General features: G+C 52.6%; 9 protein-coding genes and 3 long non-coding RNA genes across 27 annotated transcripts in view; 5 read left to right on the top strand and 7 right to left on the bottom strand.

The window, feature by feature from the left end:
- Positions 1 to 3109, bottom strand: part of LOC103567814 (uncharacterized) — a 5122-nt gene extending 2013 nt beyond the window's left edge. Inside the window, exons 1-3 of the long non-coding RNA XR_548780.2 lie at positions 2964 to 3109; positions 2526 to 2589; positions 1 to 1010 (exon numbers count right to left, since the gene is read on the bottom strand). The exon at positions 1 to 1010 is cut by the window's left edge and continues 2013 nt beyond it. This is a non-coding gene — a long non-coding RNA (uncharacterized lncRNA). The remainder of the gene's footprint in view (positions 1011 to 2525; positions 2590 to 2963) is intronic.
- On the top strand, positions 2597 to 9836 carry ZNF132 (zinc finger protein 132). Of its 2 annotated transcripts, none has more exons than XM_070558890.1 (3): positions 2597 to 3758; positions 5607 to 5775; positions 7352 to 9836. In XM_070558890.1, the coding sequence occupies exons 1-3, from the start codon at positions 3744 to 3746 to the stop codon at positions 9280 to 9282; spliced, it is 2115 nt and encodes a 704-aa protein (XP_070414991.1). In that variant the 5' UTR covers positions 2597 to 3743; the 3' UTR covers positions 9283 to 9836. The 2 variants fall into 2 exon arrangements, with proteins under 2 accessions (XP_070414991.1, XP_070414992.1); XM_070558891.1 differs by having other exon boundaries at positions 3265 to 3758; positions 5649 to 5775.
- A 2369-nt stretch (positions 9837 to 12205) lies between these two features.
- Positions 12206 to 25335, bottom strand: ZNF584 (zinc finger protein 584). 3 transcript variants are annotated; one of them, XM_070558911.1, is made up of 5 exons: positions 24455 to 24796; positions 23515 to 23641; positions 20141 to 20266; positions 17494 to 19488; positions 12206 to 12770 (listed from the first exon to the last, which is right to left on the bottom strand). In XM_070558911.1, exons 1-4 carry the CDS (start codon positions 24713 to 24715, stop codon positions 18488 to 18490), a joined length of 1515 nt encoding a protein of 504 aa, XP_070415012.1. In that variant the 5' UTR covers positions 24716 to 24796; the 3' UTR covers positions 12206 to 12770; positions 17494 to 18487. The 3 variants fall into 3 exon arrangements, with proteins under 3 accessions (XP_070415012.1, XP_070415011.1, XP_008542771.1); XM_070558910.1 differs by having other exon boundaries at positions 17447 to 19488; positions 24455 to 24771; XM_008544549.2 differs by lacking the exon at positions 12206 to 12770 and having other exon boundaries at positions 16976 to 19488; positions 24455 to 25335.
- Positions 25336 to 40304: 14969 nt separating this feature from the next.
- On the bottom strand, positions 40305 to 43598 carry LOC139073595 (uncharacterized). Its single transcript, XR_011522496.1, has 3 exons — positions 43069 to 43598; positions 41679 to 41765; positions 40305 to 41170 (listed from the first exon to the last, which is right to left on the bottom strand). It is a non-coding gene; the product is annotated as an uncharacterized lncRNA (long non-coding RNA).
- Positions 43599 to 53123: 9525 nt separating this feature from the next.
- Positions 53124 to 54347, bottom strand: RNF225 (ring finger protein 225). The gene has a single exon (XM_070558870.1). It carries the CDS (start codon positions 54224 to 54226, stop codon positions 53258 to 53260), a length of 969 nt encoding a protein of 322 aa, XP_070414971.1. The 5' UTR covers positions 54227 to 54347; the 3' UTR covers positions 53124 to 53257.
- A 1412-nt stretch (positions 54348 to 55759) lies between these two features.
- Positions 55760 to 61196, bottom strand: RPS5 (ribosomal protein S5). Its single transcript, XM_008544548.2, has 6 exons — positions 60626 to 61196; positions 59777 to 59885; positions 57365 to 57574; positions 57079 to 57207; positions 55965 to 56063; positions 55760 to 55878 (listed from the first exon to the last, which is right to left on the bottom strand). Exons 2-6 carry the CDS (start codon positions 59882 to 59884, stop codon positions 55810 to 55812), a joined length of 615 nt encoding a protein of 204 aa, XP_008542770.1. The 5' UTR covers position 59885; positions 60626 to 61196; the 3' UTR covers positions 55760 to 55809.
- Positions 61197 to 61405: 209 nt separating this feature from the next.
- LOC103567808 (transcription initiation factor TFIID subunit 4) lies at positions 61406 to 86364 on the top strand. The gene is made up of 7 exons (XM_070632445.1): positions 61406 to 61494; positions 63003 to 63061; positions 64797 to 64879; positions 65662 to 65746; positions 66027 to 66210; positions 71199 to 71492; positions 85115 to 86364. Exons 1-7 carry the CDS (start codon positions 61406 to 61408, stop codon positions 85782 to 85784), a joined length of 1464 nt encoding a protein of 487 aa, XP_070488546.1. The 3' UTR covers positions 85785 to 86364.
- Positions 77929 to 82298, top strand: ZNF837 (zinc finger protein 837). The gene is given in 8 exon segments (XM_070558849.1): positions 77929 to 78462; positions 79961 to 80060; positions 80536 to 80886; positions 80888 to 81543; positions 81546 to 81658; positions 81660 to 81812; positions 81815 to 81924; positions 81926 to 82298. Coding segments are annotated over 8 exon segments (1731 nt in total). The 5' UTR covers positions 77929 to 78455; the 3' UTR covers positions 82167 to 82298.
- A 9145-nt stretch (positions 86365 to 95509) lies between the features above and the next one.
- Positions 95510 to 99363, top strand: A1BG (alpha-1-B glycoprotein). The gene is made up of 8 exons (XM_070558854.1): positions 95510 to 95823; positions 95900 to 95935; positions 96022 to 96300; positions 96742 to 97014; positions 97339 to 97641; positions 98130 to 98426; positions 98694 to 98984; positions 99193 to 99363. The coding sequence occupies exons 1-8, from the start codon at positions 95790 to 95792 to the stop codon at positions 99198 to 99200; spliced, it is 1521 nt and encodes a 506-aa protein (XP_070414955.1). The 5' UTR covers positions 95510 to 95789; the 3' UTR covers positions 99201 to 99363.
- Positions 99364 to 101399: 2036 nt separating this feature from the next.
- On the bottom strand, positions 101400 to 112727 carry ZSCAN22 (zinc finger and SCAN domain containing 22). 8 transcript variants are annotated; one of them, XM_070558855.1, is made up of 4 exons: positions 112455 to 112614; positions 111648 to 111835; positions 109007 to 109459; positions 101400 to 106480 (listed from the first exon to the last, which is right to left on the bottom strand). In XM_070558855.1, exons 3-4 carry the CDS (start codon positions 109404 to 109406, stop codon positions 105402 to 105404), a joined length of 1479 nt encoding a protein of 492 aa, XP_070414956.1. In that variant the 5' UTR covers positions 109407 to 109459; positions 111648 to 111835; positions 112455 to 112614; the 3' UTR covers positions 101400 to 105401. The 8 variants fall into 8 exon arrangements, with proteins under 8 accessions (XP_070414956.1, XP_070414962.1, XP_070414957.1 ...); XM_070558856.1 differs by having other exon boundaries at positions 103867 to 106480; positions 112614 to 112726; XM_070558859.1 differs by having other exon boundaries at positions 103867 to 106480; positions 111648 to 111705; positions 112614 to 112717.
- Positions 112728 to 112894: 167 nt separating this feature from the next.
- Positions 112895 to 123364, top strand: LOC139073591 (uncharacterized). The gene is made up of 3 exons (XR_011522492.1): positions 112895 to 112967; positions 114017 to 114209; positions 116115 to 123364. It is a non-coding gene; the product is annotated as an uncharacterized lncRNA (long non-coding RNA).
- On the bottom strand, positions 121184 to 131735 carry LOC103558250 (zinc finger protein 135-like). 6 transcript variants are annotated; one of them, XM_070558867.1, is made up of 5 exons: positions 130799 to 131735; positions 130194 to 130263; positions 128487 to 128576; positions 128146 to 128184; positions 121184 to 126612 (listed from the first exon to the last, which is right to left on the bottom strand). In XM_070558867.1, the coding sequence occupies exons 1-5, from the start codon at positions 131162 to 131164 to the stop codon at positions 126452 to 126454; spliced, it is 726 nt and encodes a 241-aa protein (XP_070414968.1). In that variant the 5' UTR covers positions 131165 to 131735; the 3' UTR covers positions 121184 to 126451. The 6 variants fall into 6 exon arrangements, with proteins under 6 accessions (XP_070414968.1, XP_070414967.1, XP_070414966.1 ...); XM_070558866.1 differs by having other exon boundaries at positions 121184 to 126978; positions 130799 to 131222; XM_070558865.1 differs by having other exon boundaries at positions 121184 to 126678; positions 130799 to 131211.
- Positions 131736 to 137747: the final 6012 nt, after the last annotated feature.

Raw genomic sequence — 137747 nt, 5'->3', positions numbered from 1 at the left:
TCCAGAGTGAAGTTTCTGGTGCTGGGCAAGGTGGGAGCTGTGGGTGACAGCTCTCCCATGCTGGCTGTACTCCTGGGGCTTTCTCCAGTGTGAATCATTCTATGCAAAACAAGGCGGGAACTGCAGATTTTTGCTTTCCTACTTACTACACTTACAATGTAGTAACTTGCTGCTGCAAAACAGGAGTAAATCTGTGAGAAGAGGCTGTTCAACATTAGCTGTACTCATTATGCCTTTCTCCAACGGGGATTGTGTGAAACAAGTTTAATATTTTCCTGAAATGGGGCCGGTCCCAAGGCCGAGTGGTTAAGTTCGTGTGCTCCGCTTTCGTGGCCCAGGTTAGGATCCTGGGCGTGGACCTGGCACCACTCATCAGGCCATGCTGAGGCAGTGTCCCAAATAGCACCACCAGAGGGACCTACATCTTGAACATACAACTATCTACTTGGGGGCTTTGGGGAGAAGAGAAGGGGAAAAAAAAGATTGGCAACAGATGTTAGCTCAGGTGCCAGTCTTTAAAAAAAAAAAATTCCTGAAAGGTTTCACATAGTTACTGCATTTGTACAACTGCTCTCTGGTGTGAATTTCTGGGTGCTAACGAGAGCGCAGCTCTGAACAGAGGTGCCCACATTCTCCACACTTCACAGTCCTTGATCAGTGTGAACGTTTTGGTGAAGGGGAAATTGCAAAATTTTGCTCAAGGCTGGGCCACAGTCCCTGCCTTTATAATGGCTTTCTCTGTGGCAAACGTTCTGGTGCTCAAAGGGACCGAAGCTTTGGCTGGTGGCTTTCCCATGTTACCATACTAGGAACATTCTAAGATGTGAACATACTCCTGCTTTCTGAGGACGGAGACAAAGTTGAAGGTCTTTCCACATTCCCAATGTGCTTGAGATTTTTTTCCCATTTTGAAGTTTTTTGGTGGCAGCAAAGGGTTGCCTCTCCTTGAACATCTCTCCACATGCTATGCATTGGTCAGGTGTCTCTTCAGTGTCAGTTCTCTGTGGGTTCTGAAAAACATGAGGTTGGCAGGGTCTCAGTGTTTGGTGACAGTCAGGTGCTGTGCAGTGAGGGGAGACTAGGCCTCAGACTGTCAATACTGTGCCCACCTTCCTCAGAGGGAACAAGCCAGTCTCATGGAGGAAAAGGTTCTCAAGAACCATTTAAGGATGTGTATTGGCTTAGGACATGTTAAGGGAATGCCAATGGTGGAGGATCTGGCCAGAAGAGGGGAGACAGAGAAAGCGTGAGAGGCAGAGAACAGAGAGTGGTCAGCCAGGGGACAGGAGTCAGGGGAAAGTAGGATGGAGTCAGATGGGGGTCAGAAAGATAGAATAAAGGCATGGTTACCCACTTTGGCACCAGGGAAACAGGGCACAGGTCAGGTACCAGGTGAGAGACTAGCCCACTGCCACAGGCACTCCCATATCTGTCTCCCACTCACCAGGACTGGTCTTCCATGGGCCTCTCTGGTTATGGACTGATGCAAGCTTCACTAAGGAGCCCCACTATTTTTCTGAAAGAGGCATGTGACCTTGTCCTCAAAGTCACTGGGCCCTGCAACACCAAGCCAGGAGGCAGATGGATGTGACCTAAGCACTGGGCAAGGGACCTGGGATCCCAGTCTCTGTCATGCTAGCCACCTCCCCTTATGTCTCCCTAACCCTGTCCCCTGACACGCCTGCTCCCCACCTCATATCTAACAGCATAGGCCCTCCTCCTGGATGTGCGCTTTCCCCAGATCCAGTGGTCTTTGGACAGTGCTTTTCTGTTTCTGCACCCACCTCCTCCATCCAGCCACTGGTTCTTAGTCTGGACACCCCACACTCACCTCAGGATGTGTCTTAACCACAACCTAAAACTCTCCTTCCAAAATCCCATTCTCAGGCCCTTCCCTGATCCAGGCCACCAGTGCACTGCAGCCTGGACATCTGGAGGCCAAACGGGAACTCCCTCTGTGTTCATGGGTGGATGTGTCACCTCCACTCAGAGGTCCCAGACAACTCAGATTCTACACCCACAAAACCCAACTGCTAATCTTCCCCAAACATCCTCCTTCTGAGAACCTCTGATCTCCATGGGTAGCACCTCATTCTTCCTAAACACTTGGGACGGTCCTTCATCCCCTACTTACATTCACTCCCCATATGTGGCAGGAAATCCCATCAACCCCATCTTGAAAATCTATCCAGAATCTGATCACTACTCCTACCTCTCCTGCTTCTACTCTGGACAAGCCACATCATAACTGCCAGAAGAATGAATGAAGAATGAAGCAGCAGGCTCACGCATCGCCCCGTTTACAGCCCCACCACGACCCCCCTCCCAACAGTGTGTTCCCACAATATCCACTGGGGTGCTCTCAAAATCCTCTCTCATTTCACGGCCATCTCTCTTCTGTTCAGAATCTTCCCTGTCCCCCAGCACACTTAGCCTGTCCAGAGGCAGGACTCCTCTCCCCGTGCTCTCGGTGCCCCGCAGGCCAGATGCGAGAACTTTCCTGGGTGCCCTCAGGTCGGTCTCACCTCCGAGTCTTCGCACACGCAGATCCCTCTTGCCTGTGCCCTCCGCCTCTCATCAAACCGGATTCTGAAACGGAAACGCCCCCGTGAACGCCCCGCTGTCCTGAGCGCCAAGGCCCGGGGCTCAGTCGGGGACTTGGGACACTGGGGCTGGAGTCCAGCGGGTGGGGGCCAGAAGAGTCCCCATCCGTGCCTGGCCCCTCGGCTCGCTTATTAGCGCTGGGCCACGCCCTCTGGACGCGCGGGCTGTGAGCCTCCGTCCCACTCCGTGAAGAGGTCGCAACGCCAAGGAAGACGAATCCGGGCGGCCATGGGCACTGCCGGGCTTTGGCGAAGGCCCCGGCGGACAGCCCCGCGCCGTAAGGGCTCCGGGAGGCGGGACATTCGCTACGGCCACGGGGCATGCAGAGCGCAGGGGCGGACCCTCCTCGACGCTCGTACCCTGCCCACTCCCGTTTCCGCGGGCGCGGGTAGCCCCCCGGACGCCGTCCACAGCCGCCGACCCAGTCCCTCAAAGGCCAGAGGCCACAGCGACAGCCCGACACCGGAAGTTCCGCCCCCGCAGCGCGGCCCTTCCGGAAACGCCCCTCCTCCTAGGCTATCACTGACCAAAGTCTGTACGGCACGCCCGATGACGCCCCTCTCCTGGGTCCTTATTGGCCAGGGCAGGACGCACGGCCAGGGGCTTTCTGGGTAGTGTAGTTCGTGTCGCGTGAGCAGAGACGCGAGGCGCGCCCTTTGTGATCACCTAGGCGACGACCAAGCTACTCGCGACCTCTCGGGAGATAGCGTCATAGTTGGCGACGGCCCTGAGCCAATGAAAGCTAGCTCCGCGCGGGCAGCGGAGGATGGGGCGGGACTTCCGTCGTCGCCATTGCAGGCTTCGTTTCGTGGCGGAGGGGCCGTCCGCAGGCGGCCTCCGGGACCGCAGGAGAGGGACCGGGCGGTGCCCGGATCCTCGCCGCGCTGCTGAACGCGTTTTTGCTCCCGGCCAGTGACTCCTCCTTCCCAAGCCTCAGTGTTCCCGGGTGTGGAGTGGACGCGGCGCGTCTCTGCACCCCGCCTTCGTCCCACGGTCCCGGAAGGAGGCGCCCCGGTCCCCAGGCGCATTTGAGACCGGGGAAGACGAGGCCGAGTGCGGCCATCGGCCCCGGTCGCCCGCCCACTGGGGCGTGGGGTTCGGATGAGCCCACAGGCTCCGACGGGGCCGCGGCGTCGCTGATGGACGTGGCGCAGGTGAGCCGGGTGCCCCAGGCCCTCACCCGCCGGGGTCCCCGCCCTCGTGATCCTGGAGCCGCGGCGTAGGGAATAGTGATGTCGCCACGTGAGTCTAGGGCCCTGAGAGTCACTTCCCTCGCATCTTGAATCCAGCCAGAGGTTATATGGAGGAGTTCACGTTTCTGGAATCCTGTGGGATAAGGTCTGGAAGGGTGTCCCGACTACAGGGACCCGCATGTGCACATTGCTTGGAAGTGTTCAGGGAGCCTCATGTCTCTTTCGTCGGGTAGAAATAGGTAGCAGGGAGACTGGAGTTAGGCCTGGAGTGGCAGGCTGAGGAGCTAGGCCTCTCTCCTGAGTGTGGTGGGGGTCACGGAAAGTTTAGAGCAGAGGAGGGAGGTGATCTGGCTCCGGTCTTTACGGGCTCCTTGTGGATTTGAGTGGAGAACAGACTGGGTGGGGTTAGAGGCAGAAACATCATGGAGGTGAGTGCAGTAGTCCAGGTGTGTGCTTTTGGCGGCTGGACCAGAGAGGAGGCTGTGAAGGCAGGAGAAGTCGTTGACTCCTGGATCTACTTTTTAAGTAGGGTGGACTGGATTTCCTGATGTGGGGCAGTGAGATAGCAGGGTTGACCCGGAAGGTTTTGCAGATGTGAAATTGGTGTGAGTAGTTTATAGAGGGAAAATAAAAAGTTGAGTTTTGGCCATACTGTATTTGAGATGTCCCAAGGACTGCCAAATTGAGGGGCCAACTGTGCCTCTGAATATGCAAGTATGGATTTATGCCAGGTCCAGGCTGGAGACATCCAAAGGGTCGAGGCTTGTGTGTGGACGCTGTGCAGCTGTAGATTGGCTTCAGGATGGTGACGAAGCCTCTTTGCAGAGAGTAGACGTGGGACCAAAAAGTGAAGCCTACAAGTAACGGAAGTAAGATGGCAGTGGGTCCTGGGATTAGAATGGTTTCTCTACAGCTCAGCAGGTTTGGGGGCCTGTGGGTTTTGTCCAGCTGTCAGGAGTAGCAGAGACGGAAAAGGGTCAGCCCAAGCTACAAGTCCCCAAGCCACGGGCAGGGGCCAGCAGGTCTAGGATTTATGTATTAGGAAGAGCAAGGACTGCTATGACTGGTGAGGGGACAGCATGTGAAAGAACAGAGGTAGAAGAGAGCAAGGGTGTTTGAAATCTACTCGTGGTTCTTGGGAGGTGACGATTGAAGCAACAGGGTGAGGAGGGGAGGCATTAACTGGAGGGGTGATGGCTGTCCCTGGCAGTGGGGGTTTTGGAGATCTTGGGCAGGCTAGGGTCAGTATTGGGTCCTGATTGCCTTTGTCAAGTATGCCACGTGCATAATGGGATGTGGGGACACTAGGGAGATGCCTGTGGTATGGACAGGTGATAATGGAGAGGAGGGTGGAGAAATGAGGATGGTATGGTCCAAAGAGTGATGTGTACAAGGTAAGGGTATATAAACCAATGGGCCCAAGGCTCTGGTACTAGAGGAGGCTCAAGGAAGAAAGGAGAGCCCAAATTTTCTTATACTTGGGAGGTGATCTGAGGGACACAAGGAAAATTGGCCAGTGGGGGAAGGAGGGGCTGCATGCCAGCCCAGAGCTCAGATATTGTCCTCTGCCCACCTGCCCTTTGTTTCTCTGGGTTGGATTGGCCTCAATACAGTGACCAGTAGAACTACATGTGGAGAGGGACACCAATGGTGCGAGGGCCTGTTATTGCCTCTGAGGTGGGGGCCTGAGGAGGAGTAGGAACTGAGGGGGTCATGAGAAGAGGAGATGCCAGTGGTAGATGTGGCAGAACTCTGAGTTATAGCCCAAGGGCCTGGGGTGTCCATTTGACTATTTTGTTTGTTTTTCAGTTCTCCTATTGGCCCCCTGGCTCACCTGTCCCATCATTTCAGAGCCCCGTGACCTTCGAGGATGTGGCCGTGTACTTCTCTAAGGAAGAGTGGGGGCTCCTTGATGCAGCCCAGAGGCACCTATACCACAATGTGATGCTGGAGAACTTTGAGCTCATGACTTCACTTGGTAAGGCCCTTATGCCCTGCCCTGGCATGGTGACCAGCTTCTGCCTTATGTCTTCTCCCCATAGAAAGTTCTGTTAATCCTAAAACCAGACCATGGATACTTCTTGCTTCCCAGGTACCTGTGGATGCTGGGACTGGGCTTTGTGTACTACCCCTGTCTCTCCCTGGGCAGCCTTATAAGCAATCCTAATAGCTTTGCCCAGGGGCCTTCTGGGAGCAGAGGTTGGGGATCAGGCATCTTTGGTCTGCCTAATGGATCCCACTGAGCTTAACCAATTCCTGGCTGGGTGACCCAGTGTGGGGCCATGCCTAGGTTCTGCCCCTTCCCCCATGAGACATTTTTTAAAAGCAGGTTTCTTGAGATATACCATAAAGTTCACCCCTTTAATGTATACAATCCAGAGGTTTTTAGTATGTTTATACAGTTGTATAAATATCACTATAATCTAATTTTAGAACATTTTCATCACCTAAAGAGAAACTTTGTACCCATTAGCAGTTGCTACCTATCCTCCCTCACCCCTTCCCCCCTGAGTCCTAGGCAACTGCTAATGTACTTTATGACTATATAGATTTACTTATCCTAGACATTTCATGTAAATGGAATCACACAATATATCTTTTTCCCTGACTGGCTTTCACTTAGCATAATGTTTTTGAGGTTCATCCATGTTATAGCACATATCAGTACTTCATTCCTTTTTATGGCCAAATAATATTCCACTTTATAGATATACCACAGTTTGTTTATCCATTCATCAGTTGGTGGGCATTTGGCTTGTTTCTACTTTTTAGCTGTTATGAAAAATGTTGCTATGAATATTCATGTACAAGTTTTTGTATAGACATGTTTTCATTTCTCTTGGGTAGATACATAGGGGTTTCCAAACTGTTTTCCAAATTGGCAACACCATTTTACATTCCCACTGCAGTACCAGTGTTTCCAGTTTCTCTACTGCCTCATCAACACTTGTTACTGTCTTTTCTCTTATAGCTATCCTAGTGGGTGTGAAGTTGTATCTCGTTGTGGCTTGGATTTGCATTTCTCTAATGACTAATGATGTTGAGCATCTTTTCATGTGCTTATCAGCCATTTGTATATATATGTACATATACACACATAGTCATACATTGCTTAACAACAAGGCAGTGTTCTGAGAAATGATTGATGGGTAATTTCGTGATTTTGCAAACATCACAGAGTATACTTACACAAACCTAGATGGTATAGTCTACTACACATCTAGGCTGTATGGTACTAATCTTATGGGACCACTGTCATATATGCATCCCATTGTTGGCCAAAACATCATTATATGATGCATGATTATATCTTTTTTGAGAAATGTCTGTTCAAGTCCTTTGCCGCATCTCTGTGTTCTTGCCTCTGATGAGGCCTCTTTATTCTGTGGCTTGGCAGGCCTTGTCCTGCACAGTGGGCCCTTCATTCTCATTCTGGCCCCCTTGACATGTCAGCAATCCCTTGGACCCATTGAAGTGCCAGTCACACATTTCTAATGAGTCATCCTTTCCACCAAGTGGAACACTCAGTTAACTGGGGATTTCTCTGCTTTCAGGTTGTTGGCATGGAGTGGAAGATGAGGAAGCACATTCCAAGCAGACTGCTTCTGTAGAAGGGGTGTCACAGGTCAGGATTCCCAGTGCACATGCTTCCACCCAGAAGGCTGACACCTGTGACATGTGTGGCCCATTCTTGAAAGACATTTTGCACCTGGACGAACATCAGGGAACACATCCTGAGGAGACCCCCTACACATGTGGAGTATGTGGAAGAGAGTTTTGGATCAGTGCAAAGCTTCACCAGCACCAGAAGGAGCACAGTGGGGAGAAGCCCTTCATATGGGACAAGGGCAGGAACTTGTTTGTGAAGAGCTCCATAGTCTACCTGTCAGAGAAGCTCTTCACTTGTGGGGAAGATGGTAAGGATGTCTCGGACAACCATGACCTCCTCCAGCACCCAGCCACTGACAGCAGCGGGCACCCATGTAGGAGCACAGAGTGCTGGGAGGCCTTCCCCCACAGTTCCGGTCTTGGACAGCTCCCAGAAGTGCATACCACACAGAAACTCTTCAAGTGCAGTGCCTGTAGAAAAGACTTTGGGAAGAGCTCCACTCTCCTCAACCACTTGAGAACTCACTCTGAGGGGATACCATTTAGATGTTCGACAGTTGGAAATTCCTTAGAGAAGAAGTCAACTCTTGTTAACCACCAAAAATTTCACACTGGAGAAATATCTTATGTGTGTGAGGAGTGTGGGAAGGCCTTTAGTCACCCATCTAAACTGAGGAAGCACCAGAAATTTCACACTGGAGTGAAATATTATAAGTGCAGTGACTGTGGGAAAACCTTCAGGCACAAGCTCACACTTGTTCATCACCAGAGAGTTCACACAGGAGAAAGGCCATATGAGTGCAGCGAATGTGGGAAAGCCTTCAATAACAGGTCACACCTTACTCGGCATGAGAAAGTTCACACTGGAGAAAGGCCTTTTGAGTGCAGCAAATGTGGAAGAGCCTTTAGCCAAAGCTCCAATTTCCTTCGGCACCAGAAAGTTCACACCCAAGTAAGACCTTATGAGTGCAATGAATGTGGTAAAGCCTTCAGCCGCAGTTCTGCTCTCATTCAGCACTGGAGAGTTCACACTGGAGAAAGACCTTATGAGTGCAGTGAGTGTGGAAGAGCTTTTAACAATAACTCTAACCTTGCTCAGCACCAGAAAGTTCACACCGGAGAACGGCCTTTTGAGTGTAGTGAATGTGGAAGAGACTTTAGCCAAAGCTCCCATCTCCTTCGACATCAGAAAGTTCACACTGGAGAACGGCCTTTTGAATGCAGTGAATGTGGGAAAGCCTTCAGCAACAGCTCTACACTCATTCAGCACCAGAAAGTACATACTGGGCAAAGGCCTTATGAGTGCAGTGAATGTAGAAAAGCCTTCAGCCGCAGCTCCAGCCTGATTCAGCACTGGAGAGTTCACACTGGCGAAAGGCCTTATGAGTGCAGCGAATGTGGGAAAGCTTTTGCTCACAGTTCCAGTCTCATTGAGCACTGGAGAATTCACACAAGAGAAAGGCCTTATGAGTGCAGTGAATGTGGGAAATTCTTTAGCCAAAACTCCATTCTCATTAAACATCAGAAAGTTCACACCGGAGAAAGGCCTTATGAGTGCAGTGAATGTGGGAAGTTCTTTAGCCGGAAGTCTAGCCTCATTTATCACTGGAGGGTTCACACTGGAGAAAGGCCTTATGAATGCAGTGAATGCGGGAGAGCCTTCAGCAATAACTCTCACTTGGTTCGTCACCAGAGAGTTCATACACAAGAAAGGCCCTATGAGTGCAGTCAGTGTGGAAAAGCCTTTAGTGAAAGATCCACACTCGTTCGACACCAGATAGTTCACACCAAAGAAAGGACTTATGAGTGTGGCCACTGTGGGAAAATCTTCAGCCGCCTATGCAACCTTGCTCAGCATAAAAAAATTCATACCTGAACCGAGCCTGATGGAAATGGCCTTTGTAAGAAAAATCTTAAGCCAAGTCAAATTTCATGCAGTAGAATACCCACAGAGGAATTACCTACATGTACCACTAATATAGAAAAGCCTTTGGAAGCTACTCTGCCCTTTCTGAGCAGCCCAGGAACCTGGGCAGAGCTGTCTTCCCCGTGGAGCATGAACCTCTTTCCAGGCTGCCTGGATCCAAATATTTGCAGCAGTCAACTACATATGCTTGGAGAAAACAGCTCCCTGTGTCTCCCTTCCTCTTTCCTGGAGGGAATCTGGATTGTCCTGGGCCCTTTGGAATGGCTTCATTCCCATTGCCTCTGAGAGAGTTAGGGAATGAACTGACCCCACACTAGTGAAGAAGCCTTGAAGAATGTCAAGTTTGGGCTTCTTAAGAAGATGCATGTTCTTCATGGATGTGGTCAAGTCTGCATGTAATCCCAGTGACGTGTCCAGTAAGCCCACAAATCACCCTCCCCTGGCACCATCTACCTTGGTCTGCTCTATCCTGTGTGATAATAAAGACTTTATTGGTCAAGTCACCTTTAATCTTGGGGGTTGTGTTGGGGTAGGCTGAGAAAAGAAATGGGTAGAGTAGGGGATGGCCAGTAGAGGGCACCCAACAGTATCTGTCTCAGGGTACGGTAGGAATACCGGAACTCACTCTGTCCTGTTGTGGCCTACTTTGCATTGCTGCCTGAAGGACTGGGAAAAACTGAAGGGCTCGTGGAGTGGACACAGTGGCCTGTTTCAGAGTTAACTGTGGCCACATCCCACCCTGAGGAAGGAGTATGTTAGGCTTCAACACTAGAATGTTGGGTCAGGGGTAGGTCCCTAGTTCCCAGTGGGAAGTCTGGGTTTCTCCATCTGTCTGAGGAGAAGCTGTGTTCTGGTTCCTGATGAGGATATATGACCCTGGGAGACCAGTAGATGCCCAGTGGGTACTCTGTGTGGATAGAGAAACACTGGGTGTGAGGTAACGGAGTTGGGGAGACTGGTAAACTATAGGCTCATGCTCTCCCAGTCAGGAGCAGCCACAGTTCTCCATCAGCTGTGGTTATGCAGGATGAGGCAGTTAGACCAATCTGAGACCTGAAGGGGCATGTGGGAGCCATCATGAGTACAGAAACACTGGGCAGTGTCGAGAAGACTGCTAAACTAGAGACGACTTAGTTGTTCCAAAGGTGCATCAAAACTCCTCCGGGTGACTGACCAAGTGGATAAGAGTGTGCAGAACTCAGGACCTGCAGACCTGTGTATTGCCCACAGCTGAAATACAAGTGTTTTAACCTCCCTGAGCTGTTCATCTCATGGCTGTCACTGCTCAGGTGTCACTCTCACTTCCCCCAACCCTGAGGGAAAACAGAGCTCATGGTATGGGGAGTGGTTTATGTGAGTAGCCAGGGTTTCTAGAGAATCGCACAGCCATTGGCCTTCATTACTCTACCTCTGTGCCTCCAAGCAGGTCTGTCCCTCAGGGGTGGGGAGACAACATGGTGGAGTTAATATGGGTTTCCCAAACCTCCTGGTTTTCAAAAAAGATCCAGATATTTGGATTTTTATGTGGCTTTTGATTTTATAAATGTTGGAGCCATTTCCAAAAACATTCCAATACAAAAGCAGTTTACTGAAACCTCTAGGTGGGTTATGTATATTCTCCTGGGCCCTTCCAAGAGTCCTGGGGGAGAAGGACCAGGAGTCCTCTGATGTGAGAGGCTTTGGCCTGCAGTGTCCATCCATACTGTGTGGTGGGTCAGAAGCCACTGCTGCTGCCACCTCTTCCCAGGGTGATTCTCCCCAAAGCCCCCAAAGGGACAAGGAATGATAACATCAGGGGCAGAAGCAAAGGCAGGCTTGCAGTCAGCACAGTTTACAGCAGGGCTGCTCAAGTACTCCCCAGCACCATGAGGTGTTTGGGGGATCCCCCACCCTGCACAGGCCTTCCTGGGTGTAATAATTGTCTTCCACCAACACGGAGGCTCATGTTGGATCAGTTATAGGCCTGCTGAGCTACATGGGATTCAGGCCTCCAAGCAGATTGGGGTAGGATAGATACTGGTCATCAGAGCTCAGTCCTTTGTGCCCTGTGTGGAGGGCCATGGTTAGATCTCATAAAATGGCCCTCAGTTCACGACTAAAGAGTCTTCTGTGCTTGCCCTGAACTGGCCTTCCAGTCTCCCAGTGGGGCTCAGTACACAGCAGCCAATCTGTTGAGGAAGGGAGATGTTTGCCAGTGATGCCAGAATACTTCAGGCAAAGGCCTGATGGCTGTGACCACTGGCTGCCCAGGATACCAGTCTGTGTGGGGCTGTGTAGTTGCATTGCTTTCAGCCCACCCTCAATCCAACAGGCAAGTGCCTTCAGGCCTTTGATGCAGTCTAAGACTGATCCTGTGCACTCAGCCCTAGCCAGTCATAACTCTTCTCTGGGCTCTCTCCAGCAGTTCCCTGCCCTTGGACCTTTGCCTGTGCCCTCCCCAACAAGGGATACCCTCCACCGTCTTCTCAACCTCTCCCAACCTTGCCTCTCCGTCTCAGCTGCATTATCGCTCCTCCGTGTTGGTGTCAGCCTCTCTCTGATGTCTGAACCTTTGGTCTGACACCAGTCCTCTGCTACCATGTCTTCCCACAACTGCACCCACAGATGCAAATGTTTCAAATCTCAAGGGTATGTTTGCTTTTCTGAAAGCAACAGAAATGGCTCAAGGTGTCACTGACCCTGGAGACTAGTGCTAAACAAGGTGTTCTTAGAATTTTAAAGGTCATATGACTTAGCTCTGGCTGCTATAACAAAATACCGTGGACTGGGTGGCTTAACAGCACTAGAATGTCAGTAATCACCACTTCCTTTCAACATTCCACTGGAGGTTCTAGTCAGTGCAGTAAGGAAAGAAAAAGAAAAGGCATCTGGATTAAAAAGAAGTAAAACTTACTTTATTCACAGGTAATACAGTTGTCCATGTACAAAAACCCTATGAAATATAACAAAAGCTAATAAGCAAACCGGGGCCCCACTGTCCCCTTTCTGTACATAGAGCACAATTCTGTTCTCAAAATACCCCACAAAACGAACACAACCCCCAAGATTACAGGTGGCTTTAAAAAAAAAAAGACCTGTGTTATATAATTTAGACCAGTGTAAGGTACTACATTCCAGGGATGAGTGATTTGAAAGCTGGACAAATCCATGACAGGTATATGTACAGTCAACAGTGTCCATAAAAAAAAATCTTTGATGCAAGCCCCCAGACCATCACTGGTTGGAGATGGGCCCCAGGGTGGGAAGGGTCAGGTCCTGAGGGAAATGGGCAACCATGGGCCTGGATCTCCAGTCTCCTTTGGGAAGGATCCTTTGCTGCATGGAGAGGAGAGGGGGAAGATTCCCTGAACATGTTGGCATCCAGGTGAAGGGGGAGGTTACTCTACAGCAAATCCAGTTACTCTTCTAGGTCTCACACTCCAGGTCCACCCAGCTCACTGTGGGGAAATAGAGACATGAAAATTAATCATTAATGCTGGCGGAAGAATAGATATAGATCAATGGAACAAAACACAGAACCTAGAAATGGACCCATACATACAGGCCCAAAGGATTTCTGACGAAGGTGCAAAAGCAACTAAATGGAGGAAGAAGAGTTTTTTAAACAAATGGTGCTGGAACAAATGGACAGCCACAGGCAAAAAATAACTTAAATCTCACACCTTACACAAAAATTAACTCAAAAAGGATCACATTTAAATATAAAACAGAAAACTAAAATTTTTAGGAGAAAATTTTTGAGACTTAGGGCCAAGTGAAGATTTCTTAGACTTGATTAGAAAAGCACAATTGATAAAAAGAAAAAGTGGACCTCATCAAAATCACTTTAAAGTTAGAAAATTATAGAAGTAAGTGGATTAGTGGCTGCCAGGGGTTAAGGCTGGGGATTGGCTATGAAGGGGCAGCAGGAGGGCAATCTTTGTGGTGTTTGACCTGTTCTGTATCTTGATTGAGGGGATAAGTTACATGAAGCTACACATGTGATAAAATTGCATAGAACTACACACATGTGTGCAGGTATAACATGAAATCTGAATAAGCTCTGTAGACTGTAAAAAAGTAGAATCATTAAATGTTAGATTAAAAAAAAAAAGCACTACATGAAAGCAGCAGCCATGATGACTTCCCTTCACTAAAAGGTAAACGCCAAGTGCAGCATCACCTGAGCCCCCCCGGAGATGGACATGAGGAGAGACCAGAGGTCCCGAAATGCAGACAATCAAGAAGGCCCTCAATCGACACACCAAGAGTGCCCTTTCTTAGCCCTTGTCACTGTCGCCAGTTGTGTGGTTTCTTGAGGGATGTCTGTCTCCTCACGTCTTAGTCCACTCCGGCTGCTATAACACACCATAGCCTGAGGGCTTACAGACAACAGAAATTTATTTCTCAGGTAGAGAGGCTGGCAAGTCCAAGATGAAGGTGCAGGCAGATTTGGTGTCTGGTGAGGATCTGCTTCCTGGTAAACAGCCTTCTTCTCACTGTGTCCTCACACAGCACAAGGAGGGAGGGAGTTCTCGGGGGTCTCTTATAAAGGCATTAATCTCATTCCCGAGGGCTCCACTCTCAGAACCTAATCACTTCTAAACACTATCACAATGGAGATAAGTTTTACCCACTGTATTTTGGGGGGACACAGTCTCTATCGCCCTACTAGAAAGTAAGTTCCATGCAGGAGGCCCCTGTGTTTTTCGTCCCTGGTGGGCGAGTTCAGTCCCCAGCACACAGCAGCAATTCACCAGGCATGGGATAAACAGGTAAGCAGACTCAGGCAATTTGCTGAATGCAGGAAGAGGGATTTTCTACTCTTTCACTTTGATGTCCTTCCTTCTCTCCCTCCCCAGAGTCAGCTGTGGTGACAGGGCTGTGGTCTGGGCCCAGCACAGTCCTGCGGAGCAGCCAAATACTCACTCAACAAACATTCTCCAGGGTCTACTGTGTGCCAGGCCCTTGCCTGAGCTCTGGGATAGACACATTTCATCTCGAGTCAACGCGCGATGCAGATTTAACGTGCAAAGACTAAACAACAGGGCCACTGCAGAGAGTGGTTGGGGCTCTGCAGGAAATGATGCAGGTGACAGGAAGTGATGACTGCCTCTTCAGAGTGACGGTCGGGAACACCTCTCTGAGGAGGTCACTCCAGAAGAAGAGTATTCTGGCCACAAGGAACTGAGTGCAGAGGCCCCAGGCAGGAGTGAGCCGAAGAGTTTAAGAATGAGGAGACCTGTGGCCTGTGTCGGGGAGGAGCAGGGCATGGGGTTGGGAACCAAGTCATGCCGGCACTGTAAGCTGGGGTGGAGTTTGGTTTATTCTAAGCCCATTAGGAACCACAAGATGGATGTGGCTGCTTGTGGTGAGGCTGGGCGGAGGCTGACTTTCACATGCAGGTGCATGCTGCCGGGAGCTTCCCAGGGCAGGAAGGGCAACTCAGAGTAAGAGACAGAGCGGACTCATGATGAACCTTTGCATTGGTGGAATCTGGGCCTCCGGAGCCTGACGCAGCTTTCACCCGTCCATGGGTGTGGTGGAAAAGTCTGTGCTGGACTTTAGGAGGCCTGGCCTGGGCCATCCTCGGCAGGAGACGGGGATGTCAATATGTGGGGATCACTGCAGGGGAGCTATACTGTAAAAGTGAGCTGTACTGGTCTGCTTAGGGTGCTAAATGATTAAATTCCAGAGCATAGCTTTAAAATGAAAATAACCACTATTAAAAAGATATTGTTATGGACTGAATGTTTGTGTCTTCCTCAAATTCATGCATTGAACCCTAGCCCCCTACGTGATGCTATGAGGATGTGGGGCCTCTGGGAGGTAATGGGTTTAGATGACAGTGAGGCCTCCATGTGGCAAAGAGATAGCAGAGCTTCATCTCTCTCAGCCGTGTGAAGACACAGCAAAAGATGTCTAAGAGCCAGGAAGAGAGCTCTCATCCAGGAATAAATCGGCCCATGCTAGGATCTTGGACTTCCAGCCTCTGGAACTGTGAGAAATACAGTTCTGCAGTTTAAGCTACCCAGTCTATGGTATTTTGCTATAGCAGGCCAAATGGACTGAGACACTTACCAGGAGATGAGAAGAGTTGCCCTCAGGGTATCTGCAGAACAAGATGGAATCTGGCCCCATGAATCAGTTCATGGAATTTTATAAGACGAGGTATCAAACTGAATATTCAGAATTTCAATCCTGCTCTCCTGCTTAATTAGTAGGGAGACGTGCATGTTTATCATTACTGTTACCAACAAATTGACACCTGCCCTGTTGACACGGGGACTAAGTGCGTTACACACTGAACACTATCACAATGGAGATAAGTTTTACCCACTGTATTTTGGGGGGACACAGTCTCTATCGCCCTACTAGAAAGTAAGTTCCATGCAGGAGGCCCCTGTGTTTTTCGTCCCTGGTGGGCGAGTTCAGTCCCCAGCACACAGCAGCAATTCACCAGGCATGGGATAAACAGGTAAGCAGTGAAAAAATAAGCACGCTGCCTCTGTGGGTGAACTTTAAAAAGCTGGAAGCAAGCTGTCTGGCACGAATCCCCAAGATCAGTGAAGCCTTGAGCCCTTGAGCCATTGCTTGCATGTTGCTAAGTCTTTAAGGAACACAAAAGTATCCCTCGGTTGCTAACAGAGGGACTGCTACACTGCTGTACACTGCTACAACAGTGCAGACCAGTCACGAGGACAAACTTAGAGGTGGCAGAGGGTTGGTGTCCGGCCTGACATCAAGGCATGGAGGACAAAAAGAGAATGAGTCATAGGACTCATGAAGAGGGGACATCTTGGCTTCACTATTGAAGGGGTATTACTGGGAGAGGGAGCAAGGATGAGGAGGCAGTCCTGATAGGCTGAGGGCACGAGAAAATTCCCAGGGGCCAGGGACTGCAGGGTATATTCCAGAGGAGAGCTCCACTGCCAGACAGAGGCTGTTTAACAATGGGCTGTTGGCGTTGGCTCCCAGATGAAGTTTGGGCTGAAGTGAGGGCACGAGTGAGTCCCACCCAAAATGGTACCCTGGGCAGGTCCAAGAGTCAGAGCCACCAGGCTTTGTTCCTGATGTTCCAGCATCACCAGGGAAACGGCACCCTCCAAACCCTCCCCAACAGGTTGGCTGCTGTGTGCAGAGCCCCAGTGGGAGACCAGCAGGCAGATTCAGGGCAAGTGCAGAGGATCCTTCACCACGCGCTGGGGGCCATCTTATGAGATCTAACCAAGGCCACCCACACAGGGTACAAAGAATTGAGCTCTAATTACTGAGGTCTACCCTATCCCCATTTGCTTGGAGATCTGAGCCCTGCCTGGCTCAGTTGGACATGCACCCCCATGTTGGAGATAGATAATTATTACACGGCGGGGAGGGCCTGAGCAGGCTGGGGGTGGCCATGTACCTTACGGTGCTGGGGAGAAATTGAGCAGCCTGGCTGAAACTGCCCTGACTGCAGGCCTGCCTGGGGTTCCGCCTGTGTGGCCATCACCCCTCCAGGGGTGGCGAGAAGAATCACCCCAGTTAGGAGGCAGCAGTGGCCTGAAGCGCCTCAAGCCTGGGGGCACTGGTGCTCTCCCCAACATGTCTCCCAACTAACGGTCTCTTCTTGACATGAAGCACAATTTCTGGACTAGGGACACAGCTACAACCAACATACAAGTTTTGATGAACTGACATTTTATTTACCTTTTGGGAAAATACTTTCCAAATTTTTTAAATCAAAAGGCCCCACAAACCAGAAGATCTGGATCCATATGTTGATTCAACCACTTCTCTCCTTTGAGCCCCGGGACAGTGGCCGCAAAAACAACGAAGGCTATCGTGTGCAGACACACTGGGAACCCAACTGGGTCACACAAACCACATCCCAGGACTACGGGATCTCCCTTCTCTCAGACCAGGGTGACGGCCATGAGGTGGACATGCTCAGGAAGCTGATGAGAATCCAGAAAACCTGTAGCTTACTTGCTAACAGTGACCTCAGCCACAGATAACTCTGCACTCCTCACACCGTGGAACGACAGTTGCTGGAACATTTGTGGGTGCCTCTTTAGATCCAACTCAAACTCTAGTTTACCAGACACCCCCCAGCCCCCATGTTACTCCATTCAGTATTTCTGTGCCCACTTACTGTTTTAAACAGGCCCCTGTAGGTCCTATGGTCAGTCTAGAACTTACTTCCACACTCTAGTTTTCAGAGAACATGGCTTCTGAGCTGATTCTGGAAACAGCTTCTTCTGACCAATGCTAGATGTTGTACAACATTCTCTGGGAACAAGGGACCCAGCTCTCTTGTCCTTACACACATGGGGGATCTTAAAGCAATGACCCCATTCTTCACAAGCTCTGGACCCACAAAGAAACCTGACATCCAAGCTACCAGATTCATCCACAAAGCTCTTCAGTCTTTCTCTGGAGGTCTCAGACACCAATGAAAATTAGGCCAATCTTGACTGGAGCTGTTGTCTGCCATCCTTCTGTCCCCACTGAGGTAGATAAAAGTCAGGGACCCCCAAAGAAGCCATTCCCTCTGTTTATGAGCCCAATTCTGTTCCCAGTCCCTCCACACACAGGGATCAGAACCCCCAAAAATAAAAGTGGCTTAAACAATACGGCCTTTGTTACCATACATTCCAGAGCAGTGAGTCAGTTCCAGAGTTGGATAAATCCATGACAGGTACCATGTGTAGTCTCATAGCATCCATGAAAGTGGTTAATCTTCCCAGGAAGATCCCAGTAGAAACTTCTCAGCTACTCTTGGCCAGAACTAGGTCACGTCCACACCTAAACCAGTCAAGGGAGGGAATAGGCCCATTATGGGTTCCACCACTCATGATTCTCTCCTATATAGAGTGGGAAGCACAGAGGTCTGCTGTCCCAGAGTACACTGGGGTGACTGATAGACCCCATGGGGACAGACCAGGTGGTAGAGGTGGGGTGGCTTCTGTCACAGAAACTGGCAGTGACTTAACACTGCCAACAGCCTGGGCAGGTCAGAGTGCAATGTAGCTCCCAAAAGCTTCCCAACACTCCTGGCACCACCCCAGGGTGGTGGTGGGGTCTGCCAGGTTAAGCTTTCAAATGGCTACTCTCCTAATCTCTCTTGAGTGAGACCTTTCATGATGAACAAGGTGTCAGCCATGGCTACAAGCTTTCCCACATCCCTGTCCTCCTACTGCCTTTCTCCAGCGTGGACTTTCTTGTGCTGAAGGAGGGTGGAACTATGTTTGAAGGCTTTCCCACATTCTGCACATTCATGGGACCTCTCTTCAGTGTGGAACTGCTGGTGCCGATTGCAGTAGGACCTGGTCGTGAAGGCTTTTCCACACAGGCTGCACTTGTAGGGCCGCTCCCCAGTGTGGACCTTCCAGTGCTGGTAGAGGCCGGAGCGGGTCACGTACGCTTTCCCGCACTGCTTGCACTCGTAGGGCCTTTCTCCAGTGTGCACTCTCTGGTGAAGAATGAAGCTGTGGTTGTATTTAAAGAACTTCCCACATTCCCCGCACTCATAGGGCCTTTCTCCAATGTGAACTTTCCGGTGCCGGATGAGGGTGGACAACACGCTGAAGGCTTTCCCACATTCGCTGCACTCATACGGCCTTTCTCCAGTGTGGATTCTCTGGTGCAGGACAAGCGCATCTTTGCGGTTGAAGGTTTTCCCACACTCACCACACTTGAAAGGTTTTATGCCCGTGTGAACCTTCTGGTGCTTCCTCAGCTTAGATGGGTAACTGAAGGCCTTTCCACACTCGTTACACACATGGGATGACTCTCCAGTGTGAATTTTTCGGTGACTAGCAAGGGTTGATGTCTCTTTGGGGGCATTTCCACCTTTTGGGCATCTAAAGGGTCTCTCTTCAGAGAGAGTTAAGTGGTCGAGGAGCGCAAAGGCCTTCAGGAAGGCCTGCCCACAGTCACTGCACTTGAAGGGCTTCTGTGCAGCTTGGACTCCCTGCTGCTGCTGGCAACGGGAGCTGGGTGGGAAGGCCTTGCGCTCAGTGCTCCTGCATGGCTTCCCCCTGCTGTGGGCGGCCTCGTGCAGGAGGAGGTCTAAGGTGGCTGGGACGTCCTTCCCAGACGCCCCACACAGAAAGGGCTTCTCTGACAGGTGAACTCTGCAGCTCTTCACCTGCTTGGGAGGAGCTTCCTCATCCTCCAGTCTGCACAGACAACCTGAGACAGAGAAGTGAGGTGCCAAGAGCTGGATTAGAGGGAGGAGGCACCTTCTCACCAATGCACACTGGACACACCTAGAAAGAAGTCCACAGAACTGCCAGGAGGGTGCTGGGAAAGGTCTGGGTGAGGAAGGGCTGGCCCAGCAGAACAGGGCTCTGGCAGACCATGGAACAGGGAAGACCTCAACAGGGACAAAGACACAAAGATGGCAGCAATGCAGGGAGGAGAGCTGGAGTCTCTGAGCCACTCCTCTGCACTGGGTTTAAAGGAGGGCCTTAGATGATGACAGCAAGTATTGTGAAGAGGATGTGTCTACTCCGATGAAAAGACAATTGTAACAGAGTAGCCAGTGGTCAAATATTATTTAAGGACACATGCACATCACAAGTCACAAGCAGAGCAGGTCAGTAGTGGACAGCTCTGTGCTGGCACAGAGACAGGGAAATGACAAGATACAGAGGCCAAAAAGGTGGGTCATCCAGGGTCCGAGAGTCATGGTAGACATGGCAAGACCACAAGGTGTGTCCAAAAGGGAGAGGAAAGGTGGGACAAAATGCAGTCACTGGCCTCAGCACCAAGATGCCAGTGCACACAGACACCCAGCATGCCGCGAGCCCGGCACTGCAACCAGGACCCCAGACCCACTCACCAAGACCAGGGCCCCTCTCGGCCTCTGTTCTGCTGACCAGGATCATGTCCACCATGTTGGGTACCCAGAGCTGTTCTTCATCATCCTCCAGTTGGGTAACCACATGGGACCTCAAAGGTGCAAATCCTAGGAGGAGAAAGGAGTAAGAGGCCAGCCCAAGCCAAGGCTGACCCACCCTGCCACACACCGCAGGGGCTCACGTCATCATGGCAACCAGGTGCACTAGAAAAGGAACCTCCTCTGTACACTTAAAAATCAGTTAAGGGACCGGCCCAGTGGCACAGTGGTTAAGTGCAGCCGTTCCACTTCAGTGGCCTAGGGTTCCCTGGTTTGGATTCCAGGTGTGGACATGCACCGCTTAGCAAGCCATGCTGTGGTAGGCATCCCACATATAAAGCAGAGGAAGATGGGCACGGATGTTAGCTCAGGGCTAGGCTTCCTCAGCAAAAAGAGGATTGGCAGCAGATGTTAGCTCAGGGCTAATCTTCCTCAAAAAAAAAAAAAACAAACAAACAAAAATAGAAATACCATAGGATTCAGCTTTTCCACTTCTGGATATTTATCCAAAGAACTTGATATCAATGATCTAAAGAGATTTAAGCACCCCTATGTTCACTGCAGCATTATTCACAATAGCCAAGACGTGGAAGCAACCCAAGTGCCCTTCTACAGATGATCAGATAAAGAAGATGTCATATATATATACACACACACGCACACATGCACACACACACACAAGGAATACTACTCAGCCATAAAAAAGGGACAAAATTGTCCCATTCACAACAATATGGATGGTCCTTCAGGGTATGATGTTAAGTGAAATAAGCCAGACAGAGAAAGACAAATACTACATGATTTCACTTGTATGTCAAAGATAAACAAATACATAGATAAAGAGAACAGATTAATGGTTAACAGAGGGGAAGGGGGCTGGGGGTGGGCGAAAGGGGGAAAGGGGCACATATGTATGGTGACGGACAAAAATGAGACTACTGGTGGTGAGCACAATGAAGTCTATTCAGAAATTTATAAATAATAATGTACACCCAAAACTATACAATGTTATAAACCATTATGATCTCAATAAAATTACTGGGGGAAAAAAGGCAAAACAAAAAGCAAGCTCCCCTCCTTTTTTCTTGGATTTGCCCATGGTCTGCCATAGCTTGTATGTCTTGAATTGCAGTTCTTTTGGTTGTTCCCAAATAAACTTGCTCTGTGGGTAAAACAACTGGCCAATTTACATTTTTAGTTGACAATCACAACACCCATATTAAAAAAGATCTCAAACCAATAACCTAATTTTAACCTCAAGAAACAAGAAAAAGGAAAGCAACTAAATCCAAAGCTAGCAGAAGAAAGAAAATAATAAAGAGCAGAGGCAAATGAAATAGAGATTAGAAAAACAGAATCAATGAAACCAAAATGTGGTTCTTTGAAAACATCAACAAAATTAACAAGCCATTACCTAGACTGACAAGAAAAAATAGAGAAAAGACTCAATTTATTACAAACAGGAAAGAAAAAAGGAACATTACTAACAACCTTACAAAAATAGAAAGGATTGTAAGGAAACACTATGAACAACTGTATGCCCACAAATTAGATAATTTAGATAAAATGGGCAAATTCCTAAAAAAGAAAAAACCTACCAAAACTGACTCAAGAAGAAAGAAAAAATCTGAATAGATTTAAAAAATAAACTTTCCCTACAGGAGGAAAACAAAGGCCTAGGACCAGATGGTTTCACTGGTGAATATTAATGTTGAAATAAAAATTAACACTAGTCGGGGCACAGCAGTTTAGTTGGCACATTCTGCTTTTCGGTGGCCTGGGATTCGCCGGTTCGGATCCCAGGTGTGGACATGGCACCACTTGGCAAAAGCCACGCTGTGGTAGGTGTCCCACATATAAAGTAGAGGAAGATGGGCATGGAGGTTAGCTCAGGGCTAGGCTTCCTCAGCAAAAAGAGGAGGACTGGCAGCAGATGTTAGCTCAGGGCTAATCTTCCTCAAAAAAAAAAAAAAAAAAAAAAAATTAACACTAGTACTTCACAAACTCTTTCAGGAAAAAGAAGAGAAGGGAACACTTCCCAAGTCATACATTGAAGCCAAAATTACCCTCATACTCAATCCAAACAGAGACATTAGGAGAAAAAGAAAACTACACCATTGATAAGTCTTATGAATAGACATGCAAAACTCCCCAACAAAATACTAGCAAACCAAATCCAGAAATACATAAAAAGGATTACAAATCATGACAGACTGTAATTTATGCTAAGAATAGTCACACAGATGAAAATCAATCACTGTAATACACCATGTTAATAGAAGAGGGGACAAAAATCACATGATAATTTCAATAGACATAGAAAAGTATGAGACAAAATATAACTACCTTTCATGATAAATGCACTCAACAAACTGGGAAGAGAAGGGCAATTCTTCACCTGAAAAGGACATCTGCAGAAAACCTACAGCTAGCATCTTACTAGTGAAAGACTGAACGCTTTTCCCATAAGATTGTAAACAAAGCAAAGATGTCTACTGTTGCCACTTCTATTCAATAAAGTACTGGAGATTCTAGCCAGGTCAGTTGGCAAAGAAAGAAGTAAAAATATCTCCATTCACAATGACATGACATTATATACATGGGAAATACCAAGGAATCCACTGAAACTATTAGAACTAATAAATTAGTTTAGCAAGACTGCAAGATACAAGATCTGTACATAAAAATCACTTATATTTCTATACACTTGCAATGAACAATCCAAAATGAAATTAAATAAACAATTCAACTTAAAATAACATCAAAAAGAATACAATACTCAGGAATAAAGCCTTGTACACTGAAAACTATAAAACACCCTTGAAAAAAATTAAACAATAGCTAAATAAAGGGAAAGACATGCCATGTTCATGGATTAAAAGATATTAATATGGCAATACTCACCAAATTGAACTACTGATTTGAATTCATGGCTCAAGCCTGGCCCAGGGAGGGCCCTCTAAAATTTCTTTTGGAGGAAGAAGGCAAAACCCAGAGCACAGAGAGGCCATGGCTTCAGCAGAGTCACAGGGCCAACGAGACGCACAGCTGGATGGGATTTTGAGGGCAAACTGTAAACATCTGAACCCCAAGCCCTACTTCAGGAGGCCATGGGACAACAGGTGTTGAGGCTGCTATCGGCCTGCTCAGAGAGAGGCAGAGGAAGAGCAGACAGCCGAGTCCCAGTACTCACAGCACTAACCACAGGGAACCTGGGAAAGAAGCAGCCTCTGTGGTGTAGCTTTAGGATGGGTAGAACTTCCCATGGGGAAAGGCAGAGGTGGTCAGTTCGCTGGGGACGAGTGTGAGAGACTTACCCAGCGAGCCAATGAGCGCAAAATTCTCCAGCATCACATCATGGTACAGGCTCCTCTGGGTCAAATTAAGGAGGCTCCACTCCTCCAGGGAGAAATACACAGCCACATCCTCGAAGGTCACTGGGCCCTGTAATGATTGATTCAGTCTTAGGGTCAATAGTGGTCAGAAAAGCCAACCAAAGTACGGACATAGGAACACATCCAGGACCCATGACCTGTGTTTCAGAGTCCTGCCGAATCTCTCTCTGACATCATCTTTCCCTTTGAGCCCCGTTCCCACCCCTACCTGACACATACCCTCATACCTGCCTCCTTCTAAGACCTCTACCTCCGAGGACTACCAGGGCCCCCAGTACCAGTGGTGCTTCTCTCCTCGTGTACTACTGGACTCTCTCTCCAGCCCACGGCAACAACAGTTGGGAAACCAGACAGACACCATCTATGTACCTGGCCAGGCACAGGGCCCCACCTTATCTCCTCTGTGTCCAACAGATCATCTCTCAGAGACAACCAAACCCATGCTCACCCGTCTCTCTTAGGCCCAAGAACCTGGTCCCAGGGCCCTCCACTTGCCCTCGTGCCAGTCAGGGACATAACTAGGTTCCGCAGCACCTGATAACTCCACACCCCAGCACGACCTGGCCAGCTCACCCACTGGCAGCTCCCTGGACGCCCCAACGCCACTTCTGCACGTGGCGTTTCCAGAGTGCCCCACAGAGGGCAACCACAACCCCATCCGCCCCAGGACTGCCACACTGCCCAGGGCCCACGGCCGCGGGCACCCTCGCCCTGCCCTGAGGACCCCCCCACCGGACCTGCGTCCAGCTGCAGCTCTCGGCCGCCCGGCGCAACGCACCAGGCGCCTCGACCGCTACCTCGGCACCAGCCGTCCCTCGCCGGCCACCGCCTGCCTCACCCCGCCCGGGCTCCCTCCGCTCACCTGCCCCTCCGCGGCCATCGGAACCCGCGGACGACGGGGCAGCGGCCAGCGCTGACCGCGACGGGGGCCGAGCTTCCGCGAACTCGGCCTCAGCGCTCCAGGGAAGGCAGCCCGCTGCGCTGCTCGAGGGGCGCGCGCCCACAGCCGGCGGCCGAGCGTGCGCGCGCGCCGAAGGCTACACCGGAAGTCCCGCCCTCCAGGGCGGCGGCGGGAGCACAGGGCTGCACCTTTGCCGACTCGGCGCCGCCGAGGGGACCTCATTTCCCAGCTCCCCTCGCGGTGGCGCTTGCTTGTTGCCCAGGCGACAGGGGAGCGCACGGCTAGCTTCGGCTGGACGCGCGCGAACTACATCTCCCATAAGTGATCTCGCAGTGCGTCCGTACAGGAGGGGGCGGTTCCCGGCGAGCCGCTCCAGCGGGGGAGGAACTTCCGGGTCGGATCCGACCGTTTCTTTGGAAGCGTGCCGGGCGAGGCGTACGGGAGGCTCCCCTGGCCGGCCGGAACGCGAGCAAGGACGGCGGGAGTGCGGGGACGTTCCACCAGACCCTGTCCGCGGCACGGCTGCCCCCTCCTCGAGCCCGGTCTTTCCGGGAGCAGGGAGGCGGCCCGTTCGGGCTCACGGCGCGGGGTGTCTGCCGGGGCCTGCGCGGCCACCCGGGAGTCAGCGCCCGTGGCGTGTGTCTGCCTCACGGGGCGGGAGACGAAGGCGCAGGAAAGCGCCCGACGTCAGGGAGCGGCCTGGGGGCCTCTCTGGAGGAGGGGGAGGCACCGGGGACGAGGAGCTCCTAGCTCTAGACGTGCGGAGTCTTCGGCCCCGCGGTGAGGGCAGGCCCGGCAGGCGCGTAGCTTGCGCCGGGGCGGGCCGTAGTTTCCGCGCGGACGCGGGTCAGGGGAGGAGGGCGAGCGCGTGGGTGATGGCGTCGGGCGGGGTCTTGGGCGCGTCCGGGTCGCCAGCTGGCGGAGGACCTGGGGCCTGGGCGCCCTGTCTTCTGTTCGGACGCGTCCTCGATGCCTCGGCCCTGTGTCTCCTCGGGAGGGCGGAGCGCTCAGACGAATCCCGGAGGAGCGTGCGCCCCAGGGTGGTGCGGGGGAAGCTTGCCCGTGCGGCTTCGCTGGATCAGGCACAAGCTTCCTCACTTCCCGCCGGAGGTGGTTTCTCTGGTCTTTGCATGTTCCCCTTGGAAGCTGCTCTTGGTCTTGGCGCTGGGGCGCAGGCCACTTCGTGAGCGACTCCCACACACTCTACCCAGGCGCCGTGAGTGGCCGAGATCTGCGGTCAGTCGTCTCTCAATCTTCGCAGCAGGTCATGTTCAGTTCAGTCAGTTCCTGTAAGAAGCCAAGCACTTGCTTCGTGCACTGACATGGTCGTTGTTGTGGGGCCACTGGGCTGTGCCTTGGAGACCTTCCCTGGACGTTCGGTTTGTGAAGATAAGTGGATGATCCTCACCCGCTGGGGTCTATTATGGGGTGGGTTGGCCTCTCCTAGGCTGGATTCTCACAAACCTCATCAGCCCCCTTAGCTCTGGTGGCTTCCACATTCCCTGTGGTTACCCAGCTGGAATTGGTGAAGAGACTGGCCCTAGTGACTGCCTAGAGGTAGGCTATTCTCATACCTGGTGCCTGGCCCCTAGCCTCTCAGGTCTTGGTGCCTCCCTGACCGCCTACTGGTTTTTCATCCTCTTGACAGCAACCTGACTCTGGTCCCCTGGCTATGCCCCCACTCTCTGTCCCACTACTCTGTCTCCAGCTATGCAATCAGTGTTCACCTCCCCTTGACATGTCCTGAGTTGATAGATATCCTCAGATAGTCTTTGTAACCCTGTTCCTTAGTGACACCTGCATGTTCTCTCCAACAAGGCAGGCACAAGTGAGACTCCTCCAGCGCATGGTACGTGCCTATTGTCGGTAGCTATGAAGTGTCAGGTGGATTGTCCTGCCTTAGGCTGGACTCTTACCGTGCTATTTACAGTCATGCCTCGATTAATGATGGAGACACATTCTGAGAAATTTGTTGTTAGGTGATTTCATTGTATGTGAACATCACAGAGTGTACTTACACAAACCCAGGTGGTATAGTCTGCTACACACCTAGGCTATATGGTACCAGTCTTAGGAGACCACTATCATATATCTGATCTGTTGTTGACCAGAACATCATCATATGGCACGTGACTGTATTCCCCACATGATTGTCACCTTTACAACCCATGAGGTCACTAGATTGGAGGGCAGTCTAGAGCACTGATTGATGGATTGGGTAGACCTGAAACCAGGGATGACATGAGAGGTCCTGAAGAGGCTCAGCCATGGAGATTGCAGGCTGGTGGTGGGACTGTCCGTGGGGCTAGGCTGTTCTTGTGTCTGGTGCCTGAGCTGTACCTCTGGTGTCCAAGTGCCATGGCCACTACCCTTGTGACTTTTCTATCTTCCTCACCTCCCTGCTGGACAGTCCACCCTCTCGCCTACTTCCCATGCCTCCTTAACCTGCCTGTCCTGCACCTATCTGTCCTCCAAATCTCACTTCCCCATCTCCCCTCTTTTTTCCTGGTTCTGAGACGTTGGCCACCCCTTACCATGTCCTCGGCTGACACATCCTTAAATAGTTCTGGAAAGCCCATTCCTCTGTGAGAGGCTCATTCCCTCCCATGGGTGTGGGCAGGCATGGATGCTCCAGGCCTGAGGTCCACAAGGCCCAGTACTTACTCTGGGTCACAGCTGGTAGGAGTCAAAGCTACAATTGGATGCCAGGTGGTCTCGGACTGAAATTGCCCCTCTCTACCACTCGTCTTTCCTGGGCTGGCTCTCACAGCTCATGATGTTTTCGTTTGTGCTACTTCCTTCGTGGACCTTGGTAGCTTCACTTTTCAGCTTTTAGGTTTAGTGCCTCTTTAGGGACTTCAAAGTCACTTAATGAGATAATGGAGTCTTACTGGGGAGGGGACAGGGTGACCCTAAACTGCAGGACATCTCCCTAGGGCTGACTGCCTGAAGGATGGCAAGAGATGGGTGAAGTTTGGGTTGCTGTAGCAGGTGATGCCTGAAACCGCAAGTCACAGTGCAGCACGGGAGGCTGTGGGTGCTTGGGACACACTTCCCGCCCACCAGCTGTGAAGGGCTATGCAGTGACCAGAGCAGGAGTCCCCACGGCCAGAGAAGGCCTGAGCAGTGCTGCTGAGCGTCCAGTGCCAGCAGTCAGATGGTGATAGTCCCACCTGCCAGGGACTGAGATTGTAATTTCTCCATTTTACAGATAAGAAAGTGGACACAGAGGTGAGGCACTGTACCCACAGTCACATGGGAACCCAGGCAAACGCAGGTCAGCCTGACCCCTCTGCCTCTGTGTCATATTTGCATCTAGCAGGACATGGTGATTATACTCAAAGCAAGTCTGAAGTGTATGGATTTGAAAGTATGAGATGCAGAAGAATTGCTAACTTCACATTTTATGCATTAATTTGGAACAGTGTAGACCCCTCTCTCCACATAGTCCAGAAGGAGTTATTCTTGCACCCCTCCCATTGTGAATGGGTCGCATGTAAGAATGCCTCCCTGGGCAAGAGATTTGCCTGTAGTGTACTGTGTGCACCCTTGTCGAAGTACAAACATTCCACGTAAGTCTACCTGCTCGGTCGAGGGGTCAGTGCACTTTACAGGTGACAGATGAAGCCAATGACCCTGCAGAGCGGTGGCCATGACCTACTATTCCCCCACCACAATACCATCAGTGTCTGTGAGGGTCTTTTGGCAACAATAATCCCAGTCAGGGCCCTTGTGTCCCCTCAGGAACTATGTGCCTGGCCTGTTGTAGGCAGGGGAGTATGTAAGTCTAAGCTTACCTTACACTAGCTGTCCTAATAGATGTGGACTCTTTATTTCCTTGTACCTTTATTTGCATTTCCCCATTCAATCGAACATTTATGATCAAGGAATTTAAATTTTCTTTTTCTTTTTTTTTTTTTTGGTGAGGAAGATTGCCCGAGCAAACATCTGTTGCCTGTCTTCCTCTTTGCTTGAGGAAGACTGTTGCTGAGCTAACATCTATGCCAATCTTCCTCTATTTTCTTTTTTTTGAGGAAGGTTACCCCTGAGCTAACATCTGCTGCCACTCTTCCTCTTTTTGCTGAGGAAGACTGGCCCTGAGCTAACATCCGTGCCCATCTTTCTCTACTTTCTATGTGGGATGCCTACCACAGCATGACTTGCCAAGGAGTGCCATGTCTGTCCCCGGGATCCAAACCGGCGAACCCTGGGCTGCCGGAGCAGAATGGGCGAACTTAACCACTGCACCACCTGGCTGGCCCCCCTCTGTTTTCTTTATGGGATCCCACCTCAGCATGGCTTGATGAGCAGTGCGTAGTTGCGTGCCCGGGATCCAAACCTGTGAACCACAGGCCGCAGAAGCAGAGCGTCTTACTTAGCCACTTAGGCACTACACCACCGGACTGGCCCCTTAAGATTTTTTTTTCTTTTTTTTGGAGGAAGATTAGCCCTGAGCTAACATCTGTGCTGTGCCCATCTTCCTCTTCTTTATGTGTAGGACGCCTACCACAGCATGGCTTGCCAGGCAGTGCCATGTCCACACCCGGGATCCAAACCGGGGAACCCCGGGCTGCTAAGAAGCAGAAAGTGCGAACTTAACTGCTGTGCCACAGGGCTGGCCCCAGGATATGTTTTATAGTTTGAAAGAAGTCGCAAAATACTACAGTTTCCCATGTGCCCTTCATCCAGCTTTCCTCAATGGTAATGTTGTATATAACTGTAGTACATTGTCAAAAACAGGAAAATAGTGTTAGTACAATACTTTGACCTCAACTCTATAGACCTTATTCAGATTATGCCAGTTTCACATGCACTCTTTATGTAGTTCTGTGAAATTTTATCCCATGTGTAGGTTCACGTTACCACCACCGCAATCAGAGCTGCTCTGTCTCCACAAAGGAACTCTTCCTGCTGCCCCTTAATAGTCACACCCTCTCCCAACTCTGATCATTGATTTGCCCTCCATCATTCTGATTGTGTCACTCCAAGAATGTCACATAAATGGAATCATATAGTAAGGGCGGGCTCTACTTTGGGCTTTTTTCACTCAGCTTAATGAGGCTGAGATCTGTCCAAGTTGCTGTGTGTATCAATAGCTTATTCCTTTTTATTGCTGAGTAGCATTCTATTATAGGGATGTACCACAGTCTGTTTATCCACTCACCTACTGAAGGACTTTTGGGTTGTTTACTCGTTTTTTTTTCCTCTTGCTGTTACAAATAAAACCTATGAGCATTTGTATTCAGAATTTTCTGTGAAGATAAGCTTTCATTTTGGGGTAGGGAGGTAAATGCCCAGGAGTGCAATTGCACAGTTGTACAGTCAGTGCATGTTTAATGTGTTAAAACTGCCAACTGTTTTCCAGAGTAGCTGTACCATTTTACATTCCCACCAGCAACAGCTGTTGAACATCTTTTCATGTAAATATTTGCTATCCATATATCCTCTTTAGTGAAATGTCTGCTCAAGTTTTCCCCATTTTCTAACTGAATTTTTTTAGTCAACTTTACTAATGTATAACTTACACGCAACAAAATGCACTTATTTCAAGTGCAAAATTTGATGAGGTTGGACAAATAAATACACCATGTATTGGATTCAAGTTACTCTCTGGAGTCATTTCCTTAGCCTAATACAGCTTTGTCACACCCACCTCCATTGTGCTGTTATTGGCAGAAATATTTCTATTTGTTATAGGCCAAACAGAACAGTTTTATAGAGTCATGTGCTCCATAATGATGTTTTGGTCAAGAATGGGCCGCATATACAATGGTGGTCCCATAAGATTAGTACCATAGAGCTTAGGAGTGTAGGAGGCTGTACCATTTGGTTTGTGTAAGTGCACTCTATGATGTTTGCACAACGATGAAATCGTCTAAAGACATATTTCTCAGAACGTGTCCCCATCATTAAGTGACAGATGACTATATGGTTTTATACCATTGCTTTTAAAATAAGAAAAGAAATATGCATTTATACTTCCTTTTATACTTACATACTCACCAGTGCTGTTTTTTCATGTGGATTCAAATCGTTGTCTGGGGTCACACTTGCAGCATGAAGAACCTCCTTTGGTACTTCTCAGGTTGGTAGCCATTGGACAAGGAGACAACCCAACCCATAACAGGGCTTTGCGTCCCTTCAGGGCAGCAGTGCCCAACTCTGTTGCCAGTCCATCCCGCACAGAGTTAAAGGCGACTTAAACCATTTGTCATCATGCAATCCAGGGCAGTATGAGGCAGGCAGTTCCTGGGTTGGAAGAATTAGGCAGTGGATGAATCTCATGGGCATCTTGTGTGGGGTCAACACATCTATAAAGAAAGGAGACCTTCTATGAAAGCCCTGAGCAGAGCCCAGCTCAGGTCCTCTTGGCCAAGGGTGGATCACGTCCAGGGCTAAACCCATCAGTGAGGAGGCAATGTGGCCCCCTAACAGGCTTGGACCACTCCTGATTCCCTCTAGGAAATGAGAGAGAGCATTGAGGTCCTCCTTCCCTGAGCATGTTAGGTGACTGCTCACTGTGGCGGCTGGTAGAGATTATATGGCTTCTACCACAGGCTCTGGCCCAAGGCCAGTTGGAAAGTACAACATAGCTCTTTATTAAAGAGTTTCCACAGACCCAGCACTCAGGAATCTCCCCACTAGGACTGCTGGGGCCTAAAAGCATGTGGGCAGAATTCTAAGATGGCCCCCAAGATTTCCCATCCTAATCCATGAGACTGAACGTGATGGATTTTACCCCCATGATTAGGTTATGTGACATGGCACAGTTGATTTTAAGGGGAGGTCATCCAGGTGAGTGTAATGTGATCACATGGCCCTTCAAAAGCAGGGAATCTTCTCCGGTTGTCAGCAGGAGAGGAAGTCAGAGAATCAATGCATGGAAGGGATGTGATGCACTCTTGCTGGCTTGCAGATGGAAGGGCCCACATGTCAAGGAAAGTAGGTGGCACGTAGGAGCTGAGAGTGTTCCTCATCTGACAACCAGCAAGAAAAGAGACCTCAGTCCTACCACAGCAAGGAAGTGAATTCCGCCAAAAAGAATGAGCTTGAAGGTGGGTTTTTCCCCCAGAACCTCCAGATGAGAGCTCATTCTAGCCGGCACCTTCATCTTAGGAGGAGCTGAGAACTTAGCTATGTTGCACCAGAATTCTGATCTCATAACTGCCAGCTAATTGGGTGTTTTGGAAATTGTGGTAATTTGTTACACAGCAATAGAAAACTAATACACAAGGTTGAACTTCTGGCAGATGGCTCCCTCACACAGTCTAGGTCCTCAACCTTCTCTTTGGTGTGAGGTTGAACGAGGTGACAGCCATGGCTAAAGACCTTCCCACTTTCATCGTATCCCTAAGGGCTTTCTCAAGTGTGAACTTTCTGGTGTGGAATAAGGTTGGAGCTGCAACTGAAGGCTTTCCCACATTGGTTGCACTAAAGAGGATTTTCTTTTTAGAAATTCATTGAACACACTTTTATTGAGCACCTACTGAGTACACCAGACACTGACCTCAGCACTGGTGATACAGCAGAAGACAAAACAGACACAAATCCCTGCCCTCATAGAGCTCCCGGAGCTCACATTCTGGTGAAATCAAGATAGAAAAACTAATCCAGGGAGAAAATGACCAAATGATGAGCCAAAGAACAATTCTGAGGAGGAGGAACAAAAGGATTCCCTGTTGTTTAAGTCGGAAAGAAACAATGAAGTCCCTAAGGGGTCACCCAAAGAATAGGGCGCTGCTGAGCTCCATGACCCGGACCTGAAAAAGCTGGGGCTTGCTGTCTCCCTGTTACCACAGTCTTCGGACAGAGGTCCATGCATAGAGCTCCCCCGTGGGTACACAAAACCAATGGCATTTCCAGCCCAAGAGTAAAGCAATGGTTGTGCATATTTGTGCAATAAAGAGGAATATCACCTGAGGTAATAAAAAAAAGAACCATGAAATCGGGGCCGGCTCTGTGGCCAACTGGTTAAGTTCGCACGCTCTGCTGCGGTGGCCCAGGGTTCGGATCCTGGGCGCGGACATGGCACCGCTCGTCAGGCCACGTTGAGACGATGTCCCACATCCCACAACTAGAAGGACATGCAACTAGGATATACAACTGTGGTGGGGGGGGGTGTGGTTTGGGGAGATAAAGCAGAAAAAAAAAATTGGCAACAGTTGTTAGCCCAGGTGCCAATCTTTAAAAAAAAAAAAAGAACCATGAAACTAAAATTGAAATATTTACATCATAACAGTTTAAGATATTAAAGTCAGAACGTAGAAAAGATTTTTGCTTAGGAAAATATTTAATCCTTAGCCTAAAAAGTAATAAAATAGAAACTTAATATAAAATAATTTGGCAGTTTTAAATGAAGGCAGATAATTTCTGATTTAAAATGTTCTGTTTTCCTAAGGAAAAACGTGAAAGTATTTGATAAAACTTGGTTTTACATAATGGTTTAATGTACAGGTTTTTAGGAGTCTTTGGGCCTTCACAAAACAGAACAGGGCTCACTGGGTTTAGAAAAGGTTGTGAATGAAAGAAACAATTGGAAAACCAAAATGGAAACAAGCCAACTACATAGCAAAATGCACTGAGAGAAAAATAAGGTATAATAAAACCTCACTAATTAACATTCATTAGGGACAAAGCAAGTTTGATTAGGTGAAAAATGTAAATAAATTTTAAAAAAACATTTAAATTCCCCATGAAATACGTATGTATATATTTCAGGGATAGAGAGTAAACTGAACACATCTCAAAAAAGATGTGGCCTCATAAAGATCCTCATGGAAGGCATTTTAATATAATTGAAAAGAATGATTAGTAATTGGTATATCAGTTGGTAAAACGGTGCTTTTTAAAGAGAGCTTTAAAATTGTTTAAGTTGGGGGCCAGCCCCCGGGCCGAGTGCTTAACTTCTCATGCTCCACTTAGGCGGCCCAGGGTTTTACCAGTTTGGGTCCTGGGTGCAGACCTAGCATGACTCATCAGGCCATGCTGAGGCGGCGTCCCTCATAGCACAGCCAGAAGGACCTACAGCTGGAATATACAACTATGTACTGGGAGGCTTTGGGGAGGGGGAAAAAAAAAAAGATTGGCAGCAGATGTTACCTCAGGTGCCAATCTTTAAGAAAAAAAATAAGTAGTTCAGACACAACAGGCTTCCTTACATACTATTAATTTATTTCAGCAAACCCTTCAGCTTAACTCATTATCAAATTCCAGGAAGAATTAATGAGGTTTTACTATAAAAGTAGAAAAATATTTCAAATGATTCGATTCCAGCATCACTCATACAAAAAATTAGTAATGAACTTCAATTTGGAAAGCTTCTACTGTACAATGTAGCAAGGACCATATGTTCACACAGCTGGAAGCAGAGCCAGGTCAAGAGCGGGAAATGCTCCCAGGATTATACCAGTGGTTCCTTTACTCATTAGAAATACAAAACTGCAATCTTAGAATTAAGCAGTTTGGGGAGGCACTAAATTTTAATTTTCTCAGGGGATGGAGAGAAGTATTTTTGAATGCAGTCACAGTGGAGAGATGTTGAAATTCAGTTAGCTTTCAACATCACATGTTAGCAGAAAGATGCGTCTGCACTTCAGGTTTCTGAATGATGTGATTACAGTCAAAATCAAGTAAATAAAAAGCAAAACAACCAATACATAAACCCTGAGCTTTCACATTCCCTTTCATGTGAGACACTGACACAGACCATCACTATCCAGGAAAAATGTGGTTTTCACTAATTAAATCTCAGTGTGTCTCCCAAATAGAGTGTTTATAAAATAAGTTATTCTAAATCATGTACATTTAACTTTGAAATGATGGAGAGACACACAGATATATGTAAACATCAAGAGAATCACTCCGCTCCCTGTCTGGGTCCAAACCCATCCACACTTGGTCGAAAATTAACTGGATGGGGCCTGATTAAAGAGTGAGGATGGGCCAGCCCTGTGGCACAGCAGTTAAGTTTGCATGCTCTGCTTCAGCAGCCTGGGGTTTGCTGGTTTGGATCCCAGACACAGACCTATGCACTGCTTATCAAGCCATGCTGTGGCAGGCTTCCCACATATAAAATAGAGGAAGATGGGCACAGATGTTAGCTCAGGGCCAATCTTTCTCAAAAAAAAAAAAAAAGAAAGAAAGAAAGAAAGAAAAGAAAAGATGCAGGAGGAGCCCAGATGGTGCCAGATAAATGATTAGGAAACAATCAAGAAATGACTATATCGAGTGTCAGGAATTGGTCACAAACAACAAGGATGGTTCTAAATATTATCCCAACAAGGAAGATGAGTAAAAAACAATATCATTTCATCTTCAGAAAGAATTGAATCACTGAAATTTGATTTCTTATTAGTTGTTGCCATTTGTTTGGATGAAGTTGTGAAGGTTCTCCATTTTTTCTCCACCAGTCTAAGAACACATTGACTAGAAATCTGTGATAAGAATTTAATAAAGTCTTTTCCCTCCTATTCCTCATCACGTCAACGCAAGCACACTTACCAATACTGTGCAAAGTATCTGACCTCCATGTCTTCATCTTGGCCTAACTTCTGTAGTTCCAGCTTAACTTCCTCCTGCAAAGACTCAGTATCTAGAATTGGTCCAATTTTCTGTAGATATTTAGCCATGACGAAATGGACATTCCCTACGTGATCTCCTGCCATTTTCAGTATGATGGGCAGCATCTGCTTAGTGGTTATTTCTTGACCACAGGATTTGGACAGCACATTAATGCAGAATAAAGTGGTCATTCTATGCAAGTAATCAGGATCATTTGCCATTACTACCACTTTGGGAACGAGGTATTTTGGGTCCACTAAAGAGGATTTTCTACAGCACAAAACCTTGAATGTAGAACAAGTTTGGTGCTTTGGTGGGAAGGTTTTCCACATTCACTGCACTCACAAGTGCTTTCTTGGGCTGTGAACTTTCTTGTGCTGAACGAGGTTGGAGCGATATCTGAAGGCTATCCTACAATTTCTGTTGTTAAACAAGTTTAGAGATACAGCTAAAAGCTCTCAGATGTGCTGCACATGTGAGGCCTTTCTGTGTTGAGAACTTTCTGGTACCAAACAAGTGTGGACATTTCAATGAAGTGTCACTGGCAGCACTCTTATGGCCATTCTTTCATGTGAACCTTCTGGTGCCAACTGAGACAAGAGTGTCTGCCATAGGCTGTCCCAAATTCGATGCACTCATAGGCCTTGCTCCACTGTGAGCTCTCTGGTGCCGAATGAGGCTGGAGTTTTGGCTAAAGAATTCCCCACATTCAGTGCACTTACATGGCCTTTCCCCAGTGTGAACTTTCTGGTGCTGAATAAGGGTAGATGCAGGGCTGAAGGCTTTCCCACATTTGCTGCACTCAGAAGGCCTTTCCCCTGTGTGAGCTCTCTGGTGCTGAACAAGCATGGATTTGTGGCTGAATATTTTCTCACATTCACTGCGCTTGTCACGTTCTGTTGCAGTGTGACCTTTCTGGTGTGTGTTTGGTTTAGACGGGTGGCTGAAGGCATTCCCACACTTCTTACACATATGGGACGTTTCTCTAGTGTGACTTTTTCTCTGAGTAATAAGAGTCAATTTCTCCTTGAAGGCATTTCTGCCTGTTGGGCATCTCCAGGATCTCCGTTCAGTGGGAACCTTAGGTGGCTGAGGAGGGGAGAGCTAGCCCTTGAGCAAAGATTTCCCACAGATGCTGCATCGGAAGGCCTTCTGTCCAGTGTGGAGCCCTGGGTGCTGCCTGAGACTGGAGCTGTGGGGAGGGTCTCCCAGGCACTCCTCCATAGCCTCCCCATATGGGGAGTGGCTGTTGCTGGATGAGGCCCAAGCTGGCCTGGAAGTCCATGCCACACTCCCCCCACACAAGGGCCTGTTGTGATGGGGGCCCCTGTGGCTCTTCGCCTGCTCAGGAGGCTCTTCCTCAACCTCCACTCTACACTAACAACCTGAAAGCAGAGAAATGCCAGCTAACTGAGTGCTGGATTGGAGGTTACCACCAGTGCATGTCAACACACTTAGGAAGGAGTCCATGGGAATATGGAAGGTTCCAGGGGGAAGGGTCTGGATAGAAGGGCTGACCCTGCAGGCCAAGGTCCAGCCAGACGATAGAAAGTGAGAGACCTTAACAGAGATGAGGACACAAATATGGGGGCAGAAGAGGGAGCAGAGTCAGGGTCTCCAAGTCCCTCCTCTGCAAAGGATTTCAGCAGGGCAGTGGCTGCTGGTGACAGCAAGCACTGTGAAGAAGTATCCGGTCCCAGGAAAAAGCAGTTGCCACGGAGGAGCTGGTATTCAAGTGTGACACAGCAGAGGTGTGTGTGACTGTGTCACGGGCAGAGTAGGTCAGTGTTGGACAGCTCTGCAGAGGCACCGTTCTGGTCTTCACTTCACTGTCTCTCAGCCCCAGATTCACCCATTTGCCTGCTTTGTGAAAATGGACCTGGATTCTTTAACTCATTTCCCTTCGCCAGCTTGCATGATGTTAAGCTTTGTCAGTAGAGGGCACTGGAAAGAAACTGCAGGATGAACAGGTTTTGCTCCCACTTGCTGGGCTCCCGTTGGGGCCCGGTGCAGTCCGTGCAACTTCTCCCACAGCACTCACAGCTTCTCCAGCGCCCAGCCCCTCTACTCACCACTCCTACCCCCGGTGTACTTAAGAATTCTTCACATTAAACTTGTTCTGTTCAAAGCACTGGGTGGTTCCTCTCTGCTGACTGGTCTGAAATTGATACAGAATTGGTACTGGGAATGGTCCCAGGATATGGCCTGCAAAGATGGAATCTGGAGATTGGTTTTGCTGTGTCTTTGGGCCTGAGCACAATGGAGAGCTCCTTGCCAGAAGGAAATAGGAAGATAGTGAGCCAGGGCACACAGTGGTATCAATTAAGCAAACTATCACCCCTGGTTGATTGTGATCAAGTGCCAACTGATGCACGTGCCTTGGGAGCCCAAGTGGCTCCTGCCCTTGACTTTTCTGGCAGTAATGACAACTGCAGGGACTGTGGTGTGAACAGTGTCCTAAGTCCACAGGAGCACATACAGAAGGAAGTACATGCGAGTTCTGAAGCTCTCAGTTCAAGCCACAGTCTGAGAAACAGAGAGCCTCTGTGACACCCTAAAGGAGGCGGACTTCTTGTAGCTACAGGGCTGACATCACTGAAAATCAAACAGAAAATTCAGTTGTGCAGTTTAAATAGGTCTTGCCAAGTTTGTCATGTGAAACTTAGGGCATTGATTGATAAAGAATGGGACAGCGACACTCAGAGAGGGAGCATCTGATTGGATCCAGACAAATATGACAACCTTGAGTTCCCAAGTCACTCTGAGCCTCCCCCACCAGGAGGAGCTTGCTCTCCAGTGCCTGCGGAGACCACCCTTCCTCTGCTTGAAGGCCCCTGACGACCTCACTGAAGTAGATGCCTGTTCTCTTCAAGACCCAGCACAATCCCCTCCCACTACTGCCAACCCGTAGCCAGATCAAATCTCAGCACACTCCGTGGGGAGAGTCACATACTATGACTCAGGAGGAAATGGCTCACCCACCAAGCAACTTCAGGACTTTCCTAATATGTGCATATATCAGCAGAAATCTGGGGAAAATGGGTGGGAGTAGATTCGAAGGTCAAGGAGAGCAAATTCAACGAATTGGGCTGAATTCACTGGTATTGGCGCACTTACCACAATTTCCAGATTCGCTATTTTAGCTTGAGCAGCTGGAGGTGGTTTAACAACTTTAACAACTTAGATTCAATTGTGGCCTGAAGTTAATGAGATTGAGATGCCTGAGCTGCCCTGGCATGACGTGGAGGAATGAATCAAAGGCTTAGGGAGACAGGCATGTTGGACTGGGTTTATCACATGGGACCCGCACTCCTATGGGAGGCTGAATACTGATGTCTGTGCCCTAGTCCCCGGAACCTGTGGACATGGTACCTTATGGGGAAAAATGATTTTGAAGATGCAGTTAAGGTTTTTAACCAGCTGACCTCAAAATAGGAAGATTATCCTGGGTTTTCCAGGTGGGCCCATAATCACATGGGCCCTCAAAGGCAGAAGAGTGAGAGAGATGAAACAATGAAAGAAGAGGTAGGAGAGACTCAAAGCATGAAAGGGACCCAACCTGCCATTACTAGCTCTGAAGATGGAGGAAGGAAACCAAGAGCCAAGGAATGCAGGTGGCCTGCAGAAGCTGGGAATGGCCCTCAGTGGACAGCCAGCAAGAAAATGGAGACCTCGGTCCTGCAACCACAGGGAACTGAATTCTAAACCTAAGTGAGCAAGGAAATGGATTCTCCCCAAGAGCCTCCAGAAAGAAACAGCCCCGCCAACACCTTGATTTTAGCCTAGGGAGACCCATGTTGGCCTTCTGCCCACAGAACTGTAAGATACTATATTTGTGTTGTATAGAGTGCTAGATTTGTGGTAATTTGTCACGGCAGCCAGAAAAGTGACACCACCATCCCCCAACTACGTTCCACAAGATCAGAAGACATTCCCGGGGCCGGCCCGGTGGCACAGCAGTTAAGTGCGCACATTCCGCTTCGGAGACCTGGGGTTCACCGGTTCGGATCCCAGGTGCAGACATGGTACCACCTGGCAAGCCATTCTGTGGTAGGCATCCCACATATAAAGTGGAGGAAGATGAGCATGGATGTGAGCTCAGGGCCAGTCTTCCTCAGCAAAAAGAGGAGGATTGGCAGCAGATGTTAGCTCAGGGCTAATCTTCCACAAAAAAAAAAAGAAGATATTCCCTTCACCAAAGTAACTGAAAAATACATTAGTGCGAGGGGGACCTGCAGCCTGGAAAATCCCTGTGGTTGCTCTTTCGTGAGCAGCTATGACTGCAGGAGATGCTGCCATTGAGATGGGCTCTCTGATTTCCATGGGATGGGCCCATGAGTAGCAGAGGCCAAGTGGCAGCACTTAACTACCAATTACAAGGTGGCACATCGCCTTAACAGGCAGCAGGATGTACAGGCAATCAGAGTGCCTTGGCCCGTGGAGGTCTTTGGCAGGTCAGTTGATTACAGTGTTCCTTGGGAAAAAAGACATGGTCAGCCTAACTGAGCAGTGCATGATCTATGTATTAATAAAGGCTCCACATCTGGTGCCAAAAGCCTGACTTAGTTTGCCACGGTGGAGAGTCACAGCCTCAGTTTCCAGACCTGAGTCAATTCACAGCCGAGAACCCTGGAGAGGAGGCCAGGTCCCCTTGAGAAAGGACCCTGCCCTATTGTCAAAAGTATATACCATCAATCTTCCTCCAAGCCCTCCCCAAAGGGACCTGCAACCATTTATTAGAGTGACTGTGAATTGGGGAAAAGGTTGTGCTCAGACCCTTCAGGATTACTAGACACAAGCTCTGAACTGACACTAACTCCTGAAACTCAAAAACACAGTGGCCCAGGAGTTAAAGTGGAGGCCTACGGTGGTCAGGTGATAAATGAGTATTAGCTCAGGTCCAACTCCCAGTGAGCCCAGTTGGTCGACAGGCCCACTCTCTGGTCACTTCCCCAGTTGCTGAGTATATAATTGGAACAGGCACACTTAGTCACTGGCAGAATCCCTATATCACGTTGCTGAGCCATGGGGTAAGAGCCATTATGCTAAGGAGGGCTAAATAGAAGCCCCTGAAGCTTCCACTCCCTGCCAAAACAGTAAACCGGAAGCAAGATTGCATCCCTGGAGGAACTGCAGAGATTAATGCCACTATCAAAGACTTGAAAGAAGCAAGGGTGGCGGGACCCACCACATTCCCATTGAACCCACTAGTTGGGCCTGTGCAGAAGTCAGATACATCCGGGACAATGACTGTGAATGATCGTAAATTTAATCTGGTGGTGACTCCAATTGTACCTGCTGTTCCAGACTTAGTATCTTTATTACAAGAAATTCACAGAACCCCTGGCACTCGGCATGCAGCTACTGAAGTTGGCTGGTGCCTTTTCTTCCACACAAATTACAAGGAACACCAGAAACCATTTGCTTTTACCTGCTTGGACCGAACCAACAGTATACCTCCAGACTGTTGCCTCAGGACTACATGCTGCTGCTCTCTGCCTAAGATAGCCCACAGAGATCTTGACCATCTTGACACTGCGTAAACATCACATTGGTCCACTTCATTGATAAATTACGCTGAGTGGATCTGGTGAGCAAGAAGTAGCAAGTATTTTAGATACTTTAGTAAGACATGTAAATGAGAGGGTGGGAAACAAAACCTACAAAAATTCAGGGGCCTGCCGCCTCAGTGACACTCTTGGGGGTTCAACAGCCTGAGTAGGTTGAGATGTCCCATCTAATCTCCCCTCACACCACTGACCACCAAAAAAGAGGCACAATGCTTGGTAGGCCTTTTTGGATTTTGGAGGCAACGTACACCACATCTGAATCTACTGCTTTGAACCATCCTTCTGGTTTTAAGTGGGAACCAGAAGGAGAGAAGGCTCTGAAGCAGGTTCCACCTGCAGTACAGTCTGCTTCACCACCTGGGCCTCACGATCCAGCAGACTCGATGATACTTGAAGTGTCTGTGGCAAATCAGGACACCACATGGAGCCTCCAGGAAGCAGCAACAGGAGAATTGCAGCACAGATCTCTCAGATTTGGAAGCAAGTCTCCATCTTCTTCTGCAGATAACTATTCTACTTTAGAGAAACAGCTTCCAGCATGCTGAGCCTTTGGGAAAGAATAAAGCATGGGATACCAGCTGACCATGTGGCCTAAGCTTCCCATCATGACCTGGTGTTGTCTGACCACAGAGCCAGCAACCTAACATTAAATGGAAATGGTATGTAAGACATCAAGTTTGGCCAGGACATGGCAGGCCCTGCACAAACATTTAGAGAAGATGGGGCAAGTCTGTAGCACAAAGGAGCCATGACTCTAGCAGGGTTGCCAAGCTGGGCACAGGCTGAGATTGGGGGGATCAGGTGGGCACCTGTGAAGGACATGGCCCCCAAACTCTACCCTATGAAGTCTTGAGGCAACAGGTATGAGGGCTACTCACAGGGCGGCTCAGAGAGAGACAGGAAGTGCACCAGCCCAGTCTCAGCACCCATAGCTCCAACCACAGCTAACCTGAGAAGAAGGCAGCTCCTGTGGTCCAGCTTTGGGATGGACAGAACTTCTCAGGGGAAAAGGCAGCAGGTGGTCAGTATGCTGGGGGAGGGCGTAAGGGACTTACCCAGCGAGCCAATGAGCTGAAAGTTCTCCGATACAACATCACAGTACTGGTGCCTCTGGGTTACACTAAGGAGCCTCCACACTCCCCCTGGGAGAAATACACAGCCACATTCTCAAATGTCACCAGACCCTGTAATGATGGGTTCAGCTGATCTTTGGGGTCGATGAGTGGGCAGAAAAATCAACCAAAATATGGACAGATGGACACATTCAGGCCCTTGACCTGGAAAGGTCCTATCATATCTCCCACCGACATCCTATTTCCCCAGAGGCAGAAACCACCTACACACACATCGTGATACTACCTTCTTCCCCAGAACTCTACCTTAGAGGGGATACCCAGGTCCCAAGGCCATTGGTCCCTCTCTCCTCATGTTACTACGGGACTCTGCATCTGGCCCACTGCAACCACAAGCAGGTGACCAGATGGCTGCCAACTACGTTTGTTCTGATCCAGGCACACAGGCCTCCTGCCAGCCAATTCGCTCTGTGTCCCCCAGATCATACTTCTCAGATGCAACTAAACCTACGCCAACCATTCTCCCTGAGGGCCAAGTACCTGCTCCCAGGGCCCTTTGGTTTGCCCTCCCACCTAGCAGGCATGTAACTCTTGGTGCTCAGCATGCTTGTAATTCCACATCCCCAGCACAACCTCACCAGTTCCCCCCTTGGCAATTCCCTGGCCTCCCCCATGCCACTCTGCGTGTGGTGTCCTGAGAGTGCCTGGCATAGCAGCCACGACCCTATTCCACCCTAGTCCTGCCCTCACCTCAATGGCCCATTGCCACAGGCATCCCAAAGCCCTGCAGTGAAGACCTCCCCACCAGGCCCTGTTCCTAGCTTCAACATTTAGCCGCCCAGAACCACACCCTGACCTCTGAGACCCCACCTTCCTTTGTCTCTGCCTTTGCACAGGCTGCCCTCTCACCTGCCATGACCTTCCTCTCTCCTCCTGAGGCACATTCAGAGCCCAGCACACTGGGCTGAGTCCCTGCCTGTCTCCCAGGTGATCCCATCTGCTGCTGAACAACTCTGCAACCCTGAACGAAAAGCCACAGCCCCCAAGGAGGGAAGATATAAAAGCCTGGCAAGCCCACAGACAGGCGAATCAGCCCCAGTGACCCCCTACGTCCACCACCACCACACCACAGCTGTGCCCAGGTCCACCTGCCCCTCAGGAGTCTTGACTCCCTGCCACTCCTCCTCTATATTGCCTCTTGACATAGGCCCAGGCTTCAGGACAGCCTAGTGACACCCACCAGCACCATCTAACTGCCTAGTCAGGACATCTGGTCCTACTCCCCTCCAGCCTCCCCTCCTCCAGCCTGTCAGGGCATTCATCGCCATCCTTTATCCATTCCACATTGATCCTAGTCCCCTCTCGAGCTCACCCTTTAGATATTTCCAGCCCTAATCCTGCAGAATTCCAGAGCTGCAGGTCCAGTGCCTACACAGTGCCTCCATTCAGGAGTACCAGGATATATCACACTTCAAATCTCCAAAATCACACTCCAGATCTTCTCCCAGGAACCTGCTCCAGCCACCAACTTCCACATCTCAGTTGATGGAACTTCCATCCATCAAGCCGCTGAGTTCAAACACCCAGGTTCACCTTGATAGCTGTCTCTCACTGCCTCACATCAGGAAACCGGGCTGGTCCTACTGAAGCAACACATCCAGAGTCCAGGCACCTCTGCTGTCTCTATTGCCACTACCTGGTGCAGTCACTCATCACCAGGGGCTCCTCACTGGCCTTCAGGTACAGTCTGTTCTCCCCTCCACAGCCCCTCCCATCGTCAGAACAAGGAGTCTCGTGGGGCAGAGCTGGCACTGGGGACTCAGAGCTCGCCCGCCCCGCGCCCTCTCCCCTGGCCAGGCAGGCTCACCCAGCGCATGGCGGGAACTACATTACCCGAAAGGCACTACGCCTACCCGGCGCAGGCCAATGAGAGCCCAGGAGAGGGCGCTTCCGGGGTCTGTGGGGGCGGGACTTCCTCCGCCAAGGTTCTCGCCGAGCAGGGCGGGGCTACCCGCGCGCCGGGAGGGAGGAGGGTGGGGATGGCGTGGGATGGCGTGGGAAGGTTCCCCGAGCCCCGGGAGACGGAGCGGGACGGGCGTGTGCGCCTTGACCGCGGCGAGCGCCTCGCCAGAGCCCCGGCGTCCCCAGCCGTGGTGGGACCGCGCGGGGTGCCTTCGAGGTCCAGTGCCCGCAGCCGCCCCAGATTCGTCGCCTTGGCGTCGAGCAGCTGGGGACCGGTGGCCCTGGGACCTCGGCAGGAGGAGGCGGTGGAGGACAGAGAGGTGGGCCACAGGCAAGAGCAGAAGTCAGAGTAGCAGGGCGAGAGGCTGGAATGCCCAGAAAGTGGAAGGAAAGACGGATGTTCTATTTCTAGGACAGCTGTAACGGGGGCCCTCGAAAGGGGGCCTTAGAACTGCAGAAGTTTATCACCCGACAGTTCTGGAGGCTGGAAGTCCAAAGTCAAGATGTCAGCCGGCCGTATGCCCTCCAGGCTCTAGGGCAGAACCTTCCTTGCCTCTTCCGCCTTATGGTGGTGCCGGCGCTCCTCAGCTGGGGCCGCTTTACTCCAGTCTCGGCTTCCGTTGCCACATTTCTTTTTCTGACTCCCCGGTCTCCTTCTTGAAGGGTACTTGTGGTTACATTGAGGGCTCACCGAAATAATCCAGGATAAGATAATCTCCTCCCCATTTTAAGATCCTTAATCACATCTGCAAAGTTCCTTCCGTCGTGTAAGATAACATTCACAGGTTCTAGGGATGAGGACATGGATATCTTTGGGTACCACAGAGCCCTTCACTTTGCTTGGGGTGGAGAGAACTGGTGGGAGCATCAAGCTCTGGGCTGACCTCTTGGCAGGGGAAAGGCCACCTGCGATGTTGAGCCAAGTCAGCATCCCATAGGGGAGGAACCACCCAGAGCCAACCGGGTCAGAAGAGCCTACTCCAGCCTGCTGCAGAGATGAAGAATGTCCGGCAGACCATGTGCACACAGCCACTCGGGGAAGGGCACTGGCTTCTGGGGCTCGCTGGAAATCAAAGTCAAGAGTCATGAGTAATTCAAGACACGGGTCAGCAGACTGCAGCCTGTGGGCCAAGTGCAGCCCCTTGCATGTTTGTATAGCCCCTGAGATGAGAATGGTTTTTACCTTTTTGTAGTTGCTGTTGGTGCCAGTCGAGTTGGTTCTGACTCCTGGCGACCCTGTGTACAGCAGAGCAGAATCCTGCCCAATCTTTTTGTTTGCACCATCCTCTCCTCTTCCGGCACTGTATCAGACAATGCTCCTCTGCTACTTTAGGGGATTTTCATGGCCAATTTTGGGGAGTCCAGGTCCTTTCTTCCTATTCTTAGTCTGGAAGCCCCACTGAAACCTGTCCACCGTGGGTGACCCTGCTGGTACTTAAAATAGCGGTGGCATAGTTTTCAGCATCACAACAACAGGCAGCCACCACAGTGTGACAACCAACAGACCAGATGGGTAGTGTGATTCCCTGGCCGGGAAACAAACTCAAACCATGGTGGTGAGAGAGTCAAATCTTAACCACTGGAATACGTTTTTTAGTGGTTGAAAAAAATCAAAAGAACACTTTGGTAACATACGAAGATTATTTGAAATTCAGACTTCAGCATCCATAAATAGTTGTATTGGAACACACCCACAGCCATGCATTTACATATTGTCTATGACTCCTTTCACACTCTAATGGCAGAGTTGAGTAGTAACTAAAAACTGCACAGCCTGCAAAGGTGAAAATATCTGGCCCCTGATTAAAAGTTATAGAGCTGAAGAACTTAACCAGAACTGAGCAAAAGCCACATGTAAAACAAAGTGGATGGAAGGAGTTTGCTGAGAAGGAGAGGGTGGGGGTGCCCATACATAGCAGTTGCAGTGTGATGGAGCCCAGCACTGCCTGCAAGTGAAGATTGCCAGGGCACCTCCCAGTCACAGGTCAGCAGCTGGTAGGAGGCGGCCATGCTGAGCCTTGCAGGACAGTCAAGGCTGCCTCAGAGCCCTCAGTTTCAAAGATTGACTAAAAGGACTCATGGAACTCTATCTGTTATAGTCTTAGTTACAGTTTGTTACAGTGGAAAGATACAAATGAAAATCAGCCAAGGAAAGAGGACTATAGGGCAGGACCGAGGAGAGACCAGGCATGAGCTTCCAGGTGTCCTCTCTCAGTGGAGTCACATGGACAGCGCTTAATTCTCCCAGCAACAGTATATGATGACACATGGAGCATTGCCACCCAGGGATGCTCACCCAAGCCTCGATGTCCAGGGATTTTATTGGGAGATGGTAATGAAAGCATGCAGCACCCACATAACTGACCTCAGTTGCTCAGTCTCTAGCTCCCCAGAGATCAAACTGATGCAGGCTGGCCTAAAACCCCCACCGTAAGTCACAGTGTTGGCGTAGATGACCTGATGTGGACTGAGGCTCCAGGTACACAAAGATACTCTTGTTAGGTAGGATATTCCGAAGGCTTAGACGTTATCTCCCAGGAGCAGCTCACAGGCCAGACTTTTCTTTGGAATGTGAGGGTTTGGACAACCCGGGGCTGCTGAGTCAACGCTTTACTGCCCAGTGGCACACTGGACATGGCAGACTACAGTGGCTGGCTGGCCCAGCTGTGTAGATGGCAACTGCAGGCTCACTAGGCTATAAGATAGGACAGATCCTGGCATGAGTCATACTTCTGCTACAGAAACAAGCTGCCTTGGCACCTCACTAGGCCCCCGAGTCAGTGCCAGCTGACACCAGACAGCACTAAGGGCTCCAGAGCCAGCTGCCTGCACACATCCCTGATCTCTGACACATTCAGCAGCAGGCCCGCTAATCCTGGCAGCTGTGCCAGCTGCTGCCACCCTGTCTGCACTCTCCCTGTGGTGACCTGGAGACACCACAGATGGCTGCAAGAAGGTTCTCAGTCCAGGTCTGAACCACCACAATGCTTCAGTCTCAATCCTCCAACATCAGGGGGTGAGGGGCCTGGGAAAGAGTCAGTTATTCTAATGCTACCACCCTCTACACCCCCCAAAACCATGGCTCCATGTTTCCTCCCTCCCTCGAGATTTGGGGGCCTAGAGATGGGTAAGAATGAAGCCACAGTCACTCTTCTCCCTTCTGTCTTTGGTTCTGACCTGCTCTCCACTTGCCACCACTGTGGCTGGTATTGGCTTTTCCCTTGCCTCTCCAACACAGAAAGGGTGACTGAGTCATCCCCCTGGGGATTCAGCCTAAACCAGGGGCCTGGGACCCTCTCATGGGAGAGCAGGCCCAAGGGAGCAGCACAGGCCTGCTTGGCTAAAGAAGACAGAGGACCATGCTGGTGTCTACAATTTAGACAGTGTGAGGGCTGGCCTCCAAGATGGCCCCCATGAGTCTCACCACATGGTATTCACACTCTCACTTGGTCCCCTCCCACAGTGAATAGGGTCAGCAGAAGCAAACTGGGGAAACAACAGAATGTGACTTCAGGGACTAAGTCATAAAAGGCACTGTGGCTCCTTCTGCTTTCTTATCTCTTGGTTCACCAACTCTGAGGGAAGCCAGTGGCTGTGTTATGAGGACACTCAAGTAGCCCTGTGGAGAGGTCCATGTGGCGAGGAACTGAGGCCACCTGCGAAAAGCCATGTGAGTAACCCAGCTTGGAAGTGGATCGTCCAGCTCAAGGCAAGGCTTGAGATGACTGCTGTCCCAGCTTGACCTCAACCTCATGGGAGACCCTGAGCAGAACCACCCAGCTAGGCCAATCCTGAGTTCCTGACCCACATAAACTGTGAGCTGATAAATGTTTATTGTATTAGGCCACTAGGCATGGGGCCACCACCTAATTTATTAGGCAGAACTAGATAACTAATACGGGTAGAAAGAGCAGTATCTTCCTCAAGACTGTGTCCTACTTATTAACAGAAAACATGATGAGGCCATAAACCCCTGGAAGACAAGCAGCATGTCTTAGGAATAAGCTGCCTCCTTATCCTGGGGATACCTCAGGTATCAGAGCATGAAGTTCAGAAAGTGCCTAGACTGGCTTCCTAATTAACAACATAAAAAAATAAAGAGAAACAAAAGACCTACATATCACCGAGTGGAAAGGGCTAGGACATCTGCTCTTCACCAGACCTTTCCATCTTGGCCACCCCTCCTTCAACCGCTCTCTGCTCCTCACTGTGGCTCTAATACAACAAGCCAGCCCCCACCTCAGGGAATCTTTGCACCTGCCATTTCCACAGCCTTGCAGACTCTTCCCTGGCCTATGCCTGCCTCATTCTTCCTGTCATTTGGGCATCTATGTTCCTACTCCCTGACCCCACCATCTAAGTTGGACCTCCAACAGTCTCTATCACATCATCTTGTTTTGTCTTCCACAGAGGACTTAGCCCTGACCTGAAGAATCCTATTAATGCTTTGTTTGGCTGTTTACTGTCCAGCTCTGCCCTAGAATGTGAGTTCTAAGGAAGAAAGAGGCATAGGAATATCTGCGACCTTTTTGTTCACTGTTGCAACCTCAGCACCCAGCCCAGAGCCCATATATCACAGGTGCGCCTTGAGATAAAGAATGAACTATGTAAAGAAATTTCAGCATGCAACAGAGACTGAGAAGCTCAGTGGGACACCTGGACAGATGCTGGGTCTGTAAGGAGGCTGGCCAAAGGACAAACCCCCAAGGTTCATCTGCTCCTCCTGTGTCTGGTCTCCCAGTGACTCCTCAAAATCCAGCAGAGACTGGCATCCCTACCATAGCCCACCTGTACCTGACAGCAGGGAGCATAGCCTGGCAAGCCCAAGGCAGATTGTGCCCTCCCACGCAGTCCCTAAGCGGACACTGAGCTTCAGAGGGGCTAAGGACAAGGCCACAACAGAACTAGGATTCACACCCACATCTCTGGCTCCAGAGTCCACATCATGGCTGAATTGGCCCCACCAGCTAGGAAGAACAATCCACACACTGCTTTGCTTTTAAGAATGGATTTCTGCTACTGTATGATTCTATTGATATGAAATGTCCAGAATAGGCAAATCCATAGAGGCTAAAGTGGACTAATGGTTGCCAGGGGCTGAGGGGCAGGGGGAATGAGACATGACTGCTCATGGGTCTGCAGTGTTCTAGCATTAGACAGTGGTGACGCTTGCACAACTGTGTGAATATACTAACAACTCAATGAATTGTATACTAAAGGGGCAAATTGTATGGCCTTTGAATTATATTTGCATAAAGCTGTTATTAAAAATAAAAACGAGTGTATTTCTGGAAGATTCAGTGGAAAATTCCATACCCAATGTGGAGTTTTCCACGCCACTAAAGTGGAGGCATCCATGCCCAGGGAGGGGGAGGCAGGTGGGGTTAGGGTGAGGGAGAGCTTGCCAGAGACTCTACCCCCGGGCTTAGCGATACGATTTCTGCCCCGTCCAGCGCTCCCGACGACGCAAGCCCCGCGGCGCAGGGACGAGGCACCGGAGAAGCGCCGCAAACGTCAGGACACCACGTGCCCCTTTCCCCGCAAAGGCATGTGAGGCGTCTGGATCTTCGGCTTGCTGTTCCCTCCTCCTTCCAGCCACCGCCCGGCAGCCGGGATTGCCGCAAACTCTCCCAATCCCGTGGTCGCCATAGCAACGCCAGCCTCACGCCCCTGATTGGCCACCAGCTCTAGCACGCCTCCCAGTTCCTTCCACTAGACTGCGGCCTGAGTACGCTGCGCGCGCGGCTCTACGTCACGGCGTGCTGAAGGCGGGCAAAGTTGCCATAGCAACGCCAGCCGCAGACTTCCGATTGGCAGTCAGTTCTGGCGCGCCTTCCCTGCTCCTCCCACCAGGTTCGACCGAGGGATACGGTGCGCGCGCCACCCACCGGGCTGCGAGGCGCAGGCCGGCCAAGTTGCTGTGGCAATGACAGTCCTGCCCCCAAGCCTGGAATGCGGTCTCCGACTGGTCCACGCTTCCTCCTCGGGTTACCCGCCTGGTCCACCGCGGGCGTCAGCGAGGAGGGACGGTGCAGAGGATGGAGCCAAGAACCAAGGCGGAGGGGAGAACTGCGGCTGCAGGGACAGGGAGCAGGGAAAACCGAGGCTGCCCGGCCAGGGCTTGGAGTTGAGGGGAGAAGGGGTTTTGCAGAAAGCTCTGCGGTCCGGGTTCGAATCCACCCCCGGCCCAGCCCGCCAGCCTCGGTTTTCCCGTCTGTCAATCTGGGTACTGCCGCTCCCAGGGTCCAGCGAAGCCCCGCGGGCCCTTGTTCCCTCGCCCTGAACACAAGAGGATGCCTGATGGCCCGGGACGGGTGTAGTGTGGGCAGGGACCTCCCTGACCCTCGTGAGAGAGGCTGGCCGGATGCCCTAGAACGGAGCACTGGCTCTCCCCGGGGGCGAGGGGAAGAGAGCTAGGGGAGGTCCGAGAAGGGTTTGAGGGAGTCGGGGACTCCAAGAGCGTAGCGGGGGAGGCAGTGTGGCCAGTATAGTGTCTCCTCTGCTCAGCCCCCTGGACATCATCTGTCCTCCTTGTTCCCGAGAAGCCCTCAGTGAGCTCTTGGTACACGGCGGATGCTCAATAAATACTTGTGGATTAATGAATTCTCCCTGCAAGTAGAGTGTTTATTGTTGCCCATTTTACAGAAAACAGAACCAAAGTCTGGCCCGTACAGGTACTAAAACAAACATCCACCCGCCCACCCCCTCCTATATTCCTAGCCACCAAGGCCTGGGAGGAAGAGCAAGCCTAGCATAGATGAGGGGCAAAGTCCAGCAGGGATGGAGTGGCCAGAGGGCGGGCTGGGCAGGTGCAGCTCCCGGTGGCCACAGCCTGGTAGGCAAGGGTGGGGAGGAATCCTGGGCCGAGGTGGTTTCCGGCAGCCCCTTTGTTCCAGGGCACTAGGCGGGCAGGCATCGAGGTAGTAATCAGCAGACAGGGACGCTCAGCGACCCCTGGGCTCTGTCATCAGCCTCGCTTTACTGGAGGAGAGACTGAGGCCTCCAGCTCCCAGCTGGGAGGGTGGAGAAGCCACACTACTCTGTAGCCCCTAGGAGGAAGTGATGAGGACTCACAGGGAGGAGCCAGACCTGCCCACTGCCCTCAACCACCACCTTGATGCCAGTTGTCATTCCCCCTGAGCCTCCTTAAAGATACAGCTCTGAGGTCTTTTCCTCCAGGCAGCCTTTCTTGAACACCCTCAGGCAAAGAGCGTTGTCTTCCTCTTCCTCGTCAGCTAAGGGCCCCTTTCTGACCCCCCTGGCTGGACTCATCCCTACCAGGTCTACTCCTGCTCCCCCCACCTCCGGCCTGGAGTAGAGGAGGGAAAGGATGAGGAGGGGGATGTCTGAGACGCTACGGTAAACTGAATAATGGCCCCAAAGATATCCAGATCCTAATCCCTGGAATCTGTGAATCTGTTACCTTACATGGCAAAATGGATTTTGCAGATGTGATTAAATTAAGGATGTTGAGCTGGGGGATTATCCTGGATTATCCAAATGGGCTCACTGTAATCACAGTGTCCTCATAAGTGAAAGAGGGAAGCAGGAGAGTCAGAGATTTGAAGATACCTGCTGCCTTTGAAGATAAGGAAGGAGCCACGGAATGCAACTCTAAAGGCTGGAAAAGCTAAGGAAATGAATTCTCTCTTAGAGCCTCCAGGAGGAACTAGCCCAGCAGACACCTCGACTTTAGCCTGTTGAAACTCATTTCAAGACTTCTGCCCTGCAGAACGGTAAGATAATTAGCATGTGTTGTTCTAAGGAACTGAGTTGGTGGTAATTTGTTGCAGCAACCAGAGAAAATTAATATAGACTGCTAACCCTGCTCCTGCCCAACCAGGTCCCCTCCCTGTGGGGCTAGGCTGTGGCTGCCCAGTGACCCAGCACACTGGTCCCTGCCCCTGTGGGTGACATCGGCACCTGGATGTGGAACAAGAACTGGTCAGGGAAGACACTCCCTCAGACACCCTGATGTTCCTCCTCCAGCTTCCCACCTGGAAGCAGCAGCTCACATCAGGAGTTCCACTGGCATGCCTAGGTCAGGGTCGCTGTGAGCTGGGTGGGCCGAGGGTGCCCACAGGCATTCCCCAGCTACCTTGTAGTCACCTGCAATGCCATCACTCCCCAGAAAGCACCCACTGTGTGCCAGGCGCTGAGAACACACATGTAAACAAATCAAACAGGAGCCTTCAGCCCCATAGAAGTCATATTTCTCTCTGGAAAATGCTGGATGCCCAACCACAGCACACAGCACCCCAACCCTGAGCAAAGTGAGGCAGGAAGGGGGCTCTAGGGCCTGAGGGGAGACAGAAGCTCATGTTCAGTTTCTGCAGAGAGTGGCTGCTAACTACTCCTCAGTGACTAATCCAGGAAGGCTTCTGAGAGGAGGACAGGCATCCAAGAGCTGCCCTCCCTGGAGGCTGCTGTCTACTAGGAGGGCTGAGGCTTCACCTGGGGGAACAGCAGGGATGCCATGAAAGGCTGGTGGAGCCCTGGGGGAGGAGGTGCAATAATGAGAAATTAATGAGTGGAGATGAAGGTGATGAGGGCTCTAACAGCTAGGGAGAGGAGCCAGGATCCCTTGGGTAGGCCAGGGAGGTCCAGGAGCAACCCCACCAAATTATGGGACACTATCTGACCCAGAGGGCAGCCTTGGCCTCTTTGAACCTCGGTGACCATAGCTGCCCACAGCATATTAGGGTCCCATAAGCCACAACCCATAGAGGAAGTCAAGGCTCCCATTGCAAGTTGGTATTCAGCCCCCTGGTGGTAGCCAGTCTTTGAGGCTCAGGCCCTATCTGTCCCTCCTGAGCCCTGGTCAGGCCTGGTCACCCCTGCCCCTCCAGGCCCAAGTCCCAGCCAGGTGCACGGCAGCAACCCAGGACCAGCATGGAGACAGCTGGATCCCACTCAGGCCCAGCCTGCAGGCAGCAGAGTGGGAAACAAACTCCACAGCCTGGGGGAGCCAGCCTTGCAGTGGGCCAGTCAGGGGGTGTGGTCAGGAATAAGAGCAGCAGCTTTGCCCTCCAAAGATGGGGCCCCCCAGCCACCTGCGGTGAGCACAAAGGATGAGCAGATCAGAGCCTTCAGTCCCTGGTACTGGCCGAGGATGCTCCCCCAGGGCTCTGACGATGACTAGGGGGGCACTCAGGAGGACCCTGTGAGGATCAGGGCTGGGGGGTGCCCCAGGAGGGCCCCTGCAGATGTCGGTCAGGGAGCTCACCAGCTGGGTTCCCACGAGTGATGAGGATCAAGAGTACTCCCAATTGGATTCTCACGGAGACCAGGTTTAGGAGCACTTTCCAGCAGGACCTTTACAAAGATGGAGGTCAGTGCACCCTCAGCCTGATGCCCATGGGATTGGGGTCGGGGTGCCCCCAGAGGCTCCCTGTGGGAACAACGGTAGGGTTGCTCCTTGAGAGGGTCCCTGCCCTGTGGTGATGGTGCCGGGAATGATCCCGCCAGGCCTCTCTGTGGAAAAATGGGTGCTTGCCATGCACCCTGCTGAGGCCTCTACGGGGACCATGGCGAGTGGTCCCGGCCATATGACACTAAGGTCTCCAAGCCTTGGGACAGGGCCTGCAGCACATTCGCGTTTACTGAGGCGTCCACACTCTCCTCCTGCCCCGTGCTTGCGGGGCCCAGCTGGGTCCAGCCTCCACCCCCCACATGCGGTCCGAGGGCCTGTCCTCTCGCTCCTCGGCCTCCGCCAGGTCTTCGGGGACCCCCTCGGCCTCCGGCGCGTCCTCCTCAGCCCCTGGCCGGGCGGCGTCCAGGACAGGGCCCGCGGGGCGCGGCGTCCAGGCGGGGGTCCAGGGCGCCCCGGGCGTGGGCCGCGGCGCGAACCAGGGAAGGCCGGGCGCCGGGGCGAGCGCTACGAGCTGGGGCCGCGCGGGGCCGGAGGCGGCGGCGTGCGGGATGAGAAAGAAGATGTAGACGCCGGAGACCACGAGGCCCGCGGCCACCAGCACGGCCAGCGCCACGGCCGCGTTGAAGAGCCAGGTGGTGCTGGCCAGCGTCCGGCGGCGCGACAGCGGGCGGCCGAGGCGCAGCGGCGGCGGCGGCGGCGGGAGCGCGGCGCGGGCCTTGCGCGGCCCGGGCACGTAGAGCAGCCCGCGGCGGCGGTCGAAGCGCACGGAGCCCGGGCGCGGCAGGGGCGCGCGCCCGGCGCGGGGCAGCAGGCCGGCCTGAGTGGGCAGCGCGGGCAGCCCGCCGCGCGGGCCCAGGCGCGTGGGCGCGCGGCACACTGGGCAGGCCACCGGGTCGCCGCCGCCGGCCGTGGCCAGAGACAGGCGAGCCAGGCACTCGAGGCAGAAGACGTGGCCGCAGTCCAGGCGCTTGGGCAGCTTGAACACGCCGTCGAAGGGCGACACGCAGATGAGGCACTCCACGGGGGTAGCGGGGGGCAGGATGGGGCCAGAGCCCGGGCTGCCGTCCCGCTCTTCCTCCTCCTCGTCCTCCCCGCTGCCTGGGGAACCGGGCGCAGAGGGTGAGCCCGGGGAGCTAGGGCCCGAGCCCTGAGGGGCCCGGGGGCGGCGGAGCCAGGGCGGCCGAGGGCAGGGCATCGGGACCAGACCTGCGGGGAAAGGCGGTCAGGCAGAGAAGGTGGCAGCAGAAGAACGGACAAGGGTCTGGGTAGGGTCAGGAGCGGACTCTGGAGGGAATCACCCAGCACAGAGCAGGAGTGTCGGGAGAAGGAGGTGGCTAGAGCCAAGGAGCTGAGATGAGATGGGGAGGACAGAAGCCTCGGAGTAGGAGCTGAGAAGGGGGGGTGTCCAGGCTGGAAGTAGATCAGGAGTGGGGTGGGGGGGGTGGAGAGATGGGCAGAGAGGGGATCTGAAAAGGATTGGAGACAAAGACGCACCCCAGGATGGACCAGAGTTTAACCTAGGGGCACCGCAGAGCCTGAGCTAGACTTGGGGGAGGCCCCAGACCTGAGTGACCCCAGGACCACGGAGGGACTCTAGGCATAGGAAGGATCTAATGTGGAAAGGAGCAAAGGGACTCCTGGGAGAGCTGGGCAGAGGGACCCCGGGGCGACCAGAATCTAAAGGGCAGATGAGGGAGGCAGGACACCCTAGCCCCTGGGGATAGGGGCCCAGCAAGATGGATAGAGCAAGGATGGAGGCCCAGAACAGGGGTCAGGGGCTCCCCACCATAAAACGATGGACACAAGCTAGCCATTGGGTTCTTCTTACCTGTTGCACCTCCTCCCTCTGGCCGGCACGTCCGTGCCCGTTCTGACCCCAGTCCACCTTTCAGCAGCTGGATACTAAGGGCCCCTCCCCGAGGGAGGGTGCCTACAACAGGGCCACTCCCTCCAGATCCCAGGTTCCCGCCAGACCCGTCTGACTGCCCACCCCGCCTCCCAGGCTGAACACCAAGGCTGACCAGAGCCGGATGTCGGGGGTGGTGGGTAGGTGGTGGCACAGGGTGACAGAGCAGTGGCAGTCCAGGCACCTCGGGTAGGTGATCACAACCCCCACCCGCCTTGGACACCTCCAGGAATCCTCCACATCTGAGCCATTGGTGGGGTGAGAGGAACCTGGAGTGGTAGTGGCCCTGCAGGGTGCATGGGGCTGAGCTGCAGCCACAACCTAAGCAGCTGGGGAGGCAGCCTGGAGCCCTGGCCAGAGCAAAGAGGATGGGACTTGTGGCATCCTGTGGGTGGAAGGTGGGCTGACCCCAGAGCAGACTGCACAGGGATGGCCCGTGCCAGTTAGGCAGCAAGGGGTTGGGAACAGTCATGGCCCAGACCCCAGGCCTTCCTTGGCTTCCTCTCCCTGGGGCTGCTTCCAGGTAGCATGCCTCTCAGGATGGCAGATACCTGCCAAGCCCCACCCCAGACCAGAGTGGCATCTCTGCCAAGACCACCCCACCCCTCTCATTTGCAACACCTGCTGGACACTCCAAGTGGTCAGGTCTGAACCCAGGTGCCATGGTTCTGAGTCGGCAGTGCTTCCCCAGCCGAGTATTTCCCTGGTGAATCCAGGTGCCCACAGGCCAAAAGACGGGCCAGGAATTCGAGCAGCTGTGCAGGACACAGGGGCCATCCTGCCCACCCCCAACCCCCAAGGACAGACAGTGGTACAGGAGGGTGGGGCTGCCCCAAAAGGCAAACAGGTTTATTGGGGCTGTGGTCGGGCAATCAACGGTTCGACTTGGCCACACGTTCCAGTTCGTCCTTCTTCTTGATAGCATAGGAGTTGGAGGAGCCCTGCAAAGAGGCAGATGGTTAGTTCTGAATGTTGGAGGACCACCTCCTAGACACCGCCCCCCACCCCAGCCAGTGTCCTCACCCACCTTGGCCGCATTGATGAGCTCATCTGCCAAGCACTCGGCGATGGTCTTGATGTTCCTGAAGGCAGCCTCACGGGCACCTGTGCACAGCAGCCAGATAGCCTAGGGAGCAAGGACTCAGCTAAGCCTGGGGGTGGAGAATGTCCCCAAACCAGGCTGGGGCATGGTCCTCTAGTACCCTGACCCCAACAAATGCTGGCTACCATGCTGCCATCCACTGGCCCACCAAGACAAGTCACTGTGGGAACACACAGCACTGCCCAGGTGGCATGCCACCAGATCTTGGATCAGACTGATGACCACAAAAACAAGTGTAGACACACACAAAGGCTGAAGTTGGGTCCCTGATGACAGGAGACTTGAGACCTGCCATGACAAGGAAATACAACGCAATGTGTGCTGTTGGTCTGGACCTTGAATTGAATATGAAGGGTATGCTGTGGACAGCTGCATAAATTGGAACAGTGAAGGAAAGTGGATATTCAAGTGCTGTTGAATTCCTTGGGGGTGATGGTGGGGATAGAACATCCTTGCCAAGATGCTCATTGATGGGGCTGGCACAGTGGTTAAGTTCGCACATTCCGCTTCTTGGTGGCCCAGGGTTTGCCAGTTCGGATCCTGGGTGCGGACATGGCACCGCTTGGCAAAAAGCCATGCTGTGGTAGGCATCCCACGTATAAAGTAGAGGAAGATAGGCATGGATGCTCAGGGAGAATCTTCCTCAACAACAACAACAAAAAAGAGGATTGGCAGTAGTTAGCCCAAGGCTAATCTTCCTCAAAAAAAAAAAAAGATACTCATTGAAAGCATTAAGAGGGAAATGGTTAGAATGTTTGCAACTGATTCTCAAATGATCCAAGAAAACAAAAAACACAAAACAGTGTGTAAAAACATACCTAAATGAAACTGCACAAATGCAGCCCAGGAGAGCAGAGCTAGAATCTGCCCTGCACAGGGCGGGAATCCAGGAATGCTTCCTGGAGGAAATGACACTCCAGGTAAAATATGCAGACAGGGACAAACCTTCCCACTTGTCAGCCTCTGCCCCAGACAGGACTCCAGCAGGGCCTAGTAGCTGTTCCTGCCCAGCCACATATGCCCAAAGCCCCAGGCCCACCTGATTCACACGGCGCAGCGGGGACACATCCACAGCCTGCCGCCTCACTGTTCCGGCTCGCCCAATGCGGGTCGAGTCCTCCCGAGGACCACTGTTGATGATGGCATTCACCAGGACCTGCAGGGGGTTCTACAAGAGAGGGCGGCCATGAGCTTGACATCCGGCCCACATCCCTCCTTCTCCTCACCCCTAAACCCGGGAGGACCCTGCAGGCACACCATGAGGCAGCCTCTGGGTTCTAGGGGGTACTAAAGACACCCTGCCCCACCTGGTTCCAGGACCCTACCTCGCCGGTGAGCAGGTGAATGATCTCAAAGGCATGCTTGACGATGCGCACGGTCATGAGCTTCTTGCCATTGTTACGGCCGTGCATCATCATGGAGTTGGTGAGGCGCTCCACAATGGGGCACTGCGCCTTGCGGAAGCGCTTGGCAGCATAGCGCCCTGCGCTGTGGGGCAGGTACTTAGCATACTTCTCCTTCACCGCGATGTAATCCTGAGAAAAGGGAGAGGGGACTGAGATACCATGGTCAGGAACAGGAGGGGCCTTGGCCAGGGACCAGAGGGACTGAGCACCCAGTCAGGGTAGCCTCCACCCACCTTCACGGGCTTGGTTGTGAGCTCCTGCCTGCCAGGAAAAAATAAAACCTAAACAAGTGACTTTACCAAGTCACTAAGAAAAGCACTTACTTTATAATGGGAGGGAGGAGGGTGAAGTAAGAAGATTACAGCCATGATCCCAGTTCTAAGAAAGTTCCTCAGCTATACTACGGATACTTCAGATCAGATAATTCTTTGTTGTAGGGGGCTGTCCTGTGCACCGTGCAATGTTTAGCAGCATCCAGTATGCCAGTAGCACACTCTCAGTATCTGACACCCAAAAATGTATCCAAACATTGTCAAGTGTCCCCTAAAGAAAGGAAAAAAGTTACCCCAGAGAACCACCCTTTTAAAAGAATCACTCGGGGGCCGGCCCCATGGCCAAGTGGTTAAGTTTGCATGCTCCACTTTGGCAGCCCAGGGTTTTGCTCGTTCGAATCCTGGGCGCAGACATGGCATTGCTCATCAAGCCACGCTAAGGTGACATCCTACACGCCACATCTAGAAGGACCCACAACTAAAAATACGCAACTACGTACTGGGGGGCTTGGGAGAGAAAAAGGAAAAAAAAATAAAATCTTAAAACGAATCATTCAACAATCCTTCCTATACATACATTTCCCAAGAAAATGCCTAGAAAACACCAAAAATGTTAGTGGGGTTGGAATCGGAGGAACTATGTGTGTATGAAGAGGACTGCTGTCGACAGTTCCACAGTGAAACGTACCCCCATCACTTACGTATGAGAACACACACAAACAACATGTTCGAATGTAAGGAGTAAAAGAACACAGGGGATTCTGATGTGGGCATGACAGTCTGGTGTCTGCCCTGTAGAGAACTATCTGCACAAACAGCAAGCAGATGGTTGTTCATGCAGTGCTTCACTGTGCAGGAAAAAAATGCAAACACCAAATGTCTTGCGAGGGTTTGGTCAAACTGCCTGGCCCCACAGTGGAGCCCTGCACAGCTTTTAGTACCAAGTGAGGACTCTGGTAGCATGCTGACTTCAGCCCCTAAAAGAGCACCAGGGAAAAGTGAAAAATAGCTTTTACATTTCTGAAAGATTCTACAAATAAAGAAAAACAAGGAAGCAAACACATCTGTGACAAAGACACACGTGGCCCGCAAAGACTGAAACGTTTACCCTCTGACCCTTTAAGTTTGTGGCCCCTCCCAACGAACCCAGGAAGGAAAACAGATCTACAAGGCATTCAGGGTGAAAGACAGGGCTGAATTCTCCAGCAGATATAGTGTCTTGATCTCATGATTTATTTAGAGGCAACAAAAATGTTCTGATTCCTTTTAAAATGTAAAAGGGACAAAATGCACATAATCCAACCTGAATTTTACTTGTCTTTATACCAATGCAGTCACAAAATACAATTTTTATTTTTAAAATGAAGGGCCCACAAAAGTCCTAATGAGGCCAAGTGTAAAACAATATGGCTACTGGGGCTGGCCCAGTGGCAAAGCAGTTAAGTTCACACATTCTGCTTCGGTGGCCCCGGGTTCGCCAGTTCAGATCCCGGGCACAGACCTATATGCACCACTTGGCACGCCATGCTGTGGCAGGCATCACACATATAAAGCAGAAGACGATGGGCATGGATGTTACCTCAGGGTCAGCCTTCCTCAGCAAAAAGAGGAGGACTGGCAGATGTTAGCTCAGGGCTAATCTTCCTCAAGAAAGAAAAAAGAAGAAAAAGAAAAAATATACAAAACAACAAAAAACAAGTGGTGCTGGAACAACTGGATGCAAAAGAACGATGGACTCTTACACTTTAAAATAATTACAGTAGTGAATTTTACATTACGTGTATTTTAGTACCAAAGGAAAAACCACCATCACCTCTGCGGGATGTAATGCTTGCTGAGGAAGGGACTATCTTGTGACAAAGACTGTAGCAACCTCTCAACAGGAAATGAGGAAAAATGGACGTAGGGGGTGTGGCAGTCCAGGGATTCCTCTCTCACCTGTCACGTCTTCAACTCTTGAATTAGTGGGGCAGCTACCAGTTTCAGATGACCCCTCCTGAAAGAATCCACGCGGGCCCCCACCCCCACCTGGGGAGCACAACCACCAGGCCCCGCTCACCTGCAGGGAAATGTCATTGATCTGCACATCATCAGTGCTCCACTTCCCGAAGAGCTTGATGTCGGGGGTCTCTGCGACCGCAGGCGCAGCTGTCTCCCACTCGGTCATCCTAGGGACAGAAATCGTCAGCCCAGGCACAGCCACCCGACTCAGGCCGGCGCACGTTCCGTGAACTGGGAAGTTACGAGGAACCAAGAAAGGCCGTGAACATCTGGGTCCACCTTTTTGAATACTAGAAAAACCACGCAGCTGCCAACAAACAGCATCCGTCTGTCACGCAGAATCCCTGGGGCCAAGCCTCCACAGCTGCTGCACGCACCACAGGAGGGCAGGGGATGATGCCACACGCCCTGACATCACATCCCCTCAGTTCGAATCCCAGAAATGTCATTAACGACCTCTGCGACCCCGAGTCAAGCAACTGCCTTGGACTCAGCCTCCTCATCGGTCAAATGGAAACGCGTCAAGGATCACCGCACAAATTCTGCGCACCGTCCACGCAGATTGCGGTTCATGTCGGACACCAAGGAGGCTGCTAGTAAGGGGAAAGCCGTGCCTGGACCAGAGAGAGCACCACGCATCTGAGAATAACGGCGACCTGCCATCTCAACGTACAACTGCTGAGGCCTGACCAACGTGCCCGGCCCGCCGCGAGGAACGGCTGCGGAGGCGGCGGGGCCCAGCAACCAGGCGGGAGCAGCTGCCTCCGCGCCCCCACCCGTTTCCTCAGCACGTTTTCCGGAGACAGCTGAGGCCCCAAGACGGAAGCCCCAGGTCTCGGGGCCCGCCCAGGGCTCCCCAGAAGATCCTGGGGGGGCCCTCCGACCCCCGACCCCACGGTGGCCTCACCTGACGGCGCAGCCCGGACGACTCTGCCCCACGGCGTAGACCACGCGCCGCCCTGGCACAGACAGGAAGAGGCCGCAAGCAGCGGACCGGCGCTTTTAACGGGAGCGAACATTTCCGGGTCAACGGCGGTGACGTGTGCGCAAAAAGGACACAGGATGTTCACGGACCAATCCGCAGCGAGGATGTAAAGTTGCCCTCAGGACGAAACGGACCGCGTACACCCCGACGCATGCGCACTTGCAGAAGCGGCCCCACAAGCACGCCTGGCGGATGTCCGACGTCCCGTACTTGCCCTTCTTGGGGGTGCCCCGGCACAAGCGTAGAGAACTCCGTGCGGCCAACGCCGCCATGTCTAGTGAGGCTAGAACCTCGGCTCGCCGCTTTGTTCAGCTGCTGACTTCACGCCCCACCTGCCGCGGGCTTCGAGAAGGGGGAGCCGGTTCGGCACCCTCTCATTCCTCTCCCGGGTCTCGGCCGCCTCACAGGCACGCGCGCGCTGCAGCCGTGGGCGGCGGAGTGGGGTCGGGTGGTCACGGCGGTCCTCCGCTAGTCCCGGGCCCCGCGCGCATGCGCGGGCGTTAATCGTGGGTCCCTTTCCCCCACACTCGCACGCCCGCGGCGGCTGCAGGCCTGAGCTTCCAAGCGGGACCCTTTCCCGCTTGACCCCTCCCTTCAGCCCATGCCGGAGTCCCTCCCATTGTCTCTCCACGACCCCCGCATCTCCTGTACCGTCATCGCAGGCGGGGAGGTGTGGGGGTCGGGGTGCAGGGGGTCAGCACGATGGTGGGTGCCCTGCCCACTCTGCAGCCCTACCCAGTGACCCCGGCGGCCAGCCTGGAGAGCATGTGCCAGCCCTTCGCATACCTCTGGTGCTTAATAATCCTAGACCCTGGAGCTGAGCTGGGACGTGCACTCCACCCATGGGTTTCCCAGAGGCCACAATCTCTGTGGCCACACACCGATGCTGGCCAGCAGGATGGCATGAGGGGGCATCTGGCGGAGCTGGTCTCCAGGGCCCCTTGGGGCTCCCCATGTCCTGGTGCCCACTTCACCCTCCAGGGGCGTGTTTCTCCTACACAGACCCCAAGGGGCCCAGCCAGTTGACCCAGGTGGTCCTCCATGGTCCCCAGCAGCTCCACTTGCCCACCCTCTGGGCGTGCAAAAAGCAGGTGCTGAGCGGCCGCGTTGTTTGTTGCTGACTGACAGTAAAGGCTCACCCATGCCCTGACCCCAATTCCAGGAGCAGTTCAGACCAGAGACTCTGGGTCCCCTTGGACTGTCGTCAGTCACAGCTCATGCTCAGGACACAGACCCTGAAGCTGACCTGGGCAGGAGGTTAGACGGGCTCAGTCTCCAGTGGGGGCACAGAAGCTGTACCTTGAGGCCAAGGCCCCTGGCCCCCGCAGCCCATGGCCCTTACCCCTGCCCTCCACCCTGATAAGTGCAGGGTAGCATCCTCGGGCTTCCCACTGGGGTCTGAGGGCTTGGGAAGGGACTAACTGGGCTCCTCCTTGGTCCTGGGGAGGCCCTAGGGAGACGCTGACTGGGAGGAAGCAGGGAATAGGCAGAGGCATCTGTCGCCCCCACATTCAGCAGGATCCCGAGGGGGGCCCCCCTAACCCAGCTTCTTTCTCCTCAGGAACTGACAGGGGCCCACCCCTCTGAACCTCAGTTTCTCCCTTCAGTGTGAAAATGAGAACAGAATCAGACAAGGCCAGTTTGGAGCCTGTGGCCTGGCCACTTGTGGTGGCTTGATAGTGGACATCTTTATAGACCTCACAAGTGTGACCTCCCCCCATGCCCTGGAGGGCAGGATGGAGGTCCACCAGTAAAGCCTCATGGGGTGGAGGATGGGGGGCTACTTTGCATAGCTAAGATTCACACAGCATCTGCCAATCCTGGGGTAGCCCAGCCTCTCCAGGTCCCCAGGACACAGGGATGAGATCTGTCTGACCCTGTACGTCTAGGGCTGTTGGCACTGTGTTTTTCAGGGTGAAGGGTGGAAAGTTTCTGCAGGGCGCCCCCCCCCCTCACTTTCTGGTGCATCACGTCTACCCTGAGCTGACCAGCCCTGGCCCAGGCTCCCCACCTCCCAGAAGGCACCCCATGGGCCCCACCAGACTACATCTCCACTGTCCAGGCAGATGCCTCTCCTGTCTGCCCGTCTGTTAGCTGGTCTTGCTATCAGCTGGCCTCCTGTCCTCCTCACACTTGTTCCTCACTGCTCTTAGTAGCATCTGGGATGTCCATTGAAAATGCCAACCTGGTTCTCATCCAGTTTGAAATGTGCTAGGTTTGGATCTACCCAATTGCCTTCCAGAGCCAGGCCAGGCCTGCTTCTGCCCAAGTCCCAAGTCTGGTCTTGTGCCCATGGCAGGTCCATCATGGTCCACCCTGACCCAGCCACCATCTGCTCCCATGGGATGCTGGCCTGTGGTAGGTTGAATGGTGGCCCCTGAAATGATATGTCCACATCCCAATCCTTGGGCCCTGTGAAAGTGACTTTATTTGAAAAGAGTCTTTGCAGCTGTAATTAAGGATCTGAAAATGAGATCATCCTGGAGTACCTGGGTGGGCCCTAAATCTAATAGCAGTATCTTTATAGGAAGAAGAAGACACTTGGGGCCGGCCCAGTGGCGCAGCGGTTAAGTGTGCACATTCCACTTGGGCAGCCCGGGGTTCGCCAGTTCAGATCCCGGGTGCAGACATGGCGCCACTTGACAGGCCATGCTGTGGTAGGCGTCCCACATATAAAGTAGAGAAAGATGGGCATGGATGTTAGCTCAGGGCCAGTCTTCCTCAGCAAAAAGAGGAGGGTTGGTAGCAGTTAGCTCAGAGCTAATCTTCCTCAAAAAAGAAAAAGAAGACACAACACAGAGAAGCCACGTGAAGACAGGTAGAGATTGGAGTGATGCGGCCACAAGGCAAGGAATACCTGGAGCCATCAGAAGCTGGAAGAGGCAGGGAAGCCTTCTCCCCTAGAGCCTTCCAGAGGTAGCATGGACCTGCAGACACCTTGATTTCAGACTTCTGGTCTCCAGATCCGTGAGAAAATAAGTTACTGTTGTTTTCAGACACCAAGTTTGTGGTGATTTGCTACAGTAGCCTCAGGAAATAATACATCCCAGATACCCTCAAGACTCTCTCCCTCATCTTGATCTTTGCTTTCATGTCACTTTTTTGGTGAGGCTCTTCCTGACCATCCATGGTGACAGTCTATGATGCCACCCCTGCACTCTCTGCCTTGTTCCCTGGCCGTCTCCTCTGCCCTGTCGGTCTGGCTGCTCTGTGAGGGTGGAGTCTGTCTGGCTTGTTCCTTGCTGTGTCCTCAGCTGCAAGTGCTGAACCTGCTCACAGTGTCTGCTCACAAGTAACTTGAATAAACAATGGGTGGGTGTGTGGGCCAGACCTCCCTAGTCCCTCATAGGACTTGCTGCTCCCACTCTGCACTTTAGGCAGACACAAGTGGCAGGGCCTCCCTCCTCCACCACACACCAATTCCAGACTCAGAACATTTAGTCATGCTGTCTTCTGTTCAGAAGACCTCCTTACCACAGTCTGCCCCTCTTCCTGGCCACCTGCTAACTAAGGTCAGCCCTGGAAAGCCCCTCCTTGACCCCAGGCAGGCACTAGGAGTCTAGGAATCAGATCACTTAGTCTTCAGAACTTTATAAGATGGGCACTCCGTTTTACAGATAGTCACAGAGGCCCAGAGAGGTGAAGTAACTTGCCCAGTGTCACACAGCAAAAGGGGGCAGAGTTGGGTTTCTAAGGCAGTTGGCCCCAGAGCCTGGCCTCACCTGTCCTGGCTGGCCTCTCCTCCCTCTCTGCATCGTGTCTCCATCAGTTTCAGGGATCCTTGCACGTACAAAGTGCCCAAGAAATATTTGCTCAATGAACCAATGAGTTCAGTCAACTCTAGGCTTTCCCACTGGATCTGGCATGACCCAGAGAGGGACTCTCCCTGCCCCTTAGGCGCCTCCCTCTTCAGAGAAAAGTCTGCTCAGGAGGGACCATGTAATTACCGAGGAGGGGCTAGTCTTGATTCCAAGCCTGCTTGAGTAAAGGAACAAGTAAATGAACACACAACAAACATATTCATTGCTCCTCCAACTCCCTCAGGACTGTCTCTCCTGTCAGACTGTTTCCTACTCCCACGGCTCCTTGGCAGATGACAAGTTCATCTTTCCCCCTGCCCTGGGCCTCCCACTGCCCTGGCCGCTGACCAGAATGTCTCAAGATGGGCTCACAGAGGTGAGTGGATTGGCCAGGGTGCTTGTTACAGCAGTGGGAATTCTGGACCTCAAGGCAGGACCTGCTGGGTGACCTAGCCTAAGCCCCTTCCCCAAACTCAATTTGCTCAGCTGTCAGTTGGGACCACATGTACAGGGTGGCTCTGCAGAATTGGGGTGGGGGCAACAGGGCAGAATGTGTAGGGCTGGGGTGGCAATGCTGGATCAGATCCAGACCTGTCCCCTCACTTGCAGCACTTGGGGAAAGAATAGAGCTGAGGAACTGGGTTGAGTTTGGGAACCTTGGAACATGGTCTTAATAGGGGGTCTCAGGGGCTTGGATTAAGGATAAACCCAGAAACATATTTTGGAAATCCACATATCCAGAATTAGTCGGTGTAGAATCTCAGATTTTGGAGACCAGATATATGAATTCAGAACAGTCTCAGACACGGATTCCCGGTGGCTGCAGTTTGGTGGTGTCAGGCACAAATTGGGGGAGAAACGGGGACCTGGTCTTGGGTGGGGGACTCCAAGGCCTTAACTGCAGGGAAAAGAGGGACCTGGATTTGGGGGCACCCGGAAGCAGGAATTGGAGACTGGAAACCAATATTGGGGAAACTCGGAGACATGAACTGGGGGAGAAGCAGGCATCGGATTTCGCAGAACTAGAGACGGGAATTTAGGAAGTTACAGGTGACGGAACCGGGAGGACCCGACCATTGGGACTTTGGAGGGGTCTAAGGTCAAAGCGCAAACTTTTGCGGGGCTCTCAGGCTGAACCCCGTCCGGCACGTTGTCCAGAGGGACAGCGTGGACCCGGACCGGAAGCCCCGCCCTCCCCTGGGACGACCAATCACCAGCGTCCAAGTGATGGGAAGGCGGGACGGTGCGAGGCGTCTCCAAGGCAATGGCGAATCGCATGAAGGCTCCGCTTTACCCGGAAGCCGAAGTCTCCGCCCCACGCCCCCGGTGAAACCCGGAAAGGGGGCAGGTTTGGCGGTCGTCATGGTAACCAGGACGCTCACTCAGGCCCAGACGAGATCGCCTGTTCCTCTCCTGGCTCGGTTCTCCGCGGCAGAACCTCCCGGCTTAGAGTCCGGATCGGAGCCGGCGGAACTCCATTTCCCTGAAGCCCCCGCGCTGGCCTTTCCTACCGGTTCCTTCAGACCCGAAAGGAGGCGGAAGAAAGGCGCTGCGTCCCGCCCTCCTCTGGCGGTCACTGACGGGGGAAAGGGTCTCTGGACGCCGCGCCGGCCTGGAGAACCATCGAGACGGCAGTCCTCCGGGCGCCCAGAGCAGCCCACTCAGGGCTCCGCTGAGGGACGAGCGGCTGGACTCCCCGCAGCTCAGGTCTGGGCGGAGCCGCGAAGGGATCGGTTAGTCGGTTCCGGAGCGGAGGGGCGCGGGGTGGTACTCTGGCCGGCCCGGGAGTGGACTGCGGCCTAGCAGGGCAGCCTGCCGGGCCAGCGCCGCGTCGGAGCCTCTGTCCGAGGCCGTTGAGAGGGCCGGCGAGAGCCCCGGAGGAGGCCTCCCATCCTCAGGTCTGGGGTAGGCGCGGGGCTCGCGGGGCTCGCGGGGCGGGAGAGGCGTCGGGACGAAGCCGAGGCCTTGGCCGCTTCGCGGACGGCCGCCCAGAGGCCGGCCGCACGGGCTGAGCCAGGAGGCGAGGCTTTCCTGCCTGGCCTCAGTTTCCCCATCTGCAAGCGCCTCCTGGGGGGTTGTGGCTCTCGTCTCTCTCCGGGTGGCCCCTTATCTGCCTCTGAAGCCTTGCGGTGACTCTGGGTGCTAAAAGTTGCAGATTCCTGGACACCCGAGGGCTGAGCATTGGGCCCACGCCTGGCTTCCTCTCTCTGAGTCCCCGCTTCCCCGCCTGTCAAATGGGCGGGGTGCCGCCGCCTTGCAGACTTGGCCGAGGACTGACTCAGTCCGTGTCTGGGTCTTAGCTCAGGGCCGGGCGGTGCCCAGCGAGCGCTCAGAAGTTGTGGCTGCTTTCTTTTTTCTTTTTCTTTTTTTTTTAAATTGAGTTAATGATAGGTTACAATCTTGTGAAATTTCAGTTGTACATTAATGTTTGTCATTCGTGTTGTAGGTGCACCACTTCACCCTTTGTCCCCACCCCCCACCCCACCTTTCCCCTGGTATCCACTAAACTGTTCTCTTAGTGTTGTGGCTGCTTTCTGATTTGTAAAATGGGCTGTCCGTTCTGCAGACTTTTCCGGAGCTCTACTGTGTGCCAGGCTGCAGATGCTGCCCAGACATCCCTAGCTTTTGTAGCTCCCCAGCTGAAGCTCCGGTTAGTATAGAGCTTTGCCCAAATCCCGTTCTGCACACACGGCCTGATGAAATGGTATGGGGTAGTTTGTTACTCGGCAATAGATAACGCAGCCCAGGTGTTAGGACAAGGAGGTCGTTCAAATGTTGTAACAGCAAAAACGTGATGCCTTCGGATTTTATGTCTTTTCCCAAATGTAATACCTACTTATTGGAGAAAATGCAGGAAAGGTATGATCACAGAGATGTAGAGAGAGATGGCCTATATCCCCAGAAGCACCCAGAGGCAGCCACCTTGAGCTGTATACCAGAAATATTTCTCCTGTGGGCTCTCTTTTGCATCCTTTAACCGCTTGGCAACTTCAGTTCCCCCAGGGGTCTGCATAGAGGCTGAATGGGGAGGGATAGGCAAGAGGCCTCTGGGCCAGGGTCATTAGGATGAGGAGGAGGGGCAGACAGATAGCGACCTTGCTAAGTGACTAGCCCCCTGACCCTGGCTGGCTGTCACAAGGGGCAAGGCTATCTCCGGGGTTTCCAGGGAAGTATGAATATGGGGCTCTACCTTAGGTGGGGATGTGTGAGGCTCCTTGTGTCTGGGAGTCGGGCACAGCCATGGGGCTTCAGACACTCCTTAACCCTGCAGAAATTTAGAGATTCAAGCTGGGCCCCAAAGAGGAAAATGTTTGTCCTTACATGGCAACCAGGGGGAGCCTGTAAAAACCCAAGTCAGATTTCATCCCTCCCCTGCTCAAAACCCTCTGTGGCTCCCTGCATCACTCACAGGAAAAGACGAAGTCCGCACCATGGCCTGCTAGCCCCACAAGATATAGCCCCATTACCCTCCTCTCCCTTCTCTCCCCTATGCTCCACCCCAGCCACACAAGCCTCCTCAGGGACTTTGCACCTGCTGTTCCTCACCTCACATGCTCTTCCCCAGAAAGCCCCATGGCTCACTCCCTCCCCTCCTCAGGTATTCCCTTGAATTCTGCCTTCTCCTTGAGGCCTCGACTGACCACTCTATTTATTTATTGTAATTTTTTTTTCTTTTTGAGGAAGATTAGCCCTGAGCTAACTACTGCCAATCCTCCTCTTTTTGCTGAGGAAGACTGGCCCTGAGCTAACATCCAGGCCCATCTTCCTCTACTTTATACTTGGGATGCCTATCACAGCATGGCGTTTGCCAAGCGGTGCCATGTCCGCACCTGGGATCCGAACCGGCAAACCCCGGGCCGCAGAGAAGTGGAATGTGCGAACTTAACCGCTGTGCCACCGGGCCGGCCCCTATTGTAATTTTTAAATTGAGATATTAGTCACCCAGCATAAAACTGTTTCAAAGTATATAATTCAATGTTTTTGGTATTTTCACAAAGTTGTTCAACCATCACCACTGTCTATTTCCAGAACATTTTCATCACCCCAAAAAGAAACCCCATACCCATTAGCAGTCACTCCCATTTCCCCCTTCCTCCAGCCCCTGGCAACGACTACTCTACTTTCTGAATGGATCTGCCTATTCTGGACATTGTATAGAAAGGAAATCATAGGATATGTAGCCTTTTATGACTGGCTTTTTTCACTTAACTCCAAGCCCAGTCCCACTTTGCCCAAATGATGACCTTTGCCTCTTGCATGTGGCACCTGTACTTCTCAGTTTTCTTTTTTAAAAAAAAAAAAAAAAGATTGGCACCTGAGGGCTGGCCCTGCGGCCGAGTGGTTAGGTTCCTGCGCTCCGCTTCAGTGGCCCAGGGTTTTGCCGATTCTGATCCTAGCGTGGGCATGGTACCGCTCATCAGGCCATGCTGAGGCAGCATCCCACATGCCACATCTAGAAGGACCCACAACTGAAAATATGCAACTATGTACCTGGGGGCTTTGGGGAGAAAAAGGAAAAATAAAATCTTTAAAAAAAAAAAAAAAAAGATTGGCACCTGAGCTAACAACTGTTGCCAATTTTTTTTTTCCATTTTTCTCCCCAAATCCCCCCAGTACGTAGTTGTATATTTTTTAGTTGTGGTGGGTGCTTCTAGTTGTGGCATGTGGGACACTGCCTCAACGTGGCATGACAAGTGGTGCCATGTCCGCGCCCAGGATCTGAACCAGCGAAACCCTGGGCAGGCGAATCAGAGTGCATGAACTTAACCATTTGGCCACGGGGCCAGCCCCTCTTGATTTTCTTTACACCAGGGTTTCTTCACCTGAGCACTGCTGACATTTTGTCATGGGGTGGGGGTGGGGCTGCCCTGTGCATTTTAGGATGTTTAGCAGCATCCCTGGCCTCCACCTAATGATGCCAGTAGAACCCCCATCCCTATGTGTAACAACAAAAGTGTTGCCAAACATTGTCAAGTGTTCTCCAGAGCACAGAATCTCTCCCTGGTTGAGAACCACTGATTAACATCTACTCATTTGTTTTTGCTTAGATCCATTTATTAATAAGGAAACTTGACAGCCTCAACCAAAACATAAAGCTAGCCAGAAAAAGAAGAGAACTCCAGGTGTAAATACCTGGACAGACCACTGTGGTTAAACTGTGCTTGACAATGTTGAAGGCAGAGGCTCTGGGCCTGAGGCATGCCCTCGCTCTGGCAAAAGGGAGACAGGTCAGAGCTGGAAAATGAGAGACCTCCCAGTGCCTCATGGAGACTGTGTTCGTTTTCTACTTGCTGCTTAACAAATTACCACAGACTTAGTGGTTTAAGACAATACACATTTATTATCTCACAGTTCTGGAGGTCAGAAGTCCAAAGTGAGTCTTAGGGGTAAAATCAGGTGTAGGCAGGGCTGCATTCCTTCTGAAGGCTCCAATGAAGAATCTGTTCCATGCCTTTTGCAGCTTCTGGAGGCTACTCTCATTCCATTTCTTGTGGCCACATCACTCTGACCTCTGTTTCTGTCATAACATCTCCTTCTCTGACTCTGGCTCTCAGCCTCCCTCTTATAAAAACCATTGTGATTAGATTTAGGGCCCACCTGGATAATCCAGGATAATCTCCCTATCTCATAATCTTTGATCACATTTGCAAAGTCTCTTTTGCCATATGAGGTAACATTCACAGGCTCTGGGGATTAGGGTGTGGACATCTTTGGGGTCCACTATTCTGTCTACCCCACACATCCACTGGACTCAACCCTGGTCAGCAGCAGTTCCCATCATAGGCCTGGCACAGCCACCAAGGGCTAGCATTGGATGTGGCTTGTCCGATGAGCAGTCTAGAAGTATGTCCAGGGCAGGTGGTGAAGAGGATGGCTCAGAGGGAGGCAGAGGGCAGCAGGGGGCTAGTGGTCAGACAGGCGAGAAAGGACAGTGGAGAGGAGGGGAGGAAGCAAGCCTGGAGAGGCAAAGAGGTGACCCCTGACCACCCCACTCACTAAGCTGCCTGCCTTCAGCTCCTGCTGAAATTCCTTTCTTTATGTCTCTCCCCTTTTTACAGCTTTCAAGACTCTTGAAATTTGGCCGCGCCATCCAGGATGCCTCAGCTGCTGCGGTTTGCTTTCATGGCTCCTGACACCATTTCTCCTCCTGGGAACTGCCAGCCTCTCCATTTCTCCTCGACTCTTCCAGATCCTGCAGCCAGGACTCTGAGTTGGAGGGTGGCTACAGGATGGAGGCTCCAGCCTAGGACACTGAGCCCGAAGAGTCCCTGAGGCTGATTCCCAATGAGCTGTCCCAGGCGCTCAGGAGAGGCCTGAGGTGGAGTGAGGCCCCTTGCAGAGGACAGAGCTGCGAGACTCTCCTTTCAGGAGGGAGACCTGTGTGGAGGGGTGACAGATGGCAGGACGACTTCCCCAGGGTGCAGGCTTCTAGGGCTGCAGCCTTGGCTTGAGTCCCAGTCCAGGGACCTGACAATTCATGGGAGCTAGATTCCTTCTGTGAGAGCCCCACTTCCTCTCCGGGCCCCTGCATGACCAACGGTCTTGCTCCTGAAGCCCCCTATGTATGACCAGTGAGTATAGTGAGGTGCTTCTCCGGCGCTCCTCCCAGTATTAGCCCTGGGGGGGCAGGGGGACACTTAGGGAACAGGCTTCTGTAAAAGCGAGGAGGGCCGGCAGACCCACAGACCCTGAAGCCACCCCCCATCTAGACAAGCCTCCCACACCGGGACCAGCCTTCAGTTGGGGGGCCAGCCTTCGGTCGGTGCTCCAGCCTCCTCCCGTGCAAGCCCGCGCCGCCCCCCCACCCCCACCCCGCGCCTGCCCCCAGGGCAACAAGGCCTTTGTGTCGTGGGCAGGCCTGTGACTGCACCAGATAATTCACTCCATGGAGAGGCCCTTTCTGTGCACCCAGAGCTGAAAGTCCTTTTGCAAGAGCTGGAAGCTCTTCCGGCAGGCTGTGTACTCAGGCATGAGAAGTCTCGATTTTGGTAAGCCTCGTTGAGGGACCCAGCAGTGAGAAGCCCCAGGGAGTGCCCTGAGGCTTCAGCCAGTGATAGAACCTCCTCAGGCACTGGGCACCCGCACAGAGAGCCAGGAGCTGCACTCCCTCTGCGGCACCTGGCAGGGCCATCAGGGTAGGCACACGGGCAGGCGACCTCCAAGTGCCCTTCCACCACCGCTCCAACCTCATTGAGCATGGTAAGCCCCACACAGGCCTTCAAACCACGTCCTGACTTTGTCCCTGGACAGGGAGACAGAGCCCGAGGCAGGGTGTTTGGTCTCCAGACATCCATGGGATGGAGACGGAGTGAACAGCCCCAGTGCCCCTGAGATGCAGAGTGGAGCAGACAGGTGGGGCTGGCACCCTGGATGGCTGAATGCAATACATGAGCCAGACGGGCTAGCAAAATTAGAAGTGTCTGTGTGGGGCAGGAGCCACTGAATAGATGGGCACAAGATGAGGAAATGGGAGTAAATGGGAGGGAGGCCTGCCCAGGAGACCAAGCAGGGTTGGCCTCATCTTTGGGGCTGGGGGGCCGTGGTTCTCCAACCGGATGCACGTATTAGAATCAGCTGTGGGGCTCTGACACCCACTGCTCGAGCCTTATTCCCAGAGATTCCGATTTCAGCGGCTGGCGCGAAGCCCGCTTGCCCGGACATTTCAGAGCCAGCCAAGGGTTTCCCACCCCTCATTCTTCCGCACTAGCGAGGCTGGGAATGGCAGGACTTCCCGAAGTCTGACTGGGAGTGATGACTGTCAGTCATCGTCACGGCCAATCACTCGCCTTGCTGGGTCGGTCGGGGAGGCCGACTCCCTGGCGCTGACGCAAGTCTGGGTCCCGCCTACTGAGCGTAGCCTGCTCCAGTTGCTATAACAACCGGGAGTCCTGGCGTGACCAGGGAGCCGGGCAGGGCCGGACTACGTTTCCCAGCAGCCCCCGTGAGTGCTCCCGCCGTCCCATGCAGGGAAACCTAATCCTCAGTGCTACGGCGGCCCGGAAGAGGAGGGAGGAAGGTTCTGCGATGCGTGTGGGGCAGGGACTAGGGGACCCGTGCGGGTCGCCTCAGGGAGTAAGTGGCGCTCTGCACGTACCCGTGACCCCACTCTGCGAGGCGGGGCCGCCATACCCCTGTTCCCTCCTAAGCCCTGCGCGCTGGGTCCGGGACGGAGGCCTCACCCGCGCTCTTCCCGTCCGTTGCTCGGGGTCCGGGCTGGCCAACGGCGCGTCGGGGCTTCGGTTCCGAGCGCGTCTGTCTGCTCTGGCTCTGGCTCCCGCGTCGCCCATCCTGAGTGTGGAGACTCAGGCCCGAGGGGAGGCGCGAGGCCCCGAGCCGCCGTTGCGCGTCCCAGGATCGAGTCCGTCTGCCCGCGGCCGCCTCGGCTCCCTGCTACCTCGGGCCTCGCCCCCGGCCCTTGCGGTTGCCGGTTTCTTTCCCCGTCGGGACACGGTGGCCCCTCCGCCTCCCTCAGTCCCAGTTCCAGAGTCGCGTCCCCTCCAGACGCCCGCGAAGCCGCTGCGCGCTGGCTGTTCTGTTGTCCTTCGCACTGAATGTCCGGCGTAGAATAGGACGGCCGGGCTGGGGTCTCTGGCCCTGGGGCTGTCGTGGAGGAGGGGTCGGGGGGGTGTGCTGTGACCCAGACAGGTGGAGCCACCCTGTGCTCTCCACACCTCCAAGCTGCCCTCTTGTCAGTCTCAGTGGGCCTGTCCAAGCTCTGAGGACATTCAGCCGCAGTCACCTCTTCCCACGTGCTGTTGCCGGGGGTTTTGCAGCGCTCAGTCCCGCTAGCTGCCCGAAGATGGCTGCTCCGTGTCCTAGTCCCATCCACCTGCAGCTCCGCAGACAGTGAGGAGGCTGGGCGAGCACTTAGGGTGCAGGGGTGCTCACCCAGATGATGGGAAGTCACTGTCAACACCTGGGACAGCTGCAGTGCAGGGTCAGGGACAGGCTCCCAGCCTCAGATCCCGGGTCCATGACTGGAAGGTCACCCAGGTGCGGGTAGGGTAGTTTGATAGCACAGGCTGGGAGCAGGGCGAGAGAGGCAGAGAGAAGCAGCCATGGTCTGCAGCTTCCACCTGCTGTGTCTCATGCTGCAAATGGGCAGAGGAACCACCTGTGGGAGTGGGGTGTCTGGGGACATTTCTCCCAGAGATGCCCTGTGCAGATGGCTAACGGGTGCCCCTCAGCCCCAGACTCCTGTGAGTTCAGGGTCTCTCCTGCCAGGTCAGGACCACTGCTGCTTCCTGTGACCGCCCAGTCTTCCCTGACCCTCTGTCTAGGCACTGAGCAGTCCTCTGACTGCATCAGCAGGGATCAGGAGAGTCCCCCATGCAACCCACCCATCCTATCAGCGGTGCTGGACCAGTCTCTGTGTCACTTTCCTGTGGCTGCTTTAGCAAATTACTGCCAACAGAAATTTCTTCTCTTTTGGTTCTGAAGGCCAGAAGTCTGAAATCAAGGTGTCGGCAGGGCCACACTCTCTGAAGGCTCTGAGGCAGGTGCCATCCCATGCACCTGTCCTAGCTTCTGGTGGTTCCAGGCATTCCTTGGCCTGTGGCTGCGTCACTCCTGTCTTGCCCTCTTCCTCCTCTCTCTGCCTCCCTCTTATAAGGATACCTGTCATTGGATTTAGGGCCCATCTAGGGAATCCAGGATGATCTCATCTCAAGATCCTTCACTACATCTGCAAATACTCTTCCCAAATAAGGTCATATTCACAGGTTCTAGGGGTTAGGGTATGGACGTATCTTTTGGGGGGTAGGGGCATCGTTCAATCCATTACGGCTTTCTTCAGGGGAACTTGCCCAGTCCTGCATGACTTAATGCCCTAGGCCATCCATCCTCTGGCCTGTCCACTGATTCCATGGTAACTGGCTATCCTGGGTTGGCCAGGCTGTCCCCCTCAGGTGTCTTCTCCCACTCTGGTGGGTCCTTGGCCTCTGGGTCCCTGGGGGTCCAGGAGGTCATGCTGGATGCTGGCCTGGGGTGTTGCTCTGGCTGCCAGCTGTTGTGCAAAGTGAGGCAAAAGGCCAGCAGACATGACCCTGCGGAGGCAGTATTTACTGGAAGCGCTGGGGCAAGAGCATGGCAGGTGCCCAAGTCCTACTGTCTCTCCCACCTGGAACACAGCCACCTGGTGTCATGTCAGCGGGACCTGGATCCCGGCTATGGGGCTTCTGGGATGCACAGTTGTAGAAGCCCTTGTCTTTCCCCAGGCATCCTGCACAGAAATCTGGGCACCTGCTCTCCTGCTGCTGAGCACCCATTGTGGGGCCCCCTCCTCTGTGTGAGGGGCTGGAGTTCACCCTGGGGCTATGGTTGCTTGAGGAAGCAGGAGGTGACAGGGTTCCCACATCAGTGCTCATGTCTAGAGAGCCCCTTCTTTCCTTGTGGGAACCTCAGATCCCAGCCTGGTAGTGTGCCCGGAGTGATCCCCTTAGTAGGGAGTCCTGGCAGCTTTTGCGGCAGCTCTGCAGTTGGCCCCCACAGGGTCACCCTGGCCTCTCAGAAGCAGACCAAGGAATTCTGCAAAACCTGCAGTACACAGAGGCAGAGGCTCAGGGGTGCAGGGGAGGCTGGTGAGGTGGGCGGGATGGGTCTGCTCTGTACTGCTCTCTGTGGCTGGCAGACACCCACCAGAGGGTGAAGCCCATGCCTGAGAGTCAGAGCTGAATTCCATGGACAGTGGTGGGGAGCCAGTGGGCAGCCTGGGTGTGGAGGAGGACAGGGCTCTGTGGTCAGACAGACAGCGGTGGAAGTTCCCGAGCTGTGTCCTCCCTGAGTCTTGCCCTTGCCCATTCCCATCTGTAAATCGTGATGGCAGTGCCCTGGGTCTTGGGACATCATAAGGCAGCACCCTGTGCCCCAGCATGCTGCCCAGTATTCCCAGCTGGTGTGTCCAGCTTCCCACAAAGAGTTTTCTTCTTGAGATGAGTAGACTAAGAGACATCTTGTTAAAGAAAAGTCTGTGCTCTGGGGGAGAATGCTGTCAACCCGGAGGTTAAGCTTCTGATGTGAAAAGTCTGCTTGATGTGCAGTGTGCAGTCAGCTTGGCCATGTGTGAGAAGTTAATGTTTTATTTTTACCTAACAATTTTGAAGACCTTGTTTTTCTTATTACAAAAGTATTGTGTAAAAAACACACACATACCTCCATCCCACACAGTACTGTCCCTGTGGCTGGGGCTCAGGTGACATCCTGGATGTTCCTGGGTGGGCTTGTGAGGCTACCCTGGGGCAGACACCTGGGCATGCCCAAGGCAGGAACACTTTGTGTCATGGGTGCGTCCCCTTTTTTTGAGATACAATTCACATAAATGAGCCATTTTAAAGTGTACAATTCAGGTTGGTTTTTAGTATACTTTTTAGTTTTTAATATGTTCACTATGTTGTGAAACCATCACCTCTGTCTAACTCCAGAACATTTCCATCACCCCAAAATGAAACTCTGTACTCATTAAAGCAAAATTACTCCCCATTCTTCCTCCTCTCAGCCCTTGGCAACCGCTGATCTCCGCTTTGTCTTTATGGATTTGCCTATTCTGGACTTTTCATATAAATGGAATTATACAATATGTGGTCTTTGTGTCTGGCTTCTTTCACTGAGCATAATGTTGTCCAAGGTCCCACCATGTATCAGTACTTCATGCCTTTTTGTTGCTGAGTAATATCCCATTGTATGGCTAGACCACATTTTGTTATCCATTCATCAGCTGATGGACGTTTGGGTTGTTTCCTCCTTTATTGTGATTAGTGCTGCTATGAACATTGGTGTACACGTTTTTGCTTGAACGCCTGTTTTCATTCCTTTGGGTGGATCCCTCACAGTGGAATTGCTGCATTGTGCAGTCACTCCGTGTTTCACCTTTTGTGGAACCGCCAGGCTGTTTTCCACAGCTAGCTGCATCATTTTACATTTCCACCAGCCATGTGGGATTGCGTTCTGCACTTGCCTTTTCTCTGCCAGGTCTTTGTACCCATCTGTCCTGGTTAAGGCAAACTGAATGTGGAGAGTGCTGGATGGGGCTACCACTTCACCCGCAGCAAGGGTGGCACGACAGGGCTTACTTCCAACACCTTGCTGGTCCCAGTGTGCAAGTGACACTTTTTGAAACCTGGACCCCTTAGCTTGTCTGCTTTATTTTACAGCAAGCTCCACATTCTAAAGAAAGCATGGCCCTTGGCCTCCCCCAGGCAGGGCCTTTGAGGACCCCTTAGGAGTCATGGTCACTGAGCCTGGCTCCATCAGCCCTGGGCATGGTCTCTGTTGTAGGTTAGACTCATATCGATCTGCTGTTGGGATGGTCAGTGCTGGTGGGCAGGTGGGGCCCACAGCTGCTTGGTCCTCAGCATGCCCATGTCGTTCCCCACTCCTGTTCTTGGGACGCTGCACAGTCAGTATCTCAGAGCGGACAGGCAGAAACACAAACACAGGGTAGGTTAGCAGCCAGTCCGCCTCCCATCTGGAAAGAATATCCTCAGACTCAAAGCCACAGGTGTTTGGGAAAGAGAGGCTTCCCTCTCACATTCTCCTCCTGGTTCATGTGGTGAAGAGTCACTCGGTTAAGGGTACACACATGCCAGTGTTCAGTGTCACACAGATGTTCTCACACTTTCTTGCAGAAGTCCCTCACCCTAGGGCCTCCGAGCACTCCCCCTTGGTCTCGAGCTCCAGCTGGCTAATTTGCCAGGTGGAACAACCAAGGCACAAAATGGCAGTTGCCACAGTGGGGAAAAATGTTGGATTTCCAAGGAAGTAGCCCTGCTCAGTGGCACCATCAAGGATCAGTGCTCTCGTGGTCCTGGACGCAGCTTCATGAAGTCTTAGTTAACCCAGGCCCTGTGTGGCTTTGAGGTGCCAATGGGGAGGAGCGGCCTCACCTATCCTGGGTCAAAGGCCAGTCTCACACAGGCCTGGAGGGCACAGGAGGCTTGTGCAATGATCACTGCGATGGGAGTGAGGGCTGTTTGAGAAACCTCAGGTCCTGGTGGGGTCCTGCCCTTACTGTCACACTTGCATCTTTAAGAGCATACCCCAGACCAGTTACTTGCTGAACACATGACCCAACAAGCCACCTTTTTTTCCCTTCTCCCCAAAGCCCCCCCAGTGCATAGTTGTATATTCTAGTTGTAGGTCCTTCTGGCTCTGCTATGTGGGACACCGCCTCAGCACAGCCTGATGAGCAGTGCCATGTCCATGCCCAGGATGTGAACCAGTGAAACCCTGGGCCACTGAAGCTGAGCATGCGAACTTAACCACTTGGCCACGGGGCCGGCCCCCAAACAGGCCACCTTTAACGCAGGCCCTTCAGCTTCTCATGCTCTGGCAGGTGGGCTCCTGAAGAGCAGAGCAGTGACGACTGAGCTGCTTCTATGGCCCCTCACTATCTGCAGGACGTGTCTAACTCTGTGTTTTCCCCCTTAGTCAATTAGGTGTGTCTCATTTCCACTCAAACACGTTTGCTGCCAGAGTGCTGACTGTGATGCATTTCTGCCATTGTGGTTATGATGTCCAAGGGCGAAACCATCCTCCAGAGACAGTTGACAGCAGCATCCTGAGGAGAACTACGTCCACTCACTCTGAAGTGTCTTTGGCTGGAAACCTGGAGAGAGTCTTGGTTAAATGCTTCCTGATTCCTTTTAGTTCCTGATCAAGTTACTTCAGGCTGCTGGGTGGCCCTGGGCAACTGCTTGTTAGAAATTTGCAAAATGGGTGGAAAAGTGACAGTGTGTCAAGGAAGAGTTGGAGCAAGCAATTTCACTGAGTCAACTCAGGCTTCTGGAATGCTTGATAAAGGAATCTGCCTTCCACAGAAGAGGGAACACAGAGCTCACGGGGAACCTGAACCTTGTGCTCAGTGAGGCAGGATTTACTGTGGTCACATATTCGTTGCCTGAGGCTGTGCTGCACAGATCTTTGTTCTTGTTGCTCATAGCCACAAAGGGCAAGGAATGACAGGTACTGCCAAGGCTACTTGGTTGTTTAAACAATCAGATTTTATTGATAAAGGGGAACAGAACGAGGAGCGGGGAAGCAAACAACAAATCAGTACTTACTACATCCACACCATAATAAACCTGGAAGTTCCACTAGTTGGTATGGCGGGTGGGAGTGCCAATTGTCCGGGTCTGAGGCAAAGTATCCTCTCCACAGTGAAACTCCTAATTGTTCTATGCCTGTGACTCCCTTTTATCCTAATGTTTTTTGGGTTCTGACTCACGGTTTTAGACATTTAGATACTTTGAGTTATTTCTCCTTGTTCCCACAGATGGGATGTTTTTATCTTTTTGTTCTCACGGATGGGATGTTTTAATAGTCTGGTCAGGTGCCCGTGGGGGTGGCCAGCCCAGACAAGGAACATGACGCAGGACATTTTCTTATTAACTTGTGCCTTGGGGTCAGGGTTGAAGTGGCCATCTCCGGCTCCGAGCCCAGACACATTCTTTTATGTAGGCCCAAGATCCCAGTGTCCCTGGAGGGTGGGGAGGTCAATGAACTCTGTACAGTTCTGGAAGTAACAAGAACCTAGGGAAAATTCCCATTCTTATGTGTCAGCTCTTTAATAGGTCAGTTGTCAGTGACGGTCATTGATCAGTAACCTGATCGACATGCAAGTCCTCTTCCTCCTCCTTTCCATTTTCTAGGCACCAGGTGAGCCTTCTTGTTCTGACCCCTCTGTGCATATTGGCCGCACTTCAGAGTCACCCTCTCTGCTCTGCATGTTGCATCCATGCCCCAAATGGGACCATTCTGAGCTGAATGTGTGTCCTTCAAGATTCCAGGCTAAACATTTATAGTTTGTTTCACCTGAATGGCATCTTGATGAGTATACTGTGTTTTCCCAGTAAATTGTATAAAGAGCTTGGAAGAAACCACTGTGGTAGACAGCATCATGCCCCCTTCCTTGAAAGATGTGTACATGGGGGTCCCCTGATCCTGCGAATGTTACTTCACATGGCAGAAGGGACGATGAGGTGTGATTGAGGATCTTGCTATGGGTGGTTATCCTGGGTTCTTTGGGGAGCCCAGTGTCATCACAGTGACTTTATTTAAGAAAGGGCAGGAGGCTCAGAGTCTAAGAAGGAGATGTGATGACTCAAGCAGAGAGTGAGACATCTGGTGTTTCACTGCTGGCTTTGAAGATGGAAGACAGGGCCGTGAGACAGGTAGCTGGCATCTGGAAGCTGGAAAGGGCAAGCAAATGGATCCTGCCTTTGAGCCTCCAGGAGGAAGCCATGCGGCTGAAACCTTGATTTAGGACTTGTGACCTCCAGAACTCTGAGATGCATTGGCTTTGCTCTCAGCCACTAAATTTTCAGTAATTTGTTACAGCAGCAACAGGAAACTAATAATGGCCATGGTGGAACTGGAAATAGTAGGAGCAGGGATAAGGCCTTCATGGGGTTGGCTCATGCTGGAATGATCGGGGCCCACGCTCAGCTGTTTACTTTTACAGTTATCATACCCATTTTATGGATGAGGCTGCCAGACCTGAGAGCTAAGTTTGCCTGGGAGAAGTGGGGAGACGCAGACCTGGTGTCCAGCCGTGCTGCCAGGTGAGTCCCATCTCACACTTCCCAGAAGAGCTGGCTGATGGCAAGTGAATGGGGCTGGGCCAGGCCAAGGTAGGGAGGCAGGAGGGCATGCTGCTGGGAGGCTAGTGCTCAGAAGTGGAGGAAGTATTCTGGGGAGTGGACAGCTGAGCAATTGGGGTGTCTCTGTTGTTTGGGGGAGGGGGCCACTGAGGTCCCAAGCCAGGGGTGATGGTGCTCCAGCAACGGGTGAGGAGAGATGATGCTGGGGAGCAGAGAGAGTCAGGGAAGCTGTTCTCTGGGGCCTTGGTGGTGGCCTAGGGTGTGGCTGAGAGTAGGGGCAGGAGGCCCCAGGGTTCTCATTGCCCATGTCATTTCTTGTCCCCTTTCCCTGGGCTGCGGAGAGCTGGGGCCACCCAGTAGGCATCAGTCCTGGCACGGTTCTCCACTTCTCCCCTCCTGGGAACTGCCAACCTCCAATTCTCCTCTACTCTTCCAGATCCTACAGCCAGGACACCGTGTTGGGGGCTGGCCCCAGGATGGAGGCTTAGGCCCAGAACTCTGGGTAGGGGGGCATCCCCAAGGCAGATCCCCAGGGAGCCAACAGGGACCAGGAGGAGAGGCCCAAGGCAGAGTTGAGGCCCTCGGAAGAGGACAAAGCCAAGAGACACCTGTCTCAGGAAGGAGATGTGCGTGGAGGGACAGCGGGTGGCAGGACGACTACCCCGGGTGGGGGCTCCCCGAGCTGGGGCCTTGGTGTGAGCTCCAGCCCAGGGACTCTTCAGAGTGAGGGAACTGGACCCCTGGTGTAAGAGCGGTGTGCCTCCACCTCCTCTCAGGACCCTGACCTGGTTGCAGGCTGGGGAGGACCCCTGTCAGTGCCCAGCGGGTGCCAGGGCCTCCAACCATAACTCCTGTCTGATGTGGCATCACAGAGCATCCCCTGGGGAGAAGCCCCCAGTATGTGACCACTGTGGAGGCCAAGCGCCGCTCTGGAGCTCCCCTCAGGCTCAGCTGTGTGGGGTCCACACAGACTATCCACCCTGTGAACAGCGCACAGATGCCCAAACCTTCCCTAGGACCCCGAAGCCGACCCCCCTCCAGCAGAGACCCTTGGTGGAGCGTGTGTGCCGGTGCGGCAAGGTCTTTGCCTGGAGGGCCCCACTAGCCCCGCAGGAGCTGATGCAGGAGGCCAAGGAGTGCCGCCCGTGTGCCGGGTGCAGAAAGCGCTTCGGCCCCAACGAGCAGCAGCAGGTGGGCGAGGGCCCCTCGATGTGTCCCCAGGGCGGCCAGGCCTCGAGTCCTCGCCCCAGGGCCCTGGCCCAGCGGCTGTACGCGTGCGATGAGTGTGGCAGGGCCTTCACGCGCACGTCGAGCCTGCTGCAGCACGAGCGCATCTACACGGGCGAGCGGCCCTACGAGTGCTGCGAGTGCGACCAGGCCTTTGTGCGCTGCTTCGGCCTCTACCGCCACCGGAGGACGCACTCGGCCGAGCGCCGCGGCCCGGCCCGCGGAGGGCCTTCCTGCTGGGGTGTCCGCCCTGCGGGGACTGTGGTGAGGGGGCCCCGCGGCCCCCACGGGCGCCCGTGGCCGGGGAGAAGCTGTACGAGTGCGCCGAGTGCGGCCAAGCCCTTCGGCCTGTTCTCGCACCTCGTGGAGCACCGACGCGTGCACAAGGGCAAGAAGCCGTACACGTGCCCCGAGTGCAGCAAGGCCTTCAACCAGCGCTCGAACCTGAGCCGGCACCAGCGCACGCACAGCAGCGCCAAGCCCTACGCGCGTGCGCGCTGTGCGAGAAGGCCTTCAAGGGCCGCTTGGGGCTGCTGCAGCACCAGCGCGCGCACACGGACCAGCGGCCCTACGGCTGCCCCAAGTGCGGTAAGGACTTCCGAGCTGCGCCAACACGAGCGCCTGCCCTCAGGCGAGAGGCCCTTCATTTGTGCCGCCTGTGGCAAAGCCTTCGTGTGCAACTGCAGCCTGGTCCCCCACCGGCGCACGCACACGAGCGAGTGGCCCTACGCGTGCAGCGAGTGTGGCCGTGCATTCAGCCAGGGCTCCAACCTCAACGAGCACCGGAGGCGGCACGCGGGCGGCGGGGCACCTCTCCCGCGAACCTCTCCGACGTGTTGAGCGCTATTAAACCTCACTCTGTACGCACCGCGTCCACCAGTTCCCGCACACTGGAGTGCCACTCGACCCTCTCCAACCGGGCGCATAGCATCCGATTCAGGCGGGATGGAGCACTGACGTGCCCCAGAGGCTGGGTCACTATCGCAGGAGTCTGTCCCTCTGCGTCCCGCGGGAGGCACTACCGCGCCCGCTGGGACGTGGGGAAGCGAGATAAAGTGACTCCCCAGGGGCACAGCCAGAACATGGAGGAGATATGGTTCGAACCCAGGACCTCTCCCTGCCCCTTCCTGGGGGCTTCAGTAGCCCTTGGTGGCCTCAGGCGTTTGCACACCCTCTAGTGTAGCTGGGCCCCCGCCTCCTCCCTGAGATCTTGGAGATGCCTCCCTGGGCTTTGGGAGAGAGACTTTTCACGCCGCCTGACCCTCACGGAGGCCAACGGCCTGAGCTTGAGGGGCGGGGCCTCAGCCTGCCCGACCCCTGGGCGGCTATGTAGTCGTCACAGAGCGGGGGAGCCCCCGTTGTGGGGGAGGTGAGATTCCAGGGCAGCCTTGGCCTGGTCTGTGATTGGCAGATGGGGGCGTCCTCATGTTATGTCCAAGCCATGTGGTTCTGCCCGCGCTGGTCTCTTGGCAGGAGTCCAGGTTAGACTCTGCGGCGTGGGGGGCATCAAGGAAGGAGACCCAGAGGTGCGGCCACAACTCCTAGGAGGGAATCCGGGGCAGACCTGGAACAGCATGTTTCTCTCCTACCTGTATGTTTGGTTTTATATGTATGTGATTCCAATTTCCCCCATTCCATCCTCCACATGTCCCAAAGTGACATTCACACGGCTCTCCACTCCAGAAGCCAATATTTGCACTTACTACAGGCCAGGCACCATGCTCGGCACTCTGCCCTTAATCGCCCCATTTGATCTGCGCCCTAACTGGGAGGGCAGGGACGCCTCTCCCCCCAAATCACGGAGGCCACGTGGCCCAGCCAGAGGCGCCTAGAGGGAGGGCAGAGCTGGCTTCAGCACCAAGTCCTTCAGAGTCTGGGCCTCGATGCTTCCAATGGGGTTCCCAAGCGTGGCCTTGGATTCTGCAGCAAAGCCCCGGCAAGCCACCCTTCACTCTGTGTCTCCCATTCCTGAGCTCCTGTCTCTTGGGAAGGGGAAGATGCAAAGGCCTCTTGGGGTAACAAAGCTGTTGGCTCTCCATTCTTGGGCATGGCCTGCAGGACACCATTGCAGCCGTTTATTGTGTACCTGGCCCAGGTGATCCTCATGATGCTGTGCGGATGGGTGCCGTCCCATGTCCCAGATGTAGGAGGCTCTCCATGGGGTGGGGACTGCATGCTTCATCTGTCCTTGCCAAGTTCACACCATGAAAAGCCCCTCCTGAGGACAGAGAGGGAGTCAGATGGGTGCTCAAAACTCCCAGCTCAGGCCACAGGGAAGAGGTCAGCGTGGAAAACCAGTCCCAGCAGCCCCGTGGGAATTCACCCTGGGAGAGTCTTACCTAATAGTGTCCTCTGCTTTCAACAGCCCCCACAGGCCCAGGTCTTGGTTAATCCAGGACTCACTCACCCAGGGCTTAAATCCCCCTTCTCTGGGGAAAACCATCCTCCCTGAGGCAGGCCCAGCCCAGAGTCCTCTCTCCAGGTGGTCTCCTTGAAGCCTTCCCCAGCCTTGAGATGAGGGAGAGCGGTCCCTTCCCTACCCACAGGGTAGGACCCAGTCACCCAGTACTCTTTCCACAGAAATCTCCCAAGACACAGCTCTCCTGGCCACTTCGCCTCCACCCTGGGATGGGGGCTAAAGTCACAAAGTTGGCGCTCACCAGCCTCTTTGCAAGTCCTGCAGAAATGAAAACACAGGCCCCGACCGTTCTATGCTCAGCATTTTGGGACCCATTTTAACTTTCTCGTATACTGGTGAACGTCAGCAAAGTCATGCTGGGCAGACACCCTGGGCAATGCAGGAATGTGAGGAAGGCTACAGCCTCCACCACGTTTTACACCTGAGAGCTCATTCCAGAGAGCAGCGCTGTGGGGCCAGTATGGGAGGTCATTCCAGAGACAGTGGAAGTCTCTCCCTCTCACGCAGCCAGTGTGGGAGCACCTCAGGCAAAAATGGAACCTTTTTTCTCACATCGTGGGTTCAGGCAGCTGGCCCAGCCTGGTTGGACCCAGACAGAAGCCTGATGTGCTCTAACCTGGCTGGGCTGCCTGTTGGGTGGAGGAGACTGCCGAGGGGTCAGGGTAGGGGTGAGGTGGGCCAGGAAGACAGACACAGCCAGGGTTTGGGTCTGATGGTCACCTCAAGCCTCCTGGGGTGGAGGAAGTTCACATCCAGTGTTTCCACAAGTGGCCAGGGCCATCTTCATCCTCACAAACAGGTGTCCCCACCTCCCTGGTGCTTGGCGACCCCAGTGTGGAGCAAGGAGGTGAGGGTGAGGCCCTGGAGCTGCCCTGTGTGGAGAGGGAGATGGAGGCCCCGAGCGGGGCTGGTGCGGGTGAGGAGGGCCGCGCTTGAGCCTTTGCACAGTCCTGGCACCCACACTCCCACCTACAGCACCTCCTGCAGGGTCAGGTGTGGGGATGTGTGAGTGGCACCATCTCGGCCTGCATAGAGGTCTTGCAGCCTGCCCCATCCCAGGCCGGGCTACCAACACCCAACAGGGCTGGCATCTGACTCAGAGTCAGCCTCAGATGCTTCCTCTAGGGGGAAATTGGAGCATCTGCAGCCCCACCTGCCTGGTTTCCCTGTTCCAGGCTGAAGAGGGGACACCGGCCTCCAAGGCCAACTCAGAGAAAGTTGGGGGTGGTGGCCTGCTGTCCCTCCATCCAGCCGGCCCTTGCCCCGGGTCCCCCACGATCCAGTCTCTCCTGGAACCCGCGGGCCCCTCTGCTCCACTCTTTAGTGTTTTTTGGGTTCTCTCAGACATTTGCTTTCTCTCCCACTTCAGCTCTCAGAGGCAACGTGGAGTGCCCAGGACGGTGGGCCCAGCAGGTGGTTCCAGGGAAAAGCACGCCGCCTGGAGTGTGCCAAAGACTGACGCCAGAGGCCCCTTCCCGGGAGCCGTGTCTGGAGACCTGGGGGCCTGGCAAGACCCGGCAGAGGCCCCGAGGGAGGCCGAGGAGGGTCGGCAGCAGCATGCCACGCTGGAGGCAACAGCAGGCCAGGGGACCCCCGGAGGGGAGCCGGAGCCCCCAGGCTGTGGGACGGCGGGGGCCAGGCCCCAGGTATCCGAGGGAACCTTGCAGCGAGCCCCTCGCCTCTCGCCAGGCGGCCTGGCTGCCCGTGCGCTGAGTCGGGCAAGGCCTTCAGCCAGCGCTCGAACCTGCTCAGCTACCAGCGCATCCACTCGGGCGCCAAGCCCTTCGCCTGCGCCGTGTGCGGCAAGGCCTGCGTGCGCAACTTGGAGCTCGCGAGCCACCGGCACACGCAGACGGGCGAGCGGCCCTACGCGTGCGGGGAGTGTGGGAAGCCCTTCAGCCATCGCTCCAACCTCCCCGAGCACCGGAAACGGCACGCGGGCGGCGGCGCGCCCTGACCAGGGCCGGCCCGTGCGGGAGGTGGTGAGGCTGGGTCAGCCCGGTGGCCGCGGGGCTCAAAACCCAGCAGCCAGTGGGTGAGGATGTGCAACGCTCCGCCGTTGTGAGCGGTGCGTGCCGGAGCGCAGGCGGGCAGCGCCTGTGGGAGCCGAGGATCGTGGCTGGGAAAACAGAATTGCGACCGCAGCCCCACCGGGGACCCCCGGGGCCAGGCTGGGGACACGTGGGATGGGGAGGTGGTTCACGGGGCGAAGGCAGTGAATTTCGGTCCTGAGAGGGGTGCACACGTGCAAAGACGAGTGATAATTGAGGGCTCCTGCAGGCGTGTTGGTTTCATCCAGGAACCGGTGACATTGACATCCGAGACCCAGTCCCCGGCTCCCCAGGAGTGAGGGCCGATGTGAGTCCCCGCCCCTGCCTCCCCACCACCGGAGCGGGGTCCGGGGTTGCACACGACTTTAGTCTTCAACCAAGGGCCGGAAGGTCAGAAACCTTGCTCTGGGGACCCAGGCGGGCAGCAGGAGGCAAAGGGGAGGTGTCGGGGTGGTCCTGCCATCTTCAGCTCTCAGCTGCTTCCCCCGCTAGCCCCTGCCCGGTTCTCTCCTCCACAGTTGTGGCCAAGAGTTCGTTTTAAAAAGATAAATCTGGGCAGCTTGAAACACTTGTGGCTTCTGTGGATCCAGTGTCACGTCCACATGCCTCGGGGGAGCACAGTCCCCACGTCGTCCCCTTGCTCGTGACCCCAGCACCCCTGCTTTCCTCTGCCGGGAGGCGCACAGGCAGCCCGCACGCAGACCGGCGCGGGGATTGGAGACACGACGCCGGCAGTGGGGGTACCAGCGCGCGATGGCGTGCCGCAGGAAGGCCTTTGCGGAAGGAGGGGCGAGGGGGACACCTTCCTGGGCTCAGGGGGCGACGTAGGGCGGGGCGAGGCCGCAGCGCAGGCCCCGCGGGCCTGATGGGCCTCGGCATTCCAGCCGCGCTCCCAGCTGCCAGCTCCCACGCCCGGCGGGAAGCAGATTCCCACCTGCGCTTGTGCCTTCCGGGTGGATGCCCCGCTCACTCCGCGCGCGAGCCGCGGTTCACAGGCCCCTGCCCGGGTCCTGGACTCCTGTCTCTGCGTCCTGCCCCCGCCCCTCGGCTGCTAACGCAGCACTGTCCTCGCTGAGCGGTGCGCTCCCGCTCTGTCTAGCACCCTCGCTGGGCCCTCTGGAGGTGGAGGTCCGTCTCTGTGGGGGGGACCGCCCCCAGCACGCTCACTCCAAGAAGGCCGCCTCCCTGGCCTGGCCCCCGACGCCCCTGCTCGCTTCCCAGGCTGGGATTGCCTGGGCCTGCGCCGCTCTGTGCTCTGGGGTCTCCCCTGGAGTCGGTGTGCTTCTCAGTCTTGTCACCTCCCCACATGTTAGGGAGCCTCTTTCTGCCCCTGAATGTGCTCTGCTTCCTCCTGCTCCTGGGTATCCTTGGCCGTGACAGCAGCCTCCCGCGTGAGCTAGTGAGAGGAGCATGGAGAGAGGGACGGGGTGGGGTGCAACTGACTCGAGAAGCCCCTTCTCACCCTGCCGCGCCACCCGGGGAGGACCAGAATTAGCCTGAGGACTCACAGCCGACGCAGACCCCACTTGGCTGTCTGCCAGGTGGCAACGTCTAGTCACAAGGGTCGCTGGGCACCTCTGCTCGTGCCATCCCCAGCACCTGGCAGGGATCAGGGCAGAGGGGGCTGTCTCAGGCGGGGGCAGGCAGGTAAACGACTGTCACTGGGTATTTTGAGGGAATTGATTACCTAGCTTTGTAAGGCTGAAAAAACAGAGAAAACAGAATCCAGAGATTCGTAACTAGAGCAGCTACTACTCTAGGCCCCAGGGTGCAAAAGAGAAGGGGTGACCCTACCAGAACCTCCTGTTGAGAAGGGTCTTGGGCCTCTGAGGAGCTGGCACCATGGCTGTTGCGAGAACTAGGAGGGGTGGGGGATACAGGAAAGATCCTTTGCTCTGAAACCCTAGGGGCCTCAGAGGCTGAACACAGCATCTTTATTTGCTGGACACATTGAAGCCAGGCAGTGGCACCACTGGATCTTCGCAGTATTAGGGCCCACGTGGCAGAGCAACCTGCTGTGTATCCAGGACCTGCTGCGTGGCCGTCTCTTGTTCTGGGCCCCATAAAAAACTGCAGCTGATACATGGACTGGAGCAGCACACTGAGGTGTCTATGTTGTGTCCCAAATCCAAGGGCTCCACTGTTCCTCCAGAGAATCCATTGTCCTCTTTTTTTTACTTTTTTTTGAGATTTCAGTTGTACATTATTGTTAGTCATGTTGTGGGTACACCTCTTCCCCCTTTGTGCCCTCCCCCCACCCCCCCTTTTCCCTGGTAACCACCAATCAGATCTCCTTGTCAATATGTTAACTTCCACCTATGAGTGGAGTCATATAGAGTTCATCTTTCTCTGACTGGCTTATTTCGCTTAACATAATACCCTCGAGGTCCATCCACGTTGCTGCGAATGGGCCAATTTTGTCTTTTTTTATGGCTGAGTAGTATTCCATTGTGTATATATACCATATCTTCTTTATCCAATCATCAGTTTCTGGGCATGTAGGTTGGTTCCACGTCTTGGCTATTGTAAATAATGCTGCGATGAACATAGGGGTGCAACGGACTCTTGGGATTTCTGATTTCAGGTTCTTAGGATAGATACCCAGTAATGGGATGGCTGGGTCATAGGGTATTTCTATTTTTAACTTTTTGAGAAATCTCCATACTGTTTTCCATAGTGGCTGTACCAGTTTGCATTCCCACCAACAGTGTATGAGGGTTCCTTTTTCTCCACAACCTCTCCAACATTTGTCACTCTTGGTTTTGGATGTTTTTGCCAATCTAACGGGTGTTAGGTGATATCTTAGTGTAGTTTTGATTTGCATTTCCCTGATGATTAGCGATGATGAACATCTTTTCATGTGTCTATTGGCCATATTTATATCTTCTTTTGAGAAATGTCTGTTCGTGTCCTCTGCCCATTTTTTGATCGGGTTGTTTGTTTTTTTGTTGTTAAGCCGTGTGAGTTCTTTGTATATTATGGAGATTAACCCTTTGTTGGATAAGTGGCTTGTAAATATTTTTTCCCAATTAGTGAGCTGTTTTTTTGTTTCAATCCTGTTTTCCCTTGCCTTAAAGAAGCTCTTTAGTCTGATGAAGTCCCATTTGTTTATTCTTTCTATTGTTTCCCTCAACTGAGGAGATATAGTGTCTGAAAAGATTCTTTTGAAACTGATGTCAAAGACTGTACTGCCTATATTCTCTTCTAGAAGACTTATTGTTTCAGGCCTAATCTTTAGGTCTTTGATCCATTTTGAGTTTATTTTGGTGTGTGGTGAAAAAGAATGGTCAATTTTCAATCTTTTGCATGTGGCTGTCCAGTTTTCCCAGCACCATTTGTTGAAGAGACTTTCTTTTCTCCATTGTAGGCCCTCAGCAACTTTGTCAAAGATTAGCTGTCCATAGATGTGTGGTTTTATCTCTGGGCTTTCAATTCTGTTCCATGGATATGTGGACCTGTTTTGGTACCAGTGCCATGCTGTTTTGATCACTGTAGCTTTGTAGTATGTTTTGAAATCGGGGATTGTGATTCCGCCGGCTTTGTTTTTCTTGCTCAGGATTGCTTTAGCAATTCGCGGTCTTTTGTTGCCCCATATGAATTTTAGGATTCTTTGTTCAATTTCTGTGAAGAATGTTCTTGGGATTCTGATTGGGATAGCATTGAATCTGTAGATTGCTTTAGGTAGTATGGACATTTTAACTATGTTTATTCTTCCAATCCATGTGCATGGAATGTCTTTCCATCTCTTTATGTTGTCGTCAATTTCTTTCAAGAAAGTCTTGTAGTTTTCATTGTATAGATCCTTCACTTCCTTGGTTAAGTTTATCCCAAGGTATTTTATTCTTTTCGTTGCGATTGTGAATGGGATTGAGTTCTTGAGTTCTTTTTTTGTTAGTTCATTGTTAGTGTATAGAAATGCTACTGATTTATGTATGTTGATTTTATACCCTGCTACTTTGCTGTAGTTGTTGATTATTTCTAATAGTTTTTCTATGGATTCTTTGGGGTTTTCTATATATAAGATCATGTCGTCTGCAAACAGCAAGAGTTTTACTTCTTCATTACCTATTTGGATTCCTTTTATTTCTTTTTCCTGCCGAATTGCTCTGGCCAACACCTCCAGTACTACGTTGAATAGGAGTGGTGAAAGTGGGCACCCTTATCTTGTTCCTGTCCTCAGAGGGATGGCTTTCAGTTTTTGTCCATTGAGTATGATGTTGGCTGTGGGTTTGTCATATATGGCCTTTATTATGTTGAGGAACTTTCCTTCTATACCCATTTTATTGAGGGTTTTTATCATAAATGGGTGTTGGATCTTGTCGAATGCTTTCTCTGCATCTATTGAGATGATCATGTGGTTTTTGTTTTTCATTTTGTTGATGTAGTGTATCACGTTGATTCACTTGCGGATGTTGAACTTTTTTTTACTTTTTTAAAAGATATTTATTTTTTCTTTTTCTCCCCAAAGCCCCCCAGTACACAGTTGTATATTTTTAGTTGTGGGTCCTTCTAGTTGTGGCATGTGGGATGCCACCTCAGCATGGCTTGATGAGGGGTGCCATGTCTGCACCCTGGATCCGAACCGGCGAAACCCTGGGTTGCCGAAGTGGACCACGCAAACTTCACCACTCGGCCACGAGGCTGGTCCCTCATTGTCCTCTTTCTTAGTGGTAGATGGTGCGTGTTGCAGCAAATGATTTTTTTTCTTAGGAGGGGCGATCCTAACTTGCTCCAGATCCCCCGGCACTTCACTGAGGAGGTGGGCCCCAGGCATGCATTGAACTCACTTTATCATCTAATGGACCTGCTGCTTTGTGCTCATTAGATCTGATGGCATCCATGTAGTGGTGATGTCGGGTGGGTGTGATGTTTTGTGGGAAATCAGGGTGATCAAGGTCTGTGCAGACTATGACAGAGAATAAGAAAGTTGAACTGACAGCCCTGAGGCAAGTGAAGGTGTGCTGTCGTCCCCCCAGGGGAAATGTGCTTCTGGTGGTCTTTGCATATTGGTGGAGAAAAGGCATTTGCCAGATCAGTAGCTGTGAAGGTAAGACTCTTTAAACCCTGGAGTCATCCTGAACCTCTCTTCCCAGCAGAAGCAGCTCCTCCGAGGATTAAAACATTCCTGCTGCCCCTGATGGTTAACATGCACGTTTCTGCCAGGCCTTGTCCCCTGAGCTCTGTTATGTTGGTCTTTCATCTGCACTGAAGTCAGGGACGCCTGATAGTAGTGTCTCCTAAGGCCACACTGGCCTACAGGGGACAGCCACCACTGCAATTTTCAGGGTGGAGGTGCCCTCCGAACTAATCTGTTTCTCGATACCTTCATAACAAGAGTGTCCTTCTCTGTAGTATGAGTTTGTGTGTGTGTGCACACAATATTGCACACAATAAACCCACTTCAACCTTCCTGTACCCTAAGCCTTTGGGTTCCCTCCTCCACACTATACCAGGGAGGGTCCGGCAATTCAACCTCATTGAATTTAGGCCACTGTTGAGTCCAGGTCTCAGTCAACCCACCAGACAAAACCTCCTTCAGGCTGCTCAGTCTAACACCTTAAATCCAGTCTTTTAAATGGCCCATATAGGTAAATTCGAGCCAGTCCAGTGTTGTGTCCCACGCGCCTTGGCCGGATTCTCTTAGATGCCATCCCATATTTATTTTTTATGCCCATTACATAAGCAAACCCTTCCAATTCTTTTGAGGTACAAGCAGAATCCCTCAGGGTCAGATTTTACTTGTCCACCTAGAGTTAGAGGTCCAGGGGGCAGTAAGGGACCTCCTTGCAAGGCAGCGAGCTCAGGTAAGGTTATGACAGGTCTTCAAGTGATGGCTGGTTGATCAAGGTGTCCTTAGGAACTAAATTGATGGGTAGCTTACTCAAAAGCTATTTGACCCATGTGACAAGAAATACTCTAGATCTGGTGTTCAGAAGCCTGAGTTGAGATGTCACAATAAAGAGTCACATATCACCCAGTCTCCAGACCTAGGTTACTCCAAGATGCAATGCCCTGGATTGAAGGCATCGCTAACCCTCTTAAAGGACCAGCTCTGCCACAAGAATAGTCATAGATCTGCCTCCAGGGGTCTGCTGCCATTTTCCTCAGGGGAAGGAAATACCAGATCTCTCAGGGGTTGAGAGAGACTGGCTCTGACTTGAGACTAATCTCCAAACTTTCTGTGGTCTGCGACAAAGCAGGGTTTTATGGTGGTCAGATGATAAGGTGAGTTTGGGCGAGTTTGTCTCCCGGTGGCTCACTGCCTGTGCATGCCCGCTCTGGTTATTTCCCCCGTCCTGGCTGGTGATTGGAAGGGACATACTCAGCAATTGGCAGAATCCCCACATTGGCTCTCCTCCCCCTAGGGTGAGGACCCTCAAGGTAGGAAGGTCCAAGCAGCAGCCTCTGCCAAGATAGCAAACCGGAGGCAACACCACATCCCCAGGGAAACCGCAGAGATGAGTGCCACCATCAAGGACTTGAAAGACACAGGAGTGGTGATCCCAGCGCATCCCCACTCAGCTCGCCTGTGTGGCCTGTGCAGACAACAGATGGGTCCTGGAGAGTGCCAGTGGTTATCCTGAACATAGGCCATGACTCTAATTGCAGCTGTTCATTCAGGTGTGTTCTCTTACCTGGAACAAGTCAACTCAGTTCCTGGTACAAGTGTAACAAGATTTTCAACTTCATCTGAATCCACCCAAACAACCCCATTCCAAGCCTCAGGAGCCGCCTCCCTCCCAGGCAATGCCTGAGCTCAGATATGACACTTAGTGGGTCTGTGAATTCAACAGAGGTTGTAATTCTGAAATATACACAATTAAATTTTGTATCTAAGTTTCAGCTATATCTTCCCTTTGGCTACAAAGAATCAGAAATTCTGTTCGAGAGACTAGTTCTCTGATTCTCTGTGTCTTGAGCTAAGGATGTAAAGCCCTGAGCGAGTGGTTTTCTTTCTACAACCTCTGCAGTGGTCATAAGCAGCCAGCCCACCATACAGTCTGTATGGTCACAATTGCTGCCATCGTCTGCCCATTGCAGTGGCCATTTGGCCTCCCAAGGCACCAGCTTCAGTCGACACCTCATTTCAAGCAACCACAGGTGATGGTTTAAGTGAACGATGCCCCTGCCTACTGTGGATTGCCAGCATCCCATGGCAGGAGCTCAGCTCTGTGCTCCACACTGAGGTCAGAACCCAATCAAACCCAGAATCCCAACTTTGAGGGTCTGTTTCTTGGGACCCCTCTTGATACCAATTACCGTGTCAGCCAGGGTTCAGACAGGAGACTGAAACCACACTAGATATTTCACACAGGGGACTTGGTTGTGCACATTTTGCAAAGCTCGGAGAGCAAAAGCAGATGTTGCAGAAACTCAGAGATTAATATTTGCTGGAAGCCACTACCCCTCATAGGGTTCGGGGGACCCAAGGGAAGGTTTGGTGACCACAGAATCCTGGAGCTAACAGGCCGGTGCTGTGAGGCTGCCATTGGGAGCGCCAGAAGAAACTTGCAGGCTCCCCAATCACAGGCTGCTGGCTTCATCTCTGCAGACCTCTCACCTGACTGTGCCCTGATGGACTGAGGTTCAGCCAGTGTCTCGTGGTCTCTGCTCTGCCCCTTTGGCCTGGCCACCACCAGTTTTAGTCTGGTGCCCCAAGGCCTGAAGGCCTTGTCACTCAGTGGTCCCTTCTGCAAGGAATGCCTCCTCCTCTGGCCCCCCCAGAGCATGCAGCCTTCTAGGGCCTGGCTTCGAATGGGGGCAGCGAGCCTGCAGCAGGTGCTCAGCAGTGTGGAAGGGAAAGCTGGCCTCGGGATTCTCCCCATCCTGTCCCACTCAGCAGGAGCTCAGACCCTGCAGTGCCGCGGCCCAGCGTGCCTGGTCTCCATGACGCTATCACCCCTCCCACTGCCCTTCTGCCCCTTGCCTCGCCCACTCCTACCATTCTGGCCACCTCATTGCTCATCCTGCCTCACAGCCTTGGCACTGGCTGTTCCCTCTGCCCGGAATGCCACTCCCCCGGTTATCCGCAGGCCCAACCTCCTGGCCTCTTCGGATCTCTGCTCCCCGAGAAGCCTTCCCTGGACTTCCAACACCACATGGCTGCCCTCCCCCAGTCTCCACCACATCCTCAGGACTTATGGTCTTCCCAGCACCTACCCTCTGCCTTCTCCATCTCCCTGACCAGCCTGGGCTCCTTGGGGGCAGGGCCCGGGTCACATTTCCCCACAGTCTTCTCTGTGCACGGTACACAGGAGATGCTCTACAAACGTTTGTGGAATGAATGGGCGAGGAGGAAGCCAGGTCAAGCGGGAGGTGGAAGCTGGGAGGTTTCCCGGGGTTCTCAGCGGAAAGCTGGAGCCTGGACACCCAGGGTGGGGACCAGACCCCAGGGTGGGATGGCAGGGCTTCCTGAGGGGTCCAGTGTGAGAACACCCTGTTGTCACCCATCCCATTCTACCCCATCAGGCTGTGCCTTAGGGAGACGAGGAGGCCATGAGGAGAGAGAGAGGAGGGGAGGCCGGCAGGATGGGAGGCCATGGGGAGGCGGAGGCCTGGCCTCTCAGCAGTGGGCTACAGCCACACGAATGACCACGGGCAGCTCAGATAACTATCCACAACCTAAGCACAGGTCTGAAATGAATGTCCTGGGCATAAATCAGACTCCAAATCCGTGGTGGGTTACACAGTGGAGAATGAACTGGTGCTGAAGAAGGAGGAACTACAGCTCCCAAGATGAGCCGGGATGCCCCTCCGGAAAGCCCCCATGATGCTGACTATAGAAAATCCAGATGCAGGCGAATCCCATCTTGGCCGTCACACCTGGGGTGGGATATGTTGGGGAGGGGCCCACTGGGCTTTGGGGTGGGCTGAGGCCCTGCCCATGTGACCTCAGCTGCCCCATGGTGGGTGGGCCTCAGTGTCTCCTCGGAGAAAAGGATCCCAGTGCGTACAGCCATTGGGAAGAGGAGATGAGAGACCACACAGAGAGGGAGGCATGGGGAAGCCCCTACTTGGCCTCCTCTCTTTCACATCCAACACAACACAGTAACACCATCTCCTGCCCAGGTTCGAGCACGCAGAACCCTGTGCCTGCCACAGCTGTTGCCTCCTAATTTCTATTATTTATTACATACTATTTTATTATTTATTATTATTCATAAACAAATCATTCATTTTAACATTCATTTTATTATTTTAATGTATTCATTATTGTGTTTTAAATATTTAGTATTTTTTAACTTATTTATTGTATTATTTATTTTTAATATTTAGTGTTTTATCATTTCTATTAATTTAGTATTTTCACTTTAATCATTTTGTTAGTAATATTATTATTCCATTCTATTGTTTATTTTTCATTTTATTTCTTTATTTAAATTTATCTATTATTTATTACATTACTTGTTTTAATATTTATTGTATTTTATTTTTAAAATTGTACTTTTTTCATTTAAATCATTTTATTATTCATTATTCATTTTACTTACATGTTATTGTTTGCTATTGCTTTATATCGCTTATTTTTTTTTTAAGGTTTTTAAATTTTTCCTTTTTCTCCCCAAAGCGCCCCAGTACATAGTTGTATATTTTCAGTTGTGGGTCCTTCTGGTTGTGGCATGTGGGATGTCACCTCAGCATGGCTTGACGAGCAGTGCCATGTCTGCGCCCAGGATCCGAACCGGTGAAACCCCGGGCTGGCGAAGCCGAGTGCGCAAATCCAACCACTGGGCCACGGGGCCAGGCCCTATCACATATTTTTTAATTATCATTTTTATTTTTTACTGTTAACTTAGTTTATTAGTTACTCATAATTATTGATTACTGTTATTGCTGAGCCTCCCGAGGCTACAGTGGTTCGCCCTTTGTCCCCACCGGCTGCACCCCACCCCCGTTCGGGGCAAGATAACAGGCGGGAATAAGTCAGCACCCCTGCTGCCCTCTCCGGCCTTGTCCCTGCAGACACTGCCCGGGTCTGGAGCAGTGGGCACCATGTCCTCGCTGGCCGCCCTCCTGCTGTTCGCGGGTGAGGTGTGGGGCTGGGGTCCATGGGTGGGCTGGGTGGGAAGCACAGGACTGGCCTCACCTGCGTGTCTCCTCAGGTCTGTCCCTGGGCCCAGCCACTGAGGCGGCCGTCGGTGAGTGTGGGGTCTGGGGGGGGGCGGGTGGGCCGCCCGCAGGGCTGAGCCCCCAGCCCATGCCCAGCTCTCATCTGGCCCCACAGTATTTGACCCCAAGCCAGCCCTGTGGGCAGAGGCCGACTGGCAGCAGGAGCCCTGGACCAACTTGATGCTGACCTGCCAGGCCCGCCTGCAGACCAAGGACTTCCAGCTCTTCAAGGATGGGGTGGCCCAGGAACCTGTGCAGGTTGGCTCACCCACCATTGAGCACCAGTTCCCACTAGGAGCAGTGACCAGTGACACCCGGGGCCTCTACCGCTGCCGCTCTGGCTTGGACAGCGGCTGGACCCAGCTGAGCAACCTGGTGGAGGTGACTGGAGCAGGTGAGCAGAAGCTTTGTGGGGCCAGTGGCTGCAAGAGGCGCCTCCCTCCCTCCACTCCTCACTCTCCTTGTCTTCTTTTTCCCTCCCCCTCCCAAGCAGCTAGGTAGCCTTGGGCAAGTCACCTGATATCTCTGAGCCTGAGTTTCCCCATCTGTAAAGTGAGGATTATGCTTGTACTGAACCCAGCAGATTGTGAGGAATAAATGACTGAGTCCCCAGAAAGTGCTTATGGCAGGCCTGGCACACAGTGGGGTCCTTACTGCATCTTCCTCTAGTTTTACACCTCTGTCCCCACCTGTCCCTGCCTCCCTTTTCCCCAACAATGCCTTCCATCTCCCCATCTCCCTTACACTTTCATGAGTGTGGAGGTCCAGGTCCGGCTGGGCCACCCATGTCTCCTAAGTCATGCAGAACCAGCTACCAACTCTGCCCCACCTGCAGAGTCCCTGCCCCCACCCTTGCTCTCGACTGAGCCTGTGTCCTGGATCACACCGGGCCTGAACACAACGCTGCGGTGCCAAGGGGGGCTTCGGGGTGTTACTTTCCTGCTGAGGCGGGAGGGCGACGACCAGTTTCTGGAGGTGGCTGAGGCCCCTGAAGATGTGGTGGTCACCTTCCCGGTCCACCGGGCTGGCAACTACAGCTGCAGCTACCGGACCCACGCAGCAGGAGACCCCTCTGGGCCCAGCGCCCCTGTGACTATCGAGGAGTTGGGTGAGTGTGTGGGCCGTCCCAGAGGGCTTCCAGGGGTAGCAGGCTCCTGGAGGACAGAGCTGCGTCTACCTTGACCCTCAGCCCTGAATACCCCTGCCCAGGACTGGGTCTGGGAAACTGGTCACACAGTTGCCTGGATCACACCAGGCCTGAACAGGCACTGCTGCGCAGCGGTGGGACTGGGGATGGGCCACAAGCAGGGGTGTGCCCGGGGCTGCCACGCGGAGGTAGGGGTCTGGAGGCTGGGCTGACCGTAGCTTTCCCAGGGAAGGGTCCCACCGCGGGGTGGCCAGACTCGCCCCAGCGCCCCTCCCCGCCCCGCAGCCGCGCCCCCGCCGCCCGTGCTGCGTGTCCAGGAAGCTTCAGCCCAGGTCCTGCGCCCCGGCGTGAGCCTCCGCCCCAAATGCGCGGCGCCCCTGGGCGGCGTGGACTTCCAGCTGCGGCGGGGCGAGCAGGAGCTGCTTGTGCCCATGAGCTCCGCCTATCCCGACCGCGTGTCCTTCCACCTGGACGCGCTCGCCCCGGGGGACGGCGGCCTCTACACCTGCCGCTACCGGCTGCGCGACGCTCAGAGAGCCTGGTCCTGGTCCGGGGACAGCGCGCCCGTCGAGCTGCTGCTGAGCGATGGTGAGCCCTGTGCGGGGGACGAGGGGCGCGAGGGGGGCCCGCAGGGGGGCCTAGAAGTGCAGGCTCTGGGTCGAAGTCCAGTCCCGACTCACCCGCCCGGCCTCAGTTTCTCCAACCGAGAAGGGGACAATGAGCAGCAACCTCAAGGCCCCACGAGGAATAATTGGGTCAACAGACAAGTCTGGTACAAGCCATGCAGGCGCCTCCAGCCCGGGGTCCCCTCCAGCCCCCGGGTACGTGCCGAGGGCGGCCTGTCCTGGGGCTGCAGGCCCCGCCGAGGACGCGGACGGCGCGTCGACCCCAGGCGAGGACCCTCCGAGCGCACGCCCCAGGATCGATGACAAAACACGACCCCTCCCCCCGTCTGTCTTTATAGAGAAACAAGTTAATAAGGAACAGTGTAGGCTGGGTGGGAGAGGAGGCAGCGGGACGAGGGCGGGCGCCGGGCCAGGCCCCCTCGCGCCGGGTCAGCGGCGTCCTCCCCGCAGAGACGCTCCCGGCACCCGAGCTGAGCGCGGAGCCTGCGACCCCGGACCCCGCGGCCGGCGCGCGGGTGCAGCTGCGGTGCCGGGCCCCGCGGGCCGGCCTGCGCTTCGCCCTGGTGCGCGAGGACGCGGGCGGGCGCCGGGCCCTGCAGCTCCTGAGCCCCGCGGGGCCCGAAGCCACCTTCGAGCTGAACGACGTCTCGGTGCTGGACTCGGCCAACTACAGCTGCGTCTACGCGGACCGCGCGCCGCCCTTTGCGGGCTCCGCGCCCAGCAAGGCCGTGGAGTTGCGCGTGCGCGGTGAGCGGCTCCCCCCACCCCGCACCGCACCCCGCCCCGTGTCTCCCCTAGGTCCCCGCGGGGCGAGTCCCGCCCCCAGGCCGCGGTGGGCGGTGCCCTCGGCCGGGAGCCTGTCCCCTAGCTCGTCTTCCGCCGGGTCCTGAGGCCCTGAGTGCCAGGCGCCGGGCCCCGGGGTCCCCGCAACATCCTGGGGAGAGAGGTGGCGCGGAGTCGGGCGCAGTGGCCGCGTGGGAGGGCGGCGGCCCTGACCGCCCGGCGCTCCGCCAGGACCCCCGCCCAGGCCGCAGCTCCGGGCTCTGTGGAGCGGGGCGGTGACCCCGGGCCGCGACGCCACCCTGCGCTGCGAGGGCCAGATGCCCGACGTCACCTTCGAGCTGCTGCGCGTGGGCGACACGGAGGCGTCCGCGGTGGCCCGGGCCCAGCACCGCCACTGGGCCGACCTGGTGCTGAGCTACGTGGGGCCGCAGCACGCCGGCAAATACAGCTGCCGCTACCGCGCCTGGCGGCCCACCGCCTTCCAGTCCGAGCTCAGCGACCCTGTGGAGCTCCAGGTGGCCGGTGAGGTCCCACTGGGTTCGTCCTCCCGCTTGGCCGGCTTGTGCCCCTCCGCCGGGCACACCTGCCTCGCCTGCCGTGGTGCGAGGGTCTTGGCTGGCAGGTGACCAAGCCATTTCCCTGAGGGGCCTCAATGAGGTCTGCCCTGATTTCACCAGGGAGGAGCACACGGGATACCTGCTTAACCTTCTCTTTTGTCGAATTTGTCTAGGAAGTTGATCCAGCTGCGACACGGGCTGCTGATGGGGTCCTTGGGAAGTACTTTCTCCAGTCTGGGTCACATCCCTCTTGCTGCAGCTGGAGGCTGGATTCCCTCTCAGGGGCTGGAGGGCTCTCTCTCATTCCTCCCAGGAATTAATAAATGTGAAGAGAACCTTTAAAACGTGTCCTTGGCCTTTGGTGGCTCCCATGCAGGGGGGCTGGACTCCCAAGGCTGAGGGAAATGGGCTGGGATCCTGTGTGCCCAAGGTGGACATGCTCTGGGTTGGATCCTGAGGGAAGAGGGGCTGAGGATTGAGGATTGGCTCCTGGGCCCACATTTTTCAAGACCCCCTTCTTCCATCAAGCTGCCTCCCACTCCCCAGACACCTCTGCAGGGTCCCCAGCAGGTGTGGGTAGGTAGCTTGAGGCTCCAGACATTTTTTTTTTTTTGAGCATACAAACTACAGCCAGGCCTTAGTGCACAAAATGCAAGCTCAAAGGAGCATAAAGGAGGACCAGGAGGAGACAGAGTCCAGACCCACGGAGGCGGGAGTGGGCCCTGGTGGCCCAGCCAACGCAGCCCCCTCCACCACCTGGACAGATGTTCCTTGCAAGGCAGGACCTCGCATTGGGAGGCAGGGTCCCAGCTCCAGGACTGCTTGGCTACACTCACTGGGAACCTCAGGCGAGTGACCTGCCCACTCTGGCCTGTGACCGAGGGGTGGAGGGCCCTTTCACATCTGTGCTACTGTAGGGCCAGCCCAACACCTACCAGCTAGTTTCCTCACAGGGTGGAGGTGCGACCTTTTGACCCCAGCCACCCCCTCTCCTGCAGCGAGGAAACCCAGTCAGTGAGGCCCCTGTGCGAGGCAGGAGGGCTGGGCAGAAGTGACCCCAGAGGCCCACTGCTGTCAGTCTAGCTAGGGGCTTATCAATTTTATTAATCTTTTCAAAGAACTAAATAACTTTTGGCTTTGCTCATTTTTTCTCCTTTCTTTTTTGTGGATCTCTACTTGGACCATTACTATTCGCTTCCTTCTACTTCTGAATTAATTTGTTCTTTTTCACTTTCTTCAGGTGGAAACTTAGATCATTGCTTTTTTGGGGCAAACATCAGTAACAGCTTAAATTAGGCTTAAAAATAGGCTTCTATTGTTTAAATCATAGGAAATTACTTCTTTGTGGATAAAAATTGTCAAACATTAGCAACTTCATCAATTACATCCAGTTGGTTGATGGTGTTGCTCAGTTCTGTATCCTTACTGATTTTCTGTCTCCTTGTTCTATTCATTCTAGAGAGGGGGGTGTTGAAGTCTCCAACTATAACTGCAAATCTGTGTATTATTTCCTTTCAGCTGTATCAGTTTTTGCTCCCTGTATTTTAAGGCTCTGTTGTTAGGAGCATACATATTTGAAACTGTTATGGCCTCTTGGTGAATTGACCCTCTCTCAGTATGTATTGCCCCTCTTTATCCTGGTAGTTTTCCTTGTTCTGAAGTCTACTTGGTATGATATCATACAGTTGCTCCAGCATTCCTTGATTAGTTTTTGTATTCTATATCTTTCTTCACCCTTTTACTTTAAACTTACCTATATTGTTATATTTAAAGTGGGTTTCTTATTTTTTAAAAATTCATTCTGGAAAACTCTTTTAACTGGTGTATTTAGACCATTTACATGTAATAGAGTTATTGATATGTTTGGATTTGGGTCTACCTCCTTCCGTTTTCTATTTGTTCCTTCTGTGATCCCTGTTTCCCTTTTCCTGCCTTCTTTTGGGCTATTTAAATATTTTGTGGGTTCCATTTTATTTCATCTATTGAATTTTTTATCATCTCTTTGTATAGTTTTTTTTTAGTGATTTCTTTAAGGATTACAATATGTGTACTTAACTCTTCACAGTCTACCTAGAATTAATTTTACCACTTGAAGTGGAAAGGAGAAGCGGTGTTACTACACAGACCTTCTTACCCTGCCCTCTTTTTTTTTTTTTTTAAAGATTTTATTTTTCCTTTTTCTCCCAAAGACCCCCGGTACGTAGTTGTGTAATTTTAGCTGTGGGTCCTTCTAGATATGGCATGTGGGATGCCGCCTCAGCATGGCTTGATGAGGAGTGCCATGTCCGCACCCAGGATTCGAACCGGTGAAATCCCGGGCCTCCGAAGCAGAGCGCGTGAACTTAACCACTCGGCCACGGGGCCGGCCCCTCCTGCCCTCTTTTTAAAACAAATTTTATTTAGTACACTAATGGTTCTTCTTTGAGGTATAAGTTATATACAGTAAAAAGTACAAATCTCAAATACATCACTGACTGAATTTTCATGCTCTCTCCTCTTTGCCTTGTAGTTCTCGCATACACATCAATGTGGGTGAAAACCCTTCCTGACAATGTTACCAGTTTTGCTCTCAACAGCCATACATATGCTAAAGATCAAATATCTGAAATCTGTTACTCTTTCTTCCTTCTCGAAGTTTCAGTTTTCCTTATGTGATCATTTCCCTTCCAGCAAAATAACTCCCTGCAGCATTTCTTTTAGAGCAGGCCTGCTGGCAACAGACTGTCTTAGTTTTGCTCCATTTGAGAACGTTTTGATTTTGCTTTCATTCTTCAAGTGTATTTTTATTGGATAAAGAATTCTGGATTGACAGCTCCTTTTTTCTGCCTTTAAAAATGTCGTTTCTCTGTTTTCTGGCCTTCTTGATTTCTGATGAGAAACCCATGATCTTTTGTATCCATCTGTATGCAATGCATAGTTTTTCTCTGGCTGTTTTCAAAAATTTTAAATTTGTTTTCAGTTTCCAACAGTTCGGTTATGATATGTCTGGGCATGGATTTCTTTGGGATTACGCTGTTTTGGGTTCACTGAGCTTTCCAAACCTGTAAGTTTATACCTGTTGGCAAATTTGGATAATTTCCAGCCATTATTTCCTAAATATTCTCTCTGCTGTCATCACAAAGAATGTGGCAGCATTTCTAGCCACACTTATGGTTCCATCAGTTTCTCACTGTGATTCTGTCCCATAATAAGGCTCTTGTGACCTATCTGGTTTAAAATATTACATCTTCCTAATGCATTGTTCCTTTTATAAAAATAGAGTGATCTTCTGACCTTAATAATGCTTTTCTGCATTAACATCTGTTTTGTCTGAATTTAACACAGCTCCATTGGCTTCTGCCAGCCTCGTGCCTGCCCCATACATCCTTTCCTCTTCCTCTACCCTCAGCTTTTCCACTTAGAGGAGCAGAGCAGAGGGGTGTCTCTTCTAAAGAGCACGTGTCTGGATGTGAAAGAAATTCCGTCTGCTGGTGTTTGTCCTCCCTGGTTTGTGAGAGCACTAGAGCTTTGAAATTGCTGGCGTATTTGGATGTGCTCTCGAATCTGGCGGTGTAAACTGGGCTGGACACCTACACCCTCTGACCCCTCGTCCTCTCCTCTATCAAACGGGATGGTTGAGCTGCCCTCAGTGTTGTGTGAGGATTAAATGAGATGACATATATAAATTATTCGGCAGACTGGCCAACACATGTAGGCCCTTAATAAAGATTCCTTTTTTCCCCTGACCCTGTCCCCCTTTAGACCGACATGGGCAGACACGGACCTCACAACAAAGCGGGTGCCGGGGATGCTCAGAGCACCAGGGGGAGGGAGATTCAGCTCCTCAGGGACAGAGACGGGGAGAGTAGGGGCAGAGAGAGGTGGAGGCGTATGCTACAGGTCAGAGCCAGTGGCCAGGCCCGGGGTCAGTGCTGTACAAAGCACGTCTTACGATTCCACTTTATAGGCGAGCAGCCACCGAGGTTTGAGGAAGTCACTTATCCATGGTCCCAAAAGCAGCACCGGGAGGAGTGGGGCTCTGCGGCCTGACCTTAGGCCCACGTCTTTTCCGCCCCCTGCAGCCTGTCAGAGGCCTGTGCGATAACTTCCCTGGGAACGGGTGCCTGTTGTCGCTGTTTTTCCCTGTCTGTTGACTTTTCGCTCAGTCTCCCCTCGGCGGTACCTGTGTTTGGATGTTTCTGGGACTCTCAGAGACCCTGACACCAGACCTGTCTCCCTGGCTCTCAACCTTCCTGTTCTCTTTTTTTTTTTTTTTTGAGGAAGATTAGCCCTGAGCTAACTGCTGCCAATCGTCCTCTTTCCGCTGAGGAAGACTGGCCTTGAGCTAACATCCATGCCCATCTTCCTCAACTTTATATGTGGGATGCCTACTACAGCATGGCGTGCCAAATGGTGCCATGTCCGCACCTGGGATCCGAACTGGCGAACCCTAGGCCGCCGAAGTGGAACGTTTGCACTTAACCGCTGTGCCACCGGGCCGGCCCCAGAACCTTCCTGTTCTCAACCTCACTTCTCTTTCGGTCTTTGTGTCTCTGTTTACTCAAGACACAGAGGGAATGACTCCAAGACACAGGAAAAAGACAGGGAGAGAAGGTGGCGATGACTGTGCACAACAGTGTGGTGGGTCAGATGGCTCACATGCGATGGGATCATCAGAGACACAGAGAAAGAAGACTGATGCCCTGACAGTTAGGCACAGAGGCTGTGACCTCCAGTTACAGACATGGACCCTGAAAGAGGAACAGGGATACAGAACTGTGAGGGAAGGCCAGGGAGCACGTTGACGGGACGCTGGCAACCACTGCGCCCACGGCACCAGGGGATCCTGGGGCGACAGAAAGGGTGGACTCAGTACAATAGCGTTTTATTGAGGCCACTGCAGGCCAGGTTTGTCTAAGTGCTGGGGCCCTGAGGAAATCAGACCATCCCAGCCCTGCAGGGCCCACAGTTGGCAAGGAGACAGTGCAGGGTGGAGCATGGTGGCTGCCTCTGGGAAGGTACCACAGTGCATTCGTTCAACAGACAGGGGTCAGGGCCTATTGCATCCTGTGTGCTGTGGATGCTGAGAATAAGACATGGCCCCTGCTCGTGGAAGCTCCCAGTGTCCTTGGGAAGCAGACTGTGAGCTCTGCAGGGAGTAAACACAACATGGCAGGAGGCGTGAGCAAGGTAAGGAGGTAACGCTCTGGAGCAGAGGCAGGCTGAAGTTGGCTTGAGGAGGTGGGTACACTTTGGGGAGGAGATTTGAAACATCTTGGAGGAAAGCGGAGGGGAGGATTCCAGGCACAGGTAAGAAGGCACATAGGCAGGAAACAGTATGGCTTCTTCAGGAACCACATGCAGTTCCACGTGGCTGGTGGAGGGAAAGTAGGACCATGCAGGGAGGTGAGGCCAGGCACCATGTCACGAGCGATCATGAATGGCAGGGGAATATCCCAGGGGGCAGTACTTTGAAACCATGTTCATGTCACTGCACACCCAGAGAAATGACAATATTCATATGCACATATGAGGGTCACTGGAGAGGTTGCTTGGGGCCCAAAGCACCTTAGATCTTGGCAGACTTGTAACCCACTCAGGAATCTCTGCTGTAGGAGGTGACGCATCAGAGAGCCTTCCACTGTGGAGTGACACTATCAGATTTGAGTTGTAAAAAGAGTCTCCTGGAGGCCAGTGTGGAGAATGAAACAGCAGAGGGTGGGGAGTGGAGAATGAAGGCAGAAAGGGGTCAGGGAGGAGACTCCTGCGGGAATCCAGATGTGAGGCAATGAGGGCTCACATAAGCTCACGATAGTGAAGAAGATGGACTAGAGGTGAGTTTTAGGTAAAACCAACAGGGCTGATGATTCATGGGATGTCGAAGGAGGCAGGAGGGAGCAACGGAGGCCGCACAAGTGTCAAGCAGTGCCTTCACTTGAGACAGGGAGAACGTGAGAGACTGTGGGTCTGGAGAAGGCCTCACAGAAGAGACAGACCCACAAATCGGCCTTGGAGTCAGACATGAACAGGGGGAGTGAAAGAGGAGCTGTGAAGGCACAGAGGTGGGCGTGGGCAGGCATCCCTCCTGCGCTGAGCAGGAGAGGAACAGGCAAGAGCAGCCACATGGCAATGTGAAGCTGGAGCCCCTTTTCCCAGAGCATCTTGGGACCACAGAGTCCTGATAGAAACTTCATTCCGACTGGCCCTGCTCTGAGGCCTCCATCCGAGTCCTCAAAGGCAGAGTTGTTCCCAGACAGCCCCAGAGTCTGCCCTTAAGCACCTTATCATTTTGGAGGACTCACCGATCACCCACCCTATTCCTCTGGGCTCTTTCGGAAGCGAGGGCTCCTCTCAGGTGTTGAGCCTCCACGGGAGGCTGTGCTGTGTCCCAGGGGCTCTCCAGTCACGGCAGCACCATGATGTGGATCCTCAGGTGGACCATGAGGGCCGAGCTGCGGCTGAAGGCCTTCCCGCAGTCGCGGCACTTGTACGGCTTCTCACCCGTGTGGGTCCTCTGGTGCTCGATGAGGGAGGAGCTCTGCGCAAAGGCCTTCGGACAAACCTGGCACTGATACGGCTTCTCTCCAGAGTGGATTCTCAGATGGCGGATAAGGGCCGAGCAGTCACTGAAGGCTCTCCCACAGGCATCGCACTTGTAGGGCTTCTCCCCCGTGTGGATGCGCTGGTGCTGGGTCAGGTGGGTGCTCTGGCTGAAGGCCTTGCCGCACTCATCACACTCGTAGGGCCGCTCCCCTGTGTGTACCCGCTGGTGCTGGGTGAGGTGGGTGCTTCGGCTGAAGGTTTTGCCACATTCCCCACATTTGTAGGGCTTCTCCCCAGTGTGGATCCTCTGGTGCTGGGTCAGGTGGGTGACCCGGCTGAAGGCCCTCCCGCACTCCTTACACTCGTGGGGCTTTGCCCCCGTGTGGACGACCTGGTGCTGGGCCAGGTGAGTGCTCCGGCTGAAGGCTTTGCCACACTCGCCACAGGTGTAGGGTGTCTTCCGAAAATGGCTCTTCCGGTGTGCCTCAAGGGCCGAGGGGCTCCGGAACAGTTTCCCACACCTGCCACACTTGGAGGACTTCCTCCCTGAGTCCGTGCATGGAGGCGCTGTCTTACAGCCATCCGATGGATCGAATTTCTCTTCTGAAGGAGTCTTCTCTTGTGAAGTGAAGTCTGGCCACCTGTCGGGACTGTTCTCCAAGGCACCAGATTCACAGCTGGGTTGGTCTGTGGGGGTGTCCATGTGATGCCCTGAGGTTTCCCTGAAATCCATCTTGTGGGCAACTGACTTCGTCCAGACCTCCCCTGAGAGTCCTGCCCGCCTCTCGGAGCTGCTCTCAGCTTCGCAGGCATCACCAAAGACGGGTCCCAGGGAGTCACTGCCCACAAGGGTTTCGGTGGCCCTGTCTGACGCCTCTGACTCTTCCAAATCGCTCTGCTTGCAGCTGGCCTCGGAGAGCTCAGCTCCAGGCTCCTGTCCTGAAACGACCCGAACCACAGCATCAGCACTCCTTCCCGCCCAGGCCACCCCTACTCTGCCAGGGGTCTGGCCTCACTCTGCATGGGGAGACGTGGCCACTCCTGACATTTGGCCCCATTTCCAAAGGAAAGTTTCTCATCTGGGGTCTTAGATGACAAAAGCACACAGGGCTGTCCTCCCACAGCATCAAAAACTGCATCACAGTTTCCGATCCGTGCCCCCTTCCCCCAAAACTCTCCATTCTCCAAAGCTCCTGATCTTGGCTCAAGCGTCAGAAGGAAAACCCTGAGGTTCAACTGAGCTGAAAGCGCGCGAGGCGCGAGGGGTCGGACAGCCGGGCGCCTGCGCACTTGCTCCCAGTGCAGCAGGGTGGCTCCGTCACCCCCGCCCCGCCCTCCAGGCCACGGGGGCAGGTGCTCAGCCGGTACTGGCTGCATGAGGGGTCCTCCTGGGGGCCGGCGTGGGGACATTTCCCACAGTAGACTCTATCTTGAACCCCGAGTAGACAACTGCCACTGCGGCAAGTGGCTGAAGCGCTCCCCCGCCCTGGCCTCCCGGAGCCCCGCTCTTCAGCAGGTGCTGTGCCGACTGATTGGGCTCTGGGCTGCCGGAGCCACGTCGCGTAGAGGGTAGAGGCCTGCCCACCCCTTGATGGCGCACGGGCACGGGGGATGTGCAATCCTCATCGTTTGTGGGACAGATCTGGAAGGGGGGAGGGGCGGGATGACTGCCGCCCAAGTCCACAGTGCGCCCCCCTCCAGGGCCCTGGGCAATCTTGCCCTCCTCTGGGCCTCAGTTTCCCCATCTGTAGGAGAGGGATGCTATACTGCTCGCCTCCCAGGGCTGCTGGCCATCTTATCAGGCTCTTATCCTGTGCTTGGCTCCAGTGCAGCAGGTAACTTTTGTTGCCTCATTTCAGCTTCACGATGCTCTCAGGAGGCACAGCCACGACTGCACTTCAGACAAGGAAACTGAGACCCAGCTGAGGGAGGGTCTCGAGTAACTGGTACAAAATCACATGATTAGCTCAGAGAGGTTGAGGAACCTGTACAAGATCACACAGTTAATTTGGTGGCCACGTTGGGATTTCAGCTCTAGCATCTCCTCCTCCTTGAGGTCCATAGTCTCCCCTCACTCCCCATCCTCCCCAGCCCCATGCTGGGCCCTGCCTCCCCCTTTCTTCCTCTATTCCAGAAAGATCCTACCCCCTTCTCTTCCCAGAATGCACTGGTACATATCACACCACCAGGCCCTGGCCCCACCATTCCCTCTGCCCGGACCACAGGCTCGCTCTTGTCATTTCAGCACTGTTTTCCCTTTTCTCTGAAGACTTTGTTGACCCTACAGGAGGATAGGACCACTCCCTCCCTCCCCAACCCTGTGACATGGGCCTGGGTGTAGCTGACGGGGCCAAGGGAGGGCACCTGACCAACCTCTTCCAGAAAGGTCTGTTTCTCAAGGAGCTGGACAAATTGTCCTAACAGCTACCGTTACTGCATGTCACTCTGTGCCAGGCAGCGTCCCACATGCTGCACAACTACTGCCTCGTTTATACCCCTCAGTGACACTGAGGTGCGTACTGCAGCACAGTCCCCATTACTGACAGGGAAACTGTGGCACAGAGAGTCACATGGCCAGGAGGAGGCAGAGTGGTGGCTGCATCTCCCAGGGCTCAAGGATTCCTGCGTCTCCAGACTTCATGTTCCTCTAGCCCACACCTCCCTGGCACCTGGCACACCCATCCCCACTCGCACCCCTGCTACCGTCAGGCTGGGCCCTTCTGGGAGAAGGCTTCACTCCTGCCTTACTATCCCAGGGCTGGGTCCTCCCTGTGTCCCATGGGACCTCCCCAGGCTGGGACATCTGTGTGGGTCTCACGACAGTGCCCACCCCAGCCTGGGGCAGGTCTGACCCACCCAGATCCTGAAGGCCAGCATGGAGAGGGCTCAGAGGGGGTGCATGGGGACACCTGGCGTCTCTGTCCCCACCCCACCTCAGGCATCTGGCCCCCTCATCTGATTCCAGCAGCTTCATTTTCCTTTGGGGAACTGCCCTTGCTCATGTCAGTCCTTGGGATGTGGACAGCCAAAGATAAGCACAAGACCCGGCCAGTTCAGGGGGCTCAGCCCAGGGGCCTTTCGCTGTTGTCCCCCTGGTGTTTCTACATTGTAAGACACAAGCCTGGCATTGCTGGACCAACTTTGTCCCCTTTGGAGAGAGAAGCTACCTAAGAACAAAGCTAATATAGGAAAGCCCAGTTCCCTGACGACAGAGTCCTGATGCTTTCCACCAGGCTCCAGGATACAGTCAAGAAGCCTCCCGACTCGCTTAGGTCAGTTTGAGCTGGGCTTTTGGTCTTTAGCAATCAGAACAGATCTGTTTAGCATGGCATGTAAGAGTTTGGGTGAGGTACAGATGTGAGAACAAGGGTGTGAGTGACCCCAAACTCAAACCCTGCACCCCCATGTTCCAGTCCAGGCTCTGCCCCAGTGTGCTGGGAACACCCACCCGTCGCTCTCCCTCACCTCTCTTGTCCAGTGCCTGAGTCAGATCCTCCACCAGCACGGCAGCCTCCTCGCCGCTCTTGGGACACTGGGCCCCCACCCAGGACTGAATCTTGGGGGGCAGTACGCCCAGGAACTGCTCCAGCACCAGCAGCTCCAGCATCTGCTCCTTGGAGTGCGCCTCAGGCTGCAGCCACTGGCGGCACAGTATGCGGAGCTGGGCCAGGGCCTCGTGTGGGTTGGATGCTTCCTCATAGCAGAAGTGCCGGAAGCGCAGACGTGCAGCCTCCGGGTGGGCAGTGTGGCCAAGGCTGGGTTCCTGGAGCTGGGAGAGGATAGCCTCCTCGTCCTCCACCTTCACTCGTAGGAAGCCATCCTGTTCCCAGGGCACAGGGTTCAGGGGGCTCTTGGGGATGGCCATCGGGCAGCAGCACCCCAGTGAGACACGAGATGACTGGAGCCTTGAAACTGGGTCTGCAGGAAGGTCAGAACTTTGTCATCGTGCGGAACTTGGGGCCCCGCCTCACACCTGCTGAGCAGGGCAGATGTGGGCTTGGGGCCTGTGAGATGTGACTCCCTCTCACAGAGACACAGGGGACCAAAGTAATGAGGACGGCGCCCACTCGTGTGGAGCACTGTTCTAAAGGCTCACATATAGGAACTCATTTAAAATTCACAACAGACTCGGGAGGGGGGAACTTTCTTTCCATTTTTTACATATGAAAACAGACACAGAGGAGGCAAACATGCCCAGAGTTTCCCAGATAGTGAACAGATGAGCAGTTGCTGAGCTGCAAACCCAGGCAGTCTGACCCCATGGCCGGTCGGCTTGAGGCCAGCTCCCCCAACAGAGCCGGCTCTCTCCCGCTCACACGTGCCGGGGGGGAGCCGCACGGTCACTCACTCACTTTATTTGCTAACTATTTTGTAGCTTTTGAGATGGGTACTTAGATGAGTGACTTTCAGCCTTTCTTCTTTTCTAGTACATATATTTAAGGGTAAAAATTTCCCTCGACACAGCTTCACAAGTGTGATGTTGCATCTTCATTATCATTTACTTTAAAATATTTTCTAATTTCTGTTGTGGTTTCTTCCTGACTCATGGATTATTTAGAACTCTGCTGCTTCATTTCCAAAAAATTTGTAGTTTTCTAGTTATCTTATTATTGATTTCCAGATTAAGTCTGTTGTGCTCAGAAAATGTGCACTGGTCAATTTCAATCCTTTGAAATTTGCTGAGACTTGGTTTGTGACCCAATGTATGGTTAATTTTGGTCAACGTTCCACATACACTTAAAAATAATGCAAAGCTTTCTTAGATAAGTAACAAACAATAAAAGAGATAAACTGAACTTCATCAAAATTAAAAACTTTTGTGATTTGAAGGACACCATCAAGAAAGTGAAAAGGCAACCCATAGAATGGTAGAAAATATTTGCAAATCGTATATCTGGTAAGAGACCTATATGTAGAACAACTCCATAATAAAAAGAAAATCCAATTAAAGAATGAGCAGGGGCTGGCCCCGTGGCCGAGTGGTTAAGTTCGAGCACTCCGCTGCAGGCGGCCCAGTGTTTCGCTGGTTCGAATCCTGGGCACGGACATGGCACTGCCCATCAAACCACGCTGAGGCAGCGTCCCACATGCCACAACTAGAAGGACCCACAATGAAGAATATACAACTATGTACTGGGGGGCTTTGGGGAGAAAAAGGAAAAAAACAAAAATCTTTAAACAAACAAAAAAGAATGAGCAAAGGATTTGAATATACATTTCTCCAAAGAAGATATTCAAATGGCCAACAAGCACATGAAAAGATGCTCAACATCTTTAGCTACCAGAGAAATGTCAATCAAAACCACAGTAAGACAGCATTTTACACCTGCTAGGACAGCTATAATCAAAAAGACAGATAACAAGTGTTGGCTCTTGAGCCACGGCCTTGGGCACAGGGAGAAGTGAGTTAGTAAAATAAGACCACAACTTGCAGTTAAGCTGCGTTCTAGCTCCTAACTCCACCGTAAAGCTCACTGGAGCCTCTCATCACCTTGCCTTGCTATTATCCCCATGCCTCTCAGCCTTTGTCCCTTTTATTCTCCTGTCCTAAAATCCCTCTCTGCACCTGACTAATTTCTTCTAGTCCACCAGGCCCCACTTCAGTGGCTATCTTCTCCAAGAGCCGTCCCAGCACCTGGGAGTAGGCTATGTATCCTTCCAGGGCCCCGGGGCTCTCTTGCCCCAGCTCCATGTTGTAACCATGTGTTTCCCCAGAGAGACCAGGCGGCTGGAGCCGCAGTGCCCAGGGCCCGACCCAGAGCAAGTGCACAGCACACAGGTGCTGAGCAAATGGAGGGACCAGGAAAGGCTGGGCATGGTGATCCACAGACATGGGGAATTGTACAGGGGAGGGGAACAAGGGTGGCAGGGACAATAAATGCAGCAACAGCTTCCAAGATCCCTCTGCACCCCTGGAGCCCTGTTCTGGAAAATCCCTGATGACAGTCTCCGAGAAATATGTACGTGGGCCTACCTAGGCCCACCCCCAACATGCCGACCTCACCTCAGGTTGAGGTCCCTGCATCCACGACCACTCAACCAACTGAGCAGAATGGTCCTTCCGTTTCTCACTTCTCACTTGTATCAACCTGCTAACAACACCTACCTCAGGGGGTTGCTGCGAGGTTACCCAAGGCAATCCATGACAGGCGTCCAGTACCAGCCTGGCACACAGAAAGCATGCGGTGAACACCCAATCCAATGCATTCACAGCCCCTGCCAGACTTAAGCCTGCAGGTGCTGGGGGACATATCCACAAACCCAGCTGAGCGACCGCTGGTCACACAATGTCAGCTGCAGACATGGCAAAGCACAAATTTGCTGTCACATACTTGATAAACTCTCTGCAAATGACCCAAACTTTAGTCCCTCTGATAAAACCTCAGTCAATGACATAGTTATACATACACACCCTATCTCAGGCACAGTCTGTCAGCCATACCCCAAAATATACCCAGGCACACACCATTTCTCAGTGTCACTCACGGTCAGTCAAGAAAACGCAGGCCTCACAGCATCTCCCTGACACAGTCGTTCATCATCTCTCAGTCACCACCTCGCCCAGTCAGATCCACAGAGCCTCCCAGACACACCCGAATCACACACAGGCATCACCCACCCTCTCACTCCCAATATCACACAACCCACCTACACAGTCTCAAACAACCATCTCCGTCGGCCGCACACTGGGTCGGGTCAGACGCTCATCATGTCATTCGATTACACACTCCCAAGCTGGCAGTCAGAAGCACGCCCGAGATGAGTCAGACACACCATCTATCAGACACGTACACACAACTGGTCAGTCAGTTGGTCCACATTCAATCAGTTAGTTCTACACTTCGTCTGTCCCTCGGTCCCACGCTCTGTCCGTCAGTCCGTCCCACACTAGACCCGTCGGTCCCGCGCTCACAGTCCGTCAGTCGGTCAATGCGCGGTTCGTCGTCAGCCCCTCACTCTCCGTCCGCGGGTCGGTCCTGTGCATCTCCCACCGGCCACCGCACCGTCGCGGCTTCCGCGCCTGCAGTGTTTCTCTCCCGCCCCAATCCCGGCGGGACCCACCCAGACCCACCTCGCCCCAGCAGCGGGCGGACACTTCCGGGAGCGGACTCGGAGGTGCGGGAATGACCAACCCACCCGCGCGCCCGCTCACCGGTACCACAACTCCCATGATGCGCCGCGCTGCTCACTCGGCGCGCCTGCCCGCAGAGACCACAACTCCCAGCATGTCCCGCGTCTCACGCTCCACGGCCAGTGCGCCCCTCCTCTGGACTACAATTCCCAGAAGGCACCGCCCCCCAACCCCATACCTCGCCCACCACCCCCACCCCGCCCCGAGCATCCGGTGGTACGCCGGGAGTTGTAGTCCGGGCGGGCGCACGGGCTGTGGGGACTGTGGCCTGGTCTTTGTGGGGCAGTGGTGGCGGTGAGTGGACGCTGCAGCCGGAGGGTGGGCGGGAGGCAGAATTGTGCATGATGCGTGGGGGTGAGGGGTGTGTGAGGGGGTGCGGCCTGAGGGTGCTGGTGTGAGGGGTGTCAATGCTGTGTGAGGAATGTGGGTGCCGCTGTGAGGGGGTAAGGTGGGTGCCGGCGTGAGGGAGCGAGGGATGTGGGTGCCAGGGTGAGGAGGTGAGGGGTGCGGATGCCGGGATGAGGGGATGGGAGGGTGTGTGAGGGGTGCAGGTGCCGGAGTGAGAGGGTGAGAGGTGCGGGTGCTGAGGTGAGGGGTGCGCGTACTGGGGTGACGGTGAGGGGTGCAGGTGCCTGGGTGAGGGGGTGAGAGGTGGGGGTGGCGGTGTGAGGGGGTGAGGGGTGCGGGTGCCTGGGTGAGGGGTGCGGGTGGCGATGTGAGGGCGGGAGGGGTGCAGGTGCCCAAGTGAGGGGGTGAGGGGTGTGTATTATGTGTGTAATGTGTGTGGCTCACTGACCGTGTACAGGTGATTCCACATGTCTATCGAGTGTGACTGTATGTGACCTGGAGGTTGGGCTGCGTGTGTCAGTCTGTGACCACCTGTGTGTGTGAAATCTGCGTGTCAGTCACCATACATGATAATGGTGTAGCCGTGTGTGGCTGTCTAATGTATGAGAGTGTCTGTGAGACAGGGACATGGAGGTGATGGGGAGCGGCTGGTACAGCATGGAGGTCTCAGACTCTGTGATTATACTGTATCTTGCTACAGTGACTGTGATTGTGATGATGGGTGGGATCGTGTGACACAGTGGATGCCAGGATGTGTGATTGTGAGAACATGTCCTCTGTGTGTGCATATGGGTGTGTGAGAGTCTCCAAGCAGGAGAGTCTGGTTGGGGGTCCAGGACAGGGAGGGTGGTGGCCCAGGCTGCATGCAGGTGTGGCCTAGAGGGAGGAGGTGCCGTGGGGGCCTGGCCCGTGCCTCAGCCTGTGACCATGTCCCCTGCAGCTCCTCAGACACTTTCCTGCAGCCAGAATGAGTATGTTTTGTCTTCCTTCCACAGATCTGTACTGAGCACCCAGTGTGGGCCTGCGCTGTTCCAGATCAGATTCTGCAGCGAGGAGGACAGGCATGGCCGGCCTCCGTGGAGCCAATGTTGTATGAGGAGGCAGATGGTTATCAAAGGAACAAGCCAGTTCCCTAAGGAGCTGGCATCCTAGCTGAACAGAGGGAAGGACTCAGGGAGAATGTTTCAGGTATACAGAGCACAAATTCCAAGGCCCTGAGGTGGCTACAGGCAAGGAAACCCAGCTGGAGTTCATTGAGGGAAGAAGATGGGAGAGGACAGGGTCAGAAAGGGGAGGCCTGTGGGGGCAGATCTTGCAGGGCTTATAGGCCAAGTATGGACTTGGACTTCTACCCTGAGAGAGGTGGGAGCCATGGGAGGCCTTTGAGCAGTGGACAGCTCTTTATAGGACTCCTCTAGCTGTTACAGGGGAAGACTGTTGGGATGAGGGTAAAGGCAGGGAGACCCAGGAGGTGAATGCTGCTGGAGTCCTGGTGAGCGGAGCAGGGCAGATCTGGGTGGTGGAGGTAGAGGTAGAGGTGCTGGTAAGTAGTCAAATATGGATCTGTTTTAAAGGTGGAGCTGACAGGGTTGATGGGTTGAGCTGCAGTCCAAGGGGAGAGCAAGGCTGGCCTGGAGCCTGAAGGTAGATCACGATCACCACGGGTATATTAGTTCTCTAGGGCTGCCATAACAAAATACCACAGACTGGAGCTTAAACAGCAGATGTTTATTCTCACAGTTCTGGAGGCTGGAAGTCCAAGGTCAAGGTGTCGGCAGTTTTGGTTTCTCCTGAGGTCTCTCTCCTTGGTTTGTAGGATAGCTGCCTTCTTGTTGTGTCCTCACATAGCCTTTCCTCGTTGTGAGCATGCCCCTGGTGTCGCTCCCTCTTCTTATGAGGACACCAGTCCCGTTGGGTTAGGGCCCATCTATGTGACCTCATTTAATCCTAAATACCTCTTTAAAGGCCATATCTACAAATACAGTCATATTCTGAGAGGTACTGGGGGTTAGGATGTTAACATATGAATTTGAGGGCACACAATTCAGTCCATAATGGGGTGAAAGGGCATTAGTGTGAGTGTGGGGATATTGTCTGGAAGTCTCTAGAGGAGGAGAGGGGAGAGAGAGGGCAGCAGCTGGAGGAGACTCAGGTGCCAGGGAGAGCAAGAAGGAAGAGCTGGATTGACAGTTAACAGGTATGGGATGACTTGGAAAGTCGGTGGAGGCTTTTGTTAGTGCCTTCTTCTCTGCCCAGATTGTGAGTCTGTGCTCTTAGCACTGGGAGGAGTCCTGGCCTCTCCATAGCCTGAGGCTGGGGCATCCATGGTGCTTAGCACAGGGCCAGGCACCAAGAAAAGTTTGCTGAAAAATGAATGAATGAACAAATGGCAGACCAACAGACTATGCTTGCTCGAGCTGGAGCTGCTCTGCTGGATTCTCACTTACCTCCCACACCCACTGTAGCCCTTCCACTCCCTACCCCAGCCCTCAGAAGGCCCTTTTTGTGCTTATTCTCTGACTCTTCAACCAGTGCTCTAGGCTGCTGGGCTCTCCTGAGTAGACTCCCCGCCCCGCTTCTCTGCCTCGTGTGTCTTTCTCATCCTCTCCCCAGGTTTCAAACCTCATCTTTTTCAGGGAGTCTTCATTTTAATTTGGCAGTTGTATTAGTCAGCTATTGCTCTATAACAAATAGTTACAACAGTTCAGTGGCTCAGAGCTATAAGTGCTTATTTCTCTCATGATTCTGAGGGTTGGCCGATCTGGGATGAGCTCAGCTCCAGGCTCCAAGTTGGGTCCACCTGTGCTGCACTTGTGTTGCAGGGCTCACAGGGCAAATTCATCTCATACTGGTGGCAGAGATGCCAATGGGATTGAGGCCTAGGCTCAGGACTGACGTATTTGCAGTTCCACTCAGATTCTATTGGCCAAAGTAAGTCACAGGGCCACACCCAAAGTCAAGGAAGGGACATCTTTGCTGCCTTTAGTGGGAAAAACCACAAATATGGCCAAGGGTATCTACACAAAGAGGGGTGAAGAATCAAGCCAGTAATTCCATCTGCTTCATTAATCCTTTTGATTTCTTTTCTTCCAGGGTGAAGTCGACAAATCAACATTTGTCATCTTGGTTTTTTTCAGATCAGGGAAAGTGAGCACAGGGCATATCCAAAGACTTGCCACAACCCCTCACGGGGATGGTAATGGAAGTCATCAGAGAAGACATTTCATGGGGCTCTGCCTTCCCAGACTGGTGCTCCTGAGGCCTGCTCAAGGAACCAGAACAGAAGTTCTGCTGGAGATGTGGAGGAACATTTGCTTTTCTGGGAAGAAGATTTAAAGCAACAGTCAGTTCCTGACATGGAAACTCCTAGTGAGGGGAGAGGCTGTGGAGGCAGTGAAGTTGTGAGAAGTGTCAGGATACCTTCCAGCCCTATCAAACAAGAGAGTGTTGATGTGGAGAAGAAACCGCACATGTTAGTTGCACATGGAGAGAGCTTTGAGCAAGTTCCAGGGCCAGCTGTGTTGTAGGCAGCCTGTGTGAACAGGATACCCTGAAGGTGCAGCTTCTGTGGGAAGAGTTTCAAGCAGCACTTGGCCCTCAGTGTGCACGAAAGGACTCACACGGGGAAAAGCCCTATCCATGCAGCACCTGTGTGAAAGTCTTTTGGTGCTGGTCCAACCTCACTGTGCACCAGAGGATCCACACTGGAGCGAAACCCTACGAATGCCAGGAGTGCGCGAAAGTCTTCATTCAGAACTCCACACTCACACTGCACCAGAGGACCTACACCAGAGAGAAGCCATACAAATGCAGGGAGTGGAGCAAGGCCTTCCAGGGAAGTTCAGACCTGTGGAAACACCAGCAGATTCACACAGGGGAGAAGCACTATGAGTATCAGGAGTGTGGGAAAGCCTTCAGGTGGAGCTCGCCCCACATCTGCCATCAGAGGATGCACAGTGGTGAAAGGCCATATGCGTGTGGCTGGCGCAGCAAGGCCTTCATCCAGAGCTCACAGCTTAGCCAGCACCAGCAGAGTCACATGGGTAAGAAGCCTATGAGTGCCCAGAGTGCAGCAAGGCCTTCAGCCTGAGCACCTACCTTGCTGAGCACTAGTGGATCCACATGGGCGAGAAGCCCTGTGCCTCCCTGGAGTGCGGCAAGGCCTTCATCCAGTGCTAACACCTCAGCCAGCACCAGCGCACCCACACGGGTGAGAAGCCATACATGTGTGTTGAGTGGCAAGGCCTTCCACTACAGTTCATTTCTCCTCCAGCACCAGAAGCTCCACCCCAGGGAATAGCCCTGGTGGCTGTGCTCTCACCATGTCCTATGTCACCTCTCACCATCCTGAAGGCCTGAGGCAGCACATCACCCTCGTCCTGTACCTCACAGGCTCTCATTGCTTCTCTCCCCTATGCTGGGCTTTCCCCCCTCACCTGCTCCTTTTTCCATTTTCTTTCCCTTTAAAAGTTTTTAACATTTTTTTTAGCTGTAATTCACATACCTTAAGTTCATCCTTCTAAAGTGTACAATTCAGTGGTTTTTAGTATAGTCACAAGGTTATGCAACCATCAGCACTGTCTAATTCCAGAACACTTTTATCACCCCAAAAAGAAACTCCATACCCTTTAGCACTCTCTATTCTCCCTGTCCCCCCAGCCCCTGGCACCCAGTCATCTGCTTTCTGCCTCTGTGGATTTGCCTGTTCTAGATATTTTGTGTAAATGATCCCTTTGCATTTTCTGTCCATCAGTAGATACACCCCAGGTGTCCTAATCCAAGGAATCCTTTGCTTTCCCCAACCAACCTCATCTCATCCATCAAACACTGGGCTGGGCTTTGGCCTGTGGGTGGCACTGGTTGCCTTCATTTCCTTGGGTCTTGGGCTTCCTTGTGGGTTTCTGCCTTCTGCTGTCATACTTCTTTTTTTTTTTAAAGATTGGCACCTGAGCTAACAACTGTTGCCAATCTCCTTTTTTTTTCTCCCCAAATCTCCCCAGTACATAGTTGTATATTTTTAGTTGTGTGTCCTTCTAGTTGTGGCATGTGGGACACTGCCTCAACATGGCCTAATGAGCGGTGCCATGTCTGCGCCCAGGATCCAAACCCTGGGCTGCTGAAGCGGAGCGTGAGAATTTAACCACTCGGCCACAGGGCCAGCCCCCTGCTGTCACACTTCTGTTGTGGAAGGCAGAGCCCCAAGATGCCCACCCCCAATAATCGCAACAATAAACCAGATCTTCATCGAGCCCCTATTGTGCACCAGGCACTCGCTGGGCAGTGTCTGTTAATCCTGATTGCCAACTCTGCCTGTGACCTTCTCCCTTTCTGCACCACCAAAGCCTTTATCTCTGGCAGCTCCTACTTCCTAGCCCCCAGCTCTGCCCCCTCTGCCAAGCCCAGCTTCACATCACCAATGTCTCCCTGCATATTTGCCTTGACACCTCTCTGCCTCCAAGTAGAACTTGCCTCCCCATCCACCCACCAGTGAAGGGAGCCCCAGATTTTCCTGGTTTCTGTTTTATCACTTTCCAAACCATCATTCTTCCTGTTTTCCAGCTGGTGCAGTTGGCGCTACACAACTGGTCTGGTTTGTATCTAGAAAGGCTGTATTAGTTTCCTATGGCTGCTGTAACGAATTACCACAAATGTCGTGATTTATAACAACAAAAATGTTACATTTCCTGAGGTCAGAAGTCCAAAATGGGTCTCACTGGGCTAACGTGACCACGTTGACAGGGCTGGTTCCTTCCAGGGTTACTTGTAAGGGAGAATCCATTTTCTTGCCTCTTCCACCTTCTAGAGGCTGTCTCCACATTCCTTTTTCTGTTCCCTGCCTCACTGTCATCACATCTTCTCTGACTCTGGCCTTGCTGCCTCTTTCTTTCACTTAAAGACCCTTATGATTACACTGGACCCACCTGGTAATCCAGGATACTCTCCCCATCTGCAAATTCCCTTTTGCATGTAAAGTCACATATTTGCAAGTTCTGAGGATTAAGATGTGGACATCTTTGAGTGTGGAGAGGGGAGGCATTATTCTGCCTATCACAGATCCTAATTTCATTGGTCTAGGATTTGGCCTGGGCATCCAGATTTATAAAAGTATCAAGGCAATTCTAAAGATTTTATTTATTTTATTTTTTTCCTTTTTCTCCCCAAAGCCCCCCGGTACATAGTTGTATATTCTTAGTTGTGGGTCCTTCTAGTTGTGGCATGTGGGACGCCGCCTCAGCGTGGCTTGATGAGCAGTGCCATGTCCGTGCCCGGGATTCGAACTGACGAAACACTGGGCCGCCTGCAGTGGAGCACGCGAACTTAACTACTTGGCCACAGGGCCGGCCCCTGAAGGCAATTCTAATGTGCAGACAAGGCTGAGGACCACTGGCTAAGAAACAGCACGATGCAACAGGAAGCACAGTCTATGGAGAGGGTTCCGGCCCATCTCAGTTCCTAGTCCCACCTCTCACTCTCTTACTTGAGCAAATGACTTCACTTCTCTGGCCCTCTACTTCCTTCTCTGTATCATGGAGATAATAAACCCTCCCCTCTTCACAGCTGATCATGATACCCTCTGCTTCCCCATGTCCATGGTGGGAGGCAAAATTGTGCCTGCTCAGACACAGCCACACGGGCACACAGATGCACAGACATACAGACCCACATAAAGACACACAGACACACAAATACTAAAGTGGTATCCAGGGGGCCGGCCTGGTGGTGCAGTGGTTAAGTTCACAAGCTCTGCTTCTCAGTGGCCCGGGGTTCACCAGTTCGGATCCTGGGTGTGGACATGGCACTGCTTGGCATGCCATGTTGTGGTAGGTGTCCCACATATAAAGTAGAGGAAGATGGGCATGGATGTTAGCTCAGGGCCAGGCTTCCTCAGCAAAAAGAGGAGGACTGGCAGTAGTTAGCTCAGGGCTGATCTTCCTAAAAAATAAATAAATAAATAAATTGGTATCCAGGATATATAAAGAATTCTTACAACTCAACAATAACAAAAAAACAAAACCCAATTTAAAAATGAGCAAAGATTTAGTAGACATTTCTCCAAAGAAAATATACAAATGGCCACTAAGCATATGAGTGGATGCTCAACATCCTTTGTCATCAGGGAAATGGAAATCAAAACCATGCTGTGATGCCACTTCCCACCCAGTAGGATGGCAGTGATCAGAAAGACAGGTAACAGCACGTGTTGGCAGGGATGTGGGAAAATTGAACCCTCATGCATTGCTGGTGGGAATGGAAAATGATGCAGCCACTGTGGTTTAACTTTTTGTTAAACATAAGAGTTACCTTATGACCCAGCAATTGCAAGGAAATGAAAAAATATATCCACACAAAATCTTGTACAGAAATGTTCATAGCAGCATTTTTCATAACAGCCCCAAACTGGAAACAACGCAAATGTCCATCAACTGATGAATGGATAAACAAAATGTGGTCTAGCCATACAATGGAATATTACTTGGTCACAGAAAGGAACTCAGTGCTGATACATGGATGAACTTGAAAACATTATGTTCAAAGCAGCCAGACGCAAAAGGTCACATATTCTAAGATTCCATTTATATGAAATATCCAGGAAAGGCAAATCCATAGAGACAAAGTAGATTAGTGGTTGCCAGAGGCTTAGAGGAGGTGAATAGGGACTGACTGCTAATGGGTATGGGGTTTCTTTTGGGGGTGATGAAGATGTTCTGAAATTAGTGATAATGGTTGTTCATCTTAGTGAATATACTGAAAACCACTGAATTGTACACTTTAGAAGGGTGAACTTATGGTATGTGAATTTTAAATAAAGCTCTTATAAAGAAGCAGACATAGACACACACCTACGGACACACAGAGACAGATACAGAGACACACATACACTCCCACCCAGAGGTAGGCTCCCCCACCGCCCAGCCTCTGCATGGAGGACCCAGCAGCTGCCTCTCAGCCCTGGATTCCATCCCAGAGACCTTAGCACCCCACCACTGTGCAAGTCAGCAGAACCCCACACTCTTGGGGCTCCTTAGTGAGAGGCCCAGATGCTCCCACTGCCAGGTAACTGCCGTGGCATCCTTGGTAAGCTGCCCTGGGAAATGTGTAAGTGTGGGAATGAGTATGTGTGTGTGTTGTTAAAGAAAAAATTACCCAGAGTTAGACAGGAGTTAAAGCAGTAAAAACATTTTATTAAGAAAAACTATTGCAATCGGGGAAAAAGAGACCTCAGTGTAGAACTGGGCTTACCTCTGAATACAGCATGGACAAGTGGGAATTTATAGCCAAGAAGCAGGGTGGGGGTCAATGGGTAGAAGATTACTAAGAGGAAGCCTCAGGGGTGAGGGGATTCTGACAGGATTCTTGCTGAAGGCAGGCCAGAGTGATCAGATATCACCTGGGGGGGTGGGGATGAGGAACTGGAGTAGATAACGAGGGTGATCAGATGTGGAGGATGGGAGAGTCTTGCTAAACTGATTTAAGATTTCTGCTAAAACTGGACTCTAAGGAAGGCCCCAGAAGCCCAGGGTTTGAGGCCTAGTCAAAAAGAGCTCAGAAGAGCCTGACTAGTTTGGTCATGGAGAGAATCTTTGTCAGGGTGCGAGTGTGTGATGGTGTGTGTGTGTGCACCTGTGTGTGTATGATGGCGTATGAGTGCAGACGCACACCCCAGGTCACAGGCTGCAGCCTGCCAGGGAACCACCCCAAGGGGTGAAGTGAGAGCCCTGAGGCCCTGTGGACTCCTCTCGCCTCCTGCCCCAGGACTGTCTGCCTGAGCCCGGACGCCTGCAGGACCCACAGCCTGAGGTCCAGCCTCTGCTTCCTGCCGCCAGTGCCCACAGCTGCCCTGCCCCCCACGCAGGGTCTGGGCAGCGCTCCGCACACTGGCATTTGGTATGAGACACATGGAAGAACGACAGTAAGAGCTAAAGAACTTGAAGGCCCTCTGGCCTTATGGGAGGAATGAACCACCCCAGAAACATCCTCTGGCTAGGCCCCTGCTCCATGTAGCACTATGTCAGCCTCTGTCCTGACCCTCAGGTCAGAAAACCTCAGGTCCTCCCCATCTGAAAGCTCCTGCCCCTACAACTGCGGCCTTCTGCCACGCTCCTGCAGGGTCACCGGCACTTGTCGTCAGCTGCACTCAGTCACTCAACCACAGCCAACCTGTGACCACACCCACCTCCCTCGGGCAGAGGCTGCTTCCTGGCAGAATAACACACTGGACGGGGGCCCTGGTACACGTTTCCTCTACAAGTTAGTATGTTAAATCCTTGCAGGCAGAGACCCTCATCACCACTCCCATTTTACAGACTAGGAAGGTGAGGCACAGAGAAGACCCAGAGCTCAGCTGGGCAGTGCTGGGCTTCAAATTCATGGAGCTGGAGGCAGCTGTTTCTTATGCCTGACCACCCCTCAGGAAGGAAGCTGAGGGCTGGCAGTGTCACATCTCTCCTCATCTCAACCTTGCTGCCAGGACATTTTTACAAAGGCTGAGTTTGTGGCCCATGACAAGCTACAGGGGTGTGTGGTATAGCCAGCACACCCTGCCCCATCCATGCCATGTGGTGCCTCAGAGGCCCAACAGCTGCCAGGTTCTTCCTGCCTCTCGGCCTGGTTTCTGGGGCTCTCATGGGGTGCTCTCCCAAATGTCCACTCCCCCCGCACCCCTGATGGTCTTGCCCCTGCAAAACTGAGTTGCCTCTTCTGCTGAGAAACTCCTGAGCATCCCGACCAACACCACTTCTGTCGACTGACACTTCTCCCTCTTGTGTTACAGTAGCTGTGGCCCTCAGCCGGGTAAGGGGGCATTCCCGGGCTGCAGTGTGCTGGCTCATTGTGCAGTAAAGGGTTAACTCAGCAGAATTAGGGTGCCCAAACTCTGCACATTGCAAAGAATGGATTGGCCCCTGATCAGCTCCTGAGACCCTCCCACCCTTGGAATATCCTGCCTGATAAGAGTGTCTTTGTTTACTGGGGGCCTTGGGCCATACCAGATAGTCTGTGCCAACAGTGTGATTTATGATGGGGACCTTGGGTCACACTGCATCAGGTTGACCTCTGAGAGAGCTGGAGGCTGAGTAAAGTCAGTCATGCAAGCAGTCCACATCTATGTGACCAACCCCCATAAAATCACCAGGCCTGGGTGAGTTCCCTGGTTGGCAATACTCCACGTGTACTGTCAGTTGCTACTGCGAGAATTAAGCTGTCTGTACAATTCCACTGGGAGAGGACAACTGGAAGCTTGCACCTGGTCTCCTAGATTCCAGCCTGTGCACCATTTACCTTTGTGATTATAACCTGTATCCTGTCACTGCAATAAGCCATTAAGAGTCCATCACTTATTCTGAGTTCTGTGAGTCCTTCTAGTGAGTCCTCAAATCTGAAGGTGGTCTTAGGGACCCCTCAGTTGTCGTTTTGTATTCAGTGTCTCACTGGTTCACTCACTCATTTCCTGTCTACTTTGGCCCTATATGTGCCAGGTAATCGGGATACAGAGGCACCTGAGACATGAGTGTGTGCTAAAGGGGCTCCTGGTCCAAGGCGGCTCTGGACAAGGACAGGGACAATGGCAACGCAATGTATGCGCTGCTGTGGGGACGGGAAGAGAGGACAGGCTTCTGATTCAGCCAGGGAGGAGTCACCCTGGAGCTGATGCTGAGGACATGAAACCAGAACAAGCTGGCTTGTCCGAGGAAAAGGGAAAAGGTAGGTTTGGTCAACACAGGCTGCCCATGGGACATGGGGAATGAGCCTGGAAAGGCGGGCTATGGTGGATGAGGCGACAGAGAACCCCTGAGTGAAGTTGCAGGGAACAGTGAAAGGCTCACCCATCACAGGAACAAATGTGTGTCTCCTAGCAGGAATTTAACCAACATCTGGCCTGAGCAATGGCTGCCCAGCTCCTACTTTGCCTTTGCCTCAAGTCAGCCAAATGGCCTCACTTGCTTCTTCAGGTGGGACCCGATCATCCCACTGTCTCTCATTCTCAAGGGAACTTAATATTCTAGAACTGCCTTCTCACAGACCTCTGGGAGTCTGCTGAAAGGGAAGGAGGCCCTTTTGCCACTCTGTCCTTACCTGCCAAGTCTAGTGTCTTCATCCTGAAAAGTGAGTGGCTTCTAGTGGGGGGCCTTGAGCATGTGGTTTAACCTCTCAAAGTCTCGGCAACTTCATCTTTGAAGTGGGGATAAAAACACCTGTGTTCCAGGGCTGCTGAGAGGACAAAATGGGACAGTGTGTGTAAGTGCTCAGAAGGTGTGCAATTTTATGCTAAGATCACTCTCTGGCTTTAATGAAGTCCTCATGCTGAAGTGGAGGAATGACATAGAGTTTTCTTTCTAAAGAGCTGGATTTGGTGACACACCACCACATTTTTGAATAGAGAGCTTACTTTTTGAGGGGGGAAAACAAAACCAAGTGGCCTGAGTTAATACAAGGCACCAACGACTGAAAAGCATCTTTTTCCTTAAAGATTGGCACCTGAGCTAACAACTGTGGCCAATCTTTTTTTTTTCCCTGCTTTATCTCCCCAAATCCCCCCTGGTACATAGTTGTATATCTTAGTTGCAGGTCCCTCTAGTTGTGGCATGTGGGACGCTGCCTCAACGTGGCCTGATGAGCAGTGCCATGTCCGCGCCCAGGATCCGAACCAGCGAAACCCTGCGCAGCCGCAGCGGAGCACGTGAACTTAACCACTCAGCCATGGGGCCGGCCCCCCTTTTTTTTCTTTTAATTACATTTTTGCTTTGGCAAAAACTTTGAAATGAGCTCTGTTCCAGGCCTGCTGAGAGGAAGACTGTTCACACTTGTGGATCCTACCAGCTGGTGGGCATCTGGGTGAACCTGTACAGTGGAGAAGAATTGGGGGTGGTCATTGTTCCCTTTGAAGGTTATGGAGAAGCGTCCAGAAGATGGATCTGAGGCCCACTACCAGCTTTCTCATCCAACTAGGTGACTCTGAAGATAGAAGTGTGAGATGTGCAACACGGTCTGCTCTGCGCTGGCCCAGGGTTCCTGACACTTGGCCCTCCGCAGGATGGAGGACAACACATCAAGGACAAGTCTCTGCCACACTGGGCACATCCCCACGTCACCGATGTATGAGAACCAAACAGTGTTTGAAGGATTTCTGATACTTGCCATGGTCTCACGATCTCCCCCTGGGAGTGAATGCTCTGATGCTGGGCCAGGGACCTGCTCTGGCTGAAGGATTTGCTGCATTTGTGACACTCAAAGGGCTTCTCTCCAGCATGAATCCTCTGGTGCAGAATGAGGGCCGCAGCCTCTGGAAAGGTTTTCCGACACACGCCGCATGTGAAGGGCTTGGCACCCACGTGGACACGCTGGTGCTGCAGGAGGTGTGTGCCCCGCCCAAAGGCTTTGCCACACACATTGCACATATAGGGCTGCTCCCTGGTGTGCACTCGGTAATGCTCGGTGAGGTGTAACATCTGGATGTAAGCCTTGCCACACTCATTGCACTTGTAGGGCTTCTCCCCAGTGTGAGTCCTCAGGTAGAGGGCGAGGGAGGAGCTCTGCATGAAGGTCCTGCCGCAGTCGCCGCACACGAAAGGCTTCTCCTCAGTGTGGATCCGCTCATGCTGGGTGAGGAACTTGCTCTGGCTGAAGGCCTTCCCACATTTCCCACACGTATAGGGCTGCTCTCCTGTGTGGACCAAGGCCAAAGAGTCACTGAAGGGTTTCCTGCACTCCCCACACATGAATGGCTTCTTGCCACTGTGGATCTTGAGGTGCTGGGTCAGGTAGGAGCTCTGGCTGAAGGCCTTCCCGCATTCTCTGCACATGTAGGGCCGCTCACCCGTGTGCACCCGCTGGTGCTTGGTAAGGGAGGATCTCTGGCTGAAGGCGCGCCCACACTCACTGCAAATGTACGGCTTCTCGCCTGTATGTGTCCTCAGGTGCTTGATGAGGGATGAGCTCTGGCTGAAAGCCTTCCCACACTCTTGGCACACATATGGCTTCTCTCCCGTGTGGCAGCGCATGTGCTCAGCCAGGGACAAGCTGAGGCTGAACGCCTTGCAGCACACATGGCACTCATAGGGCTTCTCCCCGTGTGGGTTCTGTGGTGGATCAGGAGGGCTGAGGAGTCAGCGAAGGCTCGGCCGCACTCACAGCAGGTGAATGGCTTCTCCCCACTGTGGACTCGCTGGTGATGCACAAGGTGGGTGCTCTGGCTGAAGGTGCGCCCGCAGTCACCACAAGCGTATGGCTTCTCACCTGTGTGCACCCACTGATGCTTGGCCAGGGACGAGTTCTCCCGGAAGCGCTTGTTGCAGTGGCCACACATGTAGGGATTCTCGCCTGTGTGGATGTGCTGGTGCTTAACCAGGGATGAGTTCTTGCTGAAGACGCGTCTGCACTCCTGGCACATTCTCGCCGGTGTGGGTTCTCTGGTGCTGAATGAAATTTGAGCTCTACCCAAAGGCCTTCCCGCACTCTTCACACACATAGAGCTTCCACCTGTCAGGAATCCGCTGAGAGCTCAGGAAGCTTGTGTTCTTGCCAAAGGCATCCTCCCATCCGCCACATGCCAGTGTGCCCTCTTCAGTGTGGACACCTTGTGGGTGACGGAGGTCTGGAAAAGAGTCACAGGCTTCTGTACACACACCTTCTCCTTGGCAGGGGCGCCCCTGACCTAGGACTGAAACACATGTGAGACCCTTTTTATGAACACAGTTTGTGGGAGCCTGCACCCCTGGGGGACGATTTTGATGCTCAGTGAGGAAACGGCACCAGAGGAACCTTCCTCCAAGGCTCCTCTCCCTCTAGCTAGGTGTCACTGCTTGGCAATGTCTTTCTGCCACCTGGCTGCCATGCTCCGTGACTTCTCTTAGGATTATGTGCCGGAAATCCTGCCCCAAGAGTCCCATTGTCATCTGCCCCTGAGGAAGAGCGCCTTGGTCTGGAAGCAGCCATATGGCTCGGGACCCAGGCTCTGAGTCTGAAAAATAAGCAGAGAAACATGCTCAAGCCCCACCCTGACTGTGTACCGCCAATCCAGAACCTCAGCAGTCAGGCTAGGCTGCCAGAACGAGCTGCAGGCCAGGGTGGTACGAGTCTGTGGCTTTTAAGATTTTTTTTTTCCTTTTTCTCCCCAAAGCCCCCTGGTACATAGTTGTATATTCTTAGTTGTGGGTCCTTCTAGCTGTGGCATATGGGATGCCACCTCAGCTTGGCCTAATGAGCAGTGCCATGTCTGTGCCCAGGATTTGAACCAGCGAAACCCTGGGCCGCCGCAGCAGAGCGTGCAAACTTAACCACTCAGCCACGGGGCTGGCCCCGAATCTGCGGCTTTTAGAAGGGGCTCCCGCAGTTGAGGAAGGGGACAAGGACTGAGGCACCCACTGCACAGCATGTACCAAAATTCCTGAACCCAAGAAGGAAAGCACGTGTTCAGTATAAACCAAAACGGTTTAGGCACAACGAGCCACTCTGATCATTTAGGGGATGGTGAGGACCCTCCTGAAATCCAAGTTCCAAGACACCAGCCAAAGGCCAATGTTGCCCCAGGCCTTTTGGGGGATGGTGGCCACAGGCCTGCTGTGTTAACCCTTTGCTGCACAGGTGGGAAGGAAACGGGTAGAGGAACACAGAAAGACACCGGCCAAAGCCTCAGGAGCCACCCCAACTGTCAGCTGCTGGTGGGGCTGTTTCACAACCATGCCCTCACTGGAGCCGGGCCTGGCCCAGAGAGTGCAAAACAAGTGCTCGAACAAAAACCTGCATGTGACTGTTCATGGTGGCACTGTTCCCAATCGCCGAAATGTGAAAACAGCCCAACTCTCCACCAGCAAAGAATGTATAAACAAAACATGGTCTATCCACTCAGTGGAATATTATTCAGCCACAAAAAAGAATGAAGGACTGATCTGTGCTACAATGTGGATAAACTATGAAAACACTATGCTAAAAGGCCAGACACAAAAGACCACATTTCGTCTTATATGTATCTATATGAAAATATATGAATACATTTATATAAATTCCATTTATATGAAAGATTCAGAACAGGCAAATCTGTGGAGACAGAAAGTAGACTAGTTGTTGTCAGGGCTGGGAGAGTGACTGCTTAATGAGTCTGGGTTTGTTTCCAGGCTCCTGCACCTACCCACTCTTTCCTGTTGGTTGTACACTGCACCTTCTTGCCCTAGGAGGAGAAAGAACAGTTAACAACAGTTACAGTTAAAACACTGCATTGTACGTCTCAACTTTCCTGAGAGTGAATCTTAAGTGTTCTCACCACAGGGGGAAAAAACTCATAACTATATGTGGTGATGGATATATTAATCAGCTTGATAGTGGTAATCATTTCATAGCATATACATCTATCAAAATACCATCTTAAATATATAGAATTTTTATTTGTTAATTATACCTCAACAAAGCTGGGGAAAATTAAATTAAAAAAATAATAAACTGATCTGATAGGGAGACCCTTCCTTCACTCACCTGGACCTCTCGGGGCATCTCTCTCCACAGTCCAGGGGTCTTCCCACTGCTCCAGCTTGGAGATCGCGTCTGGTTTGGAATCAGGAAGTCCTGCCCATGGTGAGAAGGGAGGAGGAAAACATTGATGCTGTTGCTACAAGTCAGCCAGGGCCAAATAGGGCATTGTATGTGTCCCAAGGCACAGGAAAGGTCTCTACCTGGTGACATAGGTTGGGGCACCCGGTCTTTGCACTGGGGGGACTTGGCTGGGGGACATGAGTCAGAGCAAGGACACACCTGGGTGTGAATGATCGAGGACGAGGCAGGGGAAACACACACAAATGACATGGATGAAGAGGTGACAGGGAGGCCTCAGCCAGGGACACCAGGTTGCTGTAGTTCCTTAGCATCACGTCGTGGAACAGGATCCTCTGTGTTGGGCCCAGCAGCCCCCACTTCTCCCACGTGAAGTCCACAACCAAGTCCTTAAATGTCACTGGCTTGTGAAACATGCCACATGCACTGGCTCAGCCATGGGCCATGTCTGACCAGGGCTAGCCCCATGGGGAACAGCAGATGTGAATGTTCTGGGAAACGCTCTGTTGTCGGGGGCTCATGCTGAGTGGCCTAAGCCAAGAGTTGGCAGTATTATCGCCTTGATACTGGATACTGTAGTCTCACCTAAATATCTGTATCTCCCCCAAATCCCTATGTTAATGCCCTAACCCCCAAAGTGAAGGTGTTTGGAGGTGTGGGACCTTTGGGGTGATGAGGTCTTGAGGGTGGAGTCCCATGATGGGATTAGTGCCCTTATCAGAAAAGGTAGAGACCAAAGCTCTTTCTTTCTCTCTCCGCCACGTGAGGACAGTGAGAAGGCAGCCACCCGAAAGCCTGGAAGAGAGCTCTCCCCAGAACTGAGCCCTGCTGGCACCCCGATCTTGAACTTTCCGCCTCCAGAAGTGTGAGAAATGATGCTGTTGGTTAAGCCACTCAGGCTGTGGGATTTTGTTGTAGTGGCTGAGCAGATGAAGACACAGTGATTCCTCAGCACTTCCCAAAGTGTTCAGCTCTGCAGCCCCTAGAGGGACAGTTGGATGGCCCTTGCCAGCCCCCCACAAAGCCACTTGTCACACCTGTGTGGTCTCCCTCCCCTTCAGGGCTGGGCAGGGGAAGCTTGGAGGCTAGGATGGCATGTGGTGCCAGCCACAACATGTGTCCCCAACATGGCCTTTACTGCCCCACAGTGGCACCCTCAGGCTCTGGTAACAGCTCCTCTGCCCGTGTGTGGCTGTGTCCTTAGGGACCCCATGGAGAAGGGGCCTGTCAGGAGGCAGCACTGATTTCAGAGTAGCTACTTACCACTCTTAACACCCAAAGCCCCCACCTCCTATCTAGACGCTGCCCAGCACCACCATTCACTCATTCGCCTGCTAAGACCTCCTCCCAGGTGTCTTCATTGCCGGGCCCTGCTCTGTCCCTTTCCTGGATATGTGGCTGAGAGACAGAATGGACAGACCAACTGCCTCACTCCCCCAGACTGAAAACACATTCACACAAAAACCTGTACGTGAATGTTCACAGCAGCATTATTTGGACAAACTGTGGTACATCCATACAAGGGAATGTAATGCAGCTGTAAAAACGAATGAAGTACTGATACATACATAGCACAGCACACTTAGTGAAAACATTATGCTCAGTGAAAAAAGCCAGACACAAAAAACTCACCTATTGTATGATCCCATTTACATGAAATGTCCAGAACAGAGACAGAGGGTTGATTAATGGTTGCCAGGGGCTGGGGAAGAAAGGGAATGAGCAGTGATGGTTAGGGGGTATGCGGCACAGGCACACATGTGAGGTCACACCTGCACACACAGGGGCTGTCATACACTCAACACTCCCTCCATGCAGATATGCGTGCACAGTGACATGCTCGGCCACATGTACACAACTGGGGCCTCAGGTGCACACGCAGGTGGTGTCACACATTCAGGACTCCCCTCCCCTCTGACACGTACGGTGACACACCGGGCGCCCCCCACACACCTGAGATCTCATCTGTACACACAGGTAGTGTTACGCAACACACCCTTCCCCTGTGACACACTCAGGCACATGCCCACATCCGAGGTCGCACCTGCACACACAGGCAGTGACACGCTGGGCCCACACACACACCTGAGGTCGCACCTGCACGCACAGGTCGCTCCCTCCCCACCGCCCCACCCCCAGCCCCGATCCCACGGCCTGGCCGTCCTGGGTCGCTCTCCCCGCCCGGGCCTCCCCGTCCCTCACGCTTACCCGGGCAGCCTCAACCGCAGCACACTCACCTTCGCCGCCGTCTGCTCACACAGCCAGAGGGCGCCGCCACTGGCGCGCCCGCCGCCTATGCACAGCAGCCAAAGGCACTTCGGCCCGCGCTTCCGCCAACTGGCCCGCGGTCTGCCCGGAACTTCACCTCCCAGAGGGCTCTGCGCGCCGCGGGACTGGAGCCGGCCGGGCACTGGGTGAATGGCGTCCTGGGAAATGGAGTCCGTAGTGCGATGGCGCCCCAGGGGAGCGTGGGAACTTGTCGGTCGCTCTGCCCCAGGGGACACACAGGGACCGTCGTGTACTGACCAGCGTAGTTTTATGTCTGTTCGTTTAAGTATACGGCTTGTGTACTTTTTCCCGTTCGCACAGATACACACATGCATATATAAGTGTATACTTTGGGAAAATTTCCCCCAATCCTGTATATCGTGTAAATCCTTCAGCAGAAGTCCCTTAAGAACAGGTACATTCTTCCACCCACGCAGGAAACGACCTTGGAACCACAGTTATTTAAGCCACAGTCCTGTAAGCTAATTTCTCCCAATAACGTCCTACCTGCCTTTTTGTTTTCATTTTATTCAAGCTGATAAATAAATGACAAATAGGGTATATTGGAGTATACGGCGAAGCCATTTGGTGTAAAACTGAACATCTTTTTTCAAAAGGGCCTGACTCTGGCCATAGAGCATGCATTGTATACCTGCTTTAAGTATTTACTGTGTCCCCAAAACAAGAACAATGCCCTTAAAGATAAGGATGTAACTTCCCACACATTGGCATTTCCTTAAGAATAAGCCCCTCTCCCTAAACTAAGGATTGATTCTGGCCTGCTGCTCTCACCCTGTGACCACCCAGCTGGAGACCACAGACCTGCTACCTGCTGTGTTCATCAATTGCTGTGTGAATCGCAGTGCCAGCAAAGCAGTCTTGTGACTACTGTAAAAGGGACATTCCAATTATCTGTGCTACATGCTCTTTGACGGTCTATAACTACTCCGTCAACCCCCACTTCTTTGGAGCACTCCATTCCTTTGTGAAAGGACTCTCCTGGGCTATTTGGCCCTCAGATCTGGCTCGTAATAAATTCACCCCAATTTTGATTTATAGATTGGTTATGGATTATTTGTGTTGACAAAGCCCAAATAAAAAAACATGCATTGTACTCTGCTGTCCTGTCTTGAGGTGGCTTCAATCTAGAAGAGACCCTGACCTTTTTTTTTTTTAATAATCCTGACATTTTTCATGTATCCAAGCCAGTTTTCCAAACTATCCTCCAATTTAGATTTATCTGATTGTTCCCTTATATATAAAACAATCATAATCAGATTTTACATACTCCTGTTTTTTCCACTGACTCTGAACATTTCTCCACTTCGTTAAATATTTTTTGAAAACTATTTTTTATTAAATGGCAACACAGTTTTCCACCGTATGAATTTACCATAATTTATTTACCCTCTCTTTTGGGTTCTGGCCTCAATTCCAAAGTTGGGCGAGGGGGAGTGGTTTCCTCCAAACCAACAAGCAATTCTATGACACTGTCTACCCGGAGATAGTATCAGGTCCCACAGGTTAAGGGCTCAGTCCTGCATGAGTGCACTCCACATCAGTTGCCAACACACCAGTCACTAAGTCCAGGTTGTTACCTATATTTCTGATGGACTGGCTACAAATAGAGGTTCCTGCAACCCTCTCTTCAGGTTCAATTAATTTGCTATTGCGGCTCACAGACCCCAGGAAACCTCTTTGCTTCTCAGACTATTGGTTTATTGTGAAAGGATATAACTCAGGAACAGCCAGATGGAAGAGACACATAGGGTGGGGCATGGGCGAAGGAGCTCGGAGCTTCCGTGCCCTCTACAGGTGCTGCTCTCCCAGCACCTCCACGTGTTCACCAACCCAGAAGATCTCCGAACCCTGACCTTTTGGGTTTTTAGTGGCTGTTACATAAGCATAATTGTTTTTTTTTTGTTCTTGTTTTTTCTGAGGAAGATTAGCCCTGAGCTAACATCTGCCAATCCTCTTTTTCCTGAGGAAGACTGGCCCTGAGCTAACATTCGTGCCCATCTTCCTCTACTTTATATGTGGGATGCCTACCACAGCATGGCTTGCCCCTCAGTGCCATGTCCACACCCAAACCAACGAACCCCAGGCCACTGAAGCGGAACGTCCGCACTTCACTGCTGCGCCACTGGGCCGACCCGCATAATTGTTTGAATCATTGGTTATTGGTGACTAATTCCCCCTCCGGTCAGAGAGGAGGGACTGAACATTCCAACACCCCAGCCACAGGGTTGGTTCTCTTGGCAATCAGCCCCCATCCTTAGGTGCTTCCAAAAGTCACCTCATTCACATTGAACAAGACACTTTCATGCTCCCATAAATTAGGAAATTCCAAGCATTTTAGGAGCTGTGTGCCAGAAAGAGGAACAAAGACCAAATATGTGTTTCTTATTATAAATCACGATCACACCCTTCCTCCACACCTTTAGCTGGAAATTGAGCTACTATAAACACATGCAATGAATGTCTCTGTACATGCATTTTTCTGCATATCCATGGCGACTCCCTAAAAAATCAAGAATGGATAGGCCCTGTGTGATGCAAATTACCTTCTTAATTAAGGGATGTGCCTGGGTACAATGTGGGACTTGAAAATTTCATCCAGAAGCAGACGCCTGTGACTTGGTAGAGAAGCTGACTCCTGATGTGCAGGCTGACCTGGCCTTCATTCCTTCTAGTCAGTTGATAACAAGGGGAATTAAAAAAAAAAAAAATCTCTCAGCCACGTCCCTTTAGACTAGAACCATCCAAAAGAACTTTCTGAGATGATGATGGACATTTTCTACTTCTAACTAGTGAGCAGTTGAAATGTGGCTAGTGTGACTAAAAAACAATTTTTAATCTTGGTTAATTTAAAATTACATCTAAATAGCTACATGTGGCTAGCGACTACCACACTGGACAGCACACTCTGGAACATGTTCACCTTGGATCTCCTTACAAGAGAACTGGGAGACTGCTGTTCAGACTGGGTGCAGATTTCTTCCCAGTTACCTTTTGTACAAATGACTTGAGGATCTCTGAGGATGTGCAAGGAGATGTTGAAAATGGGATCTTGGGCTGTTGGCCACAGTTTGTGTGTGGGTTCTCATAATTTGGGCTGATATAGGGAATTTAATAAAATAACTTGGAAATTTATGTGCTACAACCAGCTTGCAAGAAACTTCACAGAGTCTAAGTCACTTTACACTCAGCTGGTTCCGTTAACATACACATGAGCAAGTGTGTCTATGAACAGCTGAGGCCAAGAGGCAGTCATGTGGATGTTTTAGTGGGGGAGACAGACAGTACACAATGAAACAAATTATCAAACTTTAATGTGAAAGAGTTGAGACTTTTAATTTAAATTTACTTTTTGAACTGGTAATATTTTCACATTTCAAAATTCCAAAAATATCAAAAGATATAGAGTGAAAATTATTCCTCATCCTGGTTTCTCCTCCCCAAGAACTACTATGCCTGGTTACTTTGTACCCTTCAGAAATTGTGTGTGTGTAAGCAAATGTTTCCTTTTCAGACAAATGGAAGCATACTATCCACACTAGTTTACACCTTTTCCCGCAGCAGGAGCACCAGCACCGTAACTTGGACCTCTTTCCCACCTTAGTACATAGACAGTCCCCATTTTTACAGCTGTGTACAATCCACCATACATCACTTAGCTAGTTCCCCATGGTGGACGCTGAGGTTGTTTCCAAATTTTTCTTTTTTTTTTTAAGATTGGCACCTGAGTTAACAACTTGCCAATCTTTTTTTTTTTTTTTCTCCCCAAATGCCCCCCCCCGCAGTACACAGTTGTATACTTTTAGTTGTGGGTCCTTCCAGTTGTGGCATGTGGGATGCCGCCCCAACATGGCCTGACAAGTGGTGCCATGTCCGCGCCCAGGATCCGAACTGGTGAAACCCTGGGCCGCCAAAGCGGAGTGCAAGAATTTAACCACTTAGGCCACGGGGCCAGCCCTCCAAATTTTTACTTTTGAACTCAATACCACAGTGACAACCATGTACAAACAGTTTGCACGTGTACAAATATATCTGTAGGATGCATTCCCAGCAACAGGTCTGCTGAGACAAAGGGTTTGTGTTTCTAATTTAGATGGCAACTGATAAGCTGCCCTCTACAAAGGCTGTGTCAATTCATACTCCCCCTAGAAATGCGGAGGAAACTCTCTTCCCCTTTTTGGGTAAAAGTCAAGGCTAGTAAAATGCTGAGTGGAGGTCACATTGCTACAATTCTCCTGAAAGTTTATTTAAAAAGCTACATGAAATTTATTGTCAGAGGAAAATGCTCAAAATATAGTAAGAAGTGTTACAGGAGAACTAGAAGGGATTCCAATTTTCTAAACACAAGATAACTACACATATATATTTTGTGTGTGTATAAGATTTAATGTACACACACGCGTTCAAGAAAAAATTACAAGGAAAATTAAGAAAATCTTAATAGTAATGACCATCTCTGGATGGTGGGAGTATGAGGGATTAAAATTTAAATAAATCTTCATACTTTCGTGTATTCTTTTACTTTTGTGCATTTTCCAGGTTTTGCTATAATTAATTTGCATTACTTCCATAAACTGATAAAACCATGCATTTTCCCTAGTTTATAGTAATTTCCCCTGAGGAGTTTCTTATCTGTTTCAAAATTTCTATAAGGAAATCAGTAGGAATATATGCCTAGAAAAGGTGATCAGAAATGAAAAGTGGAAAAATTTGCAAAGATCTGTGCTTGCCAGGAGAGGGAGGCAAGTGCCAACAGTGACAAGCTTGTTCCTAGCTGACCCAGTGAGGGCACCGTGACCTCGGTCCCCCCAGAGTCCACTCTGATAACTGTGGAACCATAACCCTTCAGGAGCTGCCATTTTGAGGGCCAAGGTGGAGGCCACAGGGCAATTGAGGCCCGGCCTCCAGAGCAGTCCAGAACCAGGAAGTTACAGCTGAGTCTCCCTCCCCAGAGGGCACTGGCAGTTGGAGCATTCCTGAGCCCGCATCCCACACGACTGATGGGGCAGTGAGGAGGAGGCACAGTCAAAAGTGGGGCTCTGGCAGCTGGGCCCCTTGGTGACATGTCACTTCCCTTCTCCGGGCCATCCTGCACTGGCGATGGTAGTGGAAACAGGATGAAGGGAAGAGCTGAGATGTTTAGACACTAAGATCAATAGGACAACTATCTCCTGCCTTCAGGGACGGACTGGTGGATGGCCACATGCTCCATGAAATGGCCCAGGGGAAGGGGGCTGGTTTGGATTGGAAAAGGACATTTTGTTCTGGGAAGGCTATGTTCTTGAAGGTCATGGCACATCCAGGGGGAGCTGCCGGCAGCACAATGCTGCTGTTCCAGCCTGAAGTCCAGGACTCAGCACCAGAGTCCAGGATTTGGGAGTGAGCAGTGCAGAGCCATGGGTGCAGATGAGGACATCTGGGGAAGGTGTGGAGCACAAGATGGGCCCCTGGGACAACACCCCAGGGACCCCAACATTTAAGAGGTGAGGGAGAAGAAGAAGCCCCTCAAGAGGTGGAAGGAATCCAGAAGAGTGCAGCATCCTAGAATGTCAGGGCACTGCGGGTTGCAAGGAGGGCCCAGGAAGCAGGCTGAACAATCCAGGAGGTGAACAGAAGATGCTGAGGCAGTGGCACCTGACCAGGCAATGGGGAGCACTGGTGATTCTTCCAGGAAAAGACTGGAGGAGAAAGGCGGCAGATGCTGCTAGTTGCCTATCCACCCCCACTTCCCCAGACCTCCTGTGGGTGGAGATCTCCACCACGGAGGTTAGAAAAGCTAAACACTAGCTTTCCAAGCCCCTGGTCAGTAAGAGTGGCCCTGTGAGCTAGTCTTGGCCAATGAGGCAAAAGTGGGCATCTGCTGGCATCTTCTGGGAAAGCCTTTTCTTTGAAACCTCATCAGAGATGAGTGTTGGCCTGCCCTTCCCCATCTGCTTCTGGTCTTGACTGCGGAAGCAACAGCTGATGCTGCAGCAGTCTCCCTGCGACCGTGAGGGAAAGGTTGAGAAAACCATGCAGAAAACCCTGCCTCTGACGTCACTGAGCCACTGAAGGGACAGTGCTTAAAAGAAGCCTAACTTGCTTAACCCACTGTTGACTGGGTGTTGACTTCAAAGTCTACCTCCAATCCTAGCTGTGTAACCTTGGGATGGTTACTTTTGTCCTGTGCCATATTTTCCTTCTATGTATAAGGGTGCTACCTCACAGAACCATGACCAAGGCACCATCTGTCTCAAAACACACCTTTTCTTAGCTGGTAAATGAAGGTTATCTGCTAAGAATGAAATGGAAGGTGGTGCAGGCCAAGGTACGAGGACAGAGTCGCTGTGAAAAGTGGGCGCTGACAAGGGAAACACGTGAGGATGGCCCCCGAGGAAAGGGGAGCACGGAGCAACAAGCCTCAGGAGGGTCTTGTAGAAGCCCTGGAGATGAGCAGCACAGCTGGCTCTGAGAGCCTGGAAGCCAGCTCTGCCATGAAGGAAACTCATCAGCTGTGACACTCACAGCATCCAAAGGACAAAAATGGACACGAGGATTTGGGACAGAGTTCTGACACTCGCCATGATGTTCTGGCAGTGAGAGTTCTGGTCAATCATCCCGACACAGCCGCCAGAGCTGCTGCTGTATTCTTCCAGGATGATGTTTCTTCCACTCAGCTCTATGCTCTGCCCATCCATCCCTTCCGCAGGATGTTTATAGGAAACTGATTTCTAGAGGCTGAGATGTGCTGTGATCAATTTCCTTCCTTCCAATTTTCGATGTTTATGATTTACGTTTAACTTCACTAGGATGCAACTGCCATGGGAACAGCAGACATAGAAACAAAGGCAGCCGTTCTGTACAATGGAGCACATGACTCAGTGTCCCCGTGGGACAGGCATGGTGCTTACTGACAGTCCA

This window comes from Equus przewalskii, chromosome 9, assembly GCF_037783145.1.
Source record: "Equus przewalskii isolate Varuska chromosome 9, EquPr2, whole genome shotgun sequence".
In the NCBI taxonomy this organism is placed as follows: domain Eukaryota; kingdom Metazoa; phylum Chordata; class Mammalia; order Perissodactyla; family Equidae; genus Equus; species Equus przewalskii.
Note: the sequence above shows the minus strand (reverse complement) of the source record. Positions and strands in the feature narration are given on the sequence as shown.

Bases quoted from the DNA above. Each gene is read 5' to 3' on its own strand.
- ZNF132 (XM_070558890.1), top strand. The intron at 5,776-7,351 runs GTAAGGCCCTTA...CTCTGCTTTCAG, and splicing joins TGAGCTCATGACTTCACTTG to GTTGTTGGCATGGAGTGGAA.
- ZNF584 (XM_008544549.2), bottom strand. From the start codon at position 24,715: ATGAGGTCCCCTCGGCGGCGCCGAGTCGGCAAAGGTGCAGCCCTGTGC. The intron at 23,642-24,454 runs GTGAGCGGAGGG...CAATCATTACAG, and splicing joins CGATGGCCGCGGAGGGGCAG to GGCCCAGTGACCTTCGAGGA. The intron at 19,489-20,140 runs GTGAGTGGGTCT...TCTCTGTCTCAG, and splicing joins CGAGAGGGGCCCTGGTCTTG to GTTGTCTGTGCAGACTGGAG.
- RNF225 (XM_070558870.1), bottom strand. From the start codon at position 54,226: ATGCCCTGCCCTCGGCCGCCCTGGCTCCGCCGCCCCCGGGCCCCTCAG.
- RPS5 (XM_008544548.2), bottom strand. From the start codon at position 59,884: ATGACCGAGTGGGAGACAGCTGCGCCTGCGGTCGCAGAGACCCCCGAC. The intron at 57,575-59,776 runs GTGAGCGGGGCC...CCCTTTTCTCAG, and splicing joins TCAATGACATTTCCCTGCAG to GATTACATCGCGGTGAAGGA. The intron at 56,064-57,078 runs GTGGGCCTGGGG...CTTGCTCCCTAG, and splicing joins CGCTGCGCCGTGTGAATCAG to GCTATCTGGCTGCTGTGCAC.
- LOC103567808 (XM_070632445.1), top strand. From the start codon at position 61,406: ATGGTGGGTGCCCTGCCCACTCTGCAGCCCTACCCAGTGACCCCGGCG. The intron at 64,880-65,661 runs GTGAGTGGATTG...CACGTTGTCCAG, and splicing joins CTCAAGATGGGCTCACAGAG to AGGGACAGCGTGGACCCGGA. The intron at 71,493-85,114 runs GTAAGCCTCGTT...CTCCCACTTCAG, and splicing joins CATGAGAAGTCTCGATTTTG to CTCTCAGAGGCAACGTGGAG.
- A1BG (XM_070558854.1), top strand. From the start codon at position 95,790: ATGTCCTCGCTGGCCGCCCTCCTGCTGTTCGCGG. The intron at 95,936-96,021 runs GTGAGTGTGGGG...CTGGCCCCACAG, and splicing joins AGCCACTGAGGCGGCCGTCG to TATTTGACCCCAAGCCAGCC. The intron at 97,642-98,129 runs GTGAGCCCTGTG...TCCTCCCCGCAG, and splicing joins CGAGCTGCTGCTGAGCGATG to AGACGCTCCCGGCACCCGAG.
- ZSCAN22 (XM_070558861.1), bottom strand. From the start codon at position 109,406: ATGGCCATCCCCAAGAGCCCCCTGAACCCTGTGCCCTGGGAACAGGAT. The intron at 106,481-109,006 runs GTGAGGGAGAGC...GGGTCGTTTCAG, and splicing joins TCAGGCACTGGACAAGAGAG to GACAGGAGCCTGGAGCTGAG.
- LOC103558250 (XM_070558863.1), bottom strand. From the start codon at position 126,019: ATGCGCTGCCACACGGGAGAGAAGCCATATGTGTGCCAAGAGTGTGGG.